The 103054-nt window shown below is 37.9% G+C and overlaps 5 protein-coding genes across 6 annotated transcripts; 2 read left to right on the top strand and 3 right to left on the bottom strand.

Annotated features, from left to right (window-relative positions):
* Nucleotides 1-28240: 28240 nt before the first annotated feature.
* Nucleotides 28241-32864, bottom strand: LOC127508660 (neoverrucotoxin subunit alpha-like). The gene is made up of 3 exons (XM_051886802.1): nucleotides 32407-32864; nucleotides 31949-31981; nucleotides 28241-29366 (listed from the first exon to the last, which is right to left on the bottom strand). Coding segments are annotated over exons 1-3 (501 nt in total). The 5' UTR covers nucleotides 32408-32864; the 3' UTR covers nucleotides 28241-28899.
* A 910-nt stretch (nucleotides 32865-33774) lies between these two features.
* LOC127510169 (uncharacterized) lies at nucleotides 33775-38923 on the top strand. Its single transcript, XM_051889673.1, has 9 exons — nucleotides 33775-33782; nucleotides 34635-35626; nucleotides 35709-35848; nucleotides 35947-36091; nucleotides 36123-36236; nucleotides 36669-37670; nucleotides 37741-37860; nucleotides 37942-37989; nucleotides 38243-38923. The coding sequence occupies exons 1-6, from the start codon at nucleotides 33775-33777 to the stop codon at nucleotides 37382-37384; spliced, it is 2115 nt and encodes a 704-aa protein (XP_051745633.1). The 3' UTR covers nucleotides 37385-37670; nucleotides 37741-37860; nucleotides 37942-37989; nucleotides 38243-38923.
* A 10010-nt stretch (nucleotides 38924-48933) lies between these two features.
* LOC127508650 (E3 ubiquitin/ISG15 ligase TRIM25-like) lies at nucleotides 48934-90994 on the top strand. Of its 2 annotated transcripts, XM_051886785.1 has the most exons (7): nucleotides 48934-49210; nucleotides 49298-49611; nucleotides 54524-54619; nucleotides 81343-81576; nucleotides 81662-81812; nucleotides 86052-86111; nucleotides 88360-90994. In XM_051886785.1, exons 1-7 carry the CDS (start codon nucleotides 48934-48936, stop codon nucleotides 88896-88898), a joined length of 1671 nt encoding a protein of 556 aa, XP_051742745.1. In that variant the 3' UTR covers nucleotides 88899-90994. The 2 variants fall into 2 exon arrangements, 1 of the variants encoding a protein (XP_051742745.1); XR_007928852.1 differs by lacking the exons at nucleotides 48934-49210; nucleotides 49298-49611; nucleotides 54524-54619; ... (1 more) ...; nucleotides 86052-86111; nucleotides 88360-90994 and adding an exon at nucleotides 79535-81238 and having other exon boundaries at nucleotides 81343-81552.
* LOC127508659 (erythroblast NAD(P)(+)--arginine ADP-ribosyltransferase-like) lies at nucleotides 63354-79031 on the bottom strand. The gene is made up of 3 exons (XM_051886801.1): nucleotides 78522-79031; nucleotides 67131-67224; nucleotides 63354-67055 (listed from the first exon to the last, which is right to left on the bottom strand). The coding sequence occupies exons 2-3, from the start codon at nucleotides 67176-67178 to the stop codon at nucleotides 66321-66323; spliced, it is 783 nt and encodes a 260-aa protein (XP_051742761.1). The 5' UTR covers nucleotides 67179-67224; nucleotides 78522-79031; the 3' UTR covers nucleotides 63354-66320.
* Nucleotides 90995-91385: 391 nt separating the features above from the next.
* Nucleotides 91386-101257, bottom strand: LOC127508645 (ran GTPase-activating protein 1-like). Its single transcript, XM_051886773.1, has 16 exons — nucleotides 101120-101257; nucleotides 100132-100254; nucleotides 99910-100037; nucleotides 98331-98390; nucleotides 97993-98172; nucleotides 97473-97607; nucleotides 97159-97317; nucleotides 95448-95561; nucleotides 95228-95327; nucleotides 93916-94000; nucleotides 93026-93161; nucleotides 92807-92923; nucleotides 92452-92557; nucleotides 92277-92365; nucleotides 91680-91801; nucleotides 91386-91567 (listed from the first exon to the last, which is right to left on the bottom strand). The coding sequence occupies exons 2-16, from the start codon at nucleotides 100241-100243 to the stop codon at nucleotides 91486-91488; spliced, it is 1725 nt and encodes a 574-aa protein (XP_051742733.1). The 5' UTR covers nucleotides 100244-100254; nucleotides 101120-101257; the 3' UTR covers nucleotides 91386-91485.
* Nucleotides 101258-103054: the final 1797 nt, after the last annotated feature.

Below are 103054 nucleotides of genomic sequence, written 5' to 3'. Positions count from 1 at the left end.
GTATGAACATTGTAATTTTGTTTTACAATTTTTATTAACAACTCAACATTCTACACAGCAAAGTCCTTAGTGTTAATGAACTCACAATGCATGCTAGCTGCAGCCTGCAACCACACAAGCTTTTACATTTGAGTTTACAAGTTGTAATTACGTTTGTGAGCTCATAGGGTAGATCAAATTACTCCATGCCCACCTGCCCTAACTCTTATTAACTCTAAGCCAGGGCAGATTTATGTTTTTGGGAGTGATGACTGATTTATAATCCTTTTTCAAAGTAAATAAAACAAAAACACAGTTACAATTTATTTTTTAATGATGACAGTCATACTTCATGACTTAGTGTGCATGTGTTTTTCATTAGATTTTCATCCACTGACAAACACAGAGCATCAGCATTTCCATCTGTCCGTGGGTAACACCATGATCACTCACACTGGCACAAATTACAGATATACTTACCCTCAGGACTGGTTTGATCATGCTCAGGCATTGTGTCGGGAGAGTGTCAGTGGTTGCTGTTACTGGGAGGTCGAGTATAGCGCTAGTTCTTTCCTCCCTGAATCAGATGGGAATCCACATACTCAATTACCTTGACGATTGGCTGCTTTTAGCCCTGTCAAACCAGAAGCTATGCACCCGCAAATCCCTGCTCCTCAGTCATCTGGAAAACCTGGGATTCAGGGTCAACATTGGCAAGAGCTCGCTCCTCCCCATTCAACGGATTTTGTTCGTGGGTGCGGTCTTTGACTCAGCTCAAATGCAGTCTTGTCTCTCACAAGAGCGCACCCTGAAAATCAGGAGTTTGGCGGCCCCGTTCAAGTTGGGGAACTCTTCTCCCCCTCAACAGGTTTCAAAAGCTACTGGGCGTAATGGCGGCAGCTTCCTCAGTAGGTCTGCCGGACCTGCCCACATGCGTCCAATTCAGCTTTGGATAAAAGACCATGTCACACCTCATGCGTGGTGTACGAGCCAACACGCTCCCGGGGTGACCCCTGGCTGTGTCAAGGCCTTGGTTCCTTGGAAGTCATCCTGCTTTTATCAGAACGGGATAATGCTGGGCTCTGTTTCCAGGAGGAAAGTGGTCATGACAGACGCCTCCAAGATGGGCTAGGGCACCCTGTGCAATGTCAGAACAGCCTTCGGCTCATGGGCGACTCATTTGATGAAATGGCACATCAACCATCTAGAAATGACTGGAATAATTCTGGCCTTCAAGGAGTTTCATCATGTCCTGGTCCACTCAGACAACAGGACGGTGGTCGCCTTCATAAACCACCAAGGAGGTATCAGGTCTCGCCCTCTGCACAGACTGGCGAGCCGTCTTCTCCTATGGGCACTGAAGAACCTCCGCTCATTGAGTGTGATTAACGTGCCGGGCTCCTCAAATGAAGCAGACATGCTGTCACACTAGGGGAATGGAGACTCCACCCCCAGGCGGTCAACACGATATGGCGCACATTCGGTCAGGCAGATGTGGATCTCTTCGTGACTGAAGAGAAGTCCCAGTACTGGACATACTTTTTCAAAAGAATGTTTAGGTAGTGTTTGGCCCAGAGATGGCCTCGTCTGTGCCTTTATGCCTTACCTGCTGTAGCCCTGCACCCGCAGATCATCAGTCGGATCAGGAAGGATCAGTTCTTCTGGTGGTACCACGCTGGCGGAACCAGCCTTCATTCCCAGAATTGATTCAGCTGCTGTCAGCATCCCTATGGCCCATACCGCTGAGGAAAGATCTCCTCTCCGGGAGGAACAGTTTGGCACCTACAGTCGGAGTTATGGGACCTGCATGTTTGGACCCTCAACTGGAGCCATCAGGCTTCACCCAAGGGGTCATAAGAATGATCTCGGAGGCAAGGGCCCATTCCACAAGGTGCTCTTATGACCAGAAATGTTCTATTTTCTCAAGCTGATGCTTAGCTCCCTTCACGCTCAAAGTGTATGTGGTAGCCATCGTAGCAAATCATGCCCCGATGTCTGGCCAGTAGATTGAGAAACTTAACGACCAGGTCGTGTTTCCCCAGAGATGCTAGAAGGTTGAATCCTCCCCACCCTTGCTCGGTCCCATCTTGGGACCTCTCCACAGTACATAGGGCTCTTCCGGGCACTCCCTTTGAGCTGCTCAAGACGACCGACCTTCGGTCCCTCTCACTGCCCTCATACTGGCTCTGGTGTCAGTCAACTGAGTTGGCAATCTGCAGATTGAGGTTTTATTGACTAAGTTTACATGCACATTGATGGCTCAATCGGACTGAAAAGTGGTTCAGTTTCTGAACACAGAGACTGAAACACATGTTGAAATTTTGTTAATGTACACTAATGAATGAATCAGAGCGCAAAGTTTAGAGTTCATATAAACAGAACTTTTTCTTTAGAGGAGGAACAGAAATTGCACACTTTGTGTCCTGTACGAGCGTTACGCTATTATGTAAACAGGACACAAACATTCCAGAAGAATGATCAGTTATTCGTTTCATGGGCCACTCAATGAAAGGGTAAGCCAATCTACTCACAGCGCCTTTCCCATTGAATGGTGGAGGCAATTGAATTGGCCAATATATACAGTTGCAAGAAAAAGTATGTGAACCACTTGCAGAATCTGTGAAAATGTTAATAATTTTAACAAAATAAGGGAGATAATACAAAATGCATGTTATTTTTTAACACGCATTTTACCTCCCCCGACTCTTAATGCATCGTGTTTCCTTCTGGAGCATCAGTGAATGTTTGAACCTTTTTTTAATAGTTGTGTTTGAGTCCCTCACTTGTCCTCCATGTGAAAAGATGGATCTCAAAATCATTCAGTCACTGCTGGAAAGGGTTCAAATATGCAACAAATGGTGGAAAACTGAAGAATTTTTGGGACCTGGAGATTTTTTCTGAAGAACAGAGCTCAGTTTAACCACTCAGAATAAACAAGGGACTCATGAACAACCATCACACAACAAAAAAAACAGTCGTAGATCATCCAGGTAACCACACACAGTATTAAGAATCAATGGTTCACAAACTTTTGAACTGGGTCATTTTAATAAATTCAGCTATTTTTTTGTCTTATGGATTATATGTAAACATCTTTTATGTAAAATATCTTACTCAGGACAGTACTAAATAAAAAATAACATGCATTTTGTATGATCTCTCTTATTTTGTTAAAAATTTTGCACATTTTCACAGATTCTGCAAGTGGTTCACATACTTTTTCTTGCAACTGTATATATATTATATATATATATATATATATATATATATATATTATATATAGGTCTTCATTCTCCGGTGGGCTTAAGGGCTCATTTTACAAGGGGTTTGGCTACCTCATGGGAATTGTTTAAGGGGATGTCAGTGGGAGATATTTGTGCAGCAGCAAGCTGGGCTTCCACTCATACATTTTTTTAAGACTTGATGTCACTGCACCTTCTATGGCTCGGAAAGCATATGTTATGGGAGTTGGCTATATAATTTCCATAGTGACATACCCTGCAAACATGCCCCTGCGGGGGCCCATGCTGGCTTTTTGCAGTCACAGTGGGCTAAAGCCAGCCCACACCAAACCTTAACAGGCCTAGTGCGGGGTTTCCCAGGCGAGACCCACAGCTTTTGGCTCACTGCGGGCTCTCTGTGAGCAGCCCACACTAGCGAACTGCCCATATTAAGCCCATGATGGTCCATTGTGGGCCAGCCCGTTCAGGCCCAGAGCAACTTTTGTACCTTTGGGCCCATGCAGGTTTTGTATAGGCAGCCCACTTTCATTTCCCATGCTCTGTTTGGTTGCTTTTTAAAATTTAATGTGAAATTCAATAAGACCTTTAATTTATAATTCTGCACAGACGGAATAAGAATTAATGACAAATTACAATAATTCACATTTTTTATACAGAAAAATTACTGTATTTTTATTCTTAAATTACATACAAATGTATGTAGTTAAAAAAAAAATAACAAGACAGTTAGATGATAAAACGGTCAAATGACTGGCAGTAAAGTAAAATGTCCTTATTTAAATAAGCTGAAAACACTGTCACAGGACCAGCAGCAACAGATCATTAAACGCTAGTAGTAAACATTCTACGGCACCTGTCAAAATTTGATGGATGACCTTTGACCTTTTATGACGTGACCTTTGATATTAGCCCTCGGGATATTTCCCCTTCCCCGAGGTTGACCTTTGACATGGGTTATGAATATGTCTATTGATTCCTGGCATTTTTGAAATACCTATGTTGTTGACCTGCGGGTCATTTGTAGTGTGGAACGAATTGATAATTTTTGAACTTTGACCGTACAAATTGGAAGTCCTAAGGGTAATTTAAAAGGTTGAGGGTCACGCATGTGTTGGACAGATGTGGGGTAGCATCCGCATTCCAGCTCACAGGACACTCTCATCTCATTCTCTCTGTGCAAATGAAATAAATAAGAAGCAGTCAGATCAAAATAACAAAAGAATAAACATGGTATATTTTATAAAATAGAATACACACACACACAAACACACTTTTCAAAAGTGAATAACATTCTCTTTTAAATGCTTATAAAATAATTTATAAAACAACTCACATTTTCGGAGAACAGGGAAAAGTGTTCCTTTTTGATGTCCTTAACATGAAACTATTTTCTCATTGTCTCTCCAAGTGACTTGCAACAATGCATGATAGTGTCAGAGACAGAGGGGGGGAGCAATGGTCAGTGGGGGTGGGTGAAACATTATTTTGTTCGTGCTATCTTTTATTTTCAAAGCATAAATGTAAAAGTTTAAATTACATCTTTTAAAATTAAACAATTGTTCAAATTAAATCTTTTTAGTTTTTTAAATTATATTTTTAAAGTCTTTGACATTTTATTATCAGTGTATGTGTAAAAATGTATGGGTCTCACAAGCCATCTCTCACATTGTGTAACATTTTCAATAATTCCCTATGAAAATCACCAAGCATTTTCAGAGAGAAACAATGATTTCATTCAGACCCTGTGATGCCTCAGGTTAGTTCTATAAAGGGAACTTGTCTATATATCAAATATGTTGCTAATTTTTTTTGACAATTTAAATAAAAAAATATATATTTTTAAAAAAACCTTACATTTTCAGAGAGCCGAAGAAGTAGTTCCTTTTGCAATGATAAAAAATAAATAAGTAAAAATAAAACAAAAAGCATTAATAAAATAAAATCATTCATAAAACTCCCCCAGATCCTCCCAGGAATAAACTCCAGTGTGAAATGAATGGTTCAGACCCTCACAGAGATGGGAGGGTGGAGTCAGACTGTCTCTCTGTCACAGTGTATGTTAAGACAGCTAACACCATTCCAGAGTGTTTTTGTACTAAATTTATTTCAAAGCACAATCTTAAAAGTTTAAAAATAGTCTTTTAAAATTAAAATATTGTTTAAATTAAATCTTTAAAGATGTAATAAAAATCAAATATTCTTCTTAGAAGTCTACAGTATCAGGATAACATCAGATGTCAATGGTAGAAATGATTTTGCTTAAATTTAACCTAAGTATAATTTTTATTAAACAATGTCTGTTCAAAAACCTGTACATAGTCATCTTAGATCTTATTTCTCAAAGATTCAAGAAGAAGGGTTAGGGTTAAGTGTTTTGAGAAAACAGCATTTTAACTAGAAATATTTAATTTGATTGGATTTAAAAAAAAAAAAAATCCAAACATGAAGGTGTCTCTGTGTTTGACGACTGACAGATGCAACTCGCACGTCCCCGTAAAAACGAGCACTCAACTTTGCTCTTATTTAGCTTAAGATGATCTTTAAGAAAATCACTGTGCATTTTCAGAGAGGGATCCTCAACAATCATTAATGATGGCCTCAGGATATAGGCTGATGAGGTGATTTACAGATCAGTCACTTCTCTGTGCTGAGGCTGTCTGTTGCCCCTTGACCCCCAACAATTTTGCATGGGTGTTAAACACCCTACAAGTAGTCATTTATTTCAACTGTGTTATTTACAAAACAGCATTTTTCAATAGAGTGAATCTACACATCTGAGGTCTTTCAGAGACATGACTTCAGGATCAGTGGGTCTCTTGAGAATATTTAATTGTGCTTAAAAACCAGAGATCAGGCCAAATCCCCTACATGACAATGTCCACATCAGACTCTGTACTTGAAAATATCTATGCTGTTAAATATGTTTTAAAAACCTCACAGGTAAACTTACATTTTTTAAGGTGACGCATGTCTCATAGATCTATATGATTTACTTTTCTTATTTCTATAGTTTCAATTCCTAATAAATATAAAGTAAACCAAAAGAATAATGCTGACAAATATGTTTGCTGCAATGTTTTTAACAAATAGATTACCTTATTCCAAACAGTTCCTCACACAATGAAACCATTAAGGATAGCCAAAGGCTCATGACAATGGGTGAAAACACATTACTATATAAGATATGTAAGATAGTTTTACCAAAAATCAAATACTGTATTACATTTTTTAAATAAATAAAAGATAATATTGCTTTAAAAGTTAAAAAGCAAGCGTATCTTCATACCATGTGTTCTGACACAATTTTTGCTTTATAAAATTCGCGATTTCTAGGTTCATGCTACCATTATCAGCCTGTTAAATATGAAGTTAATACATGATGAAACAAGAGAAATTCTTTTGACACAATGTTTTTAAGAAAAATGTTTTTGTTTGTTTGTTTTTAAATACAACTAAACCAGATAACACATTGTTTTTCTTTTGACAGACAATTTTTTTTTTCCCCAGTGGTGTTGGAATAGGACTTATTTAAAAGTTTTGGTCATTTTCAACATGTATTATACAATATTTGTACGTTAGTATCAAGGGTCCACACCATGATTGAAGGTTTTAGTAATGCTTTAGATCAGAATCCAGATTTTAGCAATCAACATGACATTAAATAGTTGTACCAGTGTGTACAAGTGTGTCTCAACTGTTTATAACAATTTTCTTAGATTATTTTTTACTCAAATAAACAGATATTGAATATAGCTTACTGACATTGCTTTTTCTCCTACAGATAAAAGCCAAACATTTTCTATGTAGAAATTATGTGAACACACAACTCAATGAGAATATTTCATACAGTTATGATATTTTCAGAAATTCAAAGGGCGCAGTTACAAAGAAAATAAATTGATAGTTCTTGTAGTGCAATTATCCATCTCTTCATTCAGTTTGAGGAGGGTAAACAAAGTTACACACTGTAGTAAAGCTATAGATACATCTCAAACATGATCTTTGTACAAATTTGTACAAATTAAGTGAACACAATAAATTTGCATATCTCAATTCAAGAGGCCTAGTAACTAAGAAAGCAGCGACATCATGTCAGAAAAGTGTCATACTGCATGCAGAAGTCCACTCTTGATCTATTGTGATCTATTGTGCATTTGTACCCGCTTCACTGGTCTTAATCACATTATAAAAGACTATCAAGATCACTGGTAGCATTTTATTTGTTTATTTGGTAGCATTTTTGTTTTTAGCCGAATACTCCTCTCAGGTTGCTGTCAGTGTAAGTTTTTGCAAATCATCACATGTGTGATGAACACAGACCATTCATTTAAGCATCTTTTTAGATGTATGACTGAACTTTTGACAAAACCAATTCTTTTTAACAATTCATTTCTTTCAACATCCCAGCATGACGTTAAAGAATACGTGTACATATTATAGTACACAGTTTTGTTAGAGTCTATGCCACACTGTTGTAGTGCAAGCTCATTTGAGAACTATAGCATTGCATAGCCTTGTAAAGAAGAAATTCAAACAATCATTATACAGGTATTAAACGTACACAATTTACCATGTGTGTACGACATATAAGATACATTTAGCTATAATGTAAACAGAAAACAGAAAACCTCTCTTCCGATCTATTGCAAAAGATTGTAAATGCCAGTTTTTTCCACTATCAGACTATCACCCTGTTTACAATTTTTGTTAATTTATCATTTGTTAATTTTGTTAAAATGCAGTTTTAGATGAAGACTGCTCTCTGAGTTTGGTCAAACATACAGCTACTCACAGAAATGAATGAAAACATGATACTCCTACTACATGAGAGATGTAGTACTGATGTTCTTTTTGATGTTCTAAAACTGATGTCGTCTTTCTGGTCTGTCTGCGGTCACAAGACACATAATGCGCTTTAAACAAGTCTTGCCGTTTTTCTGGTGCATTCTGTTGCATACTATTACACTTAGTTACAGCATGTTACAGTTGTGAAAAAATATTGTCTCTGTACTCTAAACAAGACTTCAATAAAAAGTAACTTGATTAGTTATTTTAAGTGAAAGGTTAGTTAATTCAGGCCGTTTTATTTTGTCTGCTCCAAAACTATGTATTTAGGGCGGGTGCCTTTTAGGTTTGATCCAGGAAACAGACACAGCTACTGTATGTTAATGTGTTGTCATGTTTGTCTCAATAATTTATTCTTCTTTTAGGAATCCATTATGGTAAGTAGTTTTTATCCCTGATCCGCATACGATCAAAATTGTTTAACATCTCTTAATTTTTAATATATGCTCATACTTAAATATTACTTGTTTTCATTTACAAAGAGGTCAGACAAAATATCTTATATATACTGTATATATTTATAAATAACTATGATAGTGTTACAGGTCCTAGGTACAGTCGGGTGTCTGTAAGAGAGAGCAAGAGATGATTAGGTTGTCACTCAAGACGTCCTCTGTCGTTAATAAAAAGTTTCAGCGTCATTAAGACAAGCTCTGTAACTGTATTCGTAAATACATTGAAATAACTGCAACCGTACAAATATCGTCTATGAATAACTAAAACAAAGCCTAACAACATACACACATGACTCTAACTCTTTCACAAACCAGACTGACCCCAGGTAAGGATACCCAACTCACAATAGTTAGATATCTTGACTTTATCCACATGTTTAGGGGGGCTACCCTTCTTGTCCTCATAAATTTTATGTTTCTTTGATTTTATTCACATTTTTTGTAGCACAGTGTTTTAACATCTCCATTCTTCTTTCGTCTGTAATTGTAATTTTGAACGTATTTGTTTTCCTTTATCATTTTACCCGTTTCCATTTTGTCCGAAAACTGTTTCCTATACATTTAGGTGTAATGTGATGTTGAAATAGCACTCTCGCTTTTCTCAGCATCTCTTTGTTTGTAGCATTTGGTTGATTTAATAAAATGATTGGTTTAACCATACTGTTGAGTCATTTTACATACTATATTATAGTTTACGGTATAGAATGCGGAGCAAAGTTCATTGAAATATTGTAGCTTGTAAAACATTTAAATGACTTCAAACGCCATATATAGACGTTTTACCGTCCAGGGGTTAGACACAGCAGGTGTTCACATTCTCTCTAGTTAAAACCTACAGGACCTACCTACTGAATAAGCTTTAGGAAACAGTCCGCAAATCTAGAATGGCTACTCCACAAGTTCCTGAAACTTCTGTTGAAAGTTATATTAAAACGGAAGAAAATCTTCCTTATGCACGGCAGAAAAAACAGAGGATTCATTCAAGTTTCTTCATGAAGATGAAAATTTTGTGAAACAGGAATTTCTGATGGCCGATGTTTATGTGGGCGGCTTTGTTTTTAACAAAGCATCACGCGCAGTCAAACTCTATGCTATGGAATTTTTTGAAGAAGAATTTACATTTATGCTTTGAAAATAAAAGATAGCACGAACAAAATAATGTTTCACCCACCCCCACTGACCATTGCTCCCCCCCTCTGTCTCTGACACTATCATGCATTGTTGCAAGTCACTTGGAGAGACAATGAGAAAATAGTTTCATGTTAAAGGCTGTCAAAAGTAAGAAGTGCTTTTCCCTGTTCTCTGAAAATGTGAGTTGTTTTATAAATTACACTTTATAAATTATTTTATAAGCATTTAAAAGAACAGAATGTTTTTCACTTTTGAAATGTGTGTGTGCGTGCGGATGGGTGTGAGAGAGAAAGAGAGAGTCAGTGAGAGATTTTTAGATTTTAGGATAAACTAAAAGCAAAATGTTTTTATATTTTTTATTTAACTACCAAAATGTATCCCCCATTTGCAAAACACCTTTTTAAGACGAGACACTACAGGTGAATAGGGATTTTTTTAAATTAGAAGATATCACTGTGAAACTTCTCCAGTTTATTACTGGCATAAACATAAGAAAAAAATGTATTACAAGTTTTGTGTAAATTTATGTTTTAATATGCAAATGAGGCCTCATATACTTAAATATACGCTCATTTGCATACATTTCCAAAAACAAAATCTGGAAATTGGAAAGGTCCAGGTTTAAAATTCTTGGTTCTATTTGTTGACATATTAGATGAAAGGGCTTTTACAGATGGGATTCTGGATATCTTATTTTGTGCTTTAGTAAATTAGAAAATACTGACAATAGCCTTAAAAAATCTATTTTCGCCATGTTTTTTTGAGTAAAAGGACCTATAACTCAGGATAGGAATGATATATCAACAAATCCCTCTGTAAAAGCCTTCAGAATATAGATAAGAATAAAACTGTAAAGTTTGGTGTATATAAGTTCTGCTGAAGTGGAGATTTTTGACTCAGAACAGGAGAAAAAAATCATTTTGAGAAAACGGCCTTTAAAGATATTTACTGTAATTGAAATCTATAGACGCAAATAGATAAAGTGCTATAAGATATACACTTAAAAATGTATTTTGGATGTTTTCTTTCCACCAGTCTGAAAAAACACTTTATGAAAAGCCAAAAAGTGCAAAATCTCAAAATTGACAAGCGCCTGAAAAAACAGTGTTTTTGCCTGTAGTGTCTCCCCTTAAATTATACTAAATGATATTTTTGAAAATATAAAAATGAAAATGTTTACTTCGATACATGTGTTTAGGGGAGAGAATATCCAGTATAAAAACAACCATGCCTTATGCATGTTTTACATGGAACATGTCTGAACATGTCCAAATTCCCTTTTTGCATTGACATTGTTAAAATAAATATTCCTTTACTTATATGAACACATTTTTAAAATTTATATTTCAAACTAAAAGCAATTGTTAACCCATTCAGACATCTTTGCAGGAAGAAAACATTTTTTCTCTGTTTTTATTTAAATATAATAATCAGTCTCAGTAAATTTAGTAACTGTTTTTATTATTCAGTACGTTATAATCTTTTGGAGATGTGAATGTTTTCACTTTTTGAAATGCGTGTGTGTGTATGTGTGTGTGTGTGTGTGTGTATTCTATTTTATAAAATATACCATGTTTATTCTGTTGTTATTTTGATCCGGCTGTTTCTTCATTAAAATCATATTTTTGTCGCTTACACAGAGAGATGAGAGATGAGAGTGATGACGAGCCGGAATGCGGATGCTACCACACATCTGTTCAACACATGCGTGACCCCTCAGGACTTCCAATTTGTACGGTCAAAGTTCAAAAATTATCAATTCGTTCCACACTACAAATGACCTGCAGGTCAACAACATAGGTATTTCAAAAATGCCGGGAATCAATAGACATATTCATAACCCATGTCAAAGGTCAACCTCGGGGGGAGGGGAAATATCCCGAAGGCTAATATCAAAGGTCATAAAGTTCATAAGGTCACATCATAAAGGTCAAAGGTCATCCATCAAATTTTGACAGGTGCCGTAGAATATTTACTACTGCCATCACTATGTTAAGCAGTCTAAATGTATTTTTATGAATATATATCAACTATGGAAGGCATAAGAAGCATAAAAAGTTCATTCAATCATTGCGTTCGGTCCAAACAGTCCGATAGCATCTGTTTCCTGTCGGTCAACTTGTGTTTGCATACCACTGTCTACGCAGCCTGTTTACGCAGACATCATACGTCATCAGCGCGTTTCTTGTCCGCAATGCAAAGTCAGCACAAGAATGACAGGCGAACAGCAACAGCCTAACTTTCATTCTGAACCGACAACACGTGGCACTGGAAAAGTATAGATCAAAAGAAAGAGAGTCTTAGAAAGGGCTAGAGCGGAAAAAGACTGGATTGTTAAAGAGCTAAAACCCTGAATATCGGTGTTGCTTTTCCATGCTGGAGACAACTGCGGGAGTCAAAGGGTCTAAAAGATGATGCCATGGATGCAGTATTTATTTTGGACAGGTAGGTACATGGTATGATTCAATTTTGATGTGTTTTTGTAACCCGTTTATTAAATCTAGATCAAAGAAAAGGAGGAAAAATATCTACTTGGGTCTGAGCTCACCAAATACATTTCATTTTCTATTTATGCTAGTATTTAGAGTCCCGGGTTCGGGGTCTCACACCATGCACTGAATCAATAAAATGATTAACAACTGTGTTTAAATATGTGTGTCTGCACTTGTATGAACTTAATTATCTACAGTACTAACTGGATGAATAAAGAATTAATTAATAAAAAAAAATGCATAAAATAAAATAAAACAAATTAATAGTAAAATGAATTATTAATGAATGAAACAAGTTAATTAGATTCAATGAACTGTATTTTCTGGACTATTTCTCTTCCTCTTTTGCTTCAATTCAATTTCAATATGCACTTAAACACTGCACACATCACATGAGAACATTCTTTGCCCTTCACAAATCACCAATTGAATACAAAGTATATTGTTCATCAATAACAATCAAAGAAAAGAAAAAAAAAATCTGTATAAGTGGCGCGCAGTGGTGTTCTGAAATGAGGCAAATTTTTTATTTATTTATGAATCAATGTAAATTCATGTGCATTACTCTTAACATTGACACATCTTCCTTGTTAAATGAACATTACTTTACATTACATCAGAAAAGAAAAAAAGAAACCAAATACAATTCTATTTTGTAATTTTACATTAACAATGTATTGTAATAAATGTTCTATTTATCAAAACCAAGTCAATCTCATCAAGTTAGTGTTTTAAGCATTTCTACATTCATTCCAAAATAATAACTAAAGGCAATAATAATTTAAACAATATATTGTGTATTGATGTTTTTCTTTTTAATAGTCAACTTAGGCTATTTTGGACCATCAGTCATGCTCCGTAAACACCGTCTGTCACAGACACGAATTGTATTTTTAATTTCACCAAGCTGATTGCACTAAAAACCCCGCAGTCACCATGCTTTCAGTCCATTTCAAGTTTGATTTTGATGTGACATAAAGCGGTTATATTTAACTGGGTGATCTGTTTACTTACTTTTCATTCATAGTCTTCCCATTGACGCCATCATTTGTTCATTCAAACTGACGTGCAGAACGTGCACGTAAACAAGAGGTGGGATTTAACGCACAAACCAATCATATCCAATCATAACCAATTACATCCAATCATAGAGACATTGCCTCCTCTCACGTGACTTTCCCCCATTCATCTCAATTACCCCCCACAAAACCCACCGCACGCCGGGGGTCTAACGGTTTTCTATGGTTTTCTATGAGAGCAAAGGGAGGCATGACTCCTGCTGTAACTGTTGGGCAGTGTTCCTTAAGAAATACAAGTGACTTGCGCTCTTTTTAATGTCATAATTTGTAATATTTGTGTTGTTTTATATGTAATATGGATTATTTTCTCATCCTATTTTTTTTTTTTTTTTTTTTTTTTTTTTTTTTTGAGGAGGCACTGCCTCCCTTGCCTCCTCGGAGGAAACGCCCCTATACTTAAGTCCGAGTGGAATATGAATGTCTCAGTTCCGTTTGTGTGGATGTGTCTCAATTCAGTCTGTGTTGGATGTGTGAATGCCTACAGTCTTTGCAGGAACGAACGATGAAGAAAACTTTATCCTCCTTAAAGCTGAGTCCTCAGATGACGCAATTACTCCGTAATGCAATCCAGCGCGGCTCTCCCTCACTGCGCGACTCCAACACAATTACCGAACGTCGAGACAGTCTGATCTCCTCAAGCTTGCGATGCAACATCCAATCGCTAATGCAATAAAACAGTTCAGACATTCATTTAGAAAAATAACGACGAAGATGGATAAGATTAATAATAGCCGCACATGTGGCTCACATCTTCAACGAGCTGGCGCGCATGTGACGTCAGCACCCATCGACACGTTTCTTTATTACTTATTTTCGTCCGTCACAAAAACAAAATAATAATTATAAAAATAAAAAAAACAAATAATAAAAAAAACATGTCTGAACATTTTATGCATTAGGAAAGAGAAAAAAAAAAAAAACATAAAAATACATAGGAACAGTCTCAATTAATTGGGCGGGTTACATTTTGATAGTAACACATAATGTAGCATATGCAATTTGTGTACCTTTACTAATTAGGTCAATGACAGCAGCACCCAGCGTCTAATCAGGAGCTATTTTTATGTTTTCAAAGTTACGAGCAAACTACAACATCCACACCTTTGGTGCATGAATTCGTAAGGTCACCACCACTAGATGTTTCGACCATTTGTTGAGTCTTGCTACAAATGAGTAAAACGTCTTGTTTCTTCCTTCAATGAAAATACCCTCAGTGTCACTACGTGTATTGTGCATGCCGGTGTAACCCAGGTTACCAAGAGCCCTGTTTATGTAAAACAGAAAAAAGAATAAAAACCATAACACTCGTGAATATGTAAATCAGTGCTTTATTTTAATAGCATTTGTGAAATAGAAAATAGGAAAATGCATAAATTCAAAAAGAAATAAAACTAATTTGAAAAATTATTCAAATAAAACAATGTGAAGATTGGTCCAATGAGGAGAGCGAAGAGTTAGCCCCGCCCTACGATCGGGGCTGTGCGAGAGAGAAGACGAAGCGAGAATGCGCGATGCGAGAGAGAGAAACAGCAGTTCCGACGTGGTCCTGAAAAAGAAGAAGAAACAGAATTAGAACACATAAATGAGCAGTTAAGAGAAATAACAGAGTTGGAGAGGAAAAAATGTGAATTGAACGTTGTCAGTCGATTATCACGGTTGATGCTAGCGCAAACTGTTACAGAGGAGAGACAAACTTCCAGAGGTTGGAGTTTGGCCTGTCTGGAAACTTCATAACTAGAAAATTTGAATTCTCTTGGTAAGTGAAGTGATTAAACCCTCAATTACAGAGGTTGTTTTGTATAAATGTTCTGTAAATGGTGTTTAACCATCAAATGCGATTATATTATGTGCAGTAGTATATAAAAGATGTATAAAAGCTAACCCTCCGTTTAAAAACGGGAGGAATATCGGGTGGATGTGTTAAATAACTAATGTTCAGATTTAAAAATTTCTTTAAGCAGTTTACAAGTGTTGTTTTAATGGGTTTTTGTCGTATATTCGAGCTATGAGAAATGGCTGATTGTGACGCACATGTGATACGGGCAGATGAGGCCTAAGCGCGTCATTTGAAAAATGCTCTTAGCATGTCTATGCAAATTTCAAAGTGTTAATGTTAAATGAACATGGAGTTAAATATGTTGAAATGTTGTTTATTTGCAGATTAACTGCTGTAATGATGTATATTTTGAACGGAATGTCTAATTGTATTTTTGGCCTTGTCTTTTGCAAGGTTGGGTTTTTTTTTTTCCTGTCCTTCCTTTCCCTATCTTCTGTTTCTCCATCATCCCTTGAGTCGGGTGCAGCATATTTTCTGGAACCGGACGATCGCGAAGAAGACTTTGAACTTGAACTGTCCCTGCATTGCACTAAAAAAGAGACTGCGAGCAGGAACTGGCGAGCCATGTCCATATAAGGATCGAGCTACGAGAATCAAGAAAGTGGTAGGATTGTGCATACGCTTTTCCTTCGTTTTTTTTCTGACTGAACTGTGTTGCTCAGAACTCAATTGCGGAAGAAGGATCTCGTGTAAGCAGCACTGAACTGGAACTAAAGTTTGGTGAAACCCTAATCCACATTGGGACTGTTATTGTGAGCAGTAAGGTTGATCTATTGTAAATTTCTTTTAATTTCTACTGATTTTTTTTTTTACTCTCAAATTCCACTGTTCTTTTGTTTCATTTAATTAATTGGTTTTATTTTATTTTATTTATTTTTTGTTGTTGTTTTTCCGAAGAACAAGAGTGAAAACGGTATTTCGAAGTGTCATTTGGAAGAATTGTATTCATAGTCAAACTCAAAGTTATTCTCTATATTAAATAAGCCAATTAAAAAACCAAATTGAATAAATATGTGAAAAGAAATTCTATGCCCATATTAGCAGAGTAAGAGTCAGTTAACTTTATTAGGTTGAATCTAAATAGGTCAAAAGGAGATAGACAAACAAATAATAAAAAGTACTAGAACTAAATAGACAATTTAAATATATAAGGGATTATAAGAAGAATACATTTATTTATTTATTTTTTTTTTCATTCATTTCATTCTCCATTACCCCTTTTGATCACTATTTCCCTTTTTTTTTCTTTTGTTCTGATGATGTATTGAAACTTTGGCTTATTGTTATTATTATTTTTTTTTCCTTTCATTATTGCATTATTAACATTCTCTTTAATACATCTTACCTGTTTCTAATGCAGACAGTGTTGTCGTCATTTCCTTCTACCATTGTTGCTGACACAGTCTCTTGAGCGAGTCTGATCTTCTGGTCGCTGGTCCAAATTTAGAAACGGTGTATTCCTTCTCTGCTCATTTCCGTTATTCACTGTTTGAGAGGGAGGGTCGCACTTGCGCCGCGACGCGCGTTACAGAAAGTTGGCGAGCCAGCCAGGAGACTGTTGCTTAGCAACAAGGACAGCAGTAGGAAAGGCAGAAAACGAGAACATTTGTTACGATAAAAAAACCCCAGAGAGCTGACCTTACTTTGCGATAATGGACATCATAGAGAGAGAAAACGTGAACGTGGAAAGTGCGCTCATAGTCAAAGGCCTCACATTAACCGAGACAGATAGCGAGCTAGAGACATTCTTGCAAAAGTATGGATCAATTAGACGTAATTTGATAATTGATGACCAAACTTCTGAGTTCCATCACCATGGTATTGTGGAATATGCTCACAGCACTTCCATGCTGAACTTAACACCCTTGTTACCCTTAACCCTGGGAAGTCTCTCAAACCCGAGTGTTACATTCCAAGTACGAGCTCTGGCTAGCGTCTGTAAGCAGACAGCTAGTGGTACGGTCACTGAAGAGTATCTTGAAACGTTGAAGGCCCTTGCTAGGGGAAGTGGGAAGCCTTTCTTAGATGTGCTTCAGGGGGAGTTGGAAAAGCTTCAGGAAGCCCACTCCGCTAACCGTACTCCGGTAAGAGCACAAAATGCAAGCTTTAATGATTCTCAGAGTGTGGAAGCAATCGTTCCAGAACCTGTATGTTGTTCCCCGATGCCCTTGTCTTCCTCTGCTGAAACAGTAGAAATGCGAACCCCAGAATCAAAAGACCCAACCAAGAGGCGGGAGGCCTCTATGGCCTTCCCAAATCCAGAAACCGTTGTTGATGGTGTTACCGTGACTACTAACCCTACTTTTCCTGCGAGCATTGCTGACCCACCGGGTATTCAAAGAATGGTAGTAGAGCACATAGTGAAGACTGCTGATGCCACAATGGCACAGCAGGCCTCAGTTCGACTTAGAGTTTTCTCAGGGAGGAGCCCGCGTCCTCCAAATGAACCCGATTTTGATACTTGGCGAGCAAGTGTAGATCTCCTGTTAAGTGACCCGTCGGTTTCAGACTTGCATAGGGCTCGGAGGATCTTAGATAGCTTGTTGCCTCCAGCCGCAGACGTAGTGAAGCATGTGCGACCTCCAGCTTTGCCAGCAGTATATCTTGAATTGTTGGAGTCAGTCTATGGTTCTGTAGAGGATGGTGATGAACTGTTGGCCAAGTTCATGGGCACCTTACAGAATCAAGGAGAAAAGTCATCAGATTTTTTGCATCGGTTGCAAGTTATTTTGAGTACAACGATTAGGAGGGGAGGCATTGCGGAGAGAGATCACGATCGTTGCCTCTTGAAACAGTTCATGAGAGGGTGTTGGGACGATGGTCTCATAGCCAGTCTTCAGTTAGGAAGGAGGGAGACTCACCCACCCACCTTTGCTGAGTTGGTTGTATTAATCCGAACAGAGGAGGGTAAGCATGCCTCCAAGGAAGAGCGTATGAAAAAGTACCTTGGGTTGTCAAAAGCTCCTAATACCTACCCGAGACCACGAGCTGCCACTCAGCAAGTATCAGTTTATTCTCATGGGGCACCAAATTCTGACACTTCTGAAACGGACCTCATAAAGAAGCAACTTGCAGAGGTCCAGGCCCAAGTTGCTAATTTAGGTCAAACCACAGGCCATAAGCGGCCGAGTGGGTCCTCTGAGAAGGTGGAGCTGAGCACTTTGAGGAAAGTAGTGGAAGATTTGCGTACTCAGGTAACCACTCTGAAAGCATCCATGGCTCAAGAAGTAAGGCGCGAAAATTCAGATGACTCAGAAATCGCTAAGCTGCGACAACAAGTTGTTGAACTGCAGGCTCAGAGTGTTGCTCAAAAGAGTTATAGAGACTACTCCCGTGAGACTGCTAGTCCCCGAGTTTTCCCACCTCAGAATTTGTTCGAGACAGACATTGGTAGAAGTGCTAGAAGGGCCCAACCAATGACCAATCGGCCTCGCCCTGGATATTGTTTCAGATGCGGAGAAGACGGGCATTTGGCCGTTGCTTGTGATAATGCTGCGAACCCCACAAAAGTTGAGGAAAAGAGGCGTAAGTTGAGGGAGCAACAGGCTCAGTGGGACTTGCTGCGTGGTCATTCCTCTTTGCCTTTAAACTAGGGGAAGTCTCTGTAGCGGGGCATACAGAGACGAGGTGTAAAAGTATCCGCCCTAGATGTTACAGGCAAGAGCCTGTTACGAATAGTCGTCATAAGGCACCGCTAAAAAGCCTGCCGAAGGGGTTAGTAGGGGTTAAGTGCACTGCGCAGATCGTTATTGATGGAAAGGAAGTAGATTGTCTCCTAGACACAGGGTCTCAGGTTACTACAGTTCCCCAGTCATTCTACGAGGCACATTTGTCTGATTACCCGCTGAAGTCGTTAGAAAATTTGTTGGAAGTGGAGGGAGCCAATGGGCAAGCTGTGCCATACTTGGGGTACACTGAGCTGACTTTAAAGTTTCCTAGAGAGTTCGTAGGCGTTGAAGTCGAGGTCCCCACGTTAGCTTTAATAGTTCCAGATCTAAAGAGTCTGTCGCAAGTTCTTGTCGGAACCAACTCCCTGGATGTGCTTTACAGCCATTGCATTAAGGAAAATGAGAGTAGCCCTTGTTCGAGTCTCCACGGATATCAGGCAGTGCTTAAAGTCCTTGAGGCAAGGTGGAGGCAAACTAGCAGTGGAGCATTAGGACAAGTGAAGCTGGTAGGGAATCTTCATGAAGTTGTGCCTGCCGGGAGCACAGTGGTTCTGAATGGATACGTTCAGCTTCGGGAACCCTGTATGGAGAAGTGGGTAATTCTTGAACCACCATCAGCTCCATTTCCAAGCGGCCTCATGGTTGCGAGCTGTGTGCACACATTGCCTTCTAAACGCTTCTCTCAGCTGTCAGTTCTACTTAAGAATAGTACTAAGACAGATTTAACTATCCCCCCTAAAGCCGTATTGGCTGAGATCCATGCTATACAGACAGTCGTAGAGAAAACAGCCCAGAATTCGAGCAAGGTTGAGTCACCAGCACCTACCCACGCCAATCTTACCTTTGATTTCGGAGACTCTCCCTTGTCTTCAGACTGGAGGGTGCGGATAACAAACCTGTTAAATTCCATGCCTGAGGTCTTTTCTTTACATGATCTTGATTATGGCTGTACAGGTCAAGTAAAACATCAAATCAGACTAACTGATGAGACACCCTTCAAGCATAGGGCGCGTCCGATTCACCCACAGGACATTGATGCTGTTCGAAAGCATCTTCAGGAACTAATGACTGCTGGAGTTATTCGTGAGTCTGAGTCCCCCTTTTCTTCACCCATAGTGGTAGTCAGAAAGAAAGATGGCTCGGTACGGCTCTGTATCGACTTTCGGAAATTGAATTCCCAGACGATCAAAGACGCATACGCTCTGCCCAATCTGGAAGAAGTCTTTTCTGTACTTACAGGCTCAAAGTGGTTCTCTGTGCTTGATTTAAAGTCTGGGTTTTACCAGATTGAGATGGATGAGGCTGATAAGTGCAAGACTGCTTTCGTATGCCCTCTTGGATTCTGGGAATTCAATAGAATGCCCCAAGGAATCACAAATGCGCCAAGTACGTTCCAAAGATTAATGGAGCGGTGCATGGGTGATCTTCACAGGAAACAGGTGCTAGTCTTTATTGATGACCTGATAGTCTTTTCAGAGACCTTGGAAGAGCACGAGTCGCGGTTAGTACAGGTCCTCAATCGGCTTAAACAGTACGGGTTGAAGTTGTCGCCTGAAAAATGTTGTTTCTTTCAGACATCAGTCAAGTATTTGGGGCATGTTGTCTCGAGGGATGGGGTAAAGACTGACCCGGCTAAGATTGAAGCTCTTAAGACTTGGCCAAGACCTACAAATTTGAAAGAACTGAGAGCGTTCTTAGGATTTGCAGGGTACTACAGAAGGTTCGTGTGTGACTACTCGAAGATAGTCAAACCTCTCACGGGACTCACTGAAGGGTACCCTCCACTTCGTAGGGGCCGCAGTGGGAAACGAGAGGGGGGTGAGTACTTCAATACCAAAGAGCAGTTCGGTGATCGGTGGACCATTGCATGTCAGAATGCCTTTGATGTCATCATTTCTAAGCTGACCTCCGCTCCTGTCCTGGGTTTTGCTGACCCCAAGCTCCCGTATACGCTTCACACCGATGCCAGTACTACGGGGCTTGGTGCGGCATTGTACCAGGAGCAGGACGGGCAGATGCGGGTAATAGCATTCGCCAGTAGGGGACTGACAAAGAGTGAAGCAAAATACCCCGCACATAAGCTTGAATTTTTGGCCTTAAAGTGGGCTGTCACAGCCAAGTTCAGCGACTATTTGTACGGTGCAGATTTCACTGTTGTAACCGACAGTAATCCCCTGACGTATGTTTTGACTTCTGCAAAGCTTGACGCTACCAGTTACCGCTGGTTGTCTAGTTTGTCGACATATACTTTTAAGCTCCAATACAGGGCTGGGAGTCAAAACCAGGACGCGGACGGGCTTTCCCGGCGTCCACATGGTGAGCCTTTGGATGATCTCGTCTCTCAGAAAGAAAGAGAGAGGATCAAGCAGTTTACACTTCACCACCTGGCGGAGCCTGAAACCGGGTCTGAGGTTCTCATGGCGGATGTGGTGAATGCCATTTGTGAGAGGCATCAGGTGATTGGTTTGCTTGAAAGCCCTGACTTGGCACACTCTCCAGTTGCGTTGGTCGAGTCCCTCACTCATAGCGTTGATGCTTTGCCGAATGAGTTTCAACACGAGGTTGAGCATGGTCTTCCTGATCTCTCTAACATCTCAGAGGCCACATTAGCAGAATGGCAAGGGAAAGATCCAGAGCTTGAGGTAGTAATTGGATGGATGAAGAATGGGACTAGACCAGGTACTCTGAGGGGTCAGCCACCTGATATGGTATTGTGGTTGAGGGAGTGGAGTCGACTTGAATTGAGGAATGGGGTGCTGTATAGGAGGAAGCAAGAACAAGGGGCTCTTCATTATCAGTTAGTGCTACCAGCTGGGTTAAGGGAGATAGTGTTGCGCAGCCTCCACGATGACATGGGGCACTTGGGTATTGAGAGAACCCTGGACTTAGTGAGGTCCAGGTTCTTCTGGCCTAAAATGTCCCAAACAGTTGAAAAAAAGATCAAAACCTGTGAACGCTGCGTGCGCAGAAAAATGCCTCCAGACAGAGCCGCTCCTCTGGTCAATATTCAAACCAGTAGGCCTTTGGAGTTGGTCTGTATGGACTTTTTGTCGTTAGAGCCAGACCACAGCAATACCAAGAACATATTGGTTATCACCGACCATTTCACAAAGTACGCCGTGGCGATACCGACCCAGAACCAAACAGCTCGTACGGTCGCAAAATGTCTGTGGGAAAATTTCCTGGTACACTATGGGTTTCCTGAGAAGCTACATAGTGACCAAGGGCCCGATTTCGAATCCCACACAATCAAGGAATTGTGTCATGTTGCGGGTATTCATAAAATTCGTACCACGCCTTACCACCCCAGAGGTAACCCGGTAGAACGTTTTAACCGGACGCTTCTCCAAATGCTGGGAACTTTGGAGAATGAGAAAAAGTCTAAGTGGAAGGAGTTTGTAAAGCCCCTAGTGCATGCATACAATTGTACGCGCAATGATACAACTGGGTATGCTCCTTATGAGCTCATGTTTGGGCGGCTGCCTCGCTTGCCAGTGGATTTGGCTTTCGGCTTGCCGATAGAATCTCCTGCAAAATCCCACTCTCAGTACGTGAAAGATCTGAAAGACCGGTTGCGAGAGAGCTACGAGGTAGCTAAGAAGAGTGCTGCTAAATTAGCAGAGCGTAACAAAAGAAGGTTCGATGAACGCGTAGTTGCTTCTACTTTGGAGGAGGGTGACAGAGTTCTTGTGCGCAATGTTAGGTTGCGAGGGAAGCATAAGCTCGCTGACAAGTGGGAGCAAGGTGTCCAAGTAGTAGTCAAGAGAGCGGGAGACTTACCGGTGTACACTGTCCGGCCAGTTGGGCAGAGTAGTCCTCTCAGGACGTTACATCGTGATTTGTTGTTGCCCTGTGGATTTTTGCAGCCAGATCAACATGAGCAGCAGCCTAAGCAAAGAGTTTGCAGGCCTAGGACTAGAGCTTGTGCAAATAATGAGTTACAAGAGCCAGAGTCTGTGTGTGAGGACTCTGGGTCTGAGGATGATCAGTTTCTTAGTCCTCCGTTTAGGGATAAGCTGAACTTTGAAACTCGAGTTTTAGTGAATCCGGAGCCATTACCCTGCCCAAGATCCCAGAACGTCAAAATTGACCTACCTGTTAGTGAACCTGTTGGAGAGAGTGTACCTACCTGTAGGTATTCAGGGGAGAGTTTAGAGGAACCTGTAAAGGAATCCTTACCTGATTACGGACCTGTAGAGGGAAGCTTACCTGAATCAGGAGAAGTAGGAATGTCTTCTGATGAGCTAGAGTTAGGTCCCATCGATGCAGGATTGGATCTCTGTTCCAAGTCGGTAGATGAGTTGCATGCCCAGGAGACCGAAATGGAAGCAAATTGTGAGGGTGAGAACAGGAGTAGAGAGAGTCCAGTTCCGAGCAAAACTATGGATGCTGTAGGTGACCAGGTTGAACAAGTGAATGACACTGAGTTTGAGCACGGAGTGATTCCCAGGCGTTCAAAAAGAGAGAGGCAGCCTGCAAAAAGACTTGAGTATCCCCAATTGGGAAACCCGCTTACCGTGGTGATTCAATCTCTGTTGCAAGGTCTGAGTGCCGCATTCAGCACTTCCTTAGAGGCGAATGTTGCTTCTGCTGATACTGTGCCTGTGGTTGTATCTCAACCCCAAAAATATGCAGATGCAGCGGGACGTGCATGTATTCAGGAGGGGAGGGTGTAACCCAGGTTACCAAGAGCCCTGTTTATGTAAAACAGAAAAAAGAATAAAAACCATAACACTCGTGAATATGTAAATCAGTGCTTTATTTTAATAGCATTTGTGAAATAGAAAATAGGAAAATGCATAAATTCAAAAAGAAATAAAACTAATTTGAAAAATTATTCAAATAAAACAATGTGAAGATTGGTCCAATGAGGAGAGCGAAGAGTTAGCCCCGCCCTACGATCGGGGCTGTGCGAGAGAGAAGACGAAGCGAGAATGCGCGATGCGAGAGAGAGAAACAGCAGTTCCGACGTGGTCCTGAAAAAGAAGAAGAAACAGAATTAGAACACATAAATGAGCAGTTAAGAGAAATAACAGAGTTGGAGAGGAAAAAATGTGAATTGAACGTTGTCAGTCGATTATCACGGTTGATGCTAGCGCAAACTGTTACAGAGGAGAGACAAACTTCCAGAGGTTGGAGTTTGGCCTGTCTGGAAACTTCATAACTAGAAAATTTGAATTCTCTTGGTAAGTGAAGTGATTAAACCCTCAATTACAGAGGTTGTTTTGTATAAATGTTCTGTAAATGGTGTTTAACCATCAAATGCGATTATATTATGTGCAGTAGTATATAAAAGATGTATAAAAGCTAACCCTCCGTTTAAAAACGGGAGGAATATCGGGTGGATGTGTTAAATAACTAATGTTCAGATTTAAAAATTTCTTTAAGCAGTTTACAAGTGTTGTTTTAATGGGTTTTTGTCGTATATTCGAGCTATGAGAAATGGCTGATTGTGACGCACATGTGATACGGGCAGATGAGGCCTAAGCGCGTCATTTGAAAAATGCTCTTAGCATGTCTATGCAAATTTCAAAGTGTTAATGTTAAATGAACATGGAGTTAAATATGTTGAAATGTTGTTTATTTGCAGATTAACTGCTGTAATGATGTATATTTTGAACGGAATGTCTAATTGTATTTTTGGCCTTGTCTTTTGCAAGGTTGGGTTTTTTTTTTTCCTGTCCTTCCTTTCCCTATCTTCTGTTTCTCCATCATCCCTTGAGTCGGGTGCAGCATATTTTCTGGAACCGGACGATCGCGAAGAAGACTTTGAACTTGAACTGTCCCTGCATTGCACTAAAAAAGAGACTGCGAGCAGGAACTGGCGAGCCATGTCCATATAAGGATCGAGCTACGAGAATCAAGAAAGTGGTAGGATTGTGCATACGCTTTTCCTTCGTTTTTTTTTCTGACTGAACTGTGTTGCTCAGAACTCAATTGCGGAAGAAGGATCTCGTGTAAGCAGCACTGAACTGGAACTAAAGTTTGGTGAAACCCTAATCCACATTGGGACTGTTATTGTGAGCAGTAAGGTTGATCTATTGTAAATTTCTTTTAATTTCTACTGATTTTTTTTTTTACTCTCAAATTCCACTGTTCTTTTGTTTCATTTAATTAATTGGTTTTATTTTATTTTATTTATTTTTTGTTGTTGTTTTTCCGAAGAACAAGAGTGAAAACGGTATTTCGAAGTGTCATTTGGAAGAATTGTATTCATAGTCAAACTCAAAGTTATTCTCTATATTAAATAAGCCAATTAAAAAACCAAATTGAATAAATATGTGAAAAGAAATTCTATGCCCATATTAGCAGAGTAAGAGTCAGTTAACTTTATTAGGTTGAATCTAAATAGGTCAAAAGGAGATAGACAAACAAATAATAAAAAGTACTAGAACTAAATAGACAATTTAAATATATAAGGGATTATAAGAAGAATACATTTATTTATTTATTTATTTATTTTCATTCATTTCATTCTCCATTACCCCTTTTGATCACTATTTCCCTTTTTTTTTCTTTTGTTCTGATGATGTATTGAAACTTTGGCTTATTGTTATTATTATTTTTTTTCCTTTCATTATTGCATTATTAACATTCTCTTTAATACATCTTACCTGTTTCTAATGCAGACAGTGTTGTCGTCATTTCCTTCTACCATTGTTGCTGACACAGTCTCTTGAGCGAGTCTGATCTTCTGGTCGCTGGTCCAAATTTAGAAACGGTGTATTCCTTCTCTGCTCATTTCCGTTATTCACTGTTTGAGAGGGAGGGTCGCACTTGCGCCGCGACGCGCGTTACACCATCCTTAGCACAAAAGATTCGAAGTTTTGAATTGTTCCTTCGCTTGATATTCTGACAATGTTTACATTGTATTTTTGCTAAAATCACCTTTCTGGTCATAAAGACAGTGATGTGGTTTATTTTGTGCTCAATGCTGCTAGTTTTTCATCAGCTGTCATGTTAGAAATGTCCAGCATATCCATTTGCTGCATTTAATTTGTTTAAAAAAGTTGTTTTCTTTTGTTATTGTAGTACTGTCATTCACTGTACTGTAGTTTTCTCACTGGTGAATGGTACATAATGTAATCCAATAATATTGTCTCTGGTCTGTCCGTGTTCATGTGTTTTGTAGGCATGGCTTTGGACGGCAGTTTGCAGGGAGGGCGGTTCGTACACTTTCAATGCTAGCAGGCTAAAGTTAGCATCTTCCCAGAACACCTTTGATATGAAAAAAAAGCCCCATGACATAAGATAGAATAGGGAGGGATTAAAGGAAGTGAAACCATAGACTTTTTTTAATTTTTTTTTTATGATGATGTTAAGTGCTCTTGCAATTCTGGGAACGAAGGCTGGTTCTGCCAGCGTGGTGCCACCAAAAGAACTGAACATCTCTCCTCCCTGATCCGAATGATGATCTGCAGGTGCAGGGCTACAGGAGGGAAGGCATAAAAGCACAGGCGAGGCCATCTCTGGGCCTAACACCAAACACTCTTTCAAAAAGTATGTCCAGTGGGAGTTCTCTTCGGTCGTGAAGAGATCCACATCTGCCTGACCAAAGGTGCGCTATATCGTGTTGACCACCTGGAGGTGGAATGCCCATTCCCCTAGGGGCGGTCCGCCATGTGACAGCATGTCTGCTCCATTCAAGGAGCCCGGCACATTAACCGCCCTCAATGAGTGGAGGTTCTTCAGTGCCCATAGGAGAAGATGGCTCGCCAGTCTGTGCAGAAGGCGAGACCTGATACCCGCAGGATGGCCGCAGGGGAGATCGCTGAGTCAGCTTGCTTGCTGAAGTTTGTGAGGCTCGTTCAACAGCGAGAAGAGGCAAGTAGAGACTTCAGTCTTCTTCTGAGCAGTGAGGGAAGGTTTCTGACTATACAGCATTTCTGTGTGACTTATATAGGCAGTCAACCCCACCCTTTTACACTCCTATTCTATGGCTGGACACTACAGGGAATTCAGTCCATACAATATTGTGTCTGAATGAGCATCTGGAGTTTGAGCAGTACAAAGTCCAGGACTGATTATTATATTCAAAACTACATTACTCAGTTTCTTCCTTTTTATGCTTCTATGCCACTGTTTTATGGACACCTTCATTACCGCTGTACTTGACCTCCCAGTAACAGCATCCACTGATGCTCTCACGACACAGTGCCTGAGCATGATCAAACCAGTCCTGATGGTCAGGATATCTGTAATTTGTGCCGGTGTGAGTGATCACGGTGTTGCCCTCGGACAGATGGAAATGCTGATGATCAAGTCAATGGATAGAAATCTGATAAAAAAAAGTCATAAGGTATGACTGTCATCATAAACAAAACAAATTATAACCATGCAATACTTCAATGCTTTGTTTTATTTACTTTGAACAAGGATTATAAATCCGTTATCACTCCCAAAAACAAACCTGCACACACAACTTGTAAACTCACATGTAAAAGCTTGTGTGGTTGCAGGCTGCAGCTAGCATGCATTGTGAGATTCATTATGAGCCAATCAACTTATGAGCAGTTTATGAGCTCTAGGCTCACCATATATGGTAATACTCAAACACTGAGCAGAGTCCATTTAACACTTTGACTTCGTTGTGTAGAATGTTGAGTTGTTCATAAAAATTAAGTTAAAGGAACGTTTCGGGAATATCATAGTAGCCTTAAAAACGTTCCTATAACGTTAAGAAAATTGGACATTTTAATGTTTCCATAACTAAAACAGAATGTTTGGAAAACGTTACAAGAACAAAAATTTGTTAGCTGGGAAGTCTCTGATCAGACATGTTTTGCTTCCTGTAGTCACCTGATCTACATTAAATGAAAGTTATAAAGTTCATATGTTCACAAGCAAAACTAAACGCATGTGATCTCCATTTAACTTACTGATACCTCATAATATTATTACATCCAATGTTTTTCCAGAACCTGCATAATCATCATTATCTTATATTTTCTTGGCAATAAAAAAAAACTGAGCAAAATGTTGTTTCTGAGATGAATCTGTGCATGTCAGTAAGAACGTGAGCAGTCATGTAATCATACAAAGAGCAAGAAAATACATTAAGTATATGAAAATGAGGAGTCTAGTTACATGAATCACACATACATTTGATTCTGCATGTAGTACCATAAAATTGTTTACAGAGTCAGCAGAACTGTTAGAATAAAAATGAAACATTTATTGGTTGTTAGAGCATCAAAAACACTGTTATCAGTAGCCTATACGTATACAATATCAGAAGAAAACCTTTTAAATGTTTCAGAGGATATAGTGAACTAAAACAATCTGCAAATTTTGTTCATTATAATGATCTTGTTTTAGCAGCAGAAGCATCGAGTTTCCTGAAGGGATTAAACACAAGAACCTGATGGCTGAGATGTTAGAGATGTCTTTAACTGAGGTCAGAAAAAACTATGTGCACAATGAGTTAGCAAGGAGACATGCCAGTGTGAATGATGTATATGATGAACATGCAGGAGAAGACAATGATTTGGATATACAGAGGCAAGGATAAGTTTGTGACCCCTTTGAATAATAAAAATATCCACCTTTCATTTACTTTCTCCACCCTGCACTGTGAATGATCACTCAATGTACTCAGTGTGCAAAGTACAAGTAGTTGTATTAGTTTAGTCAGATTGTGTTAATCTTCAATTGTAAGTTAAATTAATATCAGTATCTCAATGAGAAATCCCAATATTTTCAAAGGGTGTGCAAACTTATTCCTGCAACTGTATTTATTGTATTGGCAGATTTGAAAGCTACTTCTGATAGACAAAGTATAGTTTCATGAAGTTTCAATAAAAAGACTAAATTTAACATTTTCCAACATTCATTATCAGTTCTCACATCTACAGTCATTATTATACTCATATGAGAAGTTTTACTTTCTGTATATTTGTGATTATTAAAAGTCAAGTCAAGTCACCTTTATTTATATAGCGCTTTTTACAATGCAGATTGTGTCAAAGCAGCTTTACAGTGATAAATGGTATATAATAACTTAAACAAAATGCTGTCAATGTAGGCAGATGCAAAGCACTGTTGAATGTCAAATGTCAAGTGAATGAAAAGTTATCAGTAGTAATCGGTAGAACCTCTATATGATTTAATTGGTCAGATGACACAGTTTCACCGATGTCTGTCTATCTAATCCAAACATGACGTAGAGCGGCTAAGTGAATGTGGTTTGGACTCTGTGGATGAGGCGCATTGTGTCTGAGACGAAGGACAAAATCCCTGCGCTGTGATCCACATACACTCCTATTCTATTGCTGGACACTACAGGGAGATCAGTCTTGATGTTAATGTGCCAGAATGAGCAGCAGTTGGGAAAGCTACTCAATCTCCAGGACTGATTGTTACACCCAGGTAAATTCTCTTTACCATTTCCCTTCCTGCTGATGCTTTTATATGTCACTGATATAGACACTCCTAATCTCCCATCTCCACTCCACTCCACCTCCCAGTAACAGCGTCCAGTCACACTCTCCACACACATTGCCTGCATCCAATAATCAAATCTGTCTGGATGATCAGGATACGGCTGGGGTTTGTCAGCGACAGTGATCACTGTGTTCCTCTCAGACAAACGGAGCCAATTATTCACTGTGTTCAGATCCAGCGTCAACAGACGGTAATCTGATAGAGATAAATGTAAAACTGAAATTTAGAACAAATATTCCATCAAAATGAATAGTTTTAGTCAGAAATATTGCATGGACTCTTTTTGTTGCTCTATTAAAGTGCCCCTATTATGGATTTTTGAAAATGACCTTTCATGTAGTGTGTAACATAGCTCTAAGTGAATGAAAACATCCTGCAAAGTTTTAAATCTGAAAGTGCACCGTATATAAAGTTATTGTCTCTCAAAAGTAAGAGTCAACTCCGAGTCAATTAAACGAGTCGTTTTTTAAAATGAATCCCAAGCCGTTTTGTTGTGACGTCACAACCATAGCAGTACAATCTTTTGTTGTGTTCCTGTCATTTTACTTCTCAAACCTCGGGGAGTTTAACGCAGGATTCACAAAATGCTTGGTCTTAAAATATGGATCGATGCCTAGTTTATTTGGACCAGCTTGCTCCTCTGAATCTCAACCTGTAAGTATGATTAATAATTGATGTTTATATTTTCTAGCGATCGTTCAAAATTCGTAGTTTTTTATGTTATGTTGTGTAACGTACACACTAGTCTTCTGCTAGCAGGCTAACTCACGTTCCTGTAGTTCTGCTATTTAGATGTGGGTCCAATATTTACTAAAAATGTGTTGATTAATGCCGCTTGTCTGTCTTAGTACTTGGAGTAGTGATCAAGGATGGAGCACGACTTTTGTTTACAAAGTCTAAGGCATTATCAGCTATTCACATTTGTGCTCGGCTAACGTGGGAGTTTACAACATAGTTGTGGGCTCGGTTCACTTACATAACTGTAAAACAAACTTTTTTTTTTCTTGTGCATTTTTATTATTACAGTAGAGTGGAGCTCTATCTGTGTTGTAATAGGATGTTAAGATGCTAGTCCGTGCTAACTAGTTGAAGTATTCTCTCTGTAAACAGTAAACACCCATTGTAATGTCAAACAATGATATAGACATTTTTCTTTGTTAATAGTTATGACGAAATCACATCTGGCCTAAATGTTTATCTAATTAGAGGTTTTCAGCTTCCCTTGGCATTCTGATACAGTTCCCACAGGTGCACCTACATAAAGTATAACAGTGACGCTGCTATCACGTCTTATAAATAAATAACTATGGTGACACTTACCATAGAGAAACGTCCTACTCCAGTCGTGATTGCGAATCAGTTTCTGGTTGATCGACTACTTCAGACATTTCATCGTCGGACTCGGGCTCGAATTGATACGGTAAAATCGATGCCATCTTTTCTGTCAATGTCTTGTGAATTGATAGCTGTCATTCATTTATGGCAATGGGTGCACGGTGCGTGCAGTAGACCAATCACAAAGGATTGGGCCATCTGACCAATCAGAGTGTAGGCTCACGGAAAATAGGGGTTTAGAGAGACTGATTCTTTGAACTGCTTCTAACTAATCGTTTATGAACTAAGATGTAATTAAATGTATATTATGAGAAAACAAAAGTGTTTTTTGACCTTGCATGCATGTAAACCTGTTGTAGGAGACTCCCAAAACAATATTAGGAACCAAAAAAGGCATAATAGGGGCACTTTAATGAAATAGTTCACCCCAAATGGTAAATTTTGTCATCATTTACTCACCCTCATGCTGTCATATTATAACTTTCTTTCTTTTGTGGAACATAAAAGTACATGTTTTGAAGAGCATTGGGGTTAAACATAAACATATTTTCCTTTGTGTTTCACTGAAGAAAGAAAGTCTCTTTATGAATTTTAAGTTTTTAAGAAAATGAAGTTTAATAAGTAATGTCTGCACTCACAAAACTTTCCATTTCTCAGTGGCCAAATGTGTTTTTCACTATTGTACAGTGACATTGCTGATGTGTCGCAGTGTACAGATATAGCTATAATCTATAATGAAATTTGTTTATAATTATTTTCATTTGTTTGTTGCAAACCATGTATTTTAAATAAAGTAAAAAAAAAACTTTTTTGACTACGAACAACAAAACACATCTGCAGTTTAATTCTCATGAAGAAATTAAACAATTTATATATTTAATGAATGGTGTTGAACTCATTTCTGATAATAAATGAGTATTTACCTCTTCCAGATATCTTTATAACTATAGAAACAAATAAGAACATATTATGTAGAACCTTAAATTGTTCTGCCAGGCGCTTCATTCATTTATAGAACCCATAGGAACATTTACAGACTTAATTTTAATTAATTAATTTTGTATTTTATCAATAAAAATGAAAACCCATTAAACATGAACATAAACAAGTATTATGCAATAATTTAGGACATTTCTCCTTATATAGAAACTTTATATAAGAAATATAGAAACTATTTATATAGAAACCATTTTAAAGAAACAATTTCTTTAAAATTGACTCAAGAACCCTAGAGTTCTATATAGAACCCCATTGAACCTTTTCACAGGAAACGGGAAATAAACATGTGAAATTAAAACTCAGCTATAAAAGGAACAAAAAAACTCTCTTAACGGAAATAACCATAGCCGTGACAGCTAGCTTGCAGTTCAATGATGAACATTCACAGTTAATCAAATCTATAAATCTATAGAGTCTCATACATTTCTGTCAATCTGACTTACTGTGTGGCTGATCATCATCTGAACTTATGCTCACTGCAAAACACAACAGGAAAACACAAACTATAAATGAATCTGGTGAACATTATTATGTGCACTACATGCCTTTAATGATTCAGAATGAAGAGATCTAATCCCATTTATCTCCATCGCCCACTTTTTTCTTCACTTCTGCTATAGCTTGCGTACTACTCATTACCCACAATCCTCATTTCACATACACTCAAAAAAAAAAAAAAAAGGTACAAAAGCTGTCACTGGGGCAGTTCCTTTTCAAAAGGTAAACTTTTGTACTTTTACGGTGCCAATATGCACCCAGGTGTACCATTTAAAAAGGCACAGTCCCAGTGACTGTTTTCTGAGAGTGCACTATCATAAAAACTGTGTAAAAATATATTAATAACAAAAATAAATAAATAAAACACTTTGCTGCTACTTGTCAAATCATTTAAGTGACTTACTGTCGGGCCGATGTAAGTCCGGACTACTACTGCCTGCTGCAAAACACAAATTTCAAAAACATATATATATTTAAGGTTATGATTTTTACCAAATGTATATCTGCCAGTTTTAAATGAATTAAAATTATGCGACGCATGTATTATTGCTTCCTCGATACGCAAATCGTAAACAAGTAGCCTACTTACAACCAAAATGTATTTTTTTTTTTTTTTTTTTACACTGAAACGTCATTGCCTTAGTAGTGTATTTGACTCTGATGTATCTTTACGTTTTTAGCATGCTAATGTTCATACTTCGTTGTTAATCAAACTTTACTTGCACTGTGCGCCATTTTAAGCCCAACACTTGACGTCTACGAAACCGAAAGTAAAAGGTGACGTCACGATGAAGCGAGCACGAAACTCTCCTGAGTGGACCCTGGTGAAAAAAAGTATACTTTATTGTATTTGAAATATATTCCCTTTTCAATAGTACATTGCAAATATACTAACAAAAAAAGTGTACCATCTTTAAATATACAAAAAGTATATTAGCATCATACTTTTACCTATTTTCACAATACAACTTTTAACATACTTTAAAATAATTGTAATATATTTAAAATATATTATATATTAAATATATTATATTAAAAATAAAATATATTTTAGAAAAATATACTTAAAATGAACGTTGTGTATTTTTTTAAAGTGTACTTGTTTGAACATTACTTAAAAAAACATATTTGAGGTATTTTTAGACTGTATGCTCAAAATAGTAATTGTAACTAGAATGTACATTTCCCAAAGAAAATGTGAATGGTGCTTGCAGTGGCAAAATTCGCACTCGGTTGCTAGGGTGTTTCTAGGCAATTGCTAAGGTGTTCTGGGTGGTTGCTAGGTGGTTGCTAAGGTAACCTGGGTGGTTGCTAGGTGGTTGCTAAGGTAACCTGGGTGGTTGTTAGGCGGTTGCTAGGCAGTTGCTAAGGTAGGTGTGGTGGTTGCTAAGGTGTTGCTGGGCGGTTTCTAGGGTGTTCTGGGTGGTTGCTAGGCAGTTGCTATGGTAACCTGGGTGGTTGCTATGATGTTACTAGGTGGTTGGTAGCTGTTACAGATTGTTACTATGGAGTTTTTATAGAGTTCTTAGCATGTTCTTAGCCCACTTAGCTAATCACTGTTAGCATGTAGGTATTCACTGCTAGCATGTGTAGCATGTTGGAAGTCCAGTTTGCTAGCATGAGTCAAAAGAGCCAACAGAACCAACTGATGCAGAGATATAGGTCTTGCTAAAAACGGTTGCTAGGGTATTTTGTTTGGTTGCTAGGGAGTTGCTTGGCATCTGCCAGTGATGATACACCAAAGGCTGCTTGCCAATATAAACCAACACCCATGCCTCTGTGACATTCAGATTTGAAGAAATCCCTCTTTGGGTTTTGGTTGCTAGGGTGCTCTAAATGGTTGCTAGGGTGTGGCTAGGAAGTGTTGAAGGTGATTTGTGATTGGCTGTTTGCTGCCCCGAGTCAAACGATCCCACCCTCATGTTTCTATGACACTTCTATCCAAAGGAATATCTTTGATCTTTTTAAATGGAAGTCTATGGAACCCCTAGTGAAAAAAAAAGTATACTTTATTGTATTTTAAATATATTCCCTTTTTCTATAGTACATTGCAAATATACTAACAAAAAATCTTTAAATATATAAAAAGTATATTAGCATCATATTTTCACAATACAACTTTTAACACACTTTAAAATAATTGTACTTTAGTATATTTTCTAAAAAATATATTTTAGAAAAATACACAGTGTAAGTTTATTTTTTAAAAGTGTATTTATTTGCACTTTATAAAAATATATTTGAGGTATATTTTAACTGTGTGCTGAAAATGATCATTGTAACAATGCACTGAAAGTATATTTAAAAAATACATGATTTAATATCCTGAAGTTGTGGGGTATCTAAAGTTAAATTTGAGTACATTTTTTAAGTTTACTTATTCATCCTTGGAATTTTATTACTTGTGCTTATTTATTTCAGTATGACTAATGCATTACAAGCCCATTTAATATATGCAGTGTAGCCTACAATTTCCAAATATGTGTAAATATGTTTAATAAGTTTACACTGGCAGAATCATTTTACAATCATACACACAAATCTATATTGAACAACAAACCAGCAGCACAGAGACTGTCCTCGCTGCAGCCTGTAGCACGATGACGTAGCTGGATCTGATCCATCAATCAGATGTGATCATTGTGATATGGAATTGAATGAAAAGAACTTGCGAGTTCACATTAGAAGAAAGCACACCACAGTTAAAGAGGCCATCACATTAGAACGACATTTACTTTGTCAGGTCATTGACAGTAAGCATGGAATTTTTGCAGTGGCAAAATCTTTCAGTGCACCATCAATTCCCATCCATGTTCAAAAAAGGATTTGGGGTGTGAATGACAAAGTTATGTGTGAACTAGACCAATGTAATGCTAGTGCTGATTTTGCACAAAGGAGTGGCCTGAAACCATTTGAGTGCTGCCATCTCATGTCCTTAGCTTTCTGTCCCAAAGATGATGGCAATTCTGTTAATCTCAAAGAGGAAACCCTAAACGAGATGGTGAAAGAAAAATGGTTTGGAGAAAGTAGGAAAGATGCATGCATCGAAAGGCAGTGCATGGCAAACAAAGAAGATGTGCCACTTTCTGTAGCGATCACATTTGCTGGGCCCTCAACAAAAAAATATATATCAGTGTATGAGCCAAAAATGTCTTATTACTGCAGACTTGGAAGAGTGACTGTTGTATATGACAGTAAGAAGATCACATGGGCCTGTCCATGTAATAAAACAAAACAGTCATGTATTCACAAAGCAATAGCTAAATGGCATTTATTTCAAAGTCAGAGAGCTCTCTTCCAGAAAGTGAAGACCACCGAAAGGATTGATTCCATGCAGATACCTCAACAGCAGTCTGAGAGCGTGGATGACTGTAGTGATCATCAGTACCCACCTAATGATGATGGAATAGAGAGGATGGTGCACTATTTGATGAAAAATAAATCTCTGCCTGTGGACCTTCTTCAAAATTTGGTTAGTGGTCTACAACATGGAAGTGAATTTAGACACCAACTAATTCCTGAAGAAACATTCTGCTCCGAATGTGAGGGTAATCATGTTCTAAGTGACCCAATTATTATAACCTCACGAGCAAAGATTCTGACCTTTACTGGGGTAGTTGAAGGTAAATATTGTTAAATAAAACATTCAGATTGTTTAAAGAGTGTACTGTTATTTTGTATTTAACTTTTCTGCTCTCCATTAAGGAATTTCAACTTACTACAAAGTATGTAGCAACTGCAGCATGATGTACAGATACCAGGAATTCACTGATGGTATCCATAACTTCAGTGACCACCTTCTGCTTTCTCTTCACTTGTGTGTAATTCTTCGCAATGCTCTTCAGGTAATATGTGTAACTGCTGGTGTTGATATTGTTTTGTGTAATAAGTATTATGTCATGTAACATAATCTTTTTTCTTTATACTCTGTGAATATGTCTAGAATCACACTGCTGTTAGCAGAGTAATGAGCATACTTGAAGCCACTGCCAAAGCAAAATTCCCCAGCAAAGACACAGTGCTCCATGGTTACCTTCACTTTGAAGCCTTGAGTAGCCATGTTTATTCTTACCCCTGCATCAATTGTGGTTATTACCCCAAAGTGGTGATTATCCACAGAATGTGGATTGGACACAAAGGGTTCAAGGATGGATCTTGTGTTACGTTTGCAAACAGAGATGCAAAACCGCTCTGCGTACGACAAAATCTTCCAGCAGATTTGGGGTGCTTCTGGTAAATTGCCTAACTCTCATCTCTTAAATGTCTATATAATAATAATACATTTTAATAATGCATGAATATGTAGCTTTGATTGAAAAAAAAAATAATAATGTCCCAGGAGTTTAAAATTTATCCTGATGGACATTTAATTTTCAGCAAAGCATTCATTGGAAGACGCAATATTTAATTTGCTATAAGAACCTACTTGCAATTTATACATGGGTTAATTAACACTGAGTAAACTAGTCTCTGAGTCAACCCACTGACAAATTGTTGGTAAAAGTAGGTAGATTCACAGGTATGAAGAAATTATGAAAACCTAATGAAAAAACTAAACTAAATTATGAAAAACTAAGTTTATAGTTGAAGTGTTACTTGTGTTTTTTTTTTTTTTTTTTCTCAATTGTACTTTCATGAAATTGTGCTTTTGTACATTTCTCTTAGGTGGCTGGGCAGTCATTACATGTCCATGTGGAATAGTGTATTCCATCAAATTCAACATAAGAGCAGAGTCTCCCAGAGACTTTGCGGACTTGCTGCTGAGTTGGAAGCACTTTCCTAATGTTGTAATATACGACTTTGCTAGAGGACTTGCAGCACACGTTAATCTTCGTGAAGCAGATTCTCTACCTTTCAGTCCCCATGAAGGGAGACTTGCTGAACCAACTACAGCAAATATCCAGCTAGCAAAAGAAGGCAAGCTCAAAGTTAATCTACCATGGTTGAAAAATAAGAAGGAGGAGGAGGATACCAACTGCCATCCTTTGACAGGATCATCAGAGCATTATACTTTGTATGACAGATTCCATGAATTCAACACCAAAGACCCAAGAGATGCTCTTAGGAGAGTCCAAGTAGTCCCAGAACTTTGTGGATGGGTAAATACTCAAACCGCAGAGCAACTTTTTGCTGCAATGTGCAAAAACAGTTATTTCCTGAACATTCTCACGTCACCAGGACACACATTTTTGATGCGCAACATCATTCACCATTATAACACAGCACAGAATAAGAACGTGGAGGACAGCCTAAGAAAAGTTGTATCACCAAGTGATCAGTTAACCTTCAATGGTTATGGTCAGATAGTACTTGGTAAGTTTTTTTTGTTTGTTTGTTTGTTTGTTTTTGTTTTTTTATATATATCTTACAATGACTATTAATTTTTTCATGTATTGTAAAAATCACTTTGTCTTATGTTGTATGTGAAGGTACACCTCCACAGTCCCTAAATGATAGTGAGAGACTCAACTGTGATATTACACAAATAGACCAAGTACACTGCACTTGCAAAATCTCACTTCACTTAATAAATACAGTTGGATCATAATATTTTGTCTCTTTTCAGACCCCAGCCAAGGTTCAGTGATGGGCATGACAGCCCTACGAAATGTGCAGCCAAACAGGGCATGCTGGATGCATCCACAAAGCAGTGACCAAATGAAGATGGTATGTTGAATTGTTTTGCATTTTTATGCAAAGTGTATAATCATACTTACAATTGTTTTTGTTTTTCTAGATAAAAAATGCTTTAAATGAAAAGGAATCACAACAACAATTTTTGGCTCAAGTAGGAGCAACAATTCTGGACAGATCAGATTTTATTACCTTGGGACATCCAAATGATGTTGAAGGGACTGTGAGTATTATCACATGCAATATCATGCTTTTGTTTTGTGATAAGTGAATATTAAATTTGGTTTCTCTCAAATTATTACAGATTTTAAATGCCTGCCTTTCAATGGTCAGAGATATTGCTGACTTAAAGGTAACCTTTTTTTTGGAGTGAGAAAGTGTGCATAAGTGATTCTTTATTTGCAATCCAATTAACTGTAATTTTAAATGGTGTCTAACAGAACATAAAGGTCCATTGTTTTAGCTTGTATGTGACAGTGACATGGTTGCCACCATTGTGTGCAGACCCTTCAGCTAACTTACCTGTAAGTATGACTGAAAAATTTAATAGAAGTTAACTAGGGTCATTTTAGGTAGCATTTAAAAATGTTTGTTGTCTGTATTAGGACCATATAGCAGAATGTGACTTCATCTTACTGCCTTCCTGGGCATCAAACCATTGGATGATATGTGTAAGTCTATTGTGTTTAAATAATTAGTTCTCCTTAATGCAAGTAACACTGAGATATGTTGACATAACTAACAGTTGTATCTACCAAGAATCATTTAATAGAACCAGTTTTACAGATCATGAAACCAAAAAGCAGAGAGATGTATTTGCTTGATTCACTGTACGGCACTGACTTCAGCGATTGTCGTTACATTGATCCCTACAGGTTTTTTCAGAAAAAAATATTAAGAGTTCAAAAGAAGTTCAGGATTATGGTAGTTCTGTTTTGTGCCATACATCCTTCTGCATGCATTTTGTTTTTTGGTTTATGGCTCATTTTTCATTGATGCTTAAACTATTTAAATCTACCTTATCGTTGGAATTATATTTTATAGTTCAAAGATACAATTGTTTAAACAATGATAAATGAGCCAAGAATTTGTTTGGGGTTGTTCCACCCCAGTTTGTTTGTTTATTAGTATTTCATTATTATTTTTAGTCCATTTTTGTTTTAATTGTTGTTGTTGTTGTTGTTTAAATGTTTTGTAGAATACTTGCACAGCAACTACATCCTGGGCCGTGGAAAGAGTATGGACGTGATGATCTCAACGTAAGCAGTTTTCTTGTTGCCATCACTAAATTCCATTTTAGATATTCAACCATATTGTTTATTTTTGAATATTTATAACATGTTTATTTCAATTTCTTTCCTTTTACCATTAATTGTACTAGTTAAATGAGATTTTTATCCCTGTGATGGACTGGACATCTGTAGGCTCCAGTATTCACACAACCCTAGGACAAGTGGATTTTCGTATGCACAGCGAGTCCAGAATGATATGGTTTGCACATAGATAATGTAGTCCATAATGTAGTCCATCTGGGATTGCATAAAGAGAAAAAAACTGTGGCAACATCTCTAATACACTTGGAGAAATCTACCTGCAAATCTAAACAATAAAATCTAAAACAACAATAAAACATTTATTTATGAATTTTTTTAAAACATCCTCAATTTACAGCATTTTTCTCAAATGCATAAACATTTTTACATTTTTCGGCTTTGCAGGTAGATAAGTGTATTAGAGATGTTGCCACAGGATTTAATCAGTCTCAGTTTTTTGTCTCTTAATGTAATCCCAGTTGGACTCTGATGATTGTGAGATCAGAACTCTGTGTGGGACATGCTGTTTGTTGTTGGACTCCTTGTGAATACAAAAATCTCATTGGCTTATTTGTTGTTGCTGTCATTGTCAGCCAGGACTCTCTGGAAGAAGAGATGCATCACAATTTGATGTTTTCCTAGATAAATAAAGTAATAATAATAATAATAATAATAATAACAATTAATGGCAAAATGAACATTTAGAAATATAATTTTTTTTTTTTTTTTTTTTTACTGGCACACTAATACAAAAGATATAAATGACTAAATAAAATCTAACATGCCGAAGATTTGTGCACAGTTCTGTATATTTAAACATCCATATTTGGTCTATATCTATCTGTAGGCTCATTATAGGTGCCAGCACAATGTTTGTGTCCGATCAGGCACGGCTAATCAAAGACGGTTATCAAAAAATACATGCTGTGAGGCAAAAATGGTTTGCACTCTGGTGAAGACTGTAGACAAAAGGGGAGGATCTAGTAGGTGAGTTAGAAATTATGAAGATGAGATAAAATAAGTGTTTTTGCCAGCTCCTTTGTGAGATTTGTTTTTATTTTTTAGGAGCAATGATCCCCATATACCCACCTACCCAGCTTCTGTGCATTTGTACAATGTACATAATCATAACATCTTTGTTGCGGAGGCACTGAGACACAGGGATGTAGGGGCCAAGGCAATAGAGTCCCTGACTCAGTTGTTTGAGATCGGGCACAGCCCAACATCAGCTCTGGCTGTACTTAAAAGTGACCTGCTGGCTGAGCATGGCAACAAATATGTATATGCCTCAGCCAACCGTGCCCTTTGCCCAGACCTTCAGTTTTGCTACAGGTATGTGAAATTGTACTAGGTCTACTAAGTAGAATCAGTAGCTTTGACAGACCTATGTAGTTCAAAAAAATAATTTCATTTGCAGACTGTATCAGAAGGTAAATAAGCAGGAGTTTGGAGAGCAGAGTGGGGAGGGAATGCTAGCAGCTTTGGAAAGGCAGGTAGAATCCTACAATGCAGCATGTGATGACAGCTGTGCAAAACTTGGAATGTCTTCAGCAGGAACACCACTTGTAGCCATTTGTTCCCCGTTGATGAAACGAACACACAGTCTTTCCAATAGCGGAGAAATGTGTTTTATGGATTCTTCTGGTAACATGGACCGGGAGAACTGCAGGGTGTTTCTCCTTCTCACACACACCTGTGCAGGTGGTCTTCCTCTTGGGATAGTAATAACCCATTCGGAAGATGAGAGGACAATTAGTGAGGGATTGGAGCTGTTGAAGTCCTTATTGACAAAGGATGCCTTTGGAGGGCGAGGTGAGGCAGGCCCTTGTGTGTTTCTTACAGATGACTCAAAGGCAGAAAAGGGAGCTATAGCCCAGGTCTTTCCTGAAGCCACACAGCTGCTCTGCATATTTCATCTTCTGCAAGCTGTGTGGAGATGGTTGTGGAACAAAGAACACAAAGTTGAGATGAAGGACAGACAGACACTGTTCAGCATAGTAAAAGACATGCTTTATGCCAGGGAGATGAGTACAGTTGAATTACTCTACCAGCAAGCCCTGGACAACCCTTTGACCACCAGGTAGAGAAAATAGTAGACAGGTAGAGGTAGCTTAAATATTTTCTTAGTATTTCTGGTGTGTTTACCCTGAGAGGCCTATTTAGAGGCTTTTATTGTACTGTATTTATTCTTTACAGTTTTTTTTTTTTTTTTTTTGTAACTCATTACAGATACAAGAAGTTCCTGACGTACCTATAGAGTCTTTACAGTCGACGTGAGAGTTGGGCTCTCAGCTATAGAAGGGACTTGCCAACCCGTGGCAACCAAACAAATAACTATGTGGAGGCTGCAATCTGTGTCTTGAAAGACAAAATACTTCAAAGGACAAAAGCATTCAACCTCCCTCAATTATTCAACCTTTTCGTCACTCGACTAGAGATGTACTATGAAGCACGTGTGACAGACGTTGCACTTGGCCATTGGGAAGCATTCCACCGGTCAAGATTCCTTGCTACAGAAAGTAATATTAAAGCATCTGATATTTCTCAGGTAAAGTATGATTTTTAAATATAAATCGTTATAAAATTGATGATTCTTTTCTCATTATGTGTTTTTAAGCCATCTTGCAGCCTTATGTTTTCGTCCTGTCATCATCAACCGTCAAAGTTCAATTCCAATAAGAACGCAAGTACAAAGGAGGCATGAAAGTACCCCTATGTAAAAAGTAAACATTTGTTGTTTTGTTTTACAGAAATTACAGAGAAATTAAGTGATAGAGACTTGGAGAAAGCCTGCAGTATGTTTTATTGACATATTAAAAAGAATCTTAACATTAACAAAGCACTAGTAGCATTAAATATGTATATTTATTTTCGTGAATACATGCAGTAAAATAAAAATATAAAAAATAATATAAATAATGTAATCAAATTTTTCAATAGGTTATAACATCTGTGTGGTAAAATGTTATTTATTGTGCATTGGGTGGTACTTAAAGGGTTAGTTCACGCAAAAATGAAAATTCTGTCATTAATTACTCACCCTCATGTCGTTCTACACCCGTAAGACCTTCATTCATCTTCGAAACACAAATTAAGATATTGTTGATGAAATCTGATGTCTCAGTGAGGCCTGCATTGCCAGCATTGTTACTGCACCTCTGAAGATCCATACTAAAAACATATTTGAAACAGTTCATGTGAGTTCAGTGGTTCTACCTTAATATTATAAAGCGACGAGAATCTTTTTGTGCGCCAAAACAGCAAAATAACGACTTTTTCAACAATATCTAGTGATGGCCGATTTCAAAACACTGTTTTGAAGCTTTACGAATCGAATCAGTGGTTTGGAGCGCCGTGTCACGTGATTTCAGCAGTTTAGCAGTTTGATACGTGATCCGAATCACTAATTCGAAACAAAAGATTCATATGGGTGTAGAACGATATGAGGGTGAGTAATTAATGACAGAATTTTCATTTTTGAGTGAACTAACCTTTTAAAATGTGTTGGGACAGTTAGTTGAGCAACAAGATCATTGCATCTCAATTCTCACAAAGAATAGTTCTGTGTGCTTGTGTCCTTCCAAGTTCATTCTTTAAAGCTAGTCTAACAGTCTAGTCTTTGAATTCTTAGAATTGAGAAACATCCAATATATCTGTATTTTATGTCTTCATGTCACTGTTAGGTTGGAGAGAAGAAGTTTCAGGTGAAATCCTCCACATCAGGGCACACCTATACAGTGGACATGGAGTTGGAGCTCTGCACATGTCCCGTTGGCCATAGTGGAGCACCATGCAAACACCAGGCAGCAATAGTGCAAAATTACAACATCACCTCCATCAACTTTCTTCCCACAACAGCTGAAATGAGGGCTGAGCTGCTGAAAATAACAAAAGGTATTTTTTTTTTCTTTGCAGCATAGGTTGTCACACATGGACTGACACTACCTTCTTTACATATTTGAACAAATGTCCTGTTTATCATCTTCACAGCCTCAGTTTCTCTTGACTTCCTGAACCCTTTACGGCAAAATATGCCTAAACCAAGCACGTTAGCTGTAGGTAAGAAAGTTCAAGTGGGACTTAAAACCTTCATTATACATACTTAATTCTTAATAAAAACAATTTGTACAGCAGTGTGACATTAGTATACAATTGTTATAGACATGCCTCCGAGGCAAGAAACCTGCAATACTGATCATCAGTACCATCTCAGTGCTCAAGATGACGGTCAGTATAAAGGGAGAGATGGTTTTCAATGTATTCTTTTTTTCTTTCTAATGGTGGCATATCTCTTGCTACATTTAATTTTGTCTCTGTGTTTATGAACCCGTAGACTTGCATCAGCTGGGCCTGTCTTCCCCCAGCTCTGCACAACTGCACCAAACATCACCTACTCTAGAGGACTCATACTCCAAACAACCCTGTGTGCCGAGTGACTCAGAGGAAGGTGAGTCCATGAAGCTTAGTTACGTTAAAAATTCTGTCTAATTGTTATTAGAGCCAAAGAAGCTTTTCCTAAGAGAAGTTAAGTTAAAGTTTCGGGTCATTTTGGGGTCCTTGAAGGATTAGTTCACTTTCAAATGAGAATTACCCCAATCTTTACTCACCCTCAAGCCATCCTAGGTGTATATGACTTTCTTGTTTCTGACGAAGACAATCAGAGAAATATTAATAAATATCCTGACGCGTCCGAGCTTTATAATGGCAGTAATGAGCTACCAAACGAGTATGAGCTGAAGAAAGTGTCTCCATCCACATCCATTAATCATAAACATATTCCACACGGCTCCGGAGGCCTTCTGCTATTTACTTGCAAAGCATGGAAAAAAATACTATGTCAATGGCTACCACAAACTGGTTACCAACATTGGTTACCAGAAAATGTTCTGTATTTTCCATTAGTTCCATTGGTTTCCTATGGGTTTAATTTTAGATCCCTAAGAATACAAGTAATATGACTATATTTTTAAGATCATTCAGCATTTTGCTAAGTGCTACTAAAATCACCAAGTATCATACCATTCTGAAAAAGTAAACAGATGTAAAAAATTAAAACATACAACTAACAACAAAGACTACTAGAGAGTTAAATGCATGTGCCATGCAGTGCTTGGGCTTGCAGTGTTTGCAGCTGTATTCAGATGTTTGTGTGGAAAGACATTACTGTTACATAATTTAGTTTCAATTGACAACCCTCAGTTTTGTTTACTGGTCCAAGTGTTTGTTGTTGTTTAATTCTTTTTATTGTTTTCTTATTAAACAGCATCTATACCTCAGTCTCCTGTGAGACGGATGCTGGGACTGCTCAGTGAACTGGCTGAAAACTCTGACTACAGTGATGCCATGACTACAATGGCCAAGCAGCTTGAAAAGATGCAGCACAACCCGACCCAAGTGATCTCTGCATTTTACTGTTTTGGTAAAGGGATGTCGTTGTCAAAACGTGCAGCAGCATTAAGACGAGCTGCTAGACGACCAGGTCCTATTATTGGTTGTCAGCCAACAGCAGTGGCCCGAAGAACAAATAAGACCGGTTCTAGGCGGCGTTTGACAGCTGGACGGCCCAGAAAAAGTAGTTCTGGTCCAGAGCATGACTACAGCAGATATACAGGAAAAGGGAGGAAAAGGGCTGTCAGGGTTCGCCACAAATTGTCAGAATCTGTGGCAAGGAACTACTCGCATCAAACTTAAAATGGTACCAATGTTTGTATGGTGTGAGTAGATTGGGTGTTTTTAATTTGTTCATCCTGAATGTTTCAAAATATCAATTAGTAGACAAGTTAAAGGGTTAGTTCATCCAAAAATGAAAATTGTCATTAATCACTCACCCTCATGTTTTTCCACACCTGTAAGACCTTCGTTCATCTTCGAAACACAAATTAGGATATTTTTGATGAAATCCGAGAGGTCTATGACTTGTCCATAGACAGCAATATAATCAACACTTTCAAAGTCCAGAAAGGTACTAAAGATATCATTAAAACATTAGACGTGACTGCAGTGGTTCAACCTTAATTTTATTAATGATGAGAATACTTTTTGTGTGCAAAAACAAAAATTACAACTTTATTCAACAATATCTTATCTTCTGTGTCATTCTCATAATTGTTTACGTCCAGCGCTTCCAGGTTCTACGTCAGAACGCCAACTCATTATTGGCCGGCTCCTGCGTCGGCATCACACGCATGTGTCATGCTGATCACGTGATCAGCTTTAGCCAATACTGAGCCGGCATTCTGACGTAGAACCTGGAAGCGCTGGACATAAAGCGCACAAGAGAATGACACCGAAGAGAAGAGATTGTTGAATAAAATCATTATTTTTTTTGTTTTAGCGCACAAAAAGTATTCTTGGCGCTTCATAACATTAAGGTTGAACCACTGTAGTCACATGACTGTTTTAACAATGTCTTTAGTACCTTTCTGGACCTTGAAAGTGTTGATTATATTGCTGTCTATGGACGAGTCCTATACCTCTCAGATTTCATCAAAAATATCTTAATTTGTGTTCTGAAAATGAACGAAGGTCTTACGGGTTTAGAACGGCATGAGGGTGAGTAATTAATGACATTATTTTCATTTTTGAGTGAACTAACCCTTTACTGCAAACAAAGTATTATTTATGAATTCTAGGTTAGGACTGCAGGTTATGAAGTTATATTAAAAATCATATTCATAAACTTGTTTACACTAGGAACTGCACAGACAAAAATGTAATTTCATGCATCCTTTTAAAGTTTTTGATAGCATTGTGAATTGTATGTAATATTGTTTTTGTGTACCATAGCATTTTTGCATTTTATCTAATAAAAAATACCACAGTACTGTGTGGTTAATCAGCTCTGTGATCATTTGTAATCATTACATTATTGGGTGTGCTTTTAAATCAGTCTCTGGGTACTTTGATGTCATACTCCTATTGGTCTGTGCAGCTTCAGGTAGCATTAGACTGCAGGGTAATGAGTTCATATTGTTTGTAGGGCTATACTAAAGAATGAAGAATAATTTTTTTCATGTGGGGCGGTGTGGCAAATCAGCGCTGTGATATAGTTGACCAATGAAATCGAGCTAGAGATGTGAGTCAAGGCTGCGGGGTGGGGTTTTAACGTAAGGGGCGTGGTTTGCGCTTAACTGGTTTGGGGGAAAAAATCACGCATTTCAAATGTCAATCCACTGAAACACGGCATGTCGCAATCTGTGACGAAGCAGTTAAGAACCAATGAGCGTTTGATATCAGTGCCGTAAACCATGTCGTAACGCTTCTCGAGGGTGGCGCTACTTTCAAATTTGAATCATAACGAGCGTGAGCTTTGACTGTGACGGTCGCTGTTGCTGAGAATGAAGATGAAGATGAAGATCGATGGATAAAGGGCTGAATTTGGATCTGTTCCTTACAAACATATGGATTCTAAAGATATGGAGTACAGCGAACAAATAAAATTGATGTGATTTGTGAATTTATGTTGTGTTTTGGTGTATCTTATGGTTGTATATTGTCAGTTGCTGCATAGGAGAAAACGCCTTCTGTGTCGCACAGCAAACAAACTAAATATTACAAAATGGGTAAACAATTACAGAAAATTTATTCATAAGGTTTTAAATTGTAGTCTTGTTTAACATTATGTAATCCTCCGGAACGAGCAGCACAAGTCACGAACAGAAATGTTATTTCATATTAAGTAGATGAGTACCTTAAACTGCTTTCAATAAATTTGACTAAAAACGTCGTTAAATCATTAAAGCCACGATTTTAATATTAATACATGGGAATTCATATACTTTACGTTACATGATTTACGTTTTTTTGCTGTTAATACGTAAGTATTTATACGTTTTGGTGCTATAAATACGTCAATGTTGTACGTTTTTGTGTGTATGAAAACGTAAGTAAATGTACGTGTGGTTGAACCACAATTTACGTAAAAATACACACGTTTTCTCATGAGATCACGGAAAAAGAAAATGCGTGTCTAATTACAGACATGGCATTTCTTAAATGTTCGTCTTAGCTTCGTCTTAATTGCAATCAATATAATATAAATTGGGTAAATGTGATAACTGCATTAAAATATGAAAACAACATTAAAAAGTCAACCACTGATGGTTTTGTGTCGCTGTACAGCGAGTACAGAATGATCAGCTAACAGTTCACCAGAAATACCCAAGCTGGCTTAATGACAACCAGGAAATAATGGTGCGTCTAGTCAGTTAAACTGCAGATGCGTTTTATTGTCTGTAGTGAAAATCGTCCAGGTCATTCTGGTTCCTGAATGTCAGACCAGAGAGGAGTTTCTACAATGTAAGTTACAATGAAAACACACAAGTCTAAAGTCCAGTCTAGTGAGCGTGTGCAAAAATGAATGGCATTATTCAGTTCAAGGTTAAAAAAAAAAAAAAGTGCCATTAGATTATAGCTATACCTGTAAACTGTGACACATCAGTGATGTCTCTTTACAGTAGTATAAAACACATTTGGCCACTGAGAAATTGAATGTTTTGAGAGTGCAAACATTTTGATACTAAACTTCAAATTACAAAAACATTTTGATATTAAACTTCTGTTCCGTTTTGTCTTTGATTACACTTCTCAGGTATTTAAGCCCTGTTTTTTTTTTAACTGTATCATCTATGTTAATGTGGTTGTGTTAAAGTTTATCTCCTGCAATCTCCTGAGTGGTTCCTTATTTATTTAAGACTGTTTTTGTCCTCTATCTCCTTCATCGTGCGCTTCATTACAGCCACTGTGACAGTCTAAATCTAAACATGTGAATTGTCCTGTAAAACCTAAAAATGTACTGGTGACAACAGCTGCTATTTTTTTTACCGTAAATTTCATGAGATTTTTTTTTTTTCACTGTACAAATATTGAATGCAATTCATACAGGAAGTTGGCTCAACTACTACCTGTAAATTGAATTTACTTCACACTTCATGTCTGCTAAACATTACTGGGTTAATCCAACAAAATGAATTTACTTGTCAGTTTGGGTTAACAAATCATTTTTTACAGTGTAGACACTCAATGATCAAACTATGTTGTCTTACTTATTAAATCATTGAGGTTGTATCAATTATTTTCTCATATCACATGATGAATTTAACATGCCTACCAAACACTAAAGTACATTTTTTAAAGTTATGGTAACCTTATTATTTAAAAGCCCTGAACTTTGTGTAGGGGTTTAGGAATGTGGTTGCAGAGATTTGAAAAGAGATTAGAGAAACTATGATAATAGTGTTCCAGTAATCCTGACAAACAACAACAACAAATCACCTGAGAAACACCTGAACTGACAAAAGTTTCATTTCTAACTGTTGCACAGATGTCAATTTTCCATGTTTTAAGCCACAAATATTTAGATCACTTCTGAGCAAACTGCAAGTTTTGCACACTTGTGATCCAAGTACAGCACCTGCTACAGTTTTCCAATCACTAAAACAGCCTGACATTATAAAATGCTTCAAGTGAAAAACACGTAATGTGCCCTTTTAAAAGATAAAATTCAATATACACCTTATTGATGATGGATACTCTGTACATGCAAGCAGATCAAAGCAGATCTGCCTAGAATATGAATGTGCTAAATTTCACATTGAGCATTTTGGGGGTTTATTTATGCAAAATGTTTCAGTTTCAATGTGTTTTCAATCATGATACAGATAGGATATTGTGGTGATTTGTATTGTGCCGTGAAGTAGTTGGCAAGAGTATGGAAATCAGTAAAGATGCATCCAAGGATATAATCATGGTCAGTTCAGAGTATTTTAACATTTCAGCAAACCAAACGGAAATAAAATCATTTAATTATCTAAAAAAAAATCTACTTACAGTACAGTTACAGTTACAGTAAGTCACTTTTTACAGAAAAAACGGTTTCTCAAGCATGTCATCAGGAAGATATATCAGATTTCCAGTTCATATAAAAAGTAACTCAACTGTCAAGCTGCAATATCCAACGTCCGTCTGTGTGTTCATGGCAGAAAATGGCAGAAGCCAGTATTTCAGTGGATCAGGATCAGTTCACTTGTCCAGTGTGTCTGGATCTACTGAAGGATCCAGTGACGATTCCCTGTGGACACAGTTACTGTATGGGATGCATCTCAGGAATCTGGAATCAAGAGGATCGGATGGGAATCTACAGCTGCCCTCAGTGCAAACAGACCTTCACACCAAGGCCTGTTTTATACAAAAATTTGATGTTTGCTGAAATGATGGAGAAACTGAAGAAGACAAAACTCCAAGCTGCTCCTGTTTCTCCTCCTGTTCCTGCTCCTTTTCTTGCTCCCTTTCCTGCCCCTGTTCCTGCTCCCTTTCCTGCCCCTGTTCCTGCTCCCGTTCCTGCTCATTGTCACACTGGATCTGAAGATGTTCAGTGCGATTCCTGCTCTGGAATAAAACAGAAAGCAGTGAAGACATGTCTGGAGTGTCGAAACTCTTACTGTCAAAATCACCTTGAACAGCATGAGAATCTCTTCAGAGGTAAAAGACACAATCTGATGGACGCCACTGGACGACTGCAGGAGATGATCTGTCCTCGACATGATAAAATTATGGAAATGTACTGCCGTACGGACCAGCGGTGTATCTGTACAATGTGTTTGATGGAGGAACACAAAAATCATGACACTGTGTCAACTGCAGCAGCGAGGACTGAGAAACAGGTATGAACTGAAAGAATTTTGCATTTAATTTTAGTGTTGTCATAACAGCTACATAATTATGATTGTATAGTAAAATTCTAGAAAAACCCTAAGAGGTGCAATTCATTTAGCTATTATGGGCCTATCTTATCTCATACTATCTGCAGTTGCTTAAAAGTTATAAAGAAATCTTCTGAGATTTCTCTTTTTGTTTCTAGATGAAACACAGCAATATGTCAGCATTTGCCCCAAAGAAAAGGCATGCCAAAATGTGAAATTCCACATTTTAATGGGTTGTACTTTTTTGAATTGGAATTTGTGTTCAGATGATATACATACACTCAGTGGCCACTTTATTAGATACATCTCTACACCTGTTAATATTTCTTATTGGTGTGTAGAATATTTTCTTAGCACACACTATACTATTTACAAGCTAATCTGGAGAAGAGGAAATAAATATGCTCAACTCACATGTGAGCTCACACATGTTCTGTTAAAAAAGAAAGAAAAAATCTGTGTAGTAGTATGGTTATGATCCAGTGAATGCCACCCCCATTATAGCCTATTCTGGAATTATGGCTTGCCCATCAACACCACATTCATCCCACTTTACATGAATCCTCCTATTATCTGAAGTCTTTCTAGCAAACAAACAAACAAACAAAAAAGCATATTCTTGGGACCTTATGTGAAATAAGTCATGAAATAGAATATAGCTCCTGGCGTGACAGGTGCATTTGAGCCACAATTAGCATCAAGCCACATAACACAATATAAAAGATTAATATCACACTTTAACTCAAAACTCACTTTAAACAACAGCAAGTTTGATTGTGATCTAGTGTGGATTTTAGTCATATAATGATATTGACATATGCTATATTTAGCATGCTTAGCATGTGTACTGTAAACATTCTTTATTCATAAGAAAAAACATCAAATCGCATGAAAATCACACATAAACCATATACCATCCTAATCGTGCATTTATTAGCTTTTTGTTTCACATGTATAAACATTTGTTTGGCTATGTTTATCACAGAGATCAGAATGAGGAAGTGTACAGAACAGCGTGACCAGAAGGGGCAGGGAATATGGTCATGTTGACTCGCATAAGATGATCGACAGCTGTAGAGGGAATGAGAAAGCTCTGAGATCATAACTGACGTACATCAGGAAGAATCAAACACAGAGCTCTTCAGCTCTTCAGATCGCATAATTCAGTGAGAAATTAATAGAAATGGTATTCTGTATGACGAAATATTTTGCAAACTAATAATAAAATAATAAATCATTATTTCTCCAAATATGCACACTTTTGGACTAAGAGCCCTGACAGACGCTGTTTAGGGAAGCTATGAGAACACAAATAAACCAGAGCAAACGTGAGAAAATGCATAAGCCTGTTCATATCCTATTCAAAATATAAACCATTACAGATAGATTGTTTTGCACTCCTGACATAAATCCTGACAAAAGAAATGAATGTCACTGCAACCCAGTCTTATCATAAACAGTGAAGCTGGAGTCTTTAATCTTTCTAACGATACACAGTTTGACCAGATCAAGGAAGTTTGTGATGTTTTAAAGTGGACGATCCTTGCACATTAAGGGGTTAAAAACCATATTGTTTTTAGAGTGTAGGTCAGAGGTACCCAATCCTGCTCCTGGAGGGCCAACATCCTGGAGATTAGCTCTAACCCAGCTCAAAAACACTTGCATGGAAGTTTTAAATTAACTCTCCTCTGAGTCCACACTCAAGAGTGTTAGAGTAACACTGACGCAGTGTTACAATTGAGATAATTAAGTGATTATGTTAAAAAGCAGAATCGCTGAAGGAAAGAGTCACAATTTAAGTTACCATTATGGTGATAAGTGTTTGCATTAGGTGTTGAGTGTTGGGCTCTTGATTCTCGAATTTTTAATGGTTTTTTTTTGGCTGCTGTATCTCTGTGTTTACATTTTATGGCAAAGAAAGCCAAGAGAAAATCCAATCAGGTGTTGTTTATATTTTGATAGTGATATGTTTGCCATGTAGTGGCCTGAATTCATTCGCTGATTCTTGACATCTGTGTGTCTAATGGTGCGTTCACACCAGATGCGAATGAAGCGTTAAGCGCAAGTGATTTACATGTTAAGTCAATGCAAAGACGCGAACAGACATCCTGCGGTGAGATTCGTACGAATGAGGCGGCGAGAATTTAGCGATTCGGGCGTTTGACACGTGTAATGGGGTGTTCACACCAGAAGCGACTTGCGTGAATAAATCGCGCTATTCACGCGTAGTTGGACGCTTGAACATTTTGAGTTTACTCGCTTCATTCTTGCGTGAAATTCACTTCACAACAGATGCGAATTCGCATCGTGAGAGGGGCTTCTGCCAGGCGGCTCCAGTCTCACTTCTGCACATTTCCTCTGAATAAACACATCAACTCGTCAGCGGGAAAGTAGTTGTAAAATACGGTGAATAAGCTCAATTTGCCTTTAGCTAGCTTTAGTTAGCAATTTGGCTTTAGCTAGCTTGTAGTCTCAATATGTATATATATATATAGCTCAAATTGAGTAAAGAGCATTCTTTACAACTTACCAGATTGTCCGACCTCCTCACTCACTTTCTTCCAAGAAAGATTCACGCGTTATGCGCGTCAAACGCCCTAAACGCTCTATTTGTGCCGCAGGATGTCTATTCGCATCTTTGCATTGACTTAACATGTAAATCACTCGCGCTTAACGCTTCATTCGCGTCTGGTGTGAACGCACCATAACGCGTGATTCGCGCTAATCTCCCGAGTTGAAAAATCTGAACTTTGGCGAATATTCGCGCCACGTTAACCAATCAGGAGCTTGCTCTAGTAGTGATGTGATTACGACGTAGCGAGCAGAGGCAGAAATCTGAAACGACAATGGAGGACAAAATCATCGTCGCTGTACAATACATCATTATACTTTTATAGAAACAGGAATAAAAAGGATCTTGCTTGGAAGAAAGTGAGTGAGGAGGTCAGACAATCTGGTAAGTTGTAAAAAATTCTCTTTACTCAATTTGAGCTATATATATATATATACACATATTGAGACTACAAGCTAGCTAAAGCCGGCAAAATGAGCGTATTCGCCGTATTTTACAACTACTTTCCCACTGACGAGTTGATGCGTTTATTCAGAGGAAGTGTGCAGAAATGAGACGAGCCGCCTGGCAGAAGCCCCTCTCATGGCATGAATTCGCGTCTGTTGTGAAGTGAATTTAACACGCGAATGAAGCGAGTAAACTCAAAATGTTCAAGCGTCCAACTACGCGTGAATAGCGCGATTTATTCGCGCAAGTCGCGTCTGGTGTGAACGCCCCATAAGGCTACATTCAGACTGTCAGTCCAACTCCGATTATTTGTGTATCCAATTGGAACTGGTCTAAAATTATTGACATCCACACTATGTATCACAACTGTTCAGATCCGACGTTTGTGTCCTATGCCGCTCTTTCGTTTTCTGGAAACCCTTAGCAGCAGCAGCAATTAAAGCAGCAGCAGCGTAGCAAATCTATTCCGCCAAGACCAAACATATCAACATTATCATACCCATTACCTATGCCAAACACTAAGAGAGTTGTCATGACAGAATTATGTTTTATGTGGCGTGAAAAAGTGCAAAATCTGCAAAATCCATAAATGCAATTTGATTAGGAATTCAAACCACATATGAATGTACCTCGAAAAAGATTTGTAAAAATCGCATGCCATGTGATTTTTGGCCGTTCACACTTGTTAAATCTGATTCGCAGTTCAAACATTTTTGAGCAGAACAACTTCTTTCAGATTAAGAAATCTTTCAGATTAAGAATCACAGGGCTGATATAACCAATAAAGTAAAAATTAACTCACCACCCATATAATGAGAGATATAACTATGAATGAGATTAGTTAATCAGCTCACTACATGATGATTATATCAAAACATAAGCAAAAACACCTGATCAAATTTTCTCTTGGCTTTCTTTGCCATAACAAATGTGCAGTAGCCAGAGAAAAACTAATGTTAAAGATGAAAGGGTCAAGAGCCCAACTAAAAAAAAACACTGATCATCATAATGGTGAACTTAAAATTCTTTAAGGGGCCATTAACACAACATTGTTTTCAGCTAAAAATGGAAAACTTTTTATACATTCATTTACACAACAATGGTGTGTTGGGGGCCTAAAATCGCAAGCTTTTAAAAAAGGGTTTCAAAATGCAAGTTTTTGAAAACAATACTGTTATCATCTCCATGTAAACTGAAAAAACACGGATCTGTGAAAACGGTGATGGAGTATTCCGTGTTTAGTCATGCATGTTTGGCATAAGTGCTTTGTAAAAGAATGTGTATCTGCACAGACACACAGTCTTTTTTTATAAAGTCACATAATACAGAGCATAATCCAGAGGTTTTAGTCATTTTCGCAGATCCGTGTGAGCAGGGATCTTTTTGATAATGTTGTGATCTTGTACAAAGAAAAAACGTTCCTATTTTTAGTACATCGGTGTCATGTAAACGTACCCTAAGTCACCATTAAGAACTCATTATTTCATTGATTTTGCTTGTTAATATCAGGTATCTTCACTAATGGTCAATCATCACTCAATTAATCACTTAATTATCTCATTAACTTTAACACTGCTTCAGTGTTAATTTTAACATTCTTTAGTCTGGCCTCAAATAAACTGTGAGCAGAGATAATTTAACACTGCGGTTCTTGCTGTGTAGTGAGTCTAAAGATCTTGACTAGCTGGTTCATAAATTAAGGAAGAAGAAATCTAAAACAAACACAATAGAGTTGTTACGCTTGATAGGACATCAACTTCCATTAAAATGGAGGAGCCTTGTGCCTTATTGCATCGTACCTGAATAAACCAGAAAATTGATTTTGGGGTTTATCAGTATTTGTGTTTCATACAGGCACATTTGGAGGAGACAAACAAGAAAATTCATTGGAGAATCCAGAAGAGAGAGAAAGATCTTCAGGAACTGGAAGAGGCTGTGGAGTCTTATAAGGTGAGAAAGAGAATCTGCAGACAGCTGGAAAAGTTTGTAAATTCCCATCATGATTTATACCCTAGTGGTGTTTGAAATCCATTCTTTCTGTGTCGTATATCAGCACTCTGCACAGACCGCAGTGGAGGACAGTGAGAGGATCTTCACTGAGCTCATCCGCTCCATTGAGAGACGTCGCTCTGAGGTGAAGCAACTGATCAGAGATCAGGAACGAGCTGCAGTGAGTCGAGCTGAAGGACTCTTGGAGCAAATGAAGAAGGAGATCAATGATCTGAGAAAGACAGATGCTGAGCTGAAGCAGCTTTCAAAAACACAGGATCATGTTAGTTTCCTCCAGGTAACACAGATCTTCTCAAACACTGAGGACTTTAACAAGCTTCTGGAATTACAGCGAGTTTGTGTTTTTGTCTTTGTGTCTGTAGAGTTTGTCGTCTGTCTCTCTCTCTGGATCTACTGACGGCTTGACTGTCAGTTCTCATCTGTCTTTTGATGATGTAGTAAAATCTGTCTCTCAACTCAGAGACAACCTGCAGCAGTTCTCCAAAGAAACTATAGACAACATATCTGGAAAAGGTTAATATTAATTTATTCTCAGAAATGAACTGATCATCATTAATTGAATATGTAAAAAAAAAGCACTATAGGTTTAATTTCCTGTTGACATGAGAATTAAACTGCAGATGTGTTTTGTTTTCTGCAGTGAAAGCCATCCAGGTCATTCAGACTCCTGAACATGATACCAGACAAGGATTCCTTCAATGTAAGTCACTTTGAAAAAACAGAAACAAACATTTTTTTTTTTTACTTTTCTATAGTAATTAAACATAGTAATTAGTGATCTCACCAGGGGTGTTCCAAATTTAATTGGAGTGATAACCAAGCTCACATTTCAATAACATGTTTCAACGCAGCAAATAATAATAATCTGACATGAATGATATAATATTTTTTTTTTGTTTTTTACACTTAAATAATAATACAAAAAAACAAAAAAAAAAAAACAACAACTATATATTTCAGGTTGGTTCAAATAATGCACATTGTAGAGCAAAGGTTGAGCACAAGTTTCACTACACCAACCACCATAGAGCTGTTTCTATAGTTTCCATCTATGACTGAATTTGGAATAGCATACTTCCCTTACTGCTCAGTAGTATGCTAGTATGCTATCCGGAATTCAGCCAGGAGATGCAAACAGTAACAACTATGGTAAAGACTGAGCAATGACTTTGCTGATTGGTTGTTTTATTTGGAAGCCGGGACTTCCTTTACTAGAGCCGCCATATTTCAGTTTGTCCGTTCAGTCTTTCTGTGTTCATTGTGGAAGCACGTAAACTCTAATCTGTTGTGAACTGAAATTTTGAAACCAGTTTTCTAGAACTGCAAGTAAGTTGGGTTTGGTTTTATCTATCTTTATAAAATAATGGGTGACGCATCAAAACTTTATTTATCATATTTCTACTGGGGTGTTGCCTCCAAGGAGGCAAGGGAAACAGTGCCTCCTCAAATAATTGCATGAGAAAATAATCCATAAAACAAATATAAAAAATGCAAATATTACAAAATGTGACACTAAAAAGTGTATGAATTGTTTTTCTAAGGAAACACTGTCCAACAGTGGCACCAACAGGTAAAATTACAGCAGGAGGCCGTGACCCTCTTGCCTCCCCTGATCCCATTGAGTTTTAACAGACCCCCTAAAGCATGTGGTGGGTTTGGTGGGGGGTAATTGAGAATGAATGGGGGAAAATCACATGCAAGGAGGCAATACGTCAGTTGCGCTATATGATTGATTATGTTTGGTTCATGCGATAAAGCCCACCTCTTGTTTTTGTGCGCATTCCGCGTTCTCAAACAAATTTGAATGAACAAAATGATACAATTAATGGGAAGATTAATTAAAAAAAAAACTTAGATTTCACCACTTTGTCATGTCAAAATAAATCTTGGAATGGCCTGAAAACATGATCTGTGGGTGAGCAATCAGCTTGGTGAAATTAAAGGTACATCTCTGTGTCTATGACCAGTGTTTACTGAGCTTTGATGATGATGAATGAAAATAAGTTGACTATTAAAAAGAAGAGCTGAACATCAGTTCACAAATAAAATATATCGTTTAAATTGTTACTGCCTTGATTTATTATTTTGGAATAAATGTAATGATGCTTAAAAACACTAACTTAATTAGATTTATTTGGTTTTAATAAATAGAAAATTAATTACATTGTTAATTTAAAAAAATAGAATTATATTTGGTTTCTTTCTTAAGTCGCTAACGTTAATTTAACCAGGAAAATGTGACAACATTAAGTGTAACTGGGACATGAATTTACATTATATATATATATATATATATATATATATATAAAAATGTGAAGACTTTGCGTCCTCATTTCAGAACACCACTGAACGCCATTGATGTCTACCAATAACCTAATCATAATTAAAAGCAAAAAAATCCTGCAGAATTATATGTTAATGATGAACATCATACTTCAAGATTTAGATGCAGATTATGTGTTTGTATCTATCAGATTTCCATCAGCTCACTCTGGATCTAAACACAGTGCATCCATGTTTTCAACTGTTTGAGGAGAACACTGCGATCAAATACACCGTCAAGTACTACAGTTATCCTGATCATCCAGAGCGATTTGAATATGCTCAGGCGTTGTGTACAGAGGGTGTGTGTGGCTGTTACTGGGAGGTCGAGTACAGCGGTAGTGACGGTGTGTATATAGCAGTGGCGTATAAGAGCATCAGGAGGAAGGGGCAGAGTTTGGAGTGTGCATTTGGATGTAATAATCAATCCTGGGCATTGTTCTCTTCTCCCTCGAGGTGCATATTTAGTCACAACAACATACACTCTACACTCCCTGTAGTGTCCAGCTGTAGAATAGGAGTGTATGTGGATCACAGCGCAGGGATTTTGTCCTTCTACAGCGTCTCAGAAACAATGAGCCTCATCCACAGAGTCCAGACCACATTCAATCAGCCGCTCTATCCAGGGTTTGGATTACATCTCTACTCAGCCACAAAACTGTGCCGTCTATGCAATTAAGTTAAGTACTTACACAGTCAAGTTAAGGCTGCTCTGTACCTGCTCAAAATTTAGTAGAGAGTAAAGAAGTAATGCCTCTAGTATTAAATTATGATGCTGTAATTGCTGTGTAAATGCATCGCACCTCTGAGTAGTCTATGAAAAGACACCTAAATGCCACTTCAGAAGCGCTCTTGTGCCACCTTTGCAGTGTAAATCTGGCAAAATAATGTACATTATATACAGAGATTCTACAAATAAATTGTCATATCACATATATTAAGCACCATGATAAATCAGTAACAGCGAGACGATATGGATTCTCTTATTTTCTAATTAATAAATTAGCATCTGAATTTCTAATGATCTCATATATTATATTATATTATATTCCAAAAATCATGTCCTTGAGTAAGATATTTCATCCACACTCGACGGTCTGGTGACATCTGCTGTTCTGCCTGAAACACTAATTCTAGCATCACTGTTACATCACATGTTTGTTGTAACTTTCTGGCTCTTTGAAAAAAAAAAAAACTTTCAGCCTCTTTTAATCCTGCGGTGTTGTACCCGTTATTTTTCTGTGTAAAAATGCCTAAAGTATAATTCAATCTTTTGGTGGAATTAAGTGATGAAATTGCTTACTTTTTGCCAATGTTTGTTGAAAGTAACTTTCAAATCTTATTATGTTGAGTTAATGAAAGAATTGCTTGTAAATTTGTACTTTGGATTACATTGAATTTATGTCTGAAATACTATATCTCATGAAATGCAGTCCAAATTAATAAAGGAAAAGAAAACTGTGACCGACATGTTGTTTTCACTCGATCTCAGATCTTCTTCTTCACCAACAGGAGGCGCTATCAGCTATGTAGCGTATATAATAAGCTCTTTCCTGCATTATAAACATTAATTAATGGATCAGAAATTCAAGCGTTTCCATCCCTTTCAGATATCTCACAGCACGCTTCTTCAGCTCCTGAACCGCCACGGCTTCTTGTAAAAGTTAATGGTCATTCCAAGGGAATATTTAACTGCAAGCTAATTTGTTGATTTCATTGCCAAATGAACAGCTTATATATGTGAGATTACATACATAAGATATTTTGGTTGAGTTTAACAGATCAGGATGTTAGTAAGTGGAACTGAAAGTTTCCTTTATGTATTAAAAACAAGGGAAGCAGAGATGACACTTCAGTTCAGGTAAGACATTCACTTCAAATCTGAGAACCACACCACACTTGTAACCAATCAGTTGTAGAGGGCGTGTACACTTATAATGGGGGAGGAGAGAGAGCGAGAGAGAGGGGTTTTGAAGAAAGACTGCAGAACAGGGGTGCCCAAACCTGCTCCTGGAGAGCCTTCAGAGTCACTACACAGCAAAAATCCCAGTGATAAATTAACTCTGCTCACAGTTTATTGGAGTCCACACTCAAGAGTGTTAAAGTAACACTGAAGCTGACAATTAAGTGATTAATGGAGTGATGATTGATCATTAGTGATAAACACCTGCTGAAGGAAAGAGTCAAAATGTTAAGACACCATTACAGGGACGACTTTCCTCTTGCACATAGTCCCTACAGCCACGCCCTGTTTGAACCAGCGAGGGTTCATCCAAGGAGCCAGGGTTGCAACACACACCTGGTTCACTTTGAGCAAGCAACAACCATGCTGCCAGGCTTGGGGCAGGACCCGCGGTTTCAGCCAGAACTGCAGTGGGCGCATACGGAGTAATCCCAACTGCAGGGCTGGTGATGCTGAGCTCATGAGACCTAGCATTTTCTGAAACGCTCTGAGTGGCAGAGAGGTTCCAGGCGTAAAAGTTTCCGCGAGCCGTTGAATGGCCAGGGATCGCTCTCAAAAATTATCCCCAGAACGAGATATGTTGGTGATAATGAGCTCATGGGAAAATTGACCCTGAGCCCCAGGCACTCGAAGTGGCTGAGGAGGAGGGACCAGTGTGACAGCAGCTCCGCCTCCGAGACACGTGGGAATAGACCGGCGTGAGCTCACCTAGCCCCATTCAATCAGTTTTGTGAGTGCATTGTTATTTTGTCTAAAGCCAGAGATAAAAAAGAACAGTGGAGGTCAAGGGGAAGAGCCGTCTTCTCTGAATAACAATTTCATTGGTATTTTAGAAGAAATATATTCCATGAGTCTAACCTGATAGTTGCAGGGGAGATTGTCATGACATAATGCTGTAAGTGCTGCACTCAGCTGAACCCTAAACAGCGTGTGCAGCACTGGAAAATCCCCTGCTGCAGGAAGAGGGAGACACGCAGGATCTAGACTGACGATAACTCACTTAGTCCCATTCACTGGCCCTGTAACCTTTTGTTTCTCATCTCAGCTTGAGAGAAGAGAACAGTGAAAAACGAGGGAAGGAGCTGCTTTCTAGAAAAAGCAGTCTGTTAATGCAGCGAGGCGAGGCTCGCGCTCTGACAGTGAGAGCGCTCATTCTCAATGAACGCGGCTTGCAGGGGCGGGGCCGGCAAGCGAAACGCTCAGAGGTTTGGCATTTAACAACAAACACAAGAGAAATATGTTTTCAGAGTTGATATATTCCATGAGTCTCACCTGAGACGGGGAGAGCGTCATGTCATATTCAACTTAATGCTGTAAGCATTGAGCCCGTTCTCACACTCTTGTAGTGAGAACGCACATCCTCAATGAACGCAGCTTGCGGGGGCGTGGCCAGCAAGCGACACACTAATGGTAGGTGTCCACTGGCGCGGGGCAGGCGGAGCAGAGCTAGCGTTTTCAATTCATTCCTATGGAAGTCGAGCTTCACAATCCCACAATGCACCTCGCGAGTGTGAAGCTCGACTTCTATAGGAATTGAAAATGCTCGCTCTGCTCCGCCCGCCCCACGGACACCTACCTTAAGAGATTGGGCATTTTACAACAAACGTTGGAGAAATATGCTCTTTCAGACTGTATATATATCATGAGTCTCACCTGAGTCAGGGGAGAGCATCATGTTGTAACCTGTTTATCCAATCGAGATCAAAGAAAAGGATGAAAAGTATCTACTTGGGTCTGAGCTCACCAAATACGTTTCATTTCTATTTATGCTAGTCTTTGGAGTCCTGGGTTCGGGGTCTCACACCATGCACTGAATCAATAAAATGATTACAACTGTGTTTTAAATATGTGTGTCTGCACTTGTATGAACTCAGTTATCTGCAATACTAACTGGATGAATAAAAATAAAATGAATTAATAGTAAAATGAATTATGAATGAATGAAACACATTAATTAGTTAATGAACTGTAACTGTATTCTCTGGATTATTTCTCTTTTGCTTCAATTCGATTTCAGTAGACTATGCACTTAAACACTGCACACATCACATGAGAACATTCTTTGCCCTTCACAAATCACCAATTGAATATAAAGTATATTGTTCATCAACAACAATCAAAGAAAAGAAAGAAGACAGAAAAAAAAAAAAACAGTGTAGGCCCTATACTTAAGTCCTGAGTGGAATATGAATGTCTCAGTTCCGTCTGTGTATCTGTGTGAATGCCTACAGTCTGGAGCGAACGATGAAGAAAAACAAGCTGAGTCCTCAGATGGCGAAATTACTCCGTAGTGCAATCCAGCGTGGCTCCCCCTCATTGCGCGACTCCAACACGATCACCGAACATCAAGATAGTCCGATCTCCTCCACAGTTCAGAAATTAGATTTAAGCTATATGAAATGTTGACTTGTTAAAAGTTCAAGCAGTTTAAAATGAATAAGAGAATTAATAAGAGAATCCTATAAGCATACATTGCATGCTGTTTAAATAAACGTATTATATATAAATGAGACATGTATTGTTCACATATATGGCCTTAACATACAGTACCATATAAAAATCCATCATATAAATAGTTTATAATATGTGTATACTAATTTTACTATATTATATATATGGTATAAACCTATATAAAACCAACATAAAATCCTATATAAGCATACAGTACTTTTTCATATATGTTAAATCAACCTGTATATATAAATGAGACATATATTGTTCACATATATGGCATTAACATACATTACATTATAAAAATATATGTATTTATACTAATTTTACTATGGGTATTTCATATGTAGTATAAACCAATATAAAATCCTATAAGCATACTGAATGAATGTTTGCAGATATGTTCTGTAAATAAATTTGCATATATAAAGTAGACATATATTGTTCACATATATGGTCCTAACATACAATATCAAATAAAAAAAAATTAATTAATATGTACATATACTATGTTTACTATGGGTATTTCGTATATGGTATAAACCTATGTAAAACATAAAATCCTATATAAGCATACAGAATGTTTGCATACAGTAAATGTTGTTTAAATAGACTTGCATACATTATACATATAATTTTTTACATATAGTCTTAACATACAGTACCATGTAAAAATTCATCATATAAATATATTTGGTATATGTACATATACTAATTTTACTATGGGTATTTGATATATGGTATAAACCTATAGAAAATCATATAAGCATACCAAATGTTTGCATATATATTCTGATTAAACCTTCATATATAAATGAGACATATATTCTTCACATATATGGCCTGAACATATCATGTAAAAATTCATCATATAATATTTTTAATATATGTAGCCTACTTTTACTATGGAAATTTCATACATGGTATAAATATATATTTTCATATATCCTGAGGATGTATATATGTGATAATAATATACTGCCTTATAATATATGTCAACACTACTCGGGATATAGGGACATACATGTACATATATTACATTTTGTATGGGGAGCTATAACAATGATTAGTTGTCTGTCATTAAAGGTATCCAAACAGTTGCTCACCTGTCTAATAAATCACATAACACAAAGTAAGTTGTTTTACTTTTAAGTAAACGGAACAAAACATCTTTTCAACTGTTTGATTTTGGCAATATGTATTATGCTGCATTGACATAAAATATTATTTACTACATGGCAAACCCTTATGAAATTGTTCAGTAATGTGATATAAAAAGATTGTGTAAATGAAGAAATATATAAAATCACTCTGAGGCCACTGAATTGGGTCATTTGAAATAACTTTATTTCATCATTTTGAAAGTACGGTATGCTTTCTGACAAATACATTTAATTTGCGTGGAACTGATGTACATTCAAAGTATGGAAGCAGATTAGCCTCATTAATAATTCACGCAAAAAACACGATGCACACATGCGTAGCCAATTTCACATGCATGAAACCTAATTCACGTGCGCAAAAAACAATTCATGTGCGCGAAAAAATATATACATTCACAAAAAGCAATTCACGTGCGCAAAATAAAATGAGATATTCATAAAATACATTTCACAAATGTAAAACACAATTCATAGATATACAACTGTGCACAAAAGTTTCCAATGTTTGAAACTTACGAGTTTATCCTCACATTCGCCGGTGAATCACCTTGGATTTGTGTGTGTATTTCTGAGACACTTCTTGGCAGCCACCCGGGTCATTCGTAATCTTTAGCCAATCAGATTGAAGCTTATCAATCGACCAATCATTATCACGTGAGGGCGTGCCTACCTGTGTGTTACGTCATCAGCCGTCGCCCGGTTCAAATCGTGCAGAGAGGTGTGTACAGTTTGATCGTTCATTTCATGTGTTTACTGAAGTAAACAAAGTTAGAGATCAGTTGAATCTATAGTTTATTAATGATTTACAGATATAAGCAACTGCTGTGGTAATCACTGTTGGCTTGACATCTGGATATCAGTCACAAACATTTTGTTTCTTTATGCTTTTATATGTTATGTATTAATGTCTTTTATATATTATATATATATATATATATATATATATAATCTATATCCAATATTCATTTACTTATGTTCTTTGCTGTATTGTCATCTCAAGGTTTTTAATATCACAGGACAATGTTGTGAAGCAATAATTGGTAACACTTTATAATAAGGTTTCATTTGTTAACAAATGAATGGCATACTGATTAGAGATGCAATTAACATTATGCAACTAAGATTACTCCGTAAACTCTTTTTTAATTATTTCACCATCACCTCACCATCACTACCATTATCCCTGACCGGTCATGCAGTGGAATTGTGGTTCCAGTTGAATGGCCTGTGACTGAAGAACTTGTAGCCCAGCTTCAAACTGTTAGTCAGACAATCTCAACTATGGAAGAGACGTATATTTCTCTGTACTGAATGTTGTGCTCCTTCATATTTGAGATTATCAGTTCATGATCTTCATATGTAACTGGTACAATATAATTAATCATGGACAAGTCATTTTATACAGATTTTGTTTCCAAGAAACATTCAAATTAATAAAACGTTTTAATCAACTGTAGCAAATGTCTTTGAATCTTTTAATTCTGACATAAAACAAGAACGTTTAAGTATTAGGGCTTTATTCCTTGAGTGTGTATAGTCAGCAGGATTCAAATGAATAGTAACAATGCATGACTTTCAACCTCTTGTTGAAACAACTGTCAAAGTGGATAGCTTACAACATGACTGTTTTGAAAGAATAACAGTAGGGATTGTAAGTTCAAAGTACTGGTTGTCTCTGTATCTTCATTCATCATCTGCCTCGCAAATCTGAAACAATAAAACTATATATATGCAGCTAAAAAAAAAAAAAAAAAAGATGAAACGTAAATGTTCTCAATGTGCACGTCATTACATACATTATCATCAGTTGAATGTGACATGGCAAGCAGTACAGGTACAAACACAGTGCTGTGACTAGGGGTGTGCAACATTGAGAAAAAAATTAGATCAATCTGAGATTTTATTGATAACGATAATTAGATGATATTTTGCTGAGTGTGTTACTGTGCTGGTACCTTAGCAGGTTTGGGACTGTCGTGGACAGCTGACTCAGGAGTTTTATTCTTCATATTCTGCGTGATGGTCAATTCACAGCAGTAACAGAAATATATATATATTTTTTTTTATTTTTTTTTACCTTTTATGGGCATTTTTACCTTTATAAATCCATTTTTTATACACGCATCATCTTTCATGTCAATGTCATGAATGTAATCAAATTCTATATATTCTATATAATAATAATAAGACACAATAGGACTGTCACCAATCAAGTCTCAACAAAATTCATCTTTGCAATAGAGGAAACAGAAGCTGCATCTGAAGTGGCATTTAGATGCATTTACGCAGACAGTTTAATACAGCTCTGAAGTGACAACTGAATAACCTGCAGTTACAAATGCATAAATAATATTTTGATGTTTTTAACATAAAATGTTGAATACTGATATTTGAAATGATTAAAAACATGAAAAGATATAAAAACCGCCACTAGGTGGCAGCAAGTCACCGTTAATGAGTGAGTCATTGAGATTCAACCGATTCATTCAAATGGCTGATTCATTCAGGAACGAAACATTTGACTATTATAATCTATCGTAGTCATTGAATCATTGATTCAACTGCTTTGTTCAAAAAGCTGATTCGTTCAGTAAGGAAACATCTTACTGTAAGGAAACATCTCTACTGTTGCTCAGAGATGCAATTACAGTGCTGTGGTTTTGTTTTGAACCATTTTCGTTGGCGAAATAGAGCAAAAACAGGCAATATGGTGTCACTTAATATTAACTTGTTTATTAAACTTGTATAAATCAATGTCACATTTGTTATCATGTTGATATCTGGAGAAAAATTGCACTCTTCGTGTGATATTTACTACATTAAAATGATATGAATATAGACTAAATCTTGCAGTGAAAATTTGCATTCTAAATGTACAATCGCTAGTCTAATCTACAAGACCACATCGTGTAATGTAAGCGTGCATTCTCTGGGTGTGTGAGGGATATACTCAATGTCAGATCGCACATTGTTAAAACAACAATTATGATTATCACAGACGATATTTATCGCACACCCCTAGCTGTGATTGCTCTTTCCGATCCTCAATAAATAAATAAACATTATATTTTCATTATCGTCTATACAACATCTCTCATCAGTCAAACCATTGTTATGTGTTCTATGGAGTTAATTAATCTAAAATCCTAACGTTGTATGATATGCACATGATTTCTTTATGAAGTACATATAAGAATCCATCAATACTTAAAATTATGTTCACACTCGGACTAAACAAGTTGTTAAACTATAGCTTCAACTGATCTCTAACTTTGTTTACTTCAGTAAACACATGAAATGAATGATCAAACTGTACACATCTCTCTGCATGATTTGAACTGGGCGACAGCTGATGACGTAACACCCAGGTAGGCACGCCCTCACGTGATAATGATACACACACACAAATCCAAGGTGATTCACACTCGAATGTGAGGATAAACTTGTAAGTTTCAAACATTCAAAATATTTTGCACAGTTGTATATCTATGAATTGTGTTTTACATTTGTGAAATGTACTTTATGAATATCTAATTTTATTTTGCGCACGTGAATTGCTTTTTGTGAATGTATATGTTTTTTCGAGCACGTGAATTGTTTTTTGTGCACGTGAATTAGGTTTCATGCATGTGAAATTTGCTAAGCATGTGTGCATCGTGTTTTTTGCGAGAATTATTAATGAGACTAATCTGCTTCCGTATCAAAGCACTTTGTTCAGCTTAGAGCAAAATATAGTACTTCTTTATGAACGTGGTCTCGTGAATAGAGTACAGTTCAGGTCACTTTGTGTTCCAGTGCTATTTAAAGTGTATACAGTTTCACACCTAAGATCTTTCTCATCTCTTATTGACTTGACATCAGTGACTTTAAACATCTCATACGGAGGAATCAGCACCTCTTGCTCACGAGGAAGCCTAGAATATTTTGTCACATTTGCGCCGTAACAAGTGTAGATCTCGAAACAAGATACATTTCCAAAAAATTTAGCTCTGTTAGGATTATAGGAGGAAGATGCAAATTGACCAAAACGAACTGTTGTGTTCTTTACACTCTCATTAAATTTAACTTTTGTATTACGATAAGTTAAAATACATTTATCTTGTGTTTCCTTTAGAATCTGTATTGCTTTTGCTAACAGAAAGTGAAGTGAATGCCATTTGTATGTGTCGTTTGTGTAGTTTTGTTTACCGTAACGAGTGTCATTATTAAAAACACCATAGACTTTTCTGTCTGTGTACACACAAATGGCTATTGAATAATTCTTTGTCATGTTATGTTCTGGCTTCACATAATTATTTTCACAATATTGCCAAGATTCTTTAAAATCAGATTCAGAGCTGTTGAGCTCCCTCTTCAGATATTCTGTCTCCACCAGGTGTGTCATGTTCTCTGTACAACCATCATATTCATCATCAACAGAATTCAGTGCCATATCCAGTGGAAATATCTGTCCTTCAGAAGCATCAGTTCTGTGATCCTGCAGCAACAGGAATCATAATGATCAATCATCAGTATTCATGTCTGTAAGATTCATACTAGAACACAAGCTCACCTGTCCTAGAGAAGCTAAAATGAGAAGAGCTGCAATGATCAGCAACATCTTGATTTAGTAAAATCCCTCAGATGATCTATATATAATGCAGATGCTGAAAGACAAGAAACACAACAGGGTTTTACTATGACTCCAGTAGGAATACATACATAGATTAGCATAATCTGTGTTCACCGACTTTTACAAAGTACAGTTTAATTTCATGAAACTACTATTTTCTGCCAGATACAATAAATAATCAGGAGCAATGGCGAAAGAAGATCAGAAAAGTCAGTCACTCACAGCCAGACAACGAAAACTCTTCAATCTAAGAGACGAGGACTTTTTCAATACTATAGTGTGTGTGTGTGTGTGTGTGTGTGTGTGTGTGTTGTAACGGTCACTTAGAGCATTTACAATAATTTGTGGTAGATTGTGAACTGCGCATGTGCACTGAGTGTGTGCGTCTGTAAGAGAACGTGAACGGTGAGCAGGAGAAGAGATAACCGCTCTATCGACTTTGTACTCTTTTCCCTTTTATTTTCCTTTTTCTATTTGTGACCTAAGTTGAATGTTTATTTGGATCCTTTTCTCTCACTCATCCCCATGTATGCGGACGAGTGTGACAATGTACAAGTCATTTTATTAAACCCCGGGGAAAATACACGCCAGCCCTCGCCTCACGTGCATCATTTCCTCGAGCTCTACACATTTGTTTTTTCTGGGCAACAACATTTCAACTCTGCGTTACAAAGTGGCGCCCGAACAGTTTGGATCTACCAACGTTGTCTCATTCTCTCCTGCCGGTTACGGATTATCGACGGACATGTTTGTGGTTCAATGGGTTTTCCAGGCAAGACAACTAGCTTGCTAACCGCGGAGAGCGCGTGGAATTCAGTTGATGGACGTGCGGTCGCGTTTCGCGGATTTTTTTTTGCTGTTCTTTAAAGACTCGTACGAGATCGACTGGAGCTGCAAATAGTGCAGGTGAACTTTGTTGTTTTGTTTCGTCTAGTTGGTCATATTTTTTTCAACGGGACGGACAATTTATTGTTCTTTGAATCCAGAACTTTGTTTGAAGAGACTTAAGAGAGAAGAAAACCCTTGGAATATTTATTTTGATTTTTTTTTTTCTTCTTCCTCTTTGAAAAACTTACATTTGTTTTGTATTTTTGCCGGATTGGACATTTTTTTTGAGGCGACTACACAAGACTTTACCGTTCGACGTCACGTTTTTTTTCTTCTTCATCACTTCGCGTGGCCTGACCACTGTCTGAAGAAAACTGTTATTGGTTTTTATCTAAGTTTGTATTGTATTTTGTGCATCTTCTCTGAGTTAAATTGTTTATAGTGTTTTAACAGAGACTGTACAGGTGCACATTACTATTTCTTCAGCAGACAAACAGGTTTGATGTACTGTGTTGTGCTTATTTCCTGATTGATTCATTGTAAACTGTGCATCTGCATATAATATTTTGTTTTACTTTTCAGATTATATTTCTGTAATTCGCTGTTATGTCATAGATTATGCAAGATGGCTGAAAATCGTGACCTACTTGATTTACTGACATGTTCTGACTATTTACCAAGACAGACTACGTCTCGGAGAGAGGATGGTGACTTACGGTCTCAGGTTCAGTTCCTACAGGACGAGGTCGCTGTACTGCAACGCTGTCTCCGTGACTCGCTGGACCTGCAAAAGAGTGTTATTGACTGCATGAGTCCAGATGAAGGTACCGTTCCTATTGTGTCACGCCCGGAATCTTGTCCTTTAGCCGCTTCTACTCCGTATGTTCAAGGACAGGCTCTGATGGGTGATTCAAGGTCAGTTTTTCATGATGCGCCTCATGTATGTACACCTGCAGTGTCTCAACCAGCTTCGGCTGATTTGTCTGCTACGTCCAGGGTCTTGGCCTCTGTCCTCCATCAGTCACGTCTTGAACCTGTATTGTTCGACGGTGAAGGAAAGACGAGTCCCGAGGATTGGCTTCAGTCTGTCGACATGTACAGGACTTCGTTAGATCTTGCTGATTCCCAGATGTTACTGGAGCTTCCCCGTTTTCTCTCTAAAGAGCCGAAGAAGTGGTTTAATGTCCTGAGTTCTCATGTTTCCACATGGGCCCAGTTTTGCGATCTGTTTAGGAAGGTTTTTCTGCCGTCTGATAATCAGGAGCGCATTATGAGAGGTATCCTGGACCGAGTTCAGATGCCAGACGAGCCTTTTCCTACATTTGTCGCCCACATGCTGAGTGAATTTCGAAAATTGAGAACTCCGCCTCCTCAGCTGGAGCAAATCGAGTTAATATGCAAGCATGCTGTGGAGAAATACAGGGTAGCGCTCTATGGTACTGCAGTAACATCTGTGATGGACCTTCTTTTACGTGCGCATGAGCTACATGCAGTCTTGGGTCCGTGTGGTTCTTATGCGCCCCAAGTCCCGCAGTCGGTTCCTGTCGCGAGAGAACTTTATTGCTTCAAGTGTTTGACGCCAGGGTTTACTTCCCGTAACTGTCCATCTTGTAGACTCCAGAATAGTCCAAATGTACGCTCAGGAGGTTCGCCCAGTCGGCACACTGAACAGACTATGGGGCTGCAGAGTTCAGAACGTCAAAGTAACATGTCGCGTACAGTGGTTGCGGACCCGGGTGCCTCAGTTAGGCCCAGGTCGGGAAACTTCAGGGGGGGGAGGACGTTTCAGAGAGGCAATCCTCCCCCGAGACAGTAATTGAGCCTCACTTATCTGACTCATCTAAGTCCACTCAGCTTGCTCTTGGTCATGTGGAAGACGTCACATCCTCATCTTCCTGGAACACACCTTTCCGTGTTCAGGTCAATTTTCACGGGAAGGTAATTGAAGCTACCCTGGATACGGGTGCTTCCATTTCAGCCGTGCGAGCGGATGTTTCAAAAATTGTTCCTGGGGGGACTTTTAAAACAACAGTTTGGTCTGCGCCTCCTTTACAGCTTGCAGATGGGGCACTGTGTTGTCCTTTGGGTTTAGCTTGGCTACAGTTTGGTTTCATGGGCCAGCGCTTTTACCATCGTTTTGCGGTCATCGAAAACCTTTCAGCGCCGCTCGTCTTGGGCATGGATTTTATGATGAGAGCTTCTGTCGTGATTCAAGTTCCTTCCAGGACGGTTGTTCTGGGTGATGTGCCAGAGGCCTCAGAAGAGCTGGAGGGAGTTGACTTGATGTCACCAAGTCACAGTATACTTGGTTTAGTGTCCAGTTCTTCTAGTTTGGCTACAAAAGTGGACGAGGCTGCTTTAAATGATGGTGAAAAAATTAAGCTTGCTGAGTTGTTGAGATCTTTTTCTGATTTATTTGATGGACATCTAGGCCATACATCCCTAGTTGAGCACAAAATTGACATAGGTCAGGCCAGACCTGTCCATCTTGCTCCATACCGTACCTCACCTGCAAAGAAAGAACTGATCGAGAGGCAAATCGACATGATGCTAGCAGAAGGTATTGTGGAACCAGCTTCAGGGCCTTGGGCTGCACCAGTTGTCATCGTTCAAAAGCCTTCCGGTGAACCAAGGTTTTGTGTAGATTATCGAGGGCTGAACCGTTTTACGGTGAAAGACTCGTACCCACTTCCGAGAATAGACGAGTCCCTTGATTTTCTATCAAGAGGAAATTTTGTGTCCACAATCGATCTAGCCAGGGGCTATTGGCAGGTGGCTGTGGAGGAATCGTCAAGGCCTAAGACTGCTTTTATTTCTCACCGTGGGTTGTACCAGTTCCGTGTTCTTCCTTTCGGCCTGTGTAACGCCCCAGCCACTTTTCAGAGGCTTATGAACACGGTTCTGGCAGGCCTTATCTACAAGTCTTGCGCAGTTTACCTTGATGATATTGTGGTTGCCTCGCCCACGTTTGAACAACACCTGATAGACCTTGAGGAGGTCCTGGCTAGGCTTAAGTCTGCTGGTCTCTCAATCAAATTGGAGAAGTGTCAGTTCTGTAGGAAAGAGCTTACCTTCTTGGGGTATCGGATCACAAAGGATGGCATCCTACCTAATGAGGAGAAGGTGAAGGCAGTTGTTGATTTTGTTACTCCAGTAAACGCCAGACAGGTGAGACAGTTCTTGGGTCTGACAAGTTACTATCGGCGATTTATTCACGAGTATGCACGACATGCTGAACCTCTTTTTGCTCTTACGAGGGCCAACGTTCCATTTTTGTGGACACAAGACTGTCAAAATGCTATGGATTTCCTCAAAAGTAAATTGACATCTGCGCCCATCTTGAGATTTCCACAGTTTTCACTTCCATTCTTCATTCACGTTGACGCATGTGATGTCGGTCTGGGAGCTGCTTTGATGCAGAGGGATGAGGAAGGTAGAGACTGTGCAATTGCTTATGCCAGCCGTGCTTTGCACAAATCTGAACGCCCTTACTCTACCCCCGAGAAGGAGTGCCTAGCGGTAATTTGGGCACTTGAGTATTTCAGACCGTACATTGAGGGACTTCACGTCACAGTTTTTTCAGACCACAGCAGTCTGAAGTGGTTGATGTCACGACCAAACCCCACTGGAAGGTTGGCTCGGTGGTCACTTCGGTTACAGGATTTTGATTTCGAAATTATCCATAAACCTGGAGTGTCCAACATTGTTCCCGACAGTTTATCCAGGAACCCCTTACCTTCTTGTGGTCAGCCGCTTGACATTCTTCCTGATTGTGCTGTTCTTGGGAGTCTGGACCTGCGTTCCTTGCCGTCTGTGTTGTTTACGGATCGGGACCATTTGAGAAGTTTACAGCTGAACGATCCGGACGTTGGAAAGCTGTTCAGGGTGTTGGAGGATGGTGAGAGTATATCTCCAGAAGAAGATCCTCTGTATGTTGTTCTTGATGGTCTTCTGTATCACAAGGACCCAAAATCGTCTTGTACCTTGCACCCTATGAAACAGTTTAAGCTGTACGCTCCTCAGACTATCAGGAGGTCTCTGTTGGAGTATTTTCATGATCATCCCACTGCAGGTCACTTGGGTGTGACTAAAACGGTGGCAAGGCTTAAACAGAGATTTTTCTGGCCTAACATGCTGTCCGATGTGAAGAAGTATGTGGGTTCATGCGCCATCTGCCAGTTCACTAAACCTTCCCAGAAAAAACCTGGTGGTTTCATGGTTCCAATCCGCCCTCAATATCCCTGGGAGTACACAGGGGTGGACTTCGTGGGCCCTTTGCCCCGGACACCGAGTGGTAACGCGTATATCCTTGTGTTCGTCGATTACTTCTCGAAGTGGATCGAAGTTTGTGCTGTGAGGGAAGCTACAGCTCTTGTTGCTGCTAGGAAGCTGCTCAGTGAAGTTTTTTCCCGGCATGGTTCCCCGAAGTACTTGGTATCAGACAGAGGTTCTGCTTTTATGAGTGATTTCTTCAAACACACAGTTTCTGCTTTGGGTACTGAGCACAGGTTTACAACAGCTTACCACCCTCAGACCAATGCCACTGAGCGAGTGAATCGAACACTGAAAACAGCCATCAGAGCGTATGTTGGGACCAAGCATACTTCTTGGGATCGGTTTCTTCCTCACATTTGTTTTGCCTTACGGACAGCTCAACACGAGAGTACTGGACTGAGTCCCTCAATGGTGTTGTATGGCCGAGAACTGGACACGCCCTTGGATCTGATTTCTCAACCTGATTCTCTTGGAGTGGACGATCCAGGTGTGACCTCGCTGGATGCCCTGAAGCATTCGCTCCAGGAGGCTTCTGATCATGTTAGGTCTTTTCTGGAAGCAAGTCACTCTAAGAAAAAGCGCCACTATGACAAGAGGCGTCGTCTCGTTTCCTTCTCCGTTAATGATCTGGTGCGGGTTAAGACTCATCCACGGTCGGATGCATCTACGAACTTTGCTGCCAAACTTGCGCCCTTATACACAGGCCCTTACTGGGTCGCTAAAAAGTTGTCTGATGTAAATTATAAACTTACTGATGTGACCACGGGGAAGGATGCTGGGGTATTTCATGTGGTAAACATGGAACCTTTCCGTACGTGGGATTCTGGTAATGTGTCAGTGGTTGTGCCTGTGGAGCCACCTCCGGGAGTTCCAGAGGACAGTACCTTGTTGGGTGATGGGGGCTCCTGTCATGAAAGTGCGGGTGTGTCATCATGTGAATTTCCTATTAACGATGTTGGTGATCTCTTGGAGTCTGATGTGAGAATTTCTCTGTCTGATTTATTTGATGATGTCAGTGGAGACGGAGTGAGTGAGTGTGTTGATCCTGCTATTTCCTGCGATCTGACTGAGGGTGATGTTGATTGTGTCAACCAAAGGTATAATCTGCGACCTAGACTTGCCCCCAGGATTACCTCGGGTTGGGCGACTAATAGATGGACCAATCCATTTCATACAGACCAGTTGGACTTAAAGTGAGCATGTGATTGTGGTGTGTATTTTGATTTCTAAGAAGCTGTAATAACATGACACCATACTATACTGTTAATGGTTTTTGTTGACTGTTTCTAGGTTAATCAACATTGTGTTTTGTTCTTGTGAACGTAATATAGGAAGTTATCCTGTAAAATGTATTTTGCCATGGGTTTATGAAATGCCTATGTATTTTTTTTTCCTCTGCTTGTGACCTTTTCTTTTTGTGTCCTTGGTCAAAAGGTTTCAATGAGTTAAAAACTGTCATGTCTGTCAGTATTTCTCATAATTTAGCCTTACTTTTCTGTGAGGTCGGAGTATTTACAACTATTCATGTATGAAGTTGTTTATTTACTGTATCTTCACAGTGCTGTTGGCTGAGGACAGCCAATTTTTCCAGGGGGGACTCTGTAACGGTCACTTAGAGCATTTACAATAATTTGTGGTAGATTGTGAACTGCGCATGTGCACTGAGTGTGTGCGTCTGTAAGAGAACGTGAACGGTGAGCAGGAGAAGAGATAACCGCTCTATCGACTTTGTACTCTTTTCCCTTTTATTTTCCTTTTTCTATTTGTGACCTAAGTTGAATGTTTATTTGGATCCTTTTCTCTCACTCATCCCCATGTATGCGGACGAGTGTGACAATGTACAAGTCATTTTATTAAACCCCGGGGAAAATACACGCCAGCCCTCGCCTCACGTGCATCATTTCCTCGAGCTCTACACATTTGTTTTTTCTGGGCAACAACATTTCAACTCTGCGTTACAGTGTGTGCGTGTGCGTGTGCGTGTGTGCGTGCGTGCGTATTTGCATGGGGCATTTTTGTTAAAACAGCTAAAGTGTCATTTTGATTCATCTAGCTCATAATGTACACGTATAGCCCTCTCACCAATTAATTGGCTCACATTTATTAACACATCTAGGGGAATTCCATATTAATGATAACCTGGTGAAAAACACTTTTCTAAATTTTATTTTATTTTTATTTTAGGTTGTAACTTGCAAATCAACTGAAAGACATTAAATCTCTCTTATTACAAATCAGACTGACTTTATTTTTGTCATTTGTCTACAGTTCTTTTTGAGAATTAACAGAGGTTTAGATGTTGATGTTTTATTGAAAATGTTTGGTCGCCATTATGGTGATCAGTCTTTCCTTTAGTTGGGCAGTTTGACTCTTGGATTTTTAAGTCAGTTTGTAGTTTTTGTAAGTGTTTACCAAAACACATAATTTGTTTTACTTTCATCATCATAAAGCAAAGTGATTAATTAATCTCATCATTGACCAGAAGTGACTGTTTCTTGTTAATAGATTTTCACCAAAAATTATTTCTTTCATGATAATTTCTTAAATTAGACACAGACCTCAACAATTGTGACATACTTCATGCCGCAATGCAGGCGGAGTGCCATGAGTTTTATATTATGGTGGCTCCCAGCATGCATTGCAGCATGAGGCATGTCACCACTGTTGAGATTCATATGCTGATTCTTGATGTTGGTGTGTCTGAATGATGCACATTATCTAAAAAAAAAAAAAAATGTTTAAAGAAATTATGTTTCAGACACAGAAATCAGCATGTGAATCTCAACAATGGTCACATGCCGCAATGCATGCTGGGAGCCAAAATAGTATAGTATAAAACTATACTTTTATATTTGTATATTATATTTTTTTAGTATAAAACTCTTGACTCCCTTTAGCTTTTTTCTCAATATATTTAGAAATCAATGATGATGATGATGATGAAAGATAAATCACATGATCATCTCTGTTTCTGTCTTTCTTTGCAACAGATTATGTGTTTTGGTAAACACTGTTACAAAGACCACAAACTGACATAAAAAAATTAAAAGTCAAACTGCCCAACTAAAGGAAACACTGATCAAGACAATGGTGACCAAACATTTTCAATAAAACATCAACATCTAAACCTCTGTTAATTCTCAAAAAGAACTGTAGACAAATTACAGAAATAAAGTCAGACTGGTTTGTAATCAGAGAGATATAATGTATTTTCAGTTGATTTCATCTAAGGCTGTGGCTGAATTATCATCAGGTGTCTCCAATAATCAAACAATCATCACTCAATTATTTAATCATTTAATTATCTAATTAAACTCAAACACTGCTTCTGTGTTACTTTTAACACCCTGCTGGTGGTTCCCATATGAACACCAAACAGTGATAATTTAACACAAAGGGAATTTACTGTGAATGCAGCTATATGTGAGAGCAGAGAGCAGCACAGAGAGCAGCATAACCCATATTGTTCATGCCTGCTTTCACCATTGTTCACCATTGTTCTATGTTCACATTCTTGCACATGGAGATTCCAAAGAGAACATATTTTTTTCCTTTGTGAGTTAAATTTAGGCATGATAGACTTGTTGCGATTAATTTGTTTTGAAAACTAATAGAATGCTAAGTATTCTATGCTTTTTCAGTTGCATGTTTTTGAAAAAGATTATCTGAGAACTGAGAAATGCTGAAGAGTTCAATGGATATACAAATTTAATGACTAATCTTGACTAATCTTTGAACTATGTAATTATCTGCATGTCTCATCCATGAGGATGCAGTGAACAAGTTTTTTTTCGGGGCTTTTAAGAAGCAGAACCAGGTTGACGGCTCCGCAAGCTTAAGTAAAGTTTAGCTGCAGTGTGAGCTTATTTTTTCTTAATATGTCTGGAATTGAGTTTAAGAAAAAAATGGTCAAATTTACTCAGTATTACTTGATCTAAGAGGAAAGAGAAATAAGAACACAAACTACAACTTTCTTCAGCCACAGCTTTAGATGAAATCAACTGAAAATAATAAACAAAAACATTAAATCTCTGAAGATCTGATTAAACAACTCCACAAGCAGCATTACCAGCTTCACTTATTTCTAACCAGACTGACTTTATTTCTGTCAGACGTCTACAGCAGTTCTTATTGAGAATTATGTTCAGTTGAAAATGCTTAGTTTAAAGTCGCCAACATGGTGATCAGTGTTTGCTTTAGTTAGACACTTGGCGTTTGTTAAGTTGCTTCTTTTTCAGCAATCGCAGGTGTTTTCAGAAAACATTTATGCATTGATAAAGCAGATCTTTTTCTGTAACTGTTAATTTAGGGAATTGAAGCATTGTTGAAAAGTATTAAAAGTATCAGCTGATGTGACAAAGATTATTTGTAACACCATTGTTGCATTTCAGGTGCTGAATGTTGATGTCTGTTAGTGTATAAATAACACTGTCATTGTTAACATTCCGTTTAAAACATGTTTTGTGTCATTTATACACTCACAAAGACATCAACATTCGGCAAATGAAACACAACAATAGTGACATGCTTCATGCTAGCATACAAAACACATTCATGGCTCCCAGCATGCATTGCGACATGAAAAAATTATGCAGCTGAATTATTAAAACTCACCATTGTTGAGGTTTGTATGATGAGTGCTGATGTCTAAGTGTGTCTGAACATCTTAACTTTCAAATAGTTTTGGACAATCTTACACAAATCACTTAGTGTTACAAATGATCTTTATCATATTAGCTGAGTTTAATACTTTTCAATAATGCTTCAATTCTGTAAGTGAGCAATTACAGAAAAAGCAGTTGTTTAAATAACGTTAACATTAGAAACAGCCACGGGGTAAATTTTACCCGTGGCTGTTTTTAAAATGTACATACGTAACAGGTTTTCAATAAAACATTCAAGTCTCCCAGTCATTGACTTTTACTAAAATTGTGTAAATTACAATCCCTTGGTGTTAAAAATTGTTTAGATAAAACCAGATAAAAAAACAGGGCATTTATACCTATAAGCGCCGCACGGGTCAAATTTACCCGCTATATAATGCCTGTATTTTTGCGCTGTCATTTTCATGTCCCCTTATGTTTAAACATTGTACATTGCTAGGCAATGCCTTTCACTCACTGAATTAGCGGTCATCGGTTTCATAAATAAAGTCACAATGAGCAAAAGCCGGCAATTTATGGATGCCGAAGAGGTAGAAGCCCTAAATGCCATGAGTGATGGAGAGTCTGATGGTGGTGAGATCAGTGATGCATCCTGGGTCGGCTCAGCATCTGACGGCTCATCTGACAGCGATCCAGAGCCTCTGAGAAAAATTAGACTAAGTCTGTTCTTCAGGACAGGATTGCTAATAGTTGAGAGTGAGCATCAATAAACTTTGGATGTAAATAATTAAGGTGAAGCTGCGCGCTTGAATTTGTCATTGCATCGTATATCCTATGCAGTGTGGTGAATTATTATTGTTCATTATTGTCTATAGGCTATTTTAGTAATTTAAATAACATGGGTTATCTTAATATATGATTAATTATAATATTGCACCACCCAAATATGTATTTACTTCCTTCTAATTCTCGTTGTCAGTGCAGACTTGTTTAGCTTGACCGTTATGAAAAGTGATTAGTGTAGCCTGCATAAAAAAAGCCTTGAACATAAAACAACAGGACAGAAATATAGTTGATGACTAGACATAATCATTTCATGACTCTAGACACTTCTTTGTGAAGACAGTGATATAATACAGTGAAATAATATGTTCTTTAGCCATATAAAAACAGGTGTAATGTGCGCGGGTAAAATTTACCCACATGGCAGTTTTAGGTATACAGCGATCTCTGGCGGTTCTAATGTTAATGCAGTCATTTGACCATTAAAACAGAGATGTTGATCTGCTTTATCAATGCAGAAATGTTTCTGAAAACACCTGCAATTGCTGAAAAAGAAGCAACTTAACAAAAGTTAAGGGTCAAGAGCCCAACTAAAGCAAACACTGATCACCATGGTGGTGACCCAAACTAAACATTTTCAACCAAACATGTTTCAGGAACATCATACCTTTTAAAACACGTTCCTCTAATGTCCAGAAAACTGGACACTTTTTTTTTTACATTCCCAGAACCAACACTGAATATTTAGAGGATGTTCTTATAACAAAGAATTTTTAGCTGGGGACTCTGTTACAACACTCCCCATCCTCCTCTAAATAAAATAAAGAAAATTCTGACAAACCTGAAGTGAATCTGGATTCCAAACAGCAAATGAAAGTTCTGTGCTGAATATCACATAAGATATGCGTCCGATGACAGATGAAAGAACGCTGTGTTCTTTTGCTATATGGTACACTATGCAGTGGTCTTAAACACTTGCAAGTCTAGATGTCAGCCAATCAGAGGGTATCTGTAGACTGCTGGTTTCCAGTAAATCATGTGACATTTAGGAGACTGCAGCATTCTCAATCTCTGTGTCTGCCCTTTTGGCATTTTCAAATGATGGAAACTCAGGTGACGTAGGGCTACTGTTGCACACAAGGGCTACGTCCGAAAACTGGAAAATGCTGCCTTCGGGGGACACATTTCAAGGTAGGAAGGCATCAAGGCATGTCCGAATCCAATGATAGCTTCACTTCCTGTCTCATGAAATGCCTTCATCAGATCAATTTTTGAAGGCAGCATAGATGTATCCTTCACTGCCTTTGATATCCCACAATTCTATGCGTTCCATTCGTGACAGTTGAGATATATAAAAGTATTTATAGAAAAATAAAGATGGCATCCGAAAGTTGTGTTTGCTGGTCAGTTTGTGTGTAAATGACTTTAAAAAGTTTATGGTGGTCTCACACTTAATTCTTCACTATATTTCTTATAGGAATCTTCTGCCTGAGTGCCTGCGTGAATGATTCAGCATAGACTGTTGGCTGTAGATCAATAAATGTCCGCAGTGAATGAGAGAAGAGCTTTAGTGAGGGCGGGACTGCAACAATGTATCATCTGCTCAAATTAATGAAAACATTACACAGCAGGCGGATTTACTGGCAGAATACTGCATTCAGTACAACACAAAACCAATAATCAGCAGGACATAATCAGTATTAAACCTTGTGAAAAACTGTAGCACACTAGTACTGGCTACAGTATGAAATAATGACAAATAGCCTATACAAGCACCATGATTAAAGGTTTTCCATTTATTTTAGTTGCTAATGTTTCACAAAGTCATTACATAATGCAATAATCATCCTCCATAATGGGTCACACAGCATCAACTTTATAGACTGTTGTATTTTAACCTCACTTTAATCCATAATTTTTGTAACCCAATATTACAAGAATAGATATAGGCTATAATGTCTAATGTCAAATGGATAAACAGACAGACAGAAAGATAAATGTTTCAATATTTTTTTTTTTTCAACTTAAATGATTTTGATATTTCCAATAATTCAGATCTTACACTTCAATAATCTCTTTCTTTCTTATTTTAGCAGCTTGTACACATTATAACTCTTCAAATAAAATTGAACTTTTTTAACAGGAAAAAATATTTATTATTAGACATATTACAATAATACATTAACAGCTGGACAAGCGATTGCTTCTTGAAGGGACAGTTCACCTAAAAAAAAAAAGATCAATCTGTCATCACTTAATCACCATTGTGTCGTTCCAAACCTGAATGACTTTCTTCTGTTAAACTCGAAAGTTAAACTTATGAAGAATATGTTCTAGCTGCTCGTTTTTCACAGTGAACATCTTAAATCTTGTCCTTTTCCTCAAACAATCAGATGACTTCTGGAGACTTTGAATGTGTACAGTTTAAATACATTTTTGTTGATACATAAAGTACTCAGCATAAATGAGTACAGCCAAACAAATACAAAAGATATATGACATACAAAAGATATAATATAGTAATTAATATCTGTAAAATAAGTAAATTATCTATTTTGTTTAGGCAAGGCAAGGCAATTTTATTTATATAGCATATTTTATACACAATGGTAATTCAAAGTGCTTTACATAAAGAGAAAACAAATACAAAAGAATAAAAATGGAATGCATAAGAAATAAAAATAACAGTAAAACTCCTTTCTGGATGGAAGAGTCAGTCAGAATATTTGTAGCCACCAGGGCTAACTCAACTTTGTTTTCCGTCAGAGCGGATCTAAACGGATCTTCCTCACACGGAGGGATAACTGTAAAAATATTTATATTTGTCAGGTAGCTGTGCATTTAAACAGTACCCTTACCGTTTAAGAGTTTGACTGTTTTGCTATTACTTGGGACTTTAACATCCACATAGATAATGCAGAATTCAATATGGCAAAAGAAATCATAACTGTTTTGAATACTTTTGATCTGACTCAGCATGTACATGGACCCACACACAATCGTGGACACACTAGATTTACTGATCAGTAAAGGATTAGTTCACTTTCAAATTAAAATTTCCTGATAATTTACTCACCCCCATGTCATCCAAGATGTCCATGTCCTTCTCTCTTCAGTCTAAAAGAAATTTAGGTTTTTGATGAAAACATTTCAAGATTTTTCTCCATATAGTGGACTTCAATGGCCTCCAAATGGTTGAAGGTCAAAATTACAGTTTCACTGCAGCTTCAAAGCGTTCTACACGATCCCAGATGAGAAATAAGGGTCTTATCTAGAGAAAACATCACTCATCACTCAAAAAAAAAAAAAATAAATAAATAAATTTTATACATTTTAACCATAAATGCTCATCTTGAACTAGCTCTCTTCTTCTTCTTCTCTATTAGAATTCCAGCAGTGTAGACACTGCTAAGTGTATTACTGCCCTCCACAGGTCAAAGTTTGAACTAATTGTTATATACACTTGCACTAGCATATTGTATATGACAATTTAGTCATAAAGTCACTCAGAGAGAGAAAGATCTTCAGCAGCTGAGAGAGGCTGTGGCGTCTCATAAGGTGAGTTTGGAGAAGAAGTTTGAGTCTCAGTTTGGACTTTTCTCCAGTGCTGGAGCTCTTCTAGTCCCACTGAAGCCACTGTGTGATTGTGATGTGTGTAACAGCGCTCTGCACAGACCGCAGTGCAGGACAGTGAGAGGATCTTCACTGAACTCATCCGCTCCATTGAGAGACATCGCTCTGAGGTGACGCAGCTGATCAGAGATCAGGAACGAGCTGCAGTAAGTCCAGCTGAAGAACAACTGGAGCGACTGGAGCAGGAGATCACTGATCTGAGGAGGAGAGACGCTGAGCTGAAGCAGCTTTCAGACACACAGGATCATGTTCATTTTCTCCAGGTAACACAGATCTTCTCAAACACTGAGGACTTTAACAAGCTTTTGGAATTACAAGGAGTTTGTGTTTTTGTCTTTGTGTTTGTAGAGTTTGCCATCTCTCTATCTCTCTGGATCTACAGATGGATTCACTGTCAGTTCTCATCTGTATTTTGGCTACATAGCGAAATCAGTCTCTCAACTCACAGACAATCTGCAGCAGTTCTGCAGAGAGACTATAGAAAAGACATATAGATTAGGTAAAGACTTTTTTCAGAAATGGGTTAAGCATCATATATAGAATGGGGCTTGAAAGTTTGTGAACTCCTTGCAGAATCTATGAAAATGCGAATAATTTTAACAAAATAAGAGGGATAATACAAAATACATGTTTTTTTTTATTTAGTACTGTCCTGAATAAGATATTTTACATAAAAGATGTTTACATATAGTCCACAACACACACACAAAAAAAGCTGAAATTATAAAAATGACCCCGTTTAAAAGTTTATGAACCCTTGATAATAATAACAGTTTTATTTATATAGCGCCTTTCCAGGGCTCAAGGACGCTTTACAACGTACATTCAACAAGGTAAGAATAACATTAATAGGGTAGACAATGATGAAAAACAATAGTTTGTAGAAACAGTAAAAGAACATTATATAGACAGGGCAGCATACTGCAGAAAAGAATCAGGCACAACGAAAGACAAAAAACAACTTAAGGACGATAACATTCAGAAAATAAGTGAGTTCTCTTTCAGTCGGTCACGTTCGACGTACGTCAGTAGTGACCGACGAATTGGGATATCACCAGAGAGCCCTATCAGCTTTGAGTAAAACTTAACAAGCCAATTAAATTGGCGTGCAATATTTGCATAATGCGCACCACCCTCGCCAGGTGGGTATTAATACGGAAGCGGATGCAATCGCACTCTGTCTTTCACTTCGGAGCCAGCCTGTTGTGTTCCTGCTATTGACTGAGAGTGAACTTCTCAAGCCTGTGAAGAGCCTTTGTTGCAGTGCTGGTGTTAAGACACCCTAGAGCGAAGCCGCAAGCTTTCACGGAGTGAGCTTTCTTGAGCTAACAGGTTGAAGTGGAACCTGTTCGTCGAATGGTGTTCCTCTCACCGAGAGGACCCCCGATCATGTTCCGTGCTTTCCTTCCTGCAAGAGGGCTTGGAGCAAAGGCTGTCTCCCTCCACCCTCAAGGTGTATGTTGCCGCTATTGCCGCACATCACTATGCAGTCGATGGTAAGTCTTTGGGGAAGCACGACCTGATCATCAGGTTCCTGAGGGGGGGCAAGGAGACTAAATCCGCCTCGCCTTTCCTCTATACCCTCTTGGGATCTCTTCCTGGTACTTACATCTCTCCAGGGTCATCCCTTCGAGCCTTTGCAGTCAGCTGAGTTAAAAGTACTGTCCCTTAAGACCGTCCTCCTGGTTGCATTGGCCTCGGTTAAGATGGTAGGGGACAACGAATCTTGCCAGGAATTCGGGCCCGTTGACTCTCACATTATCTTGAGACCCCGGCCTGGATATGTGCCCAAGGTTCCTACCACTCCCTTCAGCGATCAGGTAGTGAACCTGCAAGCGCTGCCTTCGGAGGAGGCAGACCCAGCCCTGGCTTTGTTCTGTCCCATCCGCGCTCTGTGCCTGTATGTGGATAGAACGTGAAGCTTTAGGACCTCAGATCAGTTACGGAGGCCAGCAGAAGGAAAAGGCTGTCTCCAAGCAGAGGATGGCCCACTGGATAGTGGATGCCATCGCCTTGCCTTGCCTTGCCCGCTCGGGTTGAGATCTCACTCCACTAGAGGTGTTGCCTGGAGTCGCTGACAGATATCTGTAGAGCTGTGGGCTGGGCGACACCCAACACCTTCGCTAGATTCTATAGCCTTCGTGTGGAACCGGTATCTTCCTGTGTACTTGCTTCCAGTAGCTGGTAAGGTGAAGAACCCGTTCTAGTGTTGGCTTGCTATGCCACTCCCGCTCCCTGAGCCGGATACATGCATCCATTTGCTCCAGTAGAGTTCCCTGCTTGGTGAACCCTGTCGAGTTCCTCCGCCTCCCCTTGTGGCTCGGTCATTACGGAGTGTCTGATGCTAGGCCAAATGTCTGTCTCTGACGTTGATGTTTGGCTTGGTGCCATATGTTGTGACCCCTCCACGTGAGTGCTCTCATATGTGTATTGTCCGCGGTCAAACTCCCCATGGTGAGCCCGTGTCTTTCCCTTAGCAGAGCCAGCTCTGCTGTCACCTGTCAGATGAGTCTCCCCCTATCTCTAGGCTGGAGCCATCCTAGGCACTCCATATGTGCACTGCCCACGGCCAGTCCATATGTGTATTTCCATGTAATCATCCGCTATGGGTTCGCTTCCCCAGTGTTGTCTAAGTCTTACTGTAGTGGGTCTTGCGGAAAAGCAGTAGACTCTCTCAGTGTGAGCTCGCCCCCTTCTCCGCCCACCCGGCGTGCAATATTTGCACGCCAATTCCATTGGCTTGTTTAGTTTCACTTGAAGCTGATAGGGCTCTCTGGTGATATCCCAATTCATCGGTCACTACTGACGTACGTCTCCGTTCCCTCCTTCAGGGATGTTTTGAGTAATGATTTAAATTCAGAAGTCAGAAAGATCGTAGTGAGTTGGAACCGCAGTCGGTCATCACTCATCCAACAGACGTGTCCAAACCACTGCAGACATCGTTTCTGGATGGCCTCTTCAATTGTAGGCTGGTTGCCACACTCTTTTCGGACCAATTCATTCCGGGAGACGCAGAGGATTTGTTGGAGGCATTGCATTTGGAAGACCTTGAGCTTGTTAAGATCTGATTTAAGAATAGCCCAGGTTTCTGATCCATATAACATGATAGGATTGATCAGAGTTCGGTACGATTGACAGTCGACTAATGCCGTGGTAGTTCTTACATTTCCGGCTGTTGCCTTTCTTGAAGATGGGCAGAATCATGGCTTTCTTGCAAGTCATTGGGATTCGTTCCGACCACCAGATTAGCTTCATAATGACGTGGAGACTGTCTTGTAAAACCTCTACACCTGCCTTGATTGCTTTGGTCATCACACAGTCTAGGCTGGGTGCCTTTCCATTCTTCAACAAATGTATGGCAGTTCGCACCTCATCTGCCAATGGTTCAACATCAAGCATCGGCGCTGTAGGTGGCTTAACAGAGAGAGTCTGACAGAGAACCGGTATTCTTGCCTTGTTGTTGCTGCTTCGAGACCAGCTACCACGCTATTCCAATATGTTCGACATTTTCAGCTTTTCATCTGGCTTCTTGATTTAATTCCCAATAGCACTCAAAGTTGACGTGTTTCATCTGTTTCTGCTCTTTAACCAGGTTCAGGCACTCATCCGATATCCATGATTGGGTTCGGTGTCGGACAGGCAGGCAAAGTGGCATGGAACATTACACAATGGTCATGGCGATTTGCATTTCTTCTTCTCGCATCATCTAAGCTCGCTAGAAAACTTGTTGGTAAGGGCCAGTTGGAATTGGTCCCTGATCACAAGGTCATTGAGCCGCATCCAGTTCGACTTCACTGATGATGTCACTTTATTCCTTTCCCGTTGTAATCAAAGCTGCAATTTGGCACGGACAAGATAGTGGTCAGAGCCACAGTCGGGTCCTTGCATCGCCCACACTGGCTGGTTTTGGTTGGGGCGTACACTGAGAGCACATGCATCTTGATGGTGCTGTTGATGGTCAACATGGCCAGGTGGTTTGATATTGTCAGAAAGGCCAAAACACTCTTAGTCGACCGGCTGTTCATAATAAAGCAGACCCTAGCAACAGCATTGACGTCTCTTTGGTTGTTGGGTCTTGAACAGTTTGAGTTCCACTTCCGATGAGTTGTAGTTCGGACAGAACAGCGATCAAGATCTTGGTTGCCGACAGTTCCTTGATGATAGCTTCTTTCTGGCTGATGTGATGACCAGTCCGAATATTCCACACTGCAAGGCAAAGTTTTATTTTCGGAGTAACCATCCTTCTTTCTAATCTTTCTCCACTCTTTCGGCCAGTAGCTCTCTTTTCTCCGTCACCCTCGTGCATCGGCTCCCTCAGAAGTGGTAGCCTTTCTTGTGGTTGAAATTTGTCTTTTATCCATTGGTTTCTTGCCTAGTTTCACTGGTTACCCAGTTCTAGTCACCTCGACAGAGTGACCACCCTGCTCAGGGCATAACATACCTCAGCCCCCGGGCTTGGGACTGGCACAGCGGAGTTGGGCAGGTAGAGCAGGTGTACAGCTAGTGTATAATTGGATGTCATCAGCGTAAAAGTGATAATTAAAACTACAACAGAAGATACTTGCATGTTTCCTGGGAAGACAAATTAAGTACATTTTATGTACTTTGTATGATCCCTCTTATTTTGTTAAAATTATTCACATTTTCATTGATTCTGCAAGTGCTTTTCAAACTTTCAAGCACCATATGTACACATTCTTCGTGAGAATTAAACTGAAGATGTGTTTTGTTTCTGTAGTGAAATCCTTCCAGGTCATTGGCGCTCCTGAATTTCACACCAGAGAGAATTTTCTACAACGTGAGTTACTATGAAAATGAGTTTGACTATTTTTCAGTAAGTTAATGGCCTTTTTTTACTTTGTGTTACATTATGGAATTCCACAGCTGCAAAAATAATAAATTAAGAAATGTTAAAAATAAATAAGTAAATAAACAAAGACGTAAAAAAATGAAAATAAATTAGTATTTATACTTTTTATTTCCTTATTTATGTATAATTGTATTTTTTCCATATATATATATATATATATATATATATATATATATAATTCATTTATTTACCCTTTTATTTCCAGATTTTTTTTTGTGTACATATATTACATCTACATTTATTTAATTCCACATTTATTTGTTACGGTTCAAGCAGGAATAAAGAGAGTTGCTTGCAGCAAATTTCATTCAAAACCAAAACAATTATAAAGCATACTGAGAGTCAGACCAGGAACAGGTGCAGGAACATGAAACATAGTCAGCAAGAGCAAGAGTGCAACAGCTTCACACTACAAACAAAGACAACAACTGACAAACAAAAACTGAAACATGGGAATATAAACACAGGATAACAAGGGGCTGACAAGGGATGGGTGTCTGTGATATGTTGTCATGGGAACTAATGAGGCTAACTATGGCGACAAACAAGGCAGGCAGGACAACAAGGGAAACAGGAACCAAACACAGAAAGGGAGCATAGAAACAATGGGAACTGGGAATACATTTCAGCATAAAAGTCCTTACAAAGCACAAGACACAAAACCAGACAATTTATACATTTATTTATTTTCACATTTATTCATTTATACATTTATTTTTACATTTCTTTGTCTGTATGGTAATGAGGGAGGCATGTTTTACCTCAGACATGGCAAAGCTGAAGCTTTGAGGGCACAGTGACACCTTGTGGTGTGACTAAACGAAACGCAAGAGGTTTGTGAACATGCCTTTGCTAGTCACAGAGGGAATGAATGACTTTGAGATGGGTAATATGGCCAAAATCTTGTGTCACGGTTTAAGTATCACCCTATCACCCTAATTGAAACGAAGTGTTTTCTCTTCATGTTCTGAGCTGGTGTGCGAGTCTCATCGACAATAAACACAAGCTCTTATCAGCACCATCCAGCGCATTTACATTAAATGTGATTTAATAGTGGATCATTTCACATGCTTCCGTGTCAAAGTATCTATCATCAGATCTGTTGAAGATGCGGCTTCTGTTCATGTGTTAAGACATTTTAGAAATCCCAACTGGGCGATGTTTTACGGCCATATCCGGAATAAAGAGTATGTATAGTCAACCAATATACATACAGTTAGGGTGATATTAAATGACTTAAACCGTGATATAAGATTTTGTTCACAAACCTCATGCATTTCGTTTAGTCACACCACAAGGTGTCACTGTGCCCTCAAAGCTTCGGCACTGCCACTCTGAGCTCAGTTGCTGATGCCCCCCTCCCCCATTACCATATGGACAAAGAAATGTAGAAATAAATAAATGCAGGCAGAAATAAATAAATGAGAAAATAATTATGCATAAAATAAAAGTATAAATACTCATTTATTTTGTGTTTTTACATTTCTTTTACATTACTTTTTTTTCAACATTTCTTTAACATTTTTTAACATAAGTTTTTTTTAAACATTTCTTCATACATTTATCTATGTATTTATTTATTTATAATTTTGGCAGCTTTTGAATTCCATATTACATGGGTTGCAACAATAAAATTATAAAATCAATAATAAAAACAATCACATTTTATTATTAATTATTTAAATTACTGAAAATGCATGTCATCAAGATGGAGAGCAGAAGGCAGTAAAATAATTTTTAATTAAACTATTCATTTTCATAAAAAATTTGTTTATGGAAATAATATTACAAATCGAAATGCTTGATGTTTGTAACACATGTAGTTTGTTTTTTATTTTATTTTTTATCATGAATAGATATTTGTAAATGGGGTTGCTTTTACCCTGCAGGAAGAATAAATGACAGGAACACATTAATATGTTTATAGGTGATAACATACTATGTTACCTGTTAAATGTTTGCACACATTGTTCAGCATAGATTTGTTGCTACCCTAAATGAAATTTTACTTCATAGGTTGAATAGGTTTGAGTTTTCATTGGTTATTTTACCAGTCGGAGAGACACATTTAAAAAAAAAAAAAGTCCAACTTTAGTATTGTATAACTAATGGACCCTGCTAATGTGTCATAATAATGATGTAAAGTCATGAGTGATTATCTCTTTTTCTCCACCAGATGCCCGTTTGTTGACCCTGGATCTGAACTCAGCGCATAACTGTCTTCGTCTGTCTGAGGAAAACAGAGTGATCACTGTCGCTGACAAACCCCAGTTGTATCCTGATTATTCAGACAGATTTGATTATTGGATGGAGGCATTGTGCAGAGAGAATGTGACTGGATGCTGTTACTGGGAGGTGGAGTGGAGTGGAGATGGGAGATCAGGAGTGGTTATAGGAGTGACGTATAAGAGCATTGGCAGGAAGGGAAATGGTCCTGAAAGTATAGCTGGGTTTAATGATCAGTCCTGGAGTTTGTACTGCACTCCCACTTTCTGTTCATTCTGTCACAATAACATTGAGACCGTCCTTCCTGTAGTGTCCAGCAGTTTAATAGGAGTGTATGTGAATCAGGGCGCAGGGATTTTGTCCTTCTACAGCGTCTCAGACACAATGAGCCTCATCCATAGAGTCCAGACCACATTCACTCAGCCGCTTTACGCTGTGTTTGGACTAGATAGACACTCAAGGGTGAAACTGTGTCGTCTGAGAAATTAAATCGTATTGAGGTCCTACCGATTATTTTGTCACATCCACTACTGAACCCATTGAAAATCTATATTTCTGTATTGACTCTTCATCAAATGTGTTCTTATCTTAATTTAAAGGTGCAATATGTAAGAATTTTGCAGTAAAATATCCAAAAACCACTAGGCCAGTGTTATATATTTTGTTCACTTGAGTACTTACAATGTCCCAAATGTTTGCAACTATTTGTAAATTGTGAGAAAATTGCAATTTTAACCAAGGCGCCTGTCAATTGCGTCACACCCGTGTTACCCTCGGTTTCTGGTTTTATTTTGTAGAAACCATGGAAACACCAAAGACGCTTTAATATTTACATGTTTTAATAGACAAGGGAACAACTGTTTTGATATATTTATAGACAGAAAACGAATTATTGTTATATAGCTCAACACGTTTAATCTTATTGTTTAAATCAAATTTTCTTAATTTTTTGCAAGTACCATGCTTTACCATGCCTCAGAGAAAAACAGTAGCTAACATAGCGTAATCAGATGCAGCTTTATTTTTAGTTACAGTAATACAGCATTTTCTCCATCATACAATACGTTTTAAAATTAATTTCATGCCATTTATCAACACAAGCCATCCAGCATTTAATATGATATTCTAAAATACACATCTCACATCTCACTGCAGTGTGTCTCAAACAAGTGTCTCACAGCAGCCGCCGAGTGAACGCACAGAGTAACGTTATAACATCATTTTCAACACACTCAGATGTATCTAATATAATAAACAGAGCTGCGTTACCTCATACTCATGACCGGAAAAGCGGCAGCAGCGCCGGCGACTGTGACATAATAAAAGTCCCGCTGCTCGTGAGGCGTGTGTTCGCAATCACTCCAGCGGCCTCGTTCAGCTCCCACAACACTCGGTCCTGCTCTGCTTCATACTACAGTAACGTTAATAATCGCATCCATGAACATGATTTCTTCCCGAGTCCTATCCCGTTTCTTTTGCACCGTCCGTAGAAGTGAAGACCACATGTCCCAAGATTCCGTGCTCAAACTTGGCGTCATCAAGCTACGCCTTTGTTTTGAATAGGCCTCTAGCGACCTCTAGCGAACAGAAAATCTTACATACTGCACCTTTAACTTACAATTGTAGACGAACACAATCTGACTACTACACTAATAACACAAACTATTGTAGTTTTCAAATTATTATTGAATACATTTTTTTTTCTGAATAAATTTTAATAGTACATTGAGTTTATTTTATCAACATAGAACTCATTTTTAATGTGATTAGTTTCATCCTAGATTGACTAATACAATATGAGTCTTTATGACAGCGAATAAATACATAGATCTGCATTTAATGTTCGTGTCTGGAGGTTGAACTTTTGTTAAGCGTGTCAGAAGTTCTCAGGTTTTGGGTTCCAATCCTTTCTATTACATTTTTTTGTTTGTTTGTTTTTCTCATAAAAAGATGTTCATTAGTGATTGTATATTAAGAGCAGGGACACATTTGTGTGCATTTTGTTGTGATTTCACCAAAACAAATTGAGTCGCATGATTTCAAAAACATTACAGCCCCAGACTGCCTCTTATTTACCACAAACAATTAATTTGCTGGTTAACTATGTTGGTAAGTTGCTTCGATGACTGTTTCATCTTAAAAATTGAGTTTAGGCTGTTTTCAAGGACGTTTACTACTTTTGTCTATCAGCTTCCAGTTTCTGTCAGTCGAGTCAAATATGATATTTCACGATGATAAAATTGAGAGTGTGTGTTAACCTGCTTGTGAACTCTGCTTATTTCGTTTAATACTTCTGCGCAACACTGATGAACTGTATAGGACCAGTCTTTGGTCATGTTTGTCCCTGCTATGTGTTTTATACGGTTTTGTCATGTCCTGTGTAAAAAAAAAAAAAAAAAAAAAAAAAAGAGAGCGAGCGAGCGTCTTTCAAATTTGATTATTTGATTTTCATGTTGGGTTAATGAATATAACAAATTTTAGTTGTTTGGTGCAAATAAAACACTGCAACACAATTAGTAGATTTTTACTATAAATGTGATTTGGATTTATAAAAGAATAAAGAGTATAATGTAAAAGAAAACCAATACTGACTTCTTGTCTTCACTACAGCTCAGATTTCTGGCTTCACCATCAGAAGGCACTATCAGATATGTGTCAAACACAATGGATTTCCTTTATTAAAACAACCAAGTATAACAATTCAAGTATATTATTAACTGAATAAATGTTCTAAATGGAACGAAAAATGTGTTAATATGTTAATATATTAAAAAAGGAGAGATGCTGCTTCAGCTGAGGTAAAAAATGAACGTGCTTCGAAGCTAGCACAACTATGTGAATTAAAAAAAAAAAATAAAAAAAAACAGATAAAGACAATTTCTTTTTAGTACAATGTGATTTTTCACAGCAGATTTTATTTTTACCCTTCAAATCCTGTTACTGTACATTTGTTTATTATTGAAGGAAGACAACAGGTGATGTTTTAAGACATGTTAGTTTATTATTAACAATCACATGGAACTCATTTAAGCAGATGTTTGTGTTTTAAAACTGTATGTATAGTGTATATGTGTTTTCAGCTCTCAGGTGTGAGTTTCTGCAGGGTGAATTTCAGGCGGTCTCGAGCACTGCTGCACACCTCCAACGATTTATTCTGCCTGCATATATAAAAGTAACCAAACACACAAACAAAGAGAAGATTCAGTCATCACATACAATTAATAACAAAAACAACTGTTTACATTCATAAACATTTGTTTGTCGAGTTACCTGGTCATGAAAGCATTGAGGACAGTGATGTGTTCTCGGGGGAAATAACTCTGTTTTACTGCATGTTCCAAACACTGTAGGTGACCTGGGACCACCTTCACCGGCTTTAACTTGTCCTCACTCTACAGAGAAAGAGAGAGAAATATCTGAACATCAAAAAAAAATGCTTTCCACCATCAGCTCGAACAGTTCTATTCATGGTGAGCAATGAAACCAGGTCCATTACTAACAGGACGAAGGTTTTCAAACTGGGGTCTGGGGTTCTACATGAAAATTTTGGCATTTATATTGAGAAAGGGTGTAGTTTGCAATGGGATCATCATATTTGAGGGTCCTTGGCATCAAAAAGTTTGAAACCCCTGAATTAGAACATGGTTCGGTACAATTGTACAAAGCCCAAACTAGTATAGAAATATATGGACTAGTATAGAAATGCATGGTAACCATGTTAAAATGACAAAGTCAACATAAAATGGCATTCATAACCTATTTTAGTTACGTGACATGACACATTTCCATGAGAAAGGGTATTCATCAATAAAAAACTATATGTAAAATCTGTGCGCAAACTAGTCTGAATGCGCTGAATGATTTTACCTTTAAAAGTCCAAGCATCACCAGTAACGATGATACAAAGCTCAAACCCTGGAAAGTCGGTGTAAAGAAGGCTTTACTCAGCACTGCATCTGAAACACACAGACACACAGGAATCAGTCAAACGTCACTCTCAGATCATTCAACAACCATGTGATGGATGTTCACGTCATCTCACCGATACTCTCCAGCACGGCTAATTTCACCTCTTCGTCGTCTTCCTTATACACAGAGGAGATTTTCAGAAATGCTTCAGCTGTCTTAGTCACATCAAACACGTCCACCTGCAAAAGACACGCAAACACTCAGCTCTAGGCCTGTTGTGATTATTACAGCCTTCTCTATTTTGCGCCACAAATTACGATTTTTCAGAATTGCATTTTTCAATTCCACTGCTTTGGGTGTCATGTTTTTAAACACTAAAACATGTTTTGCATGAACAGCCTCTATGATAATACTAGAAATGACCTGAAAAACACAAGTTATGTCTCAGAAGTGCATTATGTAAGCATGTGTTCAATGTAATATGTGACCTGCTGCTGGATGAGGGAGCTTCTCCTTTCACCGAGTCGCAGTAGTTTGTCTGGAGATGGAAAACTCAGGAAAGACGAGACGTCTGGAGTACGAGGTGCTGAAGGCGGTGTTGAGAACTACACAAAATCCACAGATACATGTTTATTTCTCTTCTTATGTTTTCATCTTTTTATGTTGAATTCTACTTCAAACTGGAAGCCTTGAAGCTTCTATCAAACCTTATTTAATTCACTCTTTTCTTCCTCTCCTTCTCCCTCCTCCTCTTCTTCTTCCTCCTCCTCCTCCACATCTTCTTCATCATCATCATCTTCGTCGTCCTCATCTTCATCTTCCTCAGGTTCTCCCTCGTCATCACTGTGTGTGTGGAAGTGGGGTGGAAGAAAGAAATTACGGAGGGACTTTACAATTCATTGACTTGTTTCAAATGCATTTGAACACAGAAGACCAAACGAATGCTCTTGTAAATCAAGGTATTTTTTAACAGTAAAGGTGCTATATGTACGATTTTCACTTTAATAAAGCATAAAAATACCCCAATATGTTTGCAGATATTTAGGAAACATCCTAAGTTCACCTACTTGTTTCTCAGAAAAACAATGCTACAGCCAGATATTCTACTTTGAAATGTGCGTTCAGTGTAGGAATGTCTGTCTTTGTTTTGGTCTGTGCGAAACCGTGTGCTGCCAGTTTATCCAAAAGTATTTCGACATCACAGGTTGCCAGTCGGAGGAAAACACTGCGTATTGCAGTCATGGAAACCAGCAAACAAACTGGATCAGAGAATCGCAGATTCTACCTGACCTAAAAAGCCTCTGCATCCATCTAAAGATCTCTATGAACGACAGCATATTAAAACAGACAAATCAACTCATCAACTTAAGTCTCCTCGGCTTTCATTGTCAATTGCGCTCCCTCTTGTTGTGTGTCCTCAAGCTGGCAACCCGTGTCTTTGAAGGAGGGAGCGAGGCAAAAAATATTTTGAATTTGGACTGCAGTATCTATTTCGACCACTGGGTGTCATTCCTACATAGAGCCCCTTTAAGATAAAGGGAATTTGGAAGGCAAATGTGTTTTGTAAGATTGAGTTTGTTTAGTGTGTGTTTGATACCTCAGAGAGCCCAGTTTGTCTCCCATGTTCATGCTCTCCATCACCTCTCTAAGATTGTCACATCCTTCCTCACCCAAACTGTTCCCTAAAGACAAACACATTTATTATGTGGATGTGTGTATGAGTATTACTGCAGTGTGTAATTTTTAATGACACAAATGTTTTTCACTCATGTAGTCATCTAACCAGTGTTATCACTGAGATACTATTATAGTTTTTGTAATATTTCCAATGATTTTATTAAGTTTGAGAAAGCCAACTTACTGAAATGCTGTTTAAACTTATAGTTATTATTCTTCTGATTCTAACTCCTCCTAGAGCTTTGAAGCTAGAACCACCAAACTCAGACTAGACCTTCTGACTGTTCTGATTTAGTTTGCTATATCGTTTCTAAATGATCCGATTTACGGTTTTCCCAAAAAATGTCAGAAAATCTCGGAAAAAACCCATAGACTTATAAAGACAGAATGTTCAAATGAGCAAAGACTATTCAAACTCAATCTGTCAAAATTCATCTATCTTAATTCATCTATCTTAGCTAGCTAGCTTTTAAAACTACTAAACTAAAACTTAAAATTATTACAAACTGAAAATCTTCAAACTTCAATCTTTTAAAGCTACTTCTAACTTTCTGGTCAGGCTTTCTATATATATATATATATATATATATATATATATATATATAGAAAGCCTGACCAGAAAGTTAGAAGTAGCTTTAAAAGATTGAAGTTTGAAGATTTTATATATGTTAAATTTTAGTTGTAGTTATTTTAGTATATAGTATTTTTATATTTTCCTTTTTTTTTTTTTTGTAATTTTGTTGTTTTTGTCATTTTTCATCTTGTCACTTCTTTAATATTTTTTATATATTTTTATATGTATATGGTTTTTAGTCATTTTTATTTCACTTTTAGTATGTTATTTTAGAACATCAACTTGAACTAATTGTAAATGCCAAATGTTTCTTTTGCAACTAGCTGAAATAAAATAATCTTTTTCTTTTAATTTTTCAGTAAGTTTATGTCAAGTAACAAAAATAGTGTTAGTTAAATAATAACTGTGCATCTAACAGTTGCTTTATCACTGCAAATCACTGTTAGTGTGTTTCAACACATTTAAGAGTGTATTATGTATTAGGTGATGCACAAATACACAACTGTGACAGAAAACACATTTAATCATAATTAAATCTTAAATGTCAAAGTGGTTTATAACCTGTTCACCATTGGTTTTAGAGCCCAATCTTGATTAAACCAGTGCATATTAAATTATCACAGACTTGTTTTTCTGTTTAAGTGTGTTGTGTTTGTACCATTCAGGTCGAGTTTTTCCAGCTGATCTTTGTGCTGGACAGATCGGGCCACTTCCAGAGCAGCTTCCTCTGTGATTTCACCAAAAGACAGATTCAGCTCCTAGGGAGAATGAGACAAGCATCTTTACTGATTTAGCTTTCATCATTTCTTCATTTTTAAGTCCTTCAGCCAAAGCTACATAACATATAATAACTATTAACCAGAATTATCCATCAGTACCTTGAGTATCGGCAGTCCTTCTTTCAGAGTCTCTGCTATGGCACTGGCTCCTTCAGACCGAACAAGACAGTCACCAAAATTGATCACTTGCACATTGCGCAGGTGTTTCAGTGCCTAACAACACACACAGAGAAACACCTTTGAGAATCATTGCTTTTTCATACACTGGTCAATTTTGAGGATTATTTTGCTTCCATAAAGTGTCTTTCACACTAGGGGAAAAGAAAACATCCAAAATACACTTGTAAGTGTTTTGTAGATTTAAGTGCCTGTAGATTTCAATTACAATATATATCTTTAAAGAGTTTTTTCTCCACTTCAGCAGCACTAACATACACCAGACTTTACAGTTTTATTCCTATCTATATTCTGAAGGTTTTTACTGAGGGGTTTGTTCATATAATATTCAGCCTGATTTATATAACAGTTTAATCCTAAAAACGTGGTGAAAATGTATTTTTTTCTGTCTGTCGACAATATTTTCTGATATTTTTTATTAATAAAAAGTGATATCCAAAATCCCCTCAGTAAAAACATTTAACTCTAATATATCAACAAAATGAAACAAACATTTTGAACCTGGCTTTATCCAGTGTTCAGATTTATCTTCTGGAAATGTATGCAAATTAGTGCATAATTGGGCAATGCCTCATTTGCTTATTTAAACAGCATTTCAAAAAACTTAAATAGAAAACAATTGTCTTAATGTACTGTGATTAATCAACTGAGGAAGTATGGTGATATCTATTAAAGTTCTTAACCTGTGGTGTCAATACATCCACACCAATATTTAGCTGTTGATGCCATTCAACTATTCCACAATTTTGATTTTTCATCTAAAGCACAATATGGGTCATTCCGTGTCAAATCAACCAAATTTCGGAAATTTCCCTGGCTTAAATTTTTGATTTTATTCATATTTTTTTCTGTAGAAAGACAAACATAAATAGTGATGAAATCCAAAATATTAAATGTGACTGAGTAATCCACTGTTTTATAGAGGGGGGTCAAAATTACAATTTTCACCTGAGATTTTGATCCAAATTAGAGGGGTGTAAAAATGACTTTAGAAAGATGGCAGCATCATTAATTTAATTTTTACACAGAGATTGATAGGTCTATTAGTAAAATCTGTTGACTTTAGCAATCTTTGTTTCATTATATGCCAACAGTGATGGTTCAAAAATGGCAAAAAGCACTTCTTGCGTTTTTTTGCCTCAAGTTTGCATGCCTGTAACTCAAGAAGTATTAAAGCTATCTTAATATTCTTGTAGATTCTGGTTCTTAACAAACTTTCCTTTTGGTATCTTCATTTTAAAGGTCCTCGATGGTTCATTCCCAAAGATATGGAGATCTTTATGAGTAAATTAGTAAATTGTACATATTTTCAGTGGTCAAAAACCAAATGTGGGTCACTTTGCAAACAGCTGATACTTTTTTTCTTTTAAAGAGGAATATCTGAATAGCAAACAATGTTGAAACTAGAAATGTATGTTGTGTTTTTCTATCCACTCATTTGCATAGAACATACCTGTGTGAGTGCCATAAATATTAATTTTCAAAAGTTGTCATGCCTGTAACTCTAAAAGTGTTCAAGATATCTTAATATCCTTCTAGATTCTCATTATTAATAAACTTTCCTTTTGAAATCTTAATTTTCAAGGCCCTATGTATCTCAGATTTAATTTTAGTCCAGTGTTTTCCAGTGTACCTCTGCCATAGCGATCGCTCCTTTCTTGGTGAAAGTGTTGTCGTTGAGGTTGAGCACTCGCAGCTGTGGGTTGTGCTGCATAGCTGTGGCTAAAGCCGTGACTCCTGGGTAATTGATGCCATTCTGGGGCATGTGCACTTCCTCCAGACTGCCAATCAACTGAGAAGATAAAGCATTCACAAATGAGACAATCAGATGAGAGAACATGTTCGCAATGGACAAAAATGACACCGGCTGACTTACAGGAAGATTTTAAAACAAACTCCAAATAAATGAAAATCAAGAAAATGATTCAAAATCGTGTCATTCAGCACCTGAAAGGCCTGTGCCAGTGCTGTGGCTCCATCATTCTCCAGTCTGTTCCTGCCAGCGATGAATACCTTCAGCTGCAAGGGGGCTCCCAGCGCACTCGACTCCTTATGACACACCGTCAGAGCCGCCGCCAGGATCTACAGAAGAGGGTAACACCGCATTACCAGAGGAAACAAATGTCAATATAATAGAGCACAACAGTTCTGTCCACTTTTTTTTTAGCATCTTTGGTTACAGAACTATTTTCCCATTCATTTGTCATGATTCTCTGATTGGTGGATATTTCTCTGCAGGATCATGGGTAATGTAGTTTTTTCAGCAGGAATTCTACTGTTAAACACGACTATCTTAAGATAAAAATACTATTGATTATCAACCTCATAGCTCACAGTAGGTCTGTCTTAACCAGTGTAGGTTATTATGTAAAATCAATTCCCCTATGGAAAAAATGAATGGATTTTTTCCTTCTGTAACCCGACTGTTGTGTTCCACGATGATGGCATCATCATAAACCCCGCCCACCTTTCCTCCTCCAATGCCCATTCCACAATTGTTCAGGCGCAGTTCCTGCAGGGAGTGGCAGGCGGCACTCTTGAGCAGCTTCTCGATGCCTTTTACGCCATCGGGTCCAAAGGCGTTATCACTCAGATCCAGAACCTTCAGACGAGCTCCAGCCATGATTAATGCGTCACCTAGAGAAACCTGGAAAAGCACATCTTACTGTTAAACTCTCGGATCTAGTCACAAGTCACAACTACTTACTAGGAGCACATTGGGCATAATAAAGAGTTTGCAAAGGGTTTCACCTATCAAGGATGAATCGTGGTATCATAAAGAATTGTTAAATCATCAAATCTTACCAGAGCGGGAGGAATTTCAGCTCGCAGGCGGCCGGTAAACATGTCGCTCCAGTGGCAGCACTAACATGAGAGAGAAACAATGGAGATACAGGACATATTGTCATTTTGTTTCCTAATAATAGCGTTAAGAAAATAAACATTACAAAATTTGCCTAAAATTAAAATTATCATCTAAATGTGGTTTCTTGCTCTTGGCAGCTAATAATTCAATGCACAAAACACACTCTACTGATTCCCATCATTTAAAACAATACAAATATTTCTAAATTTTTCCCTTATCTCATATTTTTTCCATCATTGTGTCATATTTGGGGCTCTGTAACATTGTGATTGTCACAAATCTTATTTATTATTGCTGCAAGTGATCCTGTTATTTTAGTTTTTATGTAATATTATAAAATTATTGTTTTATTAATATTTTGAATGAGCTTTTATTTAGTTTTCATGTCAATTTTAGTTTAATGTTTTAGTAATTTTATGTGCTTTGTCATTTTATTAGTTTGTTTTTAATATTTCTATTTTGGTTTATTATCATTTCAGTTTTTGTTTGGTTTTAGTTTGTTTATCAAACTAAATTTGTTTATTTCAAGTTAATAAATTTGTGCTTCAACTTCAACTTATTTCTATGGAAGCCTATTTCCCCCACATTAGAGAAAAAAAATAACATGCATAAAAAGTCAAAATTCTGACATACCAAGTCATAATTATGAGAGGAAAAGTCAAGGTTATGACTTCAAAAGTCTGAATTATGACTACAGAAGTCGAAATTATGACATACTAATTTAATTATGAGATGAAAAGTCAAAATTATGACGTCATTATGAGATGAAAAATCGAAATTATGATTTCAAAAGTCATAATTATGTCAAAATTATGATGAAAAGTCACAATTATGATATACTAAGTCATAATAATGAAATGAAAAGTCGAAATTATGACTTCAAAAGTCAAAATTGACATACTAAGACAATTATGAGATGAAAAGTCGAAATTATGGCATACTAAGACATAATTTTGAGAGGAAAAGTTAAAATAATGACATCAAAAGTCGAAATTATGACACACTAAGACATACTTATAAGTCATAATTTCGACATTTTATTTCAATCGCTTTTAAAGTCAAAATTTTGACTTTTAACATCATAATTCCACTTTTTATCTCATAATGCCTTTTACAGTCATAATTTTGTCTTTCTATCTCATAATTATGACTTTTAAAATCATAATTTTTAAGTCATTTCTTCAACTCCTATGTGGCGGAAATGGGTTCAAAATTATGACTTAAAAAGTTGAAATTATGACATAAGTATAATTATGAGATAAAGTCAAAGTTATGACATACTTTTTAAGACCTAATTTCATCTTTTTAAGTCATAATTTTGACTTTTATGCATGATATCTGCATTATTTTGGTGTAAATGGCCTTCCATATATTTCAGTGTATTGCCAAGGCATTCGCTAAACATTCGTTTAGCTTATAGACCCTCAACCCACTTTCAGGTCTTGACCCACCAGTGAAGAATGACTGTTTTAGGATGGAGTTTAGTAAAAATGAGGACTGTGAGAGTGGTTTCAGCACCTGTAGATCGCTCTTCTTCTCCAAGGCTTTGGCGATGGTCTGCGCCGCCTCCACGCCGATGGTGTTTCCCTCCAGTCTGAGCGCACGCAGACCGCCGAACTCCTCGATCTCCTTCACCATCTCCTCCACTGCACACAAAACCCGACATTATTCTTTCATAAAGACACCAGAAACAGATGTGAGATAATAGATAATAATCGGCTGATGTGCGTTTGAGCTCACCAGACTGAGCGTTGTCCAGTTTAAGGCCCTGTCCTTTATAGCTGAGCTCTCCCTCGTTGACTTGAGTTTTCGCCAACGAGTCAGCGAGATTTGCCACATCATCTGATGCCATCCTGACACCAACTGAAGACCACAGAGAAACACATAAGAGTTTAAAGAGAGAAGAAACGGTTAATTTTGGGATTTTGTGCTACTGGCTTTTCATAACATGTTGATTCAGACTAGTGGAAAGAAAACATTCAAAAATACACTTCTAAGTGTTTATCTATTTGTGTCTATTAGATTTCAATTACAATACACATTTTTAAAATTGTTTTCTCAAAATGAGTCAGAAATCTTACATACACCAAACTTTACAATTTTATTCCTATCTATATTCTGAAGGTTTTTACTGAGGGGTTTGTTCATATATCATTTGCCTAATTTTATATAACATTTAATTCCTAAAATCATCTGATTTCTGTTATGATAAAAACAGAAATACAAAACCCCCTCTGTAAAAACCCTTATCTAGTATGTCAACAAAGTTAAACAAGATTTATCCAATGTTCAAATTTCTGTTCTGGAAATGTATGCAAATTAGTGCATATTTAACTAGAAAATGTGTTTCATTTGACACTTCAACATAACATTTCAGAAAACTTGTCATACAAAATGATTGCAACTCTAAATGTCTGGTGAAAATCTATTATAACATTCACCCTATTCATCTGTAGTGTCTTGCCTTAATTATTTGTAATATTAAATCGCATAGATTAATCCATTCCATATAAACCTATTTTGCATGTTATAATGTTAATGTGTAACCGCTGTTGTTCATCCCAAAATTAATGTATGTTATCATATGTATCTATATGAACATGCGTATTCAGATACACACTGATACATGATCAACACACAAAACACGTTTTAAGTGACTCAGCCTATTTACAACTACACACTCGTTCCCGGAACAAACTTCGTGTTTAAATATTATGTTTGTACTTACAAGTGGTGTTTGAAATGATTTTTGGCTTTAGATGTGGGCTATTTCTTTTACAACCAATTTCTTCCTCCCGCTCGCGCTGATGACGCAAATGGTGTAGGTGCGCAGTGGTTCATGGGATTTGTAGTCCCTTATTCCAGAGCCCCTTATTTAGCGTGGCTTATTGTTTTTTTTTTTTGTTGTTGTTGTTTTTTTTTTTTTTTTTTTTTTTTTTGAGCTTTAATGCCTTGTTTTGTTTTGAGTAAAATTACCACACATTATTATTAAACATTTTAATTTGTCGTATATGGGTGATTCTATGGGCACTTTTATGTTCTTTGGTCATATTTTTAAAAATACATATAATTTTGGACAAATTCCTCTTTCTTTGTCAAACTAACAACAAAACCACCTTAAAAACTTTTTACTGTTCACTTTTCATCAATATGTTCCAGACATGGTCTTATTGCAATGGTTTACAGAGCCCATCTTATAATGCCCGATTGGCCAAATTTTTCCCTGATAGGATGCTTGTAATCATTGTAAACAGATTCCTGCTGATCACCTTCATACGTTTTGGAGCTGCCCCTGGTTAGCAGACTTTGGGTCAAATGTTATTGATGCGCTTAAAAATGCTCAATAGATCCCAACCCATTGACAGCCCTCTTTGGAATCTCCCTAAGATCTGACTTAACTTCATTTCGTCGGGTTATTGCATTTACTACCGTCCACACGGAGACGCGTTTTTGTGAATAGGCTACACGCAAATTTTGTATCGTATAGGCGTTTCATCCACACGGATCAGGCATTTTCGGAAGGTGAAACCGCTATTTTTTGAAACCGGGTCCCAGAGTGGCTAAAACGCAGTAGTCAGACGCCGCTAACAGCATAAAACAGCAACAACAATAGCAGACTAGATGTGTTCGTGCTGCAGAAAGTGATGGCCGATTTCGAAACACCCCTTCATGAAGCTCTGAAGCTTTATGCATCTTTTGTTTCGATGATTCGGAGCATGTATCGAACTGCCAAAGTCACGTGATTTTAGTAAATGCTTCGTTATGTCATCACTGTTTCGAAACGTTTCAAAACAGTTCGAAATTTCAATGGTACACCGGTAGAGGGCGATGATAAAGTGAACCCACGAATCATGCAGATTCTCTGAAAATTGAACAACCGAGAACCGCTTCTTTCGGACATGTCCGATTTGAGAACCGATGAGCTTATGATACTGCGATGCGTGTAACTTTTCAAGAGAACGAAAAGCACGTTAGTCAAGTTTTGTTGAACATCGGAAAGTGTGATAACATAAAACATACTGGAAATATGTTTATGACTTAATTCAAAATACAAAAGGTTTATTGTGCTTTTCCAAATACACCATAACAGATAGCATACATAATAGCCTACTGTACATAATAAACTACATGCCAACATGAACATAATATTTTGTACACAGATCAAATAATGTTCAGAAATAGTTCTACTTTTTTTTTTTCTATATTAATGTTATTTAAAAAGCAATATAGTAAAAGTTGTGCAGTTGTGCTTTCAAGTAATTTTTTTTAAAGGTTGGAAACAATTAATTGTTTTTAAAACTATCAAACTAAACATTTATTTGTTTCATATATAATCCATGGACAGCTTGTTTAATTTCTAAACAAGGTGATATAAAGATAAAAAATGACGTAATCAAACTACAGTGAGAGCAAACAAACGACTCCTTTTGAATCGCTCTCGCGGTTCTCGAATCTCATCTCGTTCTCGTGTAGAATCGGTTGCAACGGTTTTCGGATCACCAGTACACAACCGAGAACCGCTTCTTTCGGACGTGTCCGATTTGAGAACAGATGAGCTGATGATACTGCGCGTGCGTGATTCAGCGTGTGATCTGAAGCTACAGGACTGTCACAGCACCGGTTAACTAGGACAACCGATGCTATGAGAGGACTCAAATGAGGG

This window comes from Ctenopharyngodon idella, chromosome 3 (genome assembly GCF_019924925.1).
Source record: "Ctenopharyngodon idella isolate HZGC_01 chromosome 3, HZGC01, whole genome shotgun sequence".
Taxonomy (NCBI): Eukaryota; Metazoa; Chordata; class Actinopteri; order Cypriniformes; family Xenocyprididae; genus Ctenopharyngodon; species Ctenopharyngodon idella.
The sequence above is the reverse complement of the archived record's forward strand: the minus strand, read 5'-3'. Positions and strand labels throughout refer to the sequence as shown.

What these genes read in the sequence shown, in the direction of transcription:
- LOC127508660 (XM_051886802.1), bottom strand. An exon ending in AGATGATGATCAGCCACACA is followed by an intron (nt 29,367 to 31,948) that starts GTAAGTCAGATT and finishes TATCTCTATCAG; the next exon opens with ATTACCGTCTGTTGACGCTG.
- LOC127510169 (XM_051889673.1), top strand. An exon ending in CTTTACTGGGGTAGTTGAAG is followed by an intron (nt 35,627 to 35,708) that starts GTAAATATTGTT and finishes CTCTCCATTAAG; the next exon opens with GAATTTCAACTTACTACAAA. An exon ending in GCAGATTTGGGGTGCTTCTG is followed by an intron (nt 36,237 to 36,668) that starts GTAAATTGCCTA and finishes CATTTCTCTTAG; the next exon opens with GTGGCTGGGCAGTCATTACA.
- LOC127508650 (XM_051886785.1), top strand. Translation starts at nt 48,934, where the DNA reads ATGGCAGAAGCCAGTATTTCAGTGGATCAGGATCAGTTCACTTGTCCA. An exon ending in AGAAAAGACATATAGATTAG is followed by an intron (nt 81,813 to 86,051) that starts GTAAAGACTTTT and finishes TTGTTTCTGTAG; the next exon opens with TGAAATCCTTCCAGGTCATT. An exon ending in CAGAGAGAATTTTCTACAAC is followed by an intron (nt 86,112 to 88,359) that starts GTGAGTTACTAT and finishes TTTCTCCACCAG; the next exon opens with ATGCCCGTTTGTTGACCCTG.
- LOC127508659 (XM_051886801.1), bottom strand. Translation starts at nt 67,178, where the DNA reads ATGTTGCTGATCATTGCAGCTCTTCTCATTTTAGCTTCTCTAGGACAG. An exon ending in TTTTAGCTTCTCTAGGACAG is followed by an intron (nt 67,056 to 67,130) that starts GTGAGCTTGTGT and finishes CTGTTGCTGCAG; the next exon opens with GATCACAGAACTGATGCTTC.
- LOC127508645 (XM_051886773.1), bottom strand. Translation starts at nt 100,243, where the DNA reads ATGGCATCAGATGATGTGGCAAATCTCGCTGACTCGTTGGCGAAAACT. An exon ending in AAGGACTGCCGATACTCAAG is followed by an intron (nt 95,328 to 95,447) that starts GTACTGATGGAT and finishes CATTCTCCCTAG; the next exon opens with GAGCTGAATCTGTCTTTTGG. An exon ending in TGATGCTTGGACTTTTAAAG is followed by an intron (nt 91,802 to 92,276) that starts GTAAAATCATTC and finishes CTTTCTCTGTAG; the next exon opens with AGTGAGGACAAGTTAAAGCC.